Source organism: Prosopis cineraria, unplaced genomic scaffold (genome assembly GCF_029017545.1).
Source record: "Prosopis cineraria cultivar Desert tree isolate PC_DT_omini unplaced genomic scaffold, ASM2901754v1 PC12, whole genome shotgun sequence".
NCBI classification, from domain to species: Eukaryota; Viridiplantae; Streptophyta; class Magnoliopsida; order Fabales; family Fabaceae; genus Prosopis; species Prosopis cineraria.
Window position 1 is genome coordinate 42,896,417 of NW_026555343.1, and position 144,179 is coordinate 43,040,595.

At 33.6% G+C, this 144,179-nt stretch overlaps 9 protein-coding genes across 31 annotated transcripts; 1 reads left to right on the forward strand and 8 right to left on the reverse strand.

The window, feature by feature from the left end:
* Positions 1–636: 636 nt before the first annotated feature.
* LOC129288729 (mitochondrial carrier protein MTM1) lies at positions 637–6,599 on the reverse strand. Of its 2 annotated transcripts, XM_054925459.1 has the most exons (10): positions 6,121–6,599; positions 5,589–5,660; positions 5,184–5,309; positions 3,902–3,961; positions 3,588–3,758; positions 2,830–2,926; positions 2,625–2,716; positions 2,367–2,516; positions 1,371–1,429; positions 637–1,274 (listed from the first exon to the last, which is right to left on the reverse strand). In XM_054925459.1, the coding sequence occupies exons 1-10, from the start codon at positions 6,361–6,363 to the stop codon at positions 1,142–1,144; spliced, it is 1,203 nt and encodes a 400-aa protein (XP_054781434.1). In that variant the 5' UTR covers positions 6,364–6,599; the 3' UTR covers positions 637–1,141. The 2 variants fall into 2 exon arrangements, with proteins under 2 accessions (XP_054781434.1, XP_054781435.1); XM_054925460.1 differs by lacking the exon at positions 5,589–5,660.
* A 6,857-nt stretch (positions 6,600–13,456) lies between these two features.
* LOC129289381 (ethylene-responsive transcription factor CRF5-like) lies at positions 13,457–14,431 on the reverse strand. Its single transcript, XM_054926136.1, has one exon. It carries the CDS (start codon positions 14,429–14,431, stop codon positions 13,457–13,459), a length of 975 nt encoding a protein of 324 aa, XP_054782111.1.
* A 5,913-nt stretch (positions 14,432–20,344) lies between these two features.
* Positions 20,345–23,869, reverse strand: LOC129288527 (ubiquitin-conjugating enzyme E2-17 kDa-like). Its single transcript, XM_054925152.1, has 4 exons — positions 23,599–23,869; positions 22,696–22,823; positions 21,371–21,475; positions 20,345–20,793 (listed from the first exon to the last, which is right to left on the reverse strand). The coding sequence occupies exons 1-4, from the start codon at positions 23,822–23,824 to the stop codon at positions 20,650–20,652; spliced, it is 603 nt and encodes a 200-aa protein (XP_054781127.1). The 5' UTR covers positions 23,825–23,869; the 3' UTR covers positions 20,345–20,649.
* A 6,223-nt stretch (positions 23,870–30,092) lies between these two features.
* On the reverse strand, positions 30,093–33,096 carry LOC129287850 (NDR1/HIN1-like protein 13). 2 transcript variants are annotated; one of them, XM_054924098.1, is made up of 3 exons: positions 32,814–33,096; positions 31,987–32,728; positions 30,093–30,544 (listed from the first exon to the last, which is right to left on the reverse strand). In XM_054924098.1, the coding sequence occupies exons 2-3, from the start codon at positions 32,712–32,714 to the stop codon at positions 30,529–30,531; spliced, it is 744 nt and encodes a 247-aa protein (XP_054780073.1). In that variant the 5' UTR covers positions 32,715–32,728; positions 32,814–33,096; the 3' UTR covers positions 30,093–30,528. The 2 variants fall into 2 exon arrangements, with proteins under 2 accessions (XP_054780073.1, XP_054780072.1); XM_054924097.1 differs by having other exon boundaries at positions 31,987–33,095.
* An 8,222-nt stretch (positions 33,097–41,318) lies between these two features.
* LOC129288890 (exosome complex component RRP45B-like) lies at positions 41,319–47,328 on the reverse strand. 13 transcript variants are annotated; one of them, XR_008588096.1, is made up of 9 exons: positions 47,113–47,328; positions 46,425–46,985; positions 46,174–46,259; positions 45,893–45,982; positions 43,863–43,943; positions 43,584–43,771; positions 42,931–42,996; positions 42,000–42,064; positions 41,319–41,673 (listed from the first exon to the last, which is right to left on the reverse strand). XR_008588096.1 is itself a non-coding variant. In XM_054925695.1 (8 exons), the coding sequence occupies exons 1-4, from the start codon at positions 47,225–47,227 to the stop codon at positions 45,912–45,914; spliced, it is 696 nt and encodes a 231-aa protein (XP_054781670.1). In that variant the 5' UTR covers positions 47,228–47,328; the 3' UTR covers positions 41,804–42,064; positions 42,931–42,996; positions 43,584–43,771; positions 43,863–43,943; positions 45,893–45,911. The 13 variants fall into 13 exon arrangements, 8 of the variants coding, with proteins under 8 accessions (XP_054781670.1, XP_054781671.1, XP_054781673.1 ...); XR_008588095.1 differs by having other exon boundaries at positions 42,000–42,085; XR_008588097.1 differs by having other exon boundaries at positions 42,000–42,085; positions 43,551–43,771.
* A 4,829-nt stretch (positions 47,329–52,157) lies between these two features.
* Positions 52,158–106,189, reverse strand: LOC129288114 (isoleucine--tRNA ligase, cytoplasmic-like). The gene is made up of 28 exons (XM_054924494.1): positions 106,038–106,189; positions 101,602–102,429; positions 100,152–100,217; positions 99,464–99,607; positions 98,267–98,487; positions 97,810–97,975; positions 97,287–97,397; positions 94,696–94,793; positions 89,385–89,463; positions 83,065–83,223; positions 82,761–82,850; positions 82,369–82,502; positions 75,689–75,848; positions 75,412–75,495; positions 75,061–75,273; positions 74,115–74,240; positions 73,835–73,972; positions 73,207–73,310; positions 73,004–73,067; positions 59,223–59,311; positions 58,989–59,130; positions 58,496–58,559; positions 58,283–58,350; positions 54,786–54,908; positions 54,113–54,178; positions 53,270–53,381; positions 53,089–53,186; positions 52,158–52,644 (listed from the first exon to the last, which is right to left on the reverse strand). Exons 2-28 carry the CDS (start codon positions 102,133–102,135, stop codon positions 52,543–52,545), a joined length of 3,555 nt encoding a protein of 1,184 aa, XP_054780469.1. The 5' UTR covers positions 102,136–102,429; positions 106,038–106,189; the 3' UTR covers positions 52,158–52,542.
* A 701-nt stretch (positions 106,190–106,890) lies between these two features.
* LOC129288668 (putative glucose-6-phosphate 1-epimerase) lies at positions 106,891–111,770 on the reverse strand. Of its 6 annotated transcripts, none has more exons than XM_054925372.1 (11): positions 111,612–111,770; positions 111,223–111,361; positions 110,507–110,667; positions 110,202–110,276; positions 109,911–109,967; positions 109,647–109,813; positions 109,331–109,465; positions 108,468–108,570; positions 108,164–108,263; positions 107,493–107,666; positions 106,891–107,272 (listed from the first exon to the last, which is right to left on the reverse strand). In XM_054925372.1, the coding sequence occupies exons 3-11, from the start codon at positions 110,621–110,623 to the stop codon at positions 107,172–107,174; spliced, it is 1,029 nt and encodes a 342-aa protein (XP_054781347.1). In that variant the 5' UTR covers positions 110,624–110,667; positions 111,223–111,361; positions 111,612–111,770; the 3' UTR covers positions 106,891–107,171. The 6 variants fall into 6 exon arrangements, with proteins under 6 accessions (XP_054781347.1, XP_054781346.1, XP_054781348.1 ...); XM_054925371.1 differs by having other exon boundaries at positions 110,507–110,726; XM_054925373.1 differs by having other exon boundaries at positions 110,507–110,846.
* A 10,511-nt stretch (positions 111,771–122,281) lies between these two features.
* On the forward strand, positions 122,282–127,251 carry LOC129288676 (4-hydroxy-tetrahydrodipicolinate reductase 2, chloroplastic-like). The gene is made up of 8 exons (XM_054925386.1): positions 122,282–122,608; positions 123,574–123,811; positions 124,232–124,365; positions 124,460–124,534; positions 125,043–125,144; positions 125,827–125,936; positions 126,035–126,122; positions 126,981–127,251. The coding sequence occupies exons 1-8, from the start codon at positions 122,390–122,392 to the stop codon at positions 127,047–127,049; spliced, it is 1,035 nt and encodes a 344-aa protein (XP_054781361.1). The 5' UTR covers positions 122,282–122,389; the 3' UTR covers positions 127,050–127,251.
* Positions 127,252–128,519: 1,268 nt separating this feature from the next.
* LOC129288488 (G-box-binding factor 3-like) lies at positions 128,520–134,322 on the reverse strand. Of its 4 annotated transcripts, XM_054925090.1 has the most exons (14): positions 133,998–134,320; positions 132,796–132,956; positions 132,491–132,609; positions 132,342–132,404; positions 131,519–131,608; positions 131,345–131,428; positions 131,040–131,081; positions 130,785–130,945; positions 130,497–130,545; positions 130,314–130,362; positions 129,716–129,936; positions 129,489–129,566; positions 129,233–129,358; positions 128,520–129,107 (listed from the first exon to the last, which is right to left on the reverse strand). In XM_054925090.1, the coding sequence occupies exons 3-14, from the start codon at positions 132,551–132,553 to the stop codon at positions 128,892–128,894; spliced, it is 1,242 nt and encodes a 413-aa protein (XP_054781065.1). In that variant the 5' UTR covers positions 132,554–132,609; positions 132,796–132,956; positions 133,998–134,320; the 3' UTR covers positions 128,520–128,891. The 4 variants fall into 4 exon arrangements, with proteins under 4 accessions (XP_054781065.1, XP_054781067.1, XP_054781064.1 ...); XM_054925092.1 differs by lacking the exon at positions 132,796–132,956 and having other exon boundaries at positions 130,785–130,888; positions 133,998–134,322; XM_054925089.1 differs by lacking the exon at positions 132,796–132,956.
* Between the last annotated feature and the right edge of the window lie 9,857 nt (positions 134,323–144,179).

The window sequence follows — 144,179 nt, forward strand, 5'->3', positions numbered from 1 at the left end:
CTATCTCTCTTTCTCTCTCTGGTCTTCAGAAAGATTTTCCAAATCTGTATTCAAATGGAGTTTCAACTCTTGAAACTTGTCTAAGCAGCATGCTTTTTTTCCCGCGCTGTTTTTTCATTTCACCTTCCCCAGGGATGCATGTTTATTTTCAACCGGCACGAGTCTGAAGAATGAATTATTATGTGTGTCATGTCATACTGATTCATTTTCTTTCTATTATTTTGTGATCCAGGTACTTCAATTGACCAAGGGATTGCATACGTGCTCATGTTTGTGGCACTGGTTCTCACATACCTCATTCACCCTCTTGATGCCTTTTCTCAGTAGGCTTTTTGTAGGATCTAAGAGAGATTGAACATAGCGGGTGCTCCTTAACGCTCCTCCTCTTCTGGATAATTTTCCTGTATCTGGATTCTTTTACCCTCTATTATTTATTTATTTATGTATTCAATATATTGCCAGTGGTGGGACTATTGTGTTTATCTGTTATACCCATTTTATTTTCAGTTCATGATCATCGCTCCACTCTTTTAATCCTTGAAGGATAGGGAATATCGATCCGTTTAGCACTTGTCATCCGTATCTCCATCATTGTCAACTTGCAGTCAATCAAATTATAAACTAGAAAACATAAAATCAGTGAAACATAGCTAGTGGTGGTGTTTATTATTTCTAACGAATATATGTTGTCAAAACGCATACAACTTCCATCAGACTGAGGACAAATTATAGAGCTGAATGAAAATTAACCAATAGAAGAAAGGAAAACAAAAAGCAATCTGAAACAAAGGCTTCATTGCAAATTTAGCATTCTTTTGCCTCCTGACAGGAACGTACACGTCCAAGAATCACACCATCCTCATTAACCTCATAAAATGTAATGATTCTCCGATTATTTTGCAAATGAAGTGTGTACACATTTTGTCTAGCCGCCGGGGGAGGGGGTGTTCAGACGCTTTCAAATAACCTTGATCAATCATTTTGCTCCTTTGAATCATTTAGCCTCACAAGCTCTGACTTCTTGCGATGTCAAAACACTGTTGGCTTCTGGTGTTGAGATTGATTGTCTAGCCACAATTGAAGCTAATCCCATGAGCAAAAGCAAGACCTTCCATTCAAATGGGGTTGAAAGCCTGGAAGATCAATGCGCGTGTAGTCTGTGATGTAAAGTATACTTGACAACTTCGTAGAACGAGACAACTATCCCTACCGAAGGGCCAGTGCGACCTAAGCGGGGGCCAACTCCTGCAAATAGCCCTCTTAATCCCCCATCCCTGTCTCACCCCAAGTACAGAGAGCAAATGTCAGTCCAAAGCATTTTAAAGGAGTCAATCATGTGATTGGAACCATAACCAATTGAAAAGACATACCTCCAAATCTCCAGCAATGTTGTCCTCGTTGTCATTTTCAATGCCCGTTCATGATCCTTCTGGAAAGTTACAAAGTTGATATGTTAGAGAACAATGCAGTCATCATGCTATTTATAATGTCACAAACTTCCTCAACGAACATCAAATTAACATATCAGACACTGTCTAATATAAAATTTAAAATAAATATAATTTTTGATCTCTATACTTTACTCGTGTTTTGCTTTTGGCTCCTATACTTTTTTTTTATGTTTTAGGTCCCTGCACTTTTGTTTTTAATTGTTTTGCGTCCTTCCAAGGTCCTTATACTGTGTTCATAGAGGGACTGAAAATAATGAAAAACAAAAGTATGGGGGCCTAAAACTTCAAAAAAAAAAAGTATAGGGACTAAAAGCAAAACACAAGTAAAGTATAAGGACCAAAAGTTATATTTATAAGAAGCCACATTGCTCATAAAAGAGTGTGACTCATCTCAAACTCTGAACAAAACAAAAGATCCACAATTTAATTGTTTTTTTATGAAAAGTAAAACTAGGTATCAACTATAGAGGAGAATGGAATTAAACGGTTGGGTCTATAACAAAGCTAGAAAAAATGTTGCAGATGTGCCAGTTGATCTTACTGATAAACCAAAATGATCAGAGTTTAGAAATGCATTGATGTTCCAACTTCATTGCACTTTTATGAGAATTTTCATTCAATTTGAATCCCACCGTCATATGTTGATGAGGAATAACTAACAAATTCACTGTGTACGCAACTGTTTAAAATTGTAGCTCACCTAATGAGGCTAGGAATTTGATTTCGGTCAGCAGTTTGCTTTGTATTCTTACGTGATAAGTTTCACTATAAATTTAACATTTATTTACGAACAATCTGTGCTTGTCATCTGTTTCTATAATTGTGGTGTTTAAATTTCTGCCTTTTTGTTTGGGGAAGGGCAGTGTTTATAAGTATAATAATCTGCACTCTGGAAGCTAGGTTTTGAGAAACAACCTCTATTTGTCGCCGAGTTTTTGCCACATCTAGTGGACATGTGACAGCAGCTGCCAAGGTTCCAGCAGCAAAACCAGCTAAAAAGTTTGCCCCAAGGATAGTGGCTGCACTTGCTTCTTCACCTACCAGACCAAGAATTTTTCTCCTTATCTGAATTGAATTGCATGAAAGTGGCACTCAATATGTTACTGACTCTAAACAATACCCTAAAAAGAAACCAAAATCTATTCACTCATGGCTTAAGCAGTAATATCTTACTGGCTCAAGGGTTGACCAACAAATTGCAGAAAACGGAACATCCCGAGCAAGTGTTGCTCCCACGCCAGTCCACCAGAAACGGTAGTTATGTACTGTTAGAAAGGGTCATAAAATAAATAACTACTAATTGACTCAATCATGCATTGCCTCAAAAGGATGATAAAGAGAAAAGCAGATCACAGAAAACAATCAGCGCTGCACTTACAATTCTGAAGGAGGCTTGTGCCATTTGCAGGTTTGATGATTCCAAGCAATGTCTTCCACACGCCTGGAAGCGTGCCATTTTGGCTAGCTCTAAATGCCTAAACATGGGTAAATGAAAAAACAAGTATTACTTAACATCTATAAAAATCAAAGCACTCAAGTTTATTTAGAAAATGCTTTTCAAATGAAGAAAGTATTCATTGAGAGTAAAGCAATAGGGGCTGCAAGGACAGAGGGACCTCATCAACCAGAATAGCCGAAACAATGCACCAGGTTTTCACATACCAAAGAAGAATAAAGAAAAGGTGAAGATGACCAGACAAATCATATCCAAGGTCGGCAATGGTTTACATGATTTTATTCCTAAAACTAAAATGGTCTGTACTTTAGGCTTTATGGTAAACCTCCAACTCTTACAGCACAACCAATAGATTCTCAAGAGTGGAGGTGCAAAAAGTTCATTTCTCTTAACCCCAAAACTAAAGCCGTGACCTTTTCCTCAGGTCTGAACCCTACTTCTAAAGGCCAAGAATCTCCAGAGTGTTATCTGTCAGCAGTTCGAGAACCTGAACCCCACCCCCTCCCCAAAAAAATCTTCTTGCCTTAAGAACTGTTTGCCCAACCTTCTTGCTATGTCATGATTTCCTCATCCAAATTATGGGTGTTCATTTTTCATTATTGTCTATCTCTAAATGATATAATGACCTAAATCTCACAAATTACCACACAAAAATTAGCCACAGCTTCATCAGAGACTACCTGCATGCGTGTCCTTGCAAGTTCAATAGGATAACAAGAGATACAAGCCAATGACCGTGCTAATGTTCCTGCAACCAGTGGAACATAGGGTGTTAAGTTTGGAGCATTCTGAGCCGTATAATCATCCATGATGTTGCGGAAGATATCATAACAAGGCATGTAGATTCCAACCTAATGGACAGCAAAAATACAATAACATTAGAATATAACAGCATGTGAGATGTAGATAGTGCATTCTACAATCCAAGTGATTGGTATCAAGCCCAAAGAAACCCATAAAACAATATAAATCCTATATAGGAAAGAGAGCTTACAGATGGCACAGCCAATGCTAAACTTGCGTTCGTGCCTCTCCACAATCTTGTAAATCCTTCCTGCATAAATTAGCTCCCATGATCCCTCTTATAGTAAGTTATTTGCATGCCATTGAAAAAATAGGACTATGCGGTAATTACAGTGGGAAAGCAACAAGAATGCTCTCATCATGACTCATGCATGAAACATGACATGTATAAGCCTAAACTAGAACAGTCAAAACTTCCTAACTAATTTCCCACATCTTATGCTCTAGATAGAGATTACTATTAAAGAATATACTTCCATTCATGCATTGCCATATTTAACTACTGCCAATTCTTATTTAGTTCTTTCACATAACACGTCATCAAATGCCTTATTGCTCACTACACAAAAGAATTAGTCAAAGATTGTGATTCTTAAAGTAAAAGAATCAGACATCTATCTATGGATTTCTAAAAAGCTCCTTGATTTTCTCCTCATTGCCTACCTTGTGGCACCCTAAGCAACTTGCAAGTCAGAAGAGCCGAATCCCCTTTCTTCAATATACTTGTATAATACAGCATGAAAAGAAAATATCCTTAGGATTATTGCCCCTGATTTGAATTTAAGTTTGAATATTTGCTTGGTATACTTCCTCATTCAAACCCCAGTATTTCTTGGAATTATTTGATAAAAGTTCAGGCTCTCAGTTTCAGGGCTCGCACTTTGACCTGTGTTACTTTTTGCTATTTCTCTAACCCTTGGTTTGGATGGGGAGAAAATTAAGAAGGAAAGAAAACTATTGAGGGAAAATTGCCAAAAATAGTTTTTTTTTTTTTTACCATTTTTAGCAAACTTCCCTCCTATTTTTACTTCCCCTCCATTTTCCTCACACTTTTCTCTCCATCCAAACAAAGCATAAAAGTTATAATATCTGAAAATCACTTCTTGGTCAACAGGTAGCAAGTCTTTTAGCAGGTTGTCATGTTATAAATCAGACTAAGAAAACAGAATAAAGTGTGTCTTGGTATTTTCCGTTGATTACTATAGTAGTAGCCTATCTATATAGCCTTGATCCTTGGTTTAATTTTCCATTTTTATTTTTTTCCATTTAAATAGGGAGTTCATATCAGTCTGCCAGTATTACTACTTCAACAAATCCTGATTTAATTCAGAGAACAGCAAACAGATAGATGTTAATAGTGAACCAAGAATTTCCACTGAAATCTCGTCATAACATCTCACAAAAAGTTGAAAGTTATTTATTTAATTTGTTCGAGTGAATTTTTCAACATAATTGAAAATCCATGCACTAACCTGACGTATAACTTTGTATAAGACGTCAAGGGTTCCCCTGTACTGGTTAGTGTAACATCCCAAAGGGCATGCTGATCCTGATTTAGAAACTGCTTGGATAACGGGATATCTTGCATCCGGTACCCCCTGAATAAAAAGATCAAAAAAAAAAAAAACTGTGATCCTTCCTGTTAGTTCAAAGGAAAATATCATTTTGATGAACTCATAGAAGCAAGAGAAGTAAAATACATAATCAATTATGATCAGACAAATACATGTAATTAACAACCATCAATTTCCAAAGCAAACACAATTATGCTTCTATGCTTTACAACCACAGTTGATTGGATAAAAGACAGACACACACACACTTGTGAATGCAAACTTTCTCGAATAAAATTTTGTGAAGAGCACCACTTATTATACCGTATTTGTTTCACAACCCATGCGGCAAATGCTTTGATAAGAAACCCCAGCAGCCTGAGCTTGCAGTCTTGTCTGAAAAAAGTTATCATAATGAAATCTAGATTCAAGCATTCTTAAACTAAAGCTTGACAAAAACTAATGTTAAAAAAATGAAACACGTTTACATAAGGTATGGCTAATCTTTTGAACATTCCTATCAAAGAGAAGAAACATCACATTGTTGGTCAGTGAGAGAGAGAGAGAGAGAGAGAAGAAACAGCACAACATTGTCAAACACATTCACCCCAAATTTTAGAAAACGCAAGCAAAGATACTTCTAGCATCTTTAATCACTGATGACACAGAGAAAAGATTGTTTGTCATATTGTAAAACATTTACACTTACAGCACTTCATCAAAAAAGATTCTCCTTCCTTCCTCACCCTGCTGCTCCAAGGACAGGGTTACGATCACCTCCAGAAACTCAAATTTTAAAGAAAAACGCCAAATTAAATGACAAATTTGAAGACACGATTAAATCTAAACCTAATACCTTGGCCACATCCAGAGGATTAACGATGATAGCAGAAACAAAAGCAGCACCAGCTGCAGACAAAACTCTCTCTCTAAAAGTCAATTCGGCATCAGGATGGCTCCGAGGCGGCGCACCCGAAGAGCCAGTGTGATCGTCATTGGGATTACTAGACGACGACATAGACGAAACCTTCCCCTCAAAATCAACCCTGGTAGCAGCCGCACCAATCCACGAAGGGAAGTACTGCTTCGAGCCCACCATTCGTCAATACAAAAATATCTAATTTTCGCGGGAAATCAACACAAACTCGATCGTTTTGACATATGGGAGGGTCGTCCGAGCTTCTGAGAGTAACGGTAAGAAACTTTGGCAGCTCCTCCGGAAGGTTCTGACTTGGTGGCGTGTTTTTCTTGTTCCTGGTTCGAGGGGTTTGGTATTCATATATATATATATATATGCATGGGAAATTGGCAGGCAAAGGCAGAGCATAAAGAGGAGAAATTAACATGAAACGAACGAAGAGATTCGTGGCGTACAGTTTAGGACGTGTCAAACAAATGTGCGTGGTCTGAGGCCGAAGGTAATTTTTGGGAGTTTTTTTTTTTTTTTTAATGTGGAATGTAATGGGATGAGATGATTAAAAGTCTTATATTATTATTTGAAAGAAATTTTTGAAAGAGAGTGGGATGCTTTGAGACGACTTTCCAAATCATCTCTTATCATGTTAAATTCATTTTTGTCAACCTTTTAGTTTGGGGGGTTGAAGATAAAATGATATGATATAAATAATATTTTTATAAAATTATCATTATCCTTCTCACATTATCTCACTCTTTCACTCACCCTCATCTTAAAATTTAAAAATATAATTATATCTAATTTAAATTTATTAATTTTATAATTATTCTTAAATAACAATTAAATAAAATTATTTAATCCATTTCATTTCACTTTTTTGTTGTAATATAATGATGTATCGCTAATTCATGAATGATACTTATTATTTTACTAATGTTATTTGTTAATTTAATATAATTAATTACACATTGAAAGTTTTAAAAATTTATGTATTTTATAAGTTCCCATTCGTTAATTGACATTTGAATGTTATTAAAATAAAAAATTTATATATGTAATAAATTTAATTCCAAACCGCTTGTTTCTTATAATATAATGATGTGTTGTTAATTTTAAATTTAGTTTTTCTATTTTATTAAAACTTGAATTGATTATTGTTAATCATAAATGGGTTATTGTCAATAGCTTATTATTTATATAGGATGAACAATAGTTTCATTAGACCTGTGTTATCAATTTTTTTAAATTGTTAAAACCTAAATGAATTATTGTTAATTTTGAATGAGTTATTATTAAAATCTAAATGAATGTTTGTTGATGAAAGACTAATACTTATATAGTTAAGTACATTCAACTAATTTTTCTAACCTATTAAAGCCTAAATAGATTATTTTTAATTTTGATTGAGTTGCTTTTAAAATCTAAATAGATACTTTTTGATAATTGATAGCACAAGTTTAATGAATATGTATTTATCCTATATAAATAATAAGTTATTCAGACTTCAACAACAACTTATTTATGATTAACTACAATCTGTCCGAGCTTTAACAAAATAGAAAAAATTAAATTTAAAATTAATAATATATTGTTATGTTATAAGAAACAAGTAGTTTAGAGCTAAATTTATTACTTTTATAAACATGTTATTTTAATGACATTTAAATGTCAATTAACAAATGAAAACTTATAAAATAATAAGAATTATTTAGAAATTAACAAAATATTATCATGTTATAACATGAAAGTGATATATAAACTTAAATTACTACATATATATTTTTTTACCATAAAAAATTAAATGAATTAGGTAGCTACCAAGCACCAAGTAGCTAAGGAGGACTTTAAAAAATTAATTTGAATTAATTGTCACTGAAGCTTTGATAGATCTATGATGGTGGCTCGACCAACAAAGAGGAGGTATTTGTGGCTGACGATAGTGGGAGTTTTTTTTGGTAAAAAAAAAATAAAATATGTAAGGAGTAATTTTATCTTTTCACTATAAATTATAATTGCATTTCAGTTTCTTAATTCTGCGATAAAACCATTTTGTTTTTAACTGATATTAAATCTCCTTAATAGTCCTTGAATAATATTTTTGCTTTAAAAATATAAACATTACAAGACAATCAAAAAAATTTGTTTATCATTGACTTTTTTTTTTTTTTTCAAAAGCAGGGTTACCTTAAATTGTCAGGACTCAGGAGTCAATCTACAGCGCAATGGGGTCCTTCGTTGGATAAAATTAGAGGTAAGATTTTTTGTGGGACAATAAGTCTCCACCATATGCAAAGGCAGGCATGGTTAATTAAATATACTGGGATGTTATTTATAAGTAATTTTTAATTTTTAATATATTTTATCAGGACAAGAAACATTTAAAAGTTCATTAACTCTCCTTAAAAATTTAATAAGTTTTCAGTTTTATTTTTATTAAATATATATTTTAATAATATTTTTTGGGCAAACATTTAATGAGAGTAAATTTAAAAATTTTATGAAAAAAATTAATTATATGTCCTATAAACATAACCAAAAAAACAATTCTCCATATCATATAAATAGGATCTTATTAGCTAAGGCTCCGCAAACATCCGGTTGTCTTATTCAACCCAATCCAATAAAAATATTGATCCAAAAGATTAAAGAAATCAAAAAGACCAAACTAACTTCTCAAGTTGGATTGGATAGGAGATCAAGCTCTCAGGCCACTTAGTCCAGTCTGATCCTATGAAATTAATTATTTTAATATAATTTTAATGATATTTAATATATTTGAATAGTTTGAAGTTTGAACATAACATTTCCTTCATTCATATTTCACCCTTATATTTAATATAATTTTAATTTAGTTTGCTGTTAAATTATTATTGTAATGTATATTAGACATGTTGATGAAATTTGTTGAATGCTGTTATTACTATTGTTCAATTTACAAATTTAAATAATGTGAATTGTAACTGAAATATTTTTTGTTGTTACTAGAGATTATTACAGACTTTTATGATTATAAGTATTTTTATTACTTTAATTGAGTTTATTAAGATAAAATGAATTGTTACATCTCATACAGGAAAAAAGCAAAAAAAAATTAAGTGAGTATTCTAATCTTATGGACTAAGTTCAGTTTTGTTAATTTTCGGGTTATAACTAGACTAGATAGAACTATGAGTTGCCTAATTCAGTCCTTTTTCATGAAAGAAACCAGATTTTATGTTAAGTTAAAGTTCAATTTTATTTAGTCTTTTGTGCAGTTTTATTACTAGTTATTATTGGAGTACTAGAGCAACTGAGTTGCGCTTGTCAAGAGGATTTTTTTTTTTTGGCTTTCGCATCCTATATCCTAAAACATTTGAGTATGTTGAGTTCATTGTCGCCCAATCTACTCTAGAGTAAGTCAGATCCTTATTTAGGTGGGGTGTTCTTTGAAGAGATTTTGTGGATATCATTGGCAAAACATACTTTGCATGCAGTTACACTGTTACATATCCCGAGACTCAAACTTGAAATCTCAAATTAAGGTGTCCAAGTTCTTGACCACTAAGCGTTCGTTGGTAAAATTTAAAAATATCTTTCATTAATAAAAGAAAAGGAGGTAAAGAAAATTTATTTATGAAATGAGATAATGGAGGTAATATTAAAAGAATTATAATTAATGAAATTTTATTTTTAAAAACATCTAATATTTTGAGACATTAAAATTACATAAAAAAATATTTTATAAAATAGGAGGGAAAGAATATGTTCAACTTGACAATCTTGAGAGGGACGCGGTGGTGAAATACTGAAATATATAGTATACTCAAATAAATCGCCAATTGAGTAAATTTATAATTGCTGTGTGATTTTTTTTCGTTTTTTTCATATACGAACTTGTAAACAGGAGACGGTCTCTTCAGAAAAAGCAAGAATAATGGCCCAATGTCGACACGGTCTTGTGTATTTTTTTAAGTGACAATTTATGATGGCCACACCATCCCACTTTTTATTTAAAATTAAGCTTTGCTTTGTATTCAAATTTTGCATATCAGTACAAAGTGGCATAAGTGACATTCTTGTGACAGCGGCTGCAAATGTTTCGACATTTTCCTACCCAAAAAAAAAAAAAAAAGTGTATGGACTTTCAAGACAAAAAATCATATCATCAATATTATTCTCACAGGGGGATGTGATTCCATGCTTCTTCTCCTTCTTTTAATGGAAAACCACCTAATCTTTTCTCTTTCAAATTATTCTCAACCATTTCTTTAGTAATTAAAGCTAATATCTATCATTCATTTATATATATTGAAATATAAAAAGCTAATTGATGAATTTGCTACAAATACAATGATATAAACCAGAAAATAAATAACAACTTCATAGCGTTTGAACATGCATGAACAAAACTAAATACTGTATTTCTCAAGATGTTACGTTAACTAGCTTACACCATGCTATTCCATGTCTTCATCTCTCTCCTACACTTGTGAATTTTAGGACTCTCTCCTGATTAACTAATTTACATAGATCAAGGAGATTTATGCATGTTGATTTTTTAAAAAAAAAAACAGTTTGCTATTTTTTTTTAAAAAAATACCCATCATTTTAATCATTTATGTTAGAGCATTATCAACATAACTTATACATACATCATAAAAAGAAAAAAAGAAATCTAACTGTAGAGATAATTTTGGAAAAAAAAAAAAGATCATAGATTAAAGAGATTGAAGTTTTACCTTTAGAACAAAACAACTCCTCTAAACTAACTCCTACGTTAATATTTAACATGGAAAGGAATGTTTTTTGTGAAATTGATTAAGAGTGAAAACATAAAAAGGAGTTTGAATTTGAGTTTTGAGAATGCAGCAGCATTGATGGTAGCAAGAACTTTAATCTAACAAGATCTCATCCTGACTCAATTCAATTTAGTTTGAGCCTCGTTGAAATCTCCTAAACCTGACATAGGGGGATACGCATAATACTGAGTGTTCTGGGAAGGAGAAGATGGAAGATGGAAGATGTAACTTGTTAGTAGGAAGAAGGAAGCGGCGTGTATAAAGAATGGAAGGCATTGGGAGGAAGGATTGGAAAATGAAATGGGAATGATTCAAAGAAAGAGGCACAAAGCAAGCAGGGAGGCAGGGACAACACTCAGCTCAGAGGCTGCACCAAAGTAAAGACACACAGATATCATATCCCCAAAAAGAAAAAGATATCACTCCATACAGTAGCTCGCAGTAGGAATTCTCCTTTGTTTGAACCACTTTTTTCATACCTCTTCCTTCCCTGCACCTGCATGCCTCCATTCTGCCATCCTGTTTTTCATTTCTCTCTCTGTTTCCCGCAACACAACCACAGCATTTAATTAAAAGTCTCTGCTCTCACGCTGCCTCTGCCTCCGCTAATTGACCCCTTGTGCCCTCTATATTTGGTCACACCACACAAATACTCTCTAATACTACAACATCTCTTTGAATCCCTAGGGCTCAAAATCCAATGACCTCTTCACCTTTTCATTACATTTTCTTGTTTCTCTCGCTCAACTTCTTTTTTTTTTTTTTGAATTAAAATAACATGTATTATAAACAAGATCAAACCCTCGACCTCCCATTACATGAGAGCTTCATGTCACTAGGTTATGAAGTCATTGGACTCACTCACCCTTTGGTCACAGCATTTGGCTTAATTCACTTGACTCCTCGTAGGCTTTGAATTATTCATAAGACAAATGCTGTTCATTTGCGGATCACTTGAGTGCTGTGAGGACAATGCATACACAATTTGCAATAAAAATTTCATATCAGTGTACATACGGCTTTTAGAATAATTTGGCAGGAAATGGCGAAAGAGAGATTGTGGGTCCAAGTGAGATTGGTATGGCTCTCTCGCACAATACACACAGCCTTTATTATGTACTCTGGAGGGTACCCCCTGCCCTACTATACCTGCCCAATTTCTTTGTCTTTTTATAAAGATCATGCCCATCCTGTCGCTCTTGCTACCAGACTTTCTCTTTCTTATTTTTAAATTAAAAAAAGTCATTTTCAAATACTCGCAAGAATGTGTAGTGTATTTTGATTTAGATTTGATGTTGTGGGATTTATCCCCAAAAAGATATTTATACGTTAAGATCTTTATCATAGAATTAGCTAGATTTGGTGAAAGATTAAAGAAAGATACATACAATGTAATCTGACATGCATGTGCAAATCTGGATGAACAGTTACTTTAGGGGAGGGACAGAGGAAATCTCAAGAGGGACAAGCTGATACCTCTTTGCCTTTTTAATTATGGCTTTAGAATAATGCCCACCTTCACTTCCATTATTCAAATTATGCAAAGAACCAAAAGGGTTGGGGAGGGGGGGGCTTGCTTATCTTCAAAAGAATGGCTGGCCACCACAAATACCAAAGTCAGTATCTTAAGAAAGTGACGCGAACCAGAGATTCAATTCCAAAACCCATGGCTCCTAATAAACCACTACGCCTTTCAAAGCACCCACATTTAGCGATAAGCAAAACTACGTCGACTTTGTCACTAATAAAAAACGACCATCATTATTCTCAGATAGAATAGAAGATGCAAGATAGATTCTCTTTTGTTTTTCAGCAATATACCCCAGAGCGTCAAATCTGAGACGCAACTTCAAATGCTACGAGCGAGCCTGTAAACAAATATCTCACCTACTCATGAAATTTCGCTACACGACACAAGCATTACATTTTGGATTCTTCATAGATTTTGGTTAATAAATAAATAAATATCTACAAATACGCGAACTGGATTCAATGGCTTTCGTTCCTTAGCTTACGCTTTACACCAACTTCTAAAATATACATGGTAATTTTTATCAGCGTAGACATGGATATTGAACAAGATGTTTAACCTCCCGTTCTTTGCAGAGAAGGCCAAAACTGAAAATCAAGCATTAAAAGGCTCAAAAAAGATTATCCCGAACTCCATTGCAGAACAAACATTGAAAAAGCACTAGAGTCATGCTAATAAATTCACATGATCTATCTCTTTACTAAACACGATAAGAAAGCGGTATATCTTCATGGAAGAGGGCCAAAACTGAATCTAAGCATCCAAACACTCTAAGATTACCCTGAACTGATCCATTACAGAAAATTTGGCAGAAACTAAAGTCGTACACTAGCTAGCTGTTTACACACTTCAAAAAGCCCTAAATCACACCTCAAACAGAACATCACTAACCAGTACGATTTTCTCCGGAATTTTGTGCGCGCTCAACCTTCCATCAGCTTGATTGATCGAGCCCAGTTTGGATGTCTCATTTCAGAGGCAAAGGATCCTGAAAGTAATTATCTACGACCCACTTGGAAGATTCAAAATCATCATCGAGTTGAAAGGGAATGTCCCTCAAAATCTCACTAGAAATCAGTTGAGGCACACTGGATTCAACAAACAACGGCTGGCTCAGAGGAGTTTCGTAATCCGTATAACAATAGGACACGAATTCAGGTGATGAATCTGGGAACAAGAACTTTTCTTCTTCTTCTCTGGATTCCTGGATGCCTGCCCACCCTGTACGCTCAAAGGACCCTCTCCCACTGTATCTGAGAACAGAAGTCGGCGAGGAAGAAGACGACGACAGTAAATCTCGAGACTCTTTGCTTGAATCGTAGACACACTCATTTTCCAACCACTTGTTCTTCTTCTTCAGAGGACATTTCACTGACCCTTGGGACGCGTCATTACTCAATGGCAGCACGAGAGGTTGGTGTTTCTCGGGCGGTTTGATTAAATTAGTAAGAGCGTCGGCTCCTCTTAGACGAATGGCTTCTATGTCGTACATCAAAGCCGCTTCCTCTGCCGTGTCGAACGTGCCAAGCCACTTCCGAGCTCGCAGAAACGGGTCCCGAATCTCGGCTGCCCACCGCCCCCACAGTCTCTGCCTGACGCCGCGAAACTTCTTCCCGTTGGGAAGGCCCTGTTTTCTTCGGGGTATTGCAGGACGTTTCTCCCTCTTCTGCTTCGACTTCTCCTTCAAAATGGGTCTGGAATCACCGTTAACTTCTCTGCTAGCTGTGAAACTCGAGAAATCTTCGATTCTGATCTCATGGACAAACTTCTTCGGCGGGCGAGGAAATCGGTGGTCTCTCTCGTCTTCATCACTGGAAGAATCAGTAGCATAGTTGTCAGCTACAGAAATCCGAACGACTCTTGGTTCCCCCCCAGTAAAGAACGAGTTTCTCACAAGCTTGCTTGTGATGGTTTTCTGCCCAGAGAATTCGGTTCCCCTCATTTCTGTGAGAAGCAAGAGAGCTGAAGGTCAATCGCACATTACCAATGGGCAATGGCCGAAAGAGCTTTTTTGGGTTGCTGAAACGGAGTGAGAGTGTAGAGTCAAAAGCGAAGAATGGCAGATATTATATATTATATACAGTAAGATATTACAGGCCGGATTTCCTAAAATGACAAAGCCAACATTTAATTTGTTTTTACTTTTTAATAATTAGGTTAATTAAGGAAATAACAATGTTTGATTTGAATTTTTTTTTTTTTTAGGTGTTGTTCGGGAAAGAATCTTGGCAGGAGGGACAGGGGTACGCGCAGACTCCGGGGAGCGAAAGACAACCATACGACTCGCCGCATTTATAAACAAAACCGTTTCGTTACGCCGGTGCGGCCATTCATAGGCGCCACAAAAATTCCATAACTTCCAGTACTTTAATTCACATCGGCCAAAAAAATATTTTAATTCACATTTTTTATCAGGTACTGGTACTAGCAATTGATTAATAATAATCGGAATAATCAAACTAAATTTTACTAAAAATAAAAAGCGTTGAATGTGCTCCCTTCAATTTATGATTAACCAGTAACAACATTTAAAAACAAAATATTCTTGAATCATGATATAATATATTTTTTATAAATTTTATTAGTTTAAAATATAAAGTGTTGGATAATTTTTGTATTTATTTTTTAATTATACTTCTATTCTACCTATTACTCTTTTTTTAAACAATCATGTATTAAAATTGCAATTACTATTATTAAAGCTTTTATATAAGGTATCTAATTAAGTATAAATGAAGAGATATTGATATTTTAAAAAATTTAAAATTTCAACAAACTGTTATTTGTAAATTATTAATTAATTAACTATAATTTATATTATAACTTGAAGAAAGAATTAATATTATGAAAATATAATCAAATTTATTTCAGTATTTCATAAAAAATATAAGATTTTTTTTAAAAAAGTGAATGTTAAAAATATAAAATATTTTAATATTTTAATAGTGATCATTATTTTTTAAAAAAATTCTTAATAAATAAATTATTTTATATTTATTTTAAAATAAAATAAATAATTATTTTAATAAAGAGTAAAATTTGATTAAAAATATAAATGAAAGAGCATATTTTTGGAAGCCACCTTGACGTCAAAAAGAGGTTTGAGCACAGATATAATAAGTTGTTATGATATCAGGCGGGCTTGCATTGCTTCGATACGCACAGGCATGGAATGGAGACAACGGACACTTTTTGGCAAAACGGAAATGACACGTGGCGAAATAGGATTGGTGTGAGAGGAGGACTCCCTGGGTACGGATGCCTAGACACATGAGGTGGGACCACTGTCGTTCGTATTTGCTGGTGACATGATTTAATCACAGTCATGTCAGACATGGGTAATCCTCTGACTGCCCCGGCAATAATAAACTATTTTTTTATATATATTTTCACAACTATTTAGGATCTAAGGGTCGACATTCATGAATTACTTGTATTGTTTACCAGTTGGTGGCTGGGATATCAGGAAAAATAAGCGGAAAAAAAATCTGACATTTCCCCATATTTTTGGTGAAATTGTTTACCATGTCTTCCCTTTTTTCGAAAAATAAAAAATGGAAAATGACATGAAAATCGTTATAAAATATGAGTAACAACTAATTCCGTGAATTATGTAACTCTTCTCATGTCTTTTGAAATCTTTCTAGTATAAATATCTTTTATGAAATGATTATATGTCCCCAATTTAAAATAAAAAAGAAATAAATCTATGATTAAAAAATTTATAAAACGTAACTTGTTATTTATTATCCAATTTTAGTTATTATCATAGTTATTATTTAAATTAAAATAATTATTTATATTTATAATACAATGATTTAAAAAAATTGTAAATGAAAAGTTGTGATTTTTTATCTCATTTTAATCATTGTTAGAAGAAAATTAATTATCATTTAAATTAAAGCAGTCATTGAAAGGACATTAATGTAAGAAATATCTTAAAAAATTTAAAAAGAATTATCACATTTCACATAATTTTATTGTCATTTGTATGTTTTGGAGAATTTTTCTATCATTTTCAAAAAGAAAAAAAATTAACATGATAGGTAGAGAATGAACATGGTCCTTCTCCTTGGCATTAATATATAGGGTAAAGTTACAAAAGAAGAGTCACATCATATTTTTGTTCAAGTGTGTGGCTTATGGTTTTCCATTCTTTTCATGTGACCCTTCGTATTTCTGTTCCCTTTTTTTGGTTAGCCAAACATCTTTTGTTAAAGAAAAAATAATTAAGGAAGAATTATATTAAATAACTCAATATAGAGTGAAGTAATATTTAATTTAAAGTTACAAAAATAGTTTAATTATTTAGAAGGATGAAGAGGCCAAAAACAAAAGTCAACAAAACCATGTTACCTATTCTCTCTTTTAAGGTTTAAACATATTAAGGCAAAAGGATATTTGCAGTACAAAAATGTGATAAAGGGTATTTTGAGTCATCATATTTTCTGTTTTGGTCACGGAGCATAATTAAAATTTTAATAAATTTTTATTGTGGAACCTCATACTTTGAACAAAGCTTAATGTGAGTTGTAGAATTTATAATTTATGAATAATACAGCTTCTTATCAAGTAAAGAGATATTCTAATAGAAATTGTTATGTTTGTTTAAATGTGAGGTCTTGAATTTAAATATATATGAATGCAAATTTGGAAGAACCACAACTAATTGAGTCTGATAATACTTAGACATGACCCGATCAAATAATCATATAAAAATGTATAAATATATGAAAATATTTCCATATAATTTTTTATAATAGTCAAAATATAGATATTTAAGATTTACAAGGTTTTAATCTTGAGCACCAACTCTATATCATCACATGAGCAAATCATTGGTGTCTTTGAGACAAAGTTCTAGGCTTCTAGCTAGCATAGTACTTGGTGAAAAGAAGATTAAAAATGCAGCAACAATCTAAAAAAGATTTGTAGTCTTAGCATCAAGGTATGATTTTAGCCTTTTAGGCTATTAAACTTGTTGTAAACAAGATAAATACTTAAAAAGCATGCAAGTAGTGTCGTGTACCCAAGGTTTTTTCGTTGAAAAGACAAAAGGAGTCCTTTTTGAACTTCCATCTTCGTTTTGTTAGATCATGGGAAAGCTCAGTAACATGAGGTTTGAGTTACTAGTCGCCCATTCTTTTTTGGACATGTTAATTGAAGTTGAATTGCTACTTGTGCATCCTAGAGAGTGTCATATAGTATTAGTAAGTGGCATTATTTATAATATGTGAAAAATATGATTTAACATAGACTTATAAAATATATAGACTCAGTCTTTTGAGTGTACTTATTAAGGGTGGATACCAAGTTGGTTGTATTCCAAATCACTCTTGCATGATCCACACTTACTGAAAGATTTTTTTAAAAATCTATTTGTTAACTCTTTTTTTTAAAAAAAAAATTAGAAGGGTATGCACTAACAACCTGAAAGCACATGCAGGATCGAATCCAAAAATAAATGGAATCTATCATTTGAAAGAAACCAAAATTGAATGGAATCTATCACCAAAATGCGTTTGGAATTTAGATTGTCTTGTGAGTTATAGAACGGCCAACATATATACTTTCCTTCATGCTTTGATGTCTACAATTGAAATAGGATTGGAGAAAAAAAAATTATATAACTTTTAGAAAAAATTAATCATTTAGTTTTTATAATTTTAACCTAATTATAATTCAGTCTTTTAACTTTGACTCTTTATAACTCAATTCCTAAAATTTTGACTTGGTTGTAAATAAATTTTTAAACTTTATCTTTTGCAATTTAATCTCTAAAATTTTAACATTTTAAATATTGATCTTTATATTTTAAAAAATAAATTTATAAGGATAAAAAATATTTTGAGCTTTTAATATTTATAATATTGATAAAGATTAAAAGCATTTAATAATTTAAAATATTTTGAATTTTTATAATTTCATTTTTTAAAACATATGGATTAATATTTAAGAGGTTGAAACTTCAGAGACTAAATTGCAAGAGGCAAAATTTAAGGACTAATTTACAACCGAGTCAAAACTTCAGAAATTGAGTTATAACAAGTTAAAATTTAAAAACTGAGTTAAAACTAAGTCAAAACTATAAGGATTAAATGATTAATTTTTTCTAACTTTTACTATAGTACTTTATGATAACTATGTAATTATTATAAATAATTATATATTTATTCAATTATATTGTGCCATTTTATATTATTATTTCAAGTTTCAATTACATATTTACTCACCTAATTATAGTTATATTTATAGGACAAAGTTCTAAGGCCTCATTTGGTCCTAAATTTATGATAAAGATGTAGTAGTTAATTTTTTTTTTCAACAATGCCCCTCCTTATTTGTATCAAGTTATAATTCATAGATAAATTTTATTGTGACCATTAATTTTAATGAAAGGAAAAATTGAAAAGATAAGCATTTTTTTATAAATTTAAAAATATTAATTACTCTTCCTTAAAAATGGTGAAATTGGTCAATTTTCTTATATAATTAGAATAGGAGGGAGTATAATTTATGATATAAAATTTCTAATAAATTATACTATTTAAAAAAATAATTAAAGTGTATTTTTCCTTATACTTTTCTTTACAAAGCATTAGGCACCTTATATTAATAAGTTAGGTATTTTTTTCTCTAAATTATATTTTAGAGGAGTGAAAATCTCTCCCTGCTATTGATTTGTTAATGAAGGATAATTTTTGCTCCTATAAAAAATGATTTAAAAAAAAATATCTCACTTATTATTATAAGGTGCCTAATACTCCTTGAAAGAAAATATAGAGAAAAAATATATTTTAAATCTAATAATAATAACAATAATATTTTTAAATAAATTATAAAAGATGAAATTATAAGAAAATTAATAATGATTAAGTCCTTTAAATTTATAGATTCTTCTTTATAATTTTTTTGGTCAATTGATGGTATTCTTTCAAAATATTATATTGTCCAAATTTAATATTTTGATATTTTTTAACTTTATATTACAAAGAAGGAAATGAACATCCAAAATAAACTGTTAAAATTAATATTATATTATTAACTTTACAACTTATTTTTTTTAATTTTAAAACTGAAAACATATTACAATATAAGAAAATGTCAATTAAAAATAAATGACAATTCAATTTTATATATTCATTATTTAATAAAAAATTATAAAAAATGATCTAAAAATTTTTAAAAACTTAACCGATATGAATTTTATTAATAAATAATAATATTTTAATAATATTTATTAAATTTTATTTTAATGAAACTTAAATTATTTAGTGTTTTTAAAAAAATTAAAAATAAATTAATATAAAAAAATATACCATGTTAGGAAAAAGTAACAGTTGATAAATTAATAGACGAGATTTTTATCTATTACAACTGCAATTATGTAAAATAATAATAATAATTTTAAAATTAAACCAAGACCGTTAAAATATTCTGCACCACCCAAATATATAAAAATATACATAATAATAATTTTATCAAAAATTATGTAAAAGTTAAATACATACATATAATATATATATATATATAGTTCTCATTTATATATTTTCATATGAAGTTATAACAATTTTATCAAAGATTACATCAGAACCAATTAAAAACTTTAATCAAATGGCAATGAAAATAAAAGAAGAAAAAATAGACTAAGAGTAATGGAAAAGAAAATACTACCCATGATCCTTCCAGCTAATGTCATATGAAACGCATTTATTACTTGTTAGCGCTTTAAAACTCTCGCTTCAAATTCTTGCAACAATGTTAAAACCAAAAAAAAAAAAAAATCCAAAGAAAGATAAATACAACCGTGTATTGAAAATTCCATCTTCAGCTCTCAGTAAGGCGCAACAGCAAGGAGACAAAGCAGTACAGTTGTGATTTTGGCCATAAAGCAGTACAGCTGTTAATATGAAACTACAATCAGCAGCGAATCTACATAGCACGTGGGGGAACATTATCATCAGCAACAGAAATTTCACAGCACCACAGACGAAATTCATACAGACAAACTAAAGCTTATATAAGTTTTCACAGATGAGGCAAAATGTAAGAACCTATCCTCAAATTGTCTACAGCATAATGCAGATGATAGATCGTTAGATTATACAATTACACTTTTAACAATAAATGGAAGGAAAAACTCTGACGCCTTCCAATATGTTAGCCCATGGCATACTTCTGAGTCCAGCTCCTGGCAGTGGTCTCATACTTGGCCCTGTCTGTCTTGTACATATGAGCAATTTCTGGCACCAGGGGATCATCTGGGTTTGGATCCGTCAAGAGGGAGCAAATGGAGAGCAAGACCTGAAAAGGGAAACACAAACCCTTCCCACCCACTTAAAAAACAGCAATGGTTCAACACAGATGAGGATCGTAGCTATGCATTCCAATTCAAATGTCCTTTTTTTTTTTTCAAACAAACAAAAAAATATATACATTAGGAGGCATGACCCTTTGACCTCTATTCACATCCCACCCCACTTTGACTATCTTAGCCTCAAGTCACTGGCTCATGTGGCCCAGATGTGTTCCTTTTAAATCTAAACAATGGCAATATAGGAAGGATCACAATAGCACCGCAAAATTGTGGCACCCAATAATCATAGCGTAATAGGAAATCATGAACTGTTAATTAGATGGCCAGAAGTCAACGGATAGCATTAACTCACACCTAGGAGGCTTATTACAATCTGTATCACCATAATTGGACATCTGAGAAGTAAGATTGACAAACAAGTGTACCAGATGCAATGTAGTTAACTCCTAGGTCATCATCAAAATAGCACACTGTGATTTAAGCATCATCAATATGGTACATAAAATTTTCCCAGAAGAAGTGCCATGCATCAATTGTTTATGTTATAAAGTATGGTGTTAGAACCTTAGATATCGTCAAAGCAGGGCTCCACTGCTCCTTTAAGATATCGAGACAAATACTACCATTGCTGTTGATATTTGGGTGAAAAACTTTGGTTCTGAATGCAACCTGCAAGGACAAAGCGAAACAAACAGAAAAAGAATTAAAATCCGAACAAAGTGCACGTCCTTTAAAAAAAAAAAAAAGTTTACTGTGAAGCCAGATCCAATAATGTAAAAGCAAGCTGTAAAGAAGCTCTCATCCATTTCCAGAGTGTAGAAGAGGGTTCAGAGGATAAAGGCCCATGGAAACTACACTATGACTGAGACATTATAAAGTCTTAAATTCCAAGTGAAAAGAGCTAATTGAATTAACTAAGATATTAGACATAAAAATAAAACTTTTCAGTTGTCTGTGTTGAGTAATCTGTTAGGATAGAAATCTTAAAGAATTGAATGTTCCTAATTATCTAGGAGTCAAAGATTCTGTCACTGCTTAGGAATCTATCAACCATCTTTTGTAATTAAACTATTGTAGTTAAAATTGATTCTTGGGAGTTGCCTCTATTTTCACAGTAACATAAATAAGAGATGAGAGAGGCTGTCATAAACGAGTCTTTCCATTCATTCCACTTCCGTCTTCATCGTGAAGTTTACAGTTTTTTCTTTCTTTTAAATGACAATAGAAGAAGGATTCTTTTGCCTTTTTTTTTTTGGTAATAGTGGTATAGTTATGCAAAGATCTGCCATTCACTTCACTTGCCAATATTTGCCAAGGTCCAAGGATCACTCATAAGGCAATTTATGTGTTTATGGCACATGTTTTTATTAATCATAGCATAATACATGCACCTTGATGCAAAATATCTACTTGAATTTACCAAACACAATTTCATGATTTCATCAGCTTCAAATCTATGAGAAATGTATAATCTTTTCATTAAGATCAGGGTATGGCATACACTTAACTAAGTCATTAGAAACTGCAGTATATTAAATATTCAAATCATAGAATTTGCATTGATATGTAGCCACGGACATACAAGAAAGTCACGAGGGTGTGAGTTAGCATTTATCACCAGGAGTAATCCATCATTTCCCATTAACATTTCAATCAAGACACTCACGTAAAGAACAGGGAAAAATGAACTATTAAGCATATAGTAAAAGAAGGATGAAACGGAAAACGAAGTATAGAGAAACACAAGTGCGCAATACAATAGTCATACAAATAGCAAATATAATCCTTCCAAATAAAGGTTTCATAGAATAAAATAATCTACATCCACTGATCCCAAGCACATCAGATGCAAACTGTTAAGCTTCTATTTTTAAGGATCAAGGTAATACCTTAGGTGGCTTGAATGGGTAATCAGGAGGAAAATGAATGGTGACGAGAAAAACACCACCAGCATAGGGGCTATCAGGGGGGCCCATTATCGTTGCTTGCCAGTGAAACATATCCTCTGCTACAGGGCCTGAGCAAGTGATGAACAAAACATGGTACAATGAAATTAACATCAGTAAAATATATTATAACAGATACAAGAAAGCGCTTCAAATAAAGTTTTCAAGTTTTAGCATTGAAACACGAACTTTAATCTGCTTGTTTGTTAAAACTCAGAAATGCAATGTTGTTTCAATGATAATTAGTGTGAACGCTAGTCCTATCCAAGCCCTATCTATCTGTATAGCAAATCAAAGAAAAATATGTTTAAATTGAATAATAATATTTTCAAAGCTACTAGATTCAATCTGCGAGAATCCTCGAGCCCAACAGCTACGATCAAACGCAGGAATTCGGCGTTTAATTAAAAAAAAAAAAGGTTGTGAAAAAATATGTCAGCTAATCACAACTTCAACATCTCTATCGTCAATTATCTTCGGCAAAACTATTCAACGCTTAAGAAAATGACCCACAAAATCCCGCTTTTTGACAAAAACCTTATAAAAGCCATTACAAGGGTTGTGAAATTTACAAGCCATCATCACATCATGCTTCATTGATAGATTATATATCGAGATTTGCACGCGCGCGCACACACACACACCCCTACCAAAACAAGTAATATTGTCAAATCAGAATCACAAAATAAAAAAAAATCAATAAATAAACAAAACAAATAGACCCACATACATATAATTTCCAGAAACCACAGATCGGATCTCAGAGGAACCCTAACGACTACTGAAAAAAGAGAAACAACAAAAAAAGGGCTAAACAAGGGGGATTTGGTAGAAACGGATTGATACCAGCACTGCAAGAGGTAGGAGGGTCTTTCTGGAGGTCCTTGAGCTCCTTCAAGATCCGTTTGGAAGCCATGAGAGTAGTTCTGCCGAAGAACTGAAGTCTTCGTTTCGATCTAAAGACGGGGATGAAGAACGAGAAAAAAGGGTTCCTTTCTGAAATAGACGAACGAGTGAGAGAAGCCAACTTGAAGAAATGACGACGGAAAAGGAAGCGATTAATGTTTCGCATATGATAAAATTGAGGTCCCTTTCCACTTTTACGAATCGTGGTTGTGAGTAGCTTGATCCAACTTTCTAGGCGAAAATTAAATTGTGAGTCCTTATAATTTACAACTTTTTTAAAAAAGCCTCTATAGTTAAAAAAAAAAAAAAAAACTTAAGCAGTAGTACCTTTTACAATTTAACGCGGGAGCCCAGCTTATCCTGACAAATAATCTATTAGCTCAGTTCTTTTGGCCCCGCCAAACAATCTATTAGCATAAGTTGGTCCATATTATTTGTAAAATTTTAATAACCTATCCTTTGTTAGTCCACATCTATCAAATATCAATTAATCAACTCTATCATTCATAGCTTGTAAAATGCATCTGATTGATTCTAACTGGTTAAAACATCATTAGTCCATTTTCTAATTTTCTTTATCTTTATTGGTCAGTTTTAATTAATACTTTGTTTAAACCTGAGTTAACCCATTTTACGTTCAAACTATGGGTTTATTGTGTTCACATTATGTAAATACAATCATTCCCATACCTGTATTTTCTCCTACCAAAGGAACTAAAGCGTGCCTTTATTTGTTATGATTTTTCTCCTTTTTAGATAAATGCAATGTTTACATTTTCAATTTTCAGTCACGTCTTCCCGATATCTTTATCAAAGATAAAAATCATTTCATCTGCCTGTTCTCATTTCTCCCTTTCTCAATCGATCCTCATCTTTCTCCTCTGGTCTCTGTGAAGGTGATTCTCTCACTTTTATTTCAATCTTGCAATTTTTGTGTTCATGGAATATGAATTTTGTATGAATGTTATTTCTTCATTGTGTTATTCGTTCCTTATTTCCCTTCATTTGTTGTAGATGTCGTTGACTACAGTTTACAAACTAAATGAACTTCGAGAGGGCTCCCATGCTGCTGATATTTTCACATTATCGAGGTCTTCTAGGTTAATGACTCTGGGTTTGCGTCAGTCTTCATGTCCCTTTGTGCTGTTGTGATGGATGATGACGTGTATGACCTGGTAATTTTATTTTCTGCTGTTCACTTTCCTCTTTTTTTTTTTTTTTTTGTTCACTATCGCATTCTTTTACTCTTGAATAAATCATGAATTATGATTTCGATTAACAAGACTAAACCATTTAATATGTTTGCTTAAACGCATTTAAAAATTCAGTTTCATTGTTCAAAATTGTAATATCATTTGTTGATTGTGAAGTAATTGCTTCATTAAGCTGAGATCAACATATGAAAGCAACACCCATGGTACAATTGTATCAAGTTCTACGTTAGCCAATAAAGACAATGAGGTTATTGGCTTAAGTAGTAGGTCTTGAAGGAGAAAAGGCGAGTTCTCCATGACATCTCTAATGGTAAGCATATTAGATAGTATTACAACAGTACTTTATATATCAATTGTAACAATTAAATTAACATTAATTGTGTGTAGTGACTGATTAGTCTCCTGGGAATGTCATCCAAGGATCTAATTTAAGAAATTCTGCCAAACCTACATGTGAAAGTCCATTTTCTAGGGAAGAGGAAGAAAACTTCTCATGCAGATACAATTAACTTAGCTTTTAACTTGGAAAAGACCTGTGAGTTTGTAACAATTCTAGGTATTTTTTTAGTAGAATTTAAATCAGTGCTTGCTCTCCTTTTTTTATCTTACAATATACTTCACAGGCACCCAAAATTCTGATGGTGTTCAAGACTTTTCAAGTTAAGTAGAATCCTTCACTGAGGATCATGAAGCCGATACAAGATTCAAGGTCTGCAGTAATATCTCTCATGTAGTTAATACTATTTCTTGCATCTTCCAACTTTTAAATTATCATCATATTTTTAGGTGAATTAAAAATCCATTCCTAACTCCTTCATTTCAAAATATCTGGATGATCGAGATCCAATTTACCAATGTCAACGTTGTCATACTATCATGTGGCTAGCAAAAAGATTAAAATGGGTTTCGGCTCCCCAAGCTCCAGTTTTTTTTCATTTTATTGTTGTCATCGAAAGATAAAGATTCCAAACTTTAAACTATACCCCTCAAATTGGAAGAATTATTTTTTTGATAAAGAAAGTATTAACAGAAACTTTTCTAAGTGACATCCATTCTTATAATGATATATTTTTATTAGAAAAGGAATTATGTTACAATTATTTTCTCCCACTTTATAATTTATTCCATATCTTATCAAGTTTGTTAACGCTAATTCAATTAAGGCAACCGTTAAACACACAATATCATTAAAAAAATATGTGTTATGCTTCATTCTCATTTGTTCCTTTTTCATTCAAATGTGAGTATTACAGTTGTTTTGTTCATGCATCACACTAATTAACTAATATGCGATGTGACAAGCTAATGCTAATGTGGGTGCCATCAAATGCAAAGAAAATAAATCCATGTTATTAGATTACACGGAGTGGTCTAAGTCTTTAAACTCTATTCCTTGGCATCTATTTGCCTTGGTTTTCAAGTGATGGTGGTATAATAGATGATGACAGCAATCCATTGAGAAGAAAAATACCTGGTCTTTGAACATAGTTGCTTCACCATTGAGTTGCTTGAAAACAAGTTCCTAATTAGAGCTAGTAATGGCTCAACCTGCCATGCTACAAAAAAAGAAAAAAATGGATTGGGTTAAAAAAATAAATTCATTTCTATGCAGGGGTGGTTTTGGCCCGCCTCACATAACTTGAACTCTTTGGTTAACAAGTTGGCCTACTTATATTTTTTTTTAAAAAAAAAGAAAGACAAAAATCATAACACCGTTCTTTCAATTCTCAAACCCTCATCATTATTCAAATTACATGCTTATTACCTAATGTTGTTTTTACTTGTCACATTTAATTAGCTGAGATAGTTATAAATCCATGATCAATCAAGCGCATTAGTGTAACATGCACTCAACCAAAGACTTCTTTACAATTTAATTTGAGTAAGATATCTTTAAGTAGGCACAAGCTATATAGTCATCTACTTTTTAAAAAAAAAAATTATGAGTTTTTAACCTATCAAGTTGTGGAAAAATTCTAACTTTATTTTTCTTTATATTGTCTTTGCTATTACATTTTACTTTAATGAATTTATAATTTCTCACCTAGGAAAAAATATAAAGGTTAGCCTACTAACCTTTACTCAAAATAATGTCAAATTTAATTTTACTTCATAGATTTCTGCATATTAATTATATTTTCATGTTTAACTGTGTGATACTAAAATTAATGATAAATAAAACTTCTAACATTATGATGAATTTGTAATTTTTAAAATTAAAAATTTTATATAAAAAATATTTTACATTAACTAATCCACCGTGGGTTGGTAGGAATATAACTCATATAAGATGTGAGTTATAAACTCACCCCATCAAGATTATAACCTAACTTGTGGTTTGTGAGCTTACTTATATTACCAGCTGTATGATCCTAATCAAATCACTAACCTTTAAAATGTGGTGTGAAATTGCTGTGCATCTTAAAATAAATAATAACCTAATTAATTAAAGTGTTGGTTATCCAACAAGAAGGCCAAAAGAAAAAAGACCCTAGTGTCTTTGAATTTTTTTTTTCTTTCTTGATCTTCTGTAATATTATAATAATTCATTTCAAGTGATGATTAGCTTGCTCTTCACGTGTCTATTTAGTTGGAATTCTTTTTTCTTGTCTTTTTGTTAATGTTATCTTGAGATATATTTTCTTAAAAACAAGATATTGAGTAAGTTTTTGGCTTGTAAAAAACTACTCCCGTTGGTTTAAATTATAAAACATTTTCAACCACTTTATTGAAATAAAAAATGATAATTAACTCATTAAATATGTTTTAAAATTAAAAAAAATTAACTTTACCTTTATTAAACATAAAAAGAGAAAGACACATAGTATATGATGAGCCATAAAATTAAATATATGACAAGGGTAAAATTAAAAGATGATAATAAATAACTTTCTATGTGTCTTATAATAAGAATTAAAGAAGAGTATTCTACTATCTATCATAAGATTTCAACTTCATTTTTACCTAACAGATGAAACTCACCTCCATTACATTGGCATACCAGTGGAATATAAGTGGGGAGAGAATCCTCACCAAACACAATGAGCTACTACGGGAATGGATGATGAAAGATTTTAAGAAAAATATAACTTTAAATTCTTATAGTTTACTTGAGTTTTATTATAAGTTTTTGTATTTTTTTATATATTTTAAATTTTTATATTTTTATTAAGTCTTTAAAGTATTATTCATGGAGAAACTTAAAATATTCAAAAATAAAAGTATAAAAATTTAAAATATTAAAAAAAGTGTAAGAATTTATGATAAAATTCAAGTAGATGTAGGAATATAAAGTTCTACTTTCCCAATATTCTAATACATGGTCTTGCTTCTCCAGCTTGACCGCTTCAGCATCTTCATTGGTGTTACTTTTTCTTGCGTCCCAGAAGTCAGCACCTGCATGAGGGGTTTTTTAGCCACTTTAGCCTTCCTAAAACATTGTACTGTAATTGCCCGATCGAAGGTTTGAGGATGAGTTATTAGACCTTTTAAACAAAAGGAATTTATAGGGCAAATGGCGATAATTATAGGGACTGACTCACGTTTTTTAAGTACAAGGACTTGCGTCGAAACTGTAAATTATAGTGACTCGTTAAATAATTTCTCCTATATTTAATAACCCAATTTCGGGGTCACAATATAATTATTGGCGTTAATTATTTGTAAAATTGGCCCATAACATTGTGACCATGCCTTCATGGCCCAAACTTTTGTGGGTTATAGCTTATCCAAAATACAAATTGGTAACATTTTTACAAGAAACAGTTTTCCAGTGTTTCAAAACTCAAAGTATTCTATTTGATAAGAGTTTAATTAGATATATTCATTAACATGTGATTAATTAGATAGGTTCATTAATATATTTTTTTTGTCCAACACAGGTTGACAGTGGTCAAAGGTTTGAATGAAGTCAACTCACCAATGAACATGGGTTTATTGTAACATGATTTTTTGGACGGTGCATCTCCTTAGTGAAAGTATTTGTGATTTAGGTCAATGAATGAATCCTCTAAGTTGGATGTCCATTGGTAACCTCAACATATTGAAGGTCCATGCTTTGAAAAAGCTGAATTGTGCTCGTCATGAGCACACAAGCATTAACACGTTGCTTATAATTCAAACCAGATGCGGCCATGATTGGCAATGAAGATCTCACAAATTTGTTCAATAATGATTAGATATGATTATTCTTCTTTTTCTTTTTACGTGGGTGCCTAATTATATATGGCCTATATATGAATGATATCTACTGTTATTTATTATCACTCATTGTGATTGAAATGTTCAAACTACTCTATAATCTCTATGCATTATCATACACATGGTTGGGCTTAGGGATGTACAAAATTGATGCCCCAGCCAATTATTAATTTTCCACACTCTTCTCTTCAAATAATTAAGCCTACCTTTGAGCAATTTGTGGGCAATTATAACTAATTAATTGTTATACTCCTAACCAACCAACATCAAAGATAAACTCTATATATCAAGCCGCTGCAATTTTTAGTGATGATATGAAACATTATTATCTCAATATACATGGGATGCGTTTATAGCATGATGCTATTCAAAATTAGAGAGAGAGAGGGGGGGTGTGATATCATTTTCTAGCCAACCGCTGACCAATTTTCTCCACCATAGATCTTCCAATCAGAATGCTATGTTACACCTTAATATTTAATTATCATATAACTCTTTATCTAACCCACTGCGTTGCACCTACATTTGGTTTAATGCATAATTTTTTTTTTGAAAAAAAAAACACTTCTATTTAAAGATCAAAAATTAACTTTCGCACTGTTATGATAATAATTGGCCTCAAAATAAGAAATACAATGGACTTGGCTGAAAAAAAAACATTTGATATAAATTGAACGAATACATAATTTAAACATCCCTCAAAAATATAATTTATTTTGAAAGTTATTAATTTAACTCATCCATTGGATATATTACTTGAAATGTTCTCTTTACTCTGTGTGTGCGCGAGCACGCGCAAAAGAAATGTTATCTTTTTTCCTTCGTTCAACAAAATACTTTATCTAAAATTAATGTAGCGCCCTCAAAATAGAAAGAGAACGATACGAGACATAAAAGTATATATCTTTCTTTTTTATTTTTATTATTTTCCACATTTTCTTTTAGAAACACTTTCTATATTCTTCACGATTTGAATTTAACGAATAAAAAAAGAAGAAAAGGAAGAAGAGGAAGGAGGAATGAAGGAACCCCGCCAAACAGATTCTTTTATTGCACAAAGAGGAATACACGAACTTCTTCACTTGTACAATGACTGATGAATGCTTATCAACAATCACTTGAAATAATTAAGTAAATAAATAAATTTTATGATATAAATATTAAATACAATCACCCGGTATAACCTGTGAGAACCTCACTCCCCATTGAGAAGAACCAAACAGTATCTTGAACTACTGCAGATGATACCCTTCTTGTTCTAAGACTGTGACCCCATTTTTTTCCCTTTCTCCAAGCAAAGTATTTTACAAACTTATTACTTTCACTTTTGTAAAAGACCAAAAAGAAATTTTATAGATCTACAGTCCCCATCGGTTCTGATTCAGAACTGCGTGTTGCAGAGCAACTTGAGGTACTGTAGTAAAACCTTTCACTGTTCACAGAACAAGTGGCCAGCTCATTGTATCTTGATCCTGCACTCATAAGAAACAAATAACTTCAGAATCATCATACTTTACTATCAAAGCAAACAGGGGCTTTCCTTCTAACCCAGTTGGTAGGAGGTTGTCATATCTGATAAGCATAACTCACCAAAGAACTTTTTCTTTTTTTAGGCCAAGTTAATGTTCAACATATTCAGAGAGATCTGAGAATAGAATTTGATTTCAGAATAAAGAAAGATATCAATTGGGAATTTCGACCAAAAAAAGTAATGACTTACTTTAAATAAATCTCTTGGCCATTAATTTTTTCTTTCTATTCGGGGAGTCTAGCTATGAAATTACCATAAAATATAAAGTTGTTACTGGAATATTAAATAATCGTGAAAGTGATTTTTACATCACAAACAAGCATAGGATTATACTTAGCTGTGAATGTAATCAAGATCTTTGGTTATCATAATTTTACAAGGAGTGTGTCATAATTTTTTTCATTCAAAATTACAAGTCAAGAGGTTTTATAGTTTTCTCATTCTAGTTTGTACATAAACGGAGTTTTATAATTTTCGTGCTCGAGATCATACAAGATAATTTTCTCAAGCGAATATTTTGGCAAGAGGGATGCACTGAACTATTTAGAAAGTCATTTTATCAAGTCCCTATGGCTTTTGCACTGCAAGCCCACTTATGCAAGGGCGAGGTACCGAAGACATTGCAGTGGAAACATAAAAATAGGTCCAAATGAAAAGTCACGATTGTCCGAGTGTTCGGTTACAAATTAGGTGGGTTTGTTCTGTGAAATTTGAACTAAATCAAGCTCCAATAACACCTACAATTAACATGACCACAAATAACGCAGGATTTTAATTTATACTTAAGACTACCTCATCCTAAAACATCATGCAATTTATGCAAGTCATACAGCCCAGACCAGAGAGAATGACAGTAAAAGGTTCTAACAAATTTATTTAATGATAGTTTAGTTTTCAATAAAAATTTTTAAAAACAAACAATTGCAAATTCGGATTGTAGATAAGATATTTGCGATTAAATGTAACTCGTGTTAGACCTCATTTTTAAAAAAAAAAAAAAATTCTCAGAGGGTTAGCTGTCATTAAAATGATCTTCTAAGACTTAAAATGTCATTCTCCAGACAAACTACATGTGTTCTGCTCCAAGATTAAGTTGTAACTAGGAAATTTTGCACAGGGAATTGATTTTTCAAACAAAGCGGAGTCAAATACAGGTATCTCATTACTCCAAACTCCATGAAAATTTGATTTATTGACATTCTCATTCGTAGTTACCAACTTACAGTTTCTTTGTTTACAGGCAAATACGATCTACTTACAAGCACATATACTTTTATCTTTGTAAAGATTTCAATTTATAAAATGGTTCTGAATCCCGATAAACCAATGCAGAAAGAATTCAAAAGAGGATAAAACTTAAGCAGAATTTAGAATGAAGTTTACCATTTGAGCAAGGTGATGGTGCATTTGGGCATCGCTCCACCTTCAAGTTTTTTCAATGTCACTTCTCCACACACCACTGTGATCTCCACACTTCCTATCTTCAAGCTCTGCACACCCACCCCTACTCTGGTTCGAACCTCCACACTGGGCACGAACTCTCTGCTTCGAAACTTCCCCCTGAGATTCTTACCCTCATTATCCTCCAAAATCTGATCATTCACGCTCGTCTCCGCCTTCAGAAGCGTCACCTCCTTCTCCTTAATCAAGAAACCCGGAATCGTCTTCCCCCCCAGATTCACATTCCCATTGTCTGTCGAAATTCCGAACCTTGCCTCACCGAAATACCACTGAATTTTGCTGTTTGGGTTCTTGACTTCCAACCTCGTCACCGTGCTGGCGTCAAGGTACGCGCCATCGGGCTTCTCGGTGACGTTCAACCTGGGAATTCGGAATGATTGGAGGTGGAAAACCGGCGCTTGCGGGTCGTACACGATGTAGATAAGCGAGGCAGCAACGATGAGGGCGACGGTGAGAACGATGATGCAGGCGCAGAAGACGCAGCAGCACTTCCGGCAACAGCGTCGGCGGCGCTGCTTCCTGGACCGGAGGGAGAGTGGGAGAACGGGCTTTCGAGCTAACGGAGGTCTCGGTTTTGGTTGGTGCGGATTGTTCGGGTCTTTGTAACCTGGTGGTTTCTGAAGCACGGGTTTTGATGGCGGCGAAGCCATTAGGTCTGTTAAGACTGTGGATTATCGAGAAAACAAATAAGCAAAGTCAATACCAATTCAGAAAGTGGAAGTGACAGTTACGAGAATAAAGCAAAGTACATTCTGACAGGAATGAATGGTGATGGAGCAAAAATCACAATTCTGGGTTGAAAAGACGGCAGAGTTAAGGAGAATCGAAAGAAAGAGCGATAGTTTGAGATTGTGAATGAAGAATGGAATTGGAGAATGCGAAAATGGAAGAATGAGGAAGAGGTAGATCTGAATCTGGGACGATAAGGGGAAGACGATGCTGAGTCGGGTCACGAGAGGAGGAGGAAGAAGACAAAGGAAATGAGAGAGAGAGAGAGAGAGAGTAGAGAATGTTTGCGTATGGAAGGGTCCTGAGGATCATGAGGATGCAGGTTATCTACTGCCACCTCCACGCGCATGGCGGGAAGCGTTTCAGAACGCAACGCATTTGGCAGGCTCATACACTGTGATTTCTCCTTTGATTTTTTTTTTTTTAAACTAACAATTTCACAAAAATAAAAAACCTATCAATGAATTTTCTTTTTCAAACAAAATAAATGTAAATAATTTTTATGGAGATACATGTCATTCTATTAAAATCAATTTTATTTCACACGTTGGATATGAACACTTTTTTTAATAAGAATTCAAACTTATATATATATATATATAAACTAACACTTATCACTCATTGATGGTGTCGTGATCCGTAAGGTATTTTGGTAAATATGCATAAAAATTAATTATATCTAAAAACATTGGGTGCAAAATAATTTGTATAATTGGTAGGACTTTGGAATAATTCTCCCAAATTTTTAAGGGCAACCATATAAGAAATAATTATTAGATAAAAAATAAAATATATTTAAATCATCCAACTTTAAAATTAGATTTAAATTTGGATAAAATAAAAGATAAGACTTACATACCTAATCTTATATACTTAATATATTTATATTTAATTAAATTATAACAAGTGAATTTTAATGTATTAATAATTTTAGGGTTAATGAGAAAGTAAGACTCTCGACTATTGTTTGAAAATTATTTTGGACCCTAAACTTTTAAAATATGTAAAATAAATCTAAACTTTTAAATTCATAATAAAATAAACCCTGACCGTTAATTTTTTAATATCGTTACTGTTTTCATAGGTACTGTTTAGGGTTTATTTTCCTACTAATTTAATTCTGACTGTTACAATATCCGTGTGAACAGTAACATCGTTAAAAAAAGTAACGGTCAAGTTTATTTTACTATAAATTTAAAAATTTATGATTTATTTTATATATTTTAAGAGTTTAGAATTTAGGGTGATTTTTCAGCAATAATCCAGAGTCTTATTTGCACATTAACCCATAATATTAATAAACTTATTATAGAATAAATAATTTATAAAATATTTATATGTCTTGATTTAATTAGGTACAAACACACTAAATATATAAAGTTAAGCATATAAGTTTTTTTATATTTTTTTTATTGCTTATAAGTATATTTCTATTGAAAACAATTATGTTTAAGGTATAACCCTTATTACAGAAATGAAATTTAGTACCGTGCATCATGTAGCAATACAAAATGAAACACCGCTAATATTAAAGTTAAAGTAGAAAGATGTTGTTCCTTATTTTAAATGTCATTGTTTATAAATTATTTTTTTATTTATAATTTTAATAAATAATAAGAGATAGCATTTTAAGAGTGACGAAACGCCATCTCTCATATTTTTTATTAAATTAATATTTTATTCATAATTAAAAGTAAAGAGGTGATTTTTAATTAAAAATGCTACTTCTTTACTCTGTTAATAATTTAACATTTTATTTTATAAGATTAAATAATTATTTTATTATAACATATTTAATTATTAATTTTAAGTAGTATATATATTATTTAATAAAAAATGAAAAGAGGTGACGATTCCAATGAAAATGCCAACTCTTTTCCTTTTTTATTATTTAATTATTTTATTATAAAATAAAATATTATTTTACTATAATTTATTTAATTAATATTAATTATTAATATATATTATTATTTAACAATTAAAAACTAGGGAGGAGGCATTTTCTGTGCTTGAAAATGTCACTTCTCTACCCTGTTATTTATTTATTATTTTATTTTATTAAATTAAATAATTATTTATTATAATTTATTTACTAAATCATTTTAATTAATATATTATATTAGTTTATAATAAAATTGGAGAAGCGAAATTTTTTGAATTTGAAAATGTCATGTCTATAATTTTTTATTGATTTAAAAAAATTCTTTATCATATTAAATAGCTATTTTTTTACAATTTATTTATTTAGTATTTATAATTAATATATAATAATATTTAAAAAATAATTGAAAAGAGATGGTGTTTTCAAACTTGAAAATATCAATCCACTTCTTTTTCATTATTTTATTATTTGTATAAGATAAAATATTATTTTTTATAATTTATTAAATTAATATTAATTGTTATTATATATTATTATCTAATAATTAAAAATAAAGATGTGACTTTTTTTAAGCTTGAAAATGTCACCAATCTACACTCTTATTGATTTATTATTTTATTTTATCAAATTAAATAATTATTTTATTATAATTTATTTGATTAATAATTTATAATTATAAATACTACATAAATAAATTATGTTAAAATAATTATGTAATATGGTAAAATAAAATTCTAAGTCAATAAGAGAGTATAGAGGTGACATTTTTAAACCCAGCAAAAGCTACCTCTCTAATTTTATTTATTAAATAATATGATATATTAACTAAAGTTATTAATTAAATAAATTATAAATAATTAATAATTTTATAATTTGTAATTTATAATTCATGAATAATAATAATTATTATATATAATTTATTTACTTAATAATTTTAGTTAGTATTTCATATTATTTAATAAATAAAATTAGAGAGGAGGCTTTTGTTGGGCTTAAAAATGTCATCTCTATACTCTCTTATTGATTTAAAATTTTATTTTACCATATTACATAATTATTTTAATATAATTTATTTATGTAATATTTATAATTAATATATAATAATATTTAAAAAAATAATTGAAGAGAGGTGGCATTTTCAAACTTGAAAACAACTCTCTTCCTTTTTCATTATTTAATTACTTTATTATAAGATAAAATATTATTTTATCATAATTTATTTAATTAATATATATTATTATCTAATAATTAAGAAGTAGATAGGTGGTATTTTATGAGCTTGCAAATACCACCTCTTGCCCTATTATTAATTTATTATTTTATTTTATCATATTAATATATAATTTTAATTAATACATCATACTATTTAATAAATAAAATTAAAGATACAGTTTTTGTTAAGCTTAAAAATACCACCTCTATACTTTCTTATTGATTTAAATTTTATGTTATCATATTAAATAATTATTATACTATAATTTATTTATGTTGTATGGATAATATAGTTTTTAAATATATAGTTATTAAATTTAATTTATTAAATATAAAATAATAAAAAATTATTTAAATGAGAGAGAAACACCACCTATTTTTTATAAATTAAACTCTTTTTAAATTAATTTTTTTAAAAAATATATATATACATAAAATAAGGTTTGTCAAAAATTAAATATAAAAATATTACTTAAATGAGAGAGGTAGCATTTTCAGGTAATAGAAACGCCACCTTTATCATATATATTAAATTTTTATTCTTTAATATTATTTTTAAAATATATATTTATTAAATTTTATTTATTAAATATGAAATAATAAAAATATTTAAATTGTAGATATCTTTTTTATAGATTGAAATATTTTTTAATTAATATTATTTTTAAAATATATAATTATTAAATATTATTTTTTTAATAATAAATATTACAAAATTATTTAACTGAGGGAGGTAACATTTTTAGATGATGGAAATGCCACCTCACACTTCAAAATTATTTTTTATTAATTAGTTTAATTTTTAAAAAAATTAGAGAGATGGCTGTTGTGAGTTTTAATTATTTTTAAAATTTAGAGATAGTTTTTAACTCTTATTAGAATTTTTAAATCATAATTTTTTTCATCTTAATTATTTTTTTGTCTAGTCGTTCACTCTTCTGTCTTGCAATTCACAAATTATCTATTCTCTAATTATTGAAGATGCTCTCGTCGTCTTCTCTAACTAAGATTGCTTGTATGAGTATCCTAATAACATGTTCTTTTTTCATTTTTATTACCTCTTATCTACCTATCCATATATATATGGATCTTTATAATTTTGCCGTTGTTTATCTTCAGTTGACAATTTTTTTTTCCATTATTGGAGGATTTGTTCTTTTAATTTGCTAATAGGCATATATGTTGGCACAATAATTCTTTGGATATAAATCTTTATTCAGATCTAGGGAACAAATAATAAGATCTTCAATCTTTGTGGTTTCAATGATAAGCGGTTTGGTTTTCTCAAGTTTTAAATTTTTAAGAAGGTAATGATAATAATCTTTGTTAATCATTAAGAAAGAAACTTGTTAAACATTAATCATAATTTTTTTCAATTTTATTGTTTATTTATTTTTGTTGTAAGTATTATTTTTTACAATTATATTGCAAAAATTACTGATAAAACTTATTATATCTCTTAATTAATATTTAATTTTTATTTTATTATCTTTAATTTTTTATAACTTTGGTAAATTTATCATAGATTATATGGCATGAAATTGATTGATTATTTTTGTTAATTATATGAATAAATTTATTGCATAAATTAACTGTGTATTTAATAAAAAATTATGTATATGAATTGATAGACACACACACACATAGAGAGATATTAAAAGTGATATTTTTTAATTTTTTAAATAATAAAAGGAGACAGATGGCATTTTCTGATGCAGGAAATGCCATTTATCTCCTTTTATTTTTTTGAAAAAATTAAGTAAACACTATTTCTCTTTTGTTTTTAATTTTTTAAGAGAGGTGGAGTTTCTTACCAAAAATGCCACCTCTCTTCTCTTTTGTTTTTTTTAAAGTAAGTAAAAATATGGCATTTCTATGAGAGAACGTCATTACTGTTGTTAGCTTTTTATAGTGTTTTATTAATTAAAATACTATTTAAAATTTAAAATAGCATTGAATTTTATAATGTCTTATAAACGTTACAAAAGTGGATACCTCTCCTAATGGGATTCAAACCTCCTCTTCTATCTTTATTATATGACCATTTCCATTATTCTGATTTTTTTTATAAAATGTATTAAAGTTTTTGACTCAATTAATTTTTTTTAATCAAGTGCATTCAAAGCTAATTTTTTGTAGTATATAAGTTAGGCATTAGTTTTATATCCATTTTGTTAGACAAGGCCACTAACTCAATTAATATTTTTTAATTAAGAGTATTCAAACCTAATTTTTTCAGTATAGAAGTTAGGCATTAATTTTTTATCCATTTTGTTAACACAAGTCCACCAAAAATCATACAAGAAAATAAACCATTTCGTATCAGAAATAAAAAAAAAAGGATATGTATCCAAGCACTTTGTTGTGTCAAGGTTATTATCAGTAGCATGGCAAGACATAATTATTTGCCTATTTAAACATGTGATGAATGTGATTATTTAATTTTTTATGACAAAGTTTTTGCCGTTGACTTTAACAAACTTATCTAGCAAAGATAGTTGCCAGAGAAGTTATGTTAAATGAATAATATAGCTTCTAGTGAATTTGAGAAGATGTTAACTTCGGCAAAATTATCAAGCTTCAAGAATTCTTGAAAGTTTTGTAACAATGAATAGACGGCAATCAAGATATTTTAAAAAAAAAAATTCTAACCTAATTATCTTGATCATTACAAATGATGTCATCATAAGGAGTGACACCATTAGCACTTATCAACCCATCAATTTCAAGTCTAACTCAACTCACTTTTGAAGGGAATCATTTCACTTGTGAACTATCGCTTCTAGATGAAAGTCGTTGAATTTTGATTGGAGTATTACATGTTATGTGAACGTGTGTGAGGTGTCTCTGCCAAGACAATGTTTGTTTTTTGGGGTACTCTGCTACTAGTATTAGACTTTGCGTTTTATAATATCCAGGTCTGTACAAGGAAAGAAAAGAAAGTAGTCCGGTCTAAAAAGGAGAGTGGGAGGGTGGGGAGAGACGAGCGAGAGAGATATAGTCTACGAAGTAATATTGACACCAAAATGCAATAAGAGAGGAGAGGAAAATGCCGTCTTAATTTAGGAGTTATTGATATATATATATCTAGAAATTCTAACTAAATTAACCATGGTTTAACAGAGTTTAGGAGGTTAAATAATCACGTGTAAAAAATTGTCCTGGTTACAAAATATGATTGGAAACTGGACAACATGGATATGAAGCTAATTTTCTTTTTTGGCATCAAGTACACGAATTTTGTTCGTTTTATACATTATTAACATGATGAAGGTCATGTACATTTATGAACTAAGCGGGTAACTGGTACAAAACCAAACGTTAATGCGTGCTCCAGTGGACAATTGAATGGAAGCCCCAAGTTTCCTTTCATGTTTTACTGGAATAGTGCGATAGAATGAAAGTTTTAATTCTATAATTTTAGGAACCAGATACCAGATAAGTTATAAAAAAAATATTTTTTTATAAAAAAATAAAAAAATCTTAAATACTTTTAGAGCACACTTGATATACAAAATGAAAAATTTAAATTATAATAAAATATAATTTAATGTAATATAATGTATTGAAAAAAAACTGAAAATATTCTTCTAAGTGGATAATTCCATGGTATTGAAAACCGGACCGGACCGGCCGGGTCAACCCGAAAACCTATGAACTGGTCCCCTGTTCGGTCTGGGTTTGCTCTTAACCTGGTGAGGGAGTAAACCGGTGTAACCCGGTCAACCCGGGTTCAACCCGGTATAACTCGGATAACCCGGTGGGTTGACTGGGTTAACCGAGTTAATATTTTTTCAGACTTTTACCTCAAAATGATGTCGTTTTTGATTTTTTTTTTCATTTTTAATTTTTCGGAGCTCTGAGTTCGAAAAAAAGATAACAAAAAAAAGTAAAATTGAAGTCAAAAAATGAAAAATTAGAGATAGAGCATGCTAAGTCCAAAAATATAGTATTTTATTATTGTTAGACTTTTGAGTGGTTGGATTTGGTTGAATATTTTTATAATTAATGTCTTTTTATTTAAATTGTATTATTTTAATCATGATCGATTTGCCACCGGTTCAACCCCGATTGAACCACTAACTCGTGACCCAGTGCCATAATCGGTTTAATGACCGGTTTGATTTTACGTAGCTTGGATAATTCACATTATCCTATCCATGTGGGGGCTTGAGCCCACACCACAGCCACATCCTTCCTCTCTTCTTTTCTTTTCCTCCTTTTTTATTTTCCTTTTTTTTTAGTGATTTCTAGTATGAGGACAACATTAAAATATTATTGTGATTATATAATGTTATTTTAATTAAACAAACACGAGATGTTAAAGTTTTTTTATGCAATATCCTCGATAAATAAAAAAAATCTTGCCATTGCACGCATAGAAAGATATATCTCAAACTAGTTTACATTAATGTCATTTACAATATAAGATACAAAGAGATTCGATTATAAAAAAGTTCCCAAATTATTAGATAATCTTAATTTTAAGGCACAAGGATAATAAAATCCTTCCCAAATATCAAATGACAAATAAGTATGAATGTGAAGTGACATATTTGCCCTCCCTCAAGTCTCTTTCTATTTGTCTCCTTCATTGTGATTCACCCCATCGCATTGTCCATCGGCATCACCTGTGATTGTGAGAGCATCGAAAGGTGGTTCCTTGATGACAATTTCACTTGCTTTGTTACCAATTAGGTTCTTGCATATAATGATTTAGGACTGGTGTGTTGAGAATCGACAGTACAAAAAAGTTGAGAGGATCCTCACCCCCAAAATCCCATTTTCACAATAGAAGTCACAGAGCTTCTTCTTCATGTGATATCGTGTACGATATGTTTGGATCGGCAAGGGCGTCTTGAATTGGTCTAGAAAAGGGAGAGATGGGGTTGAAAAGAGTGAGAGGGATAGGAAATGTATAGAAAGGAGCAATGAGTGCTCTAACCTCTACTTTTGACTCTTTCATGAATGATTCCATTGAAGAAAATTTGAGTGTTTTGGAAGAGATTATGTTTACTGTGAATTAGGTGTTCCCACTTCAAATGGAAGCCCACAAATCAATTGAGTCTCAAGCTTTAATACTTTGCATGGTTTGGTTTATGAAGCGTCAAGATCTTGTAGGGGAAAAAAAAAATCCATTGTTACTCTTAGGGAGGAAGAACACTTGAGTGTTTTGGTAGAAATTGAAGGAGTCAATGAACTGTTGGTTGAATTTATCACCAAAACATTAAATCCAACTATCACAAAAAGCTTCATCAGCTTTAATTTTTTTCCTTGGTCTCATCATCTTCCTCCAGCAACAAAGATGAAACAGAAACCAAATGTAGTTTTGTATTTAAGGGAGGACAAATATGTCCTTTCCAAAAACTTAAAATGCCAAGCAAGCCCCTAAAAACTAGAAAATAATTATTATATTTAACGGTACCTATTTTTCATTTGGATGTTTCATAAGTATTTTATTGTTATTCTCTCTAAATTTAATCTGAGGTAAAAAAAAAAGATTTAATATAGAATTGCAACTAAGTATCACAACAATTAGAGTGGCACGTCGGAAGCATGGTGGGCCCATGACCTATGGGTCTCTGGATCAAAATCAGGCTCTGATATGTGTACATTTTATTCCCCGTCCTTGTCCAATCAGGAGACGAACGAAGATAGGTATTTCAAAGGTCTTATTCCTCGCCACCCAGCTTCAAAGTGAGAAGCTTCTCAATCACTGTCCCATCAGCACAAGCATCCGCTTATGCTGCCAATGGTTGTTTTCTTATTCCATGGGTTCCACATGGCTAAGGATATACATGAAATTAATATAAGTGGACAGGACAGTATTAAAGATCACAGTAACACTGATCATAGAATTTCACTAAACAGCCTTAAATTTTTATTTAATACAATACTTAACACTAACAAATTTTTTTGCATCATTTGTAACTGGACAGAAGGGAAGAGCACAATTTCTTCCTTTACTCAGATGATTCAAAAATATATTATACTTGAAAATAATGAGACATGGCAAAAAAGGGGGGAGAGAGAGAGAGAGAATAAAATACATTTAAATTTAAAAATAGTTTTCATATAAATACATATGATATGGCTTCATCTTTTTACATACCGTGGTGCTCCATTCGGTTTTGTTAGATCCGGCGTTCAAGAATGCATCCATCACAAAGTTGTGTTCTGAGGAGCACATTACAAACACTACATTTTACCGCCAAGGAATGCAGTCATTGATATGAGAAGTGCTTGTGAGATTAACGTTAACAGCTAACTTGGAAGAGTGTCTGTGAAGGTTTACTAAAAGCGTTTTCCAGATCACAAGTTTTACTTCATAAGCGTCGTGTTTTGTAAGTCACATTCCAAGAAAATAAAATAGCAAAGTTCCCGCAACATCAGCCTCAAAATAAAAAAGATTTGACACTATTTTTCACTTCAGAGAGGAATCCCCAAAAACTATATTTAACACTAAAACAAAAAGTTTTTCTCCACATTCTGGAATTAAAAACGCATTTTGCACAATTTAGTGTATGTTTGGTTTACCTTCAACTGAGGTTGGGATAGCTCAAACCTCAGTTGAGAGATAAAACGCTCATTGCCTGGTAGAAACACGACCTGTCACACCTAAGTCAACATAAAATGCTAAATATATATACTGACTGACATGAAGCTGAGATAATTCTTTACAGCCATCGAAGATGATGGAACAACATTTGATTCACACAGTAACAGGAAACTTGCTGGCTTTACGGAATTACCCAAGCCATCTTTCTGATGCAATGCATCAACTGGGTGAGAAGTAAAACGGACTGCTTGAAAAGTAGGCATTCCTATGGGGGAAAAAAAATGTAAATGAGACATCTAGTTGCCAATTCCACCAAAACAACACACCTAATTTTGAGCAGAAAGCCAGACATATTTCAGTGTCAACAGAAAAGGGGGTGACCTTAAGAAACGAGAAATAAAAACAGATGACCTTTTGGACAAAAGGAACAATGGATGACATGAATAACTTCGGTTTTCCTATAACTTATAGCAGAACCACTCACATCTAAGGCATCAGTGGAGTGACGCTTAATCTTCTGAAGGATCCTTTTTATGTTGTATGAACCAACCTGCACCGGTTTCATTTACAATAAAAAGGAATTAGCAGAAGTCTACATTATAGAGGTGATATGACAGTAAAAATAAGAAGTGCTGATTAGTTCATTTTCATTAGTCATGGAGACTTAGCATATAAGATGTTAGTAGAGAGAGTTCACTCCTAAGGGCAAAAGTAACAAAAGCCTTAATGTACTTCTTAATGTTCATGCATAAATGAATTTGCACGTTAATTTTAGCAATCTGTAATCACAAACATTGCAAATCTGTTACGCCTTTTTTCGGAAGTATTTTCACCTAACAATACCCATTATCAAATAATCTATCCTACAAAAGTTATAAGAAAATTCCGAAACATATAATTTATTATTTCAAAACAGGCACATCAACATCAGGTTCAAGGTCATGAGCTGTATTGAAGACCGTGTATGTTGGATTAAAATTGCTAGAATTTCATGAGACTTTCATTAGAATTTGACATCATTGAGGAGCATTTAACAGAACAAGGATCATGATTTCAAAACCGACTCAATTCCTAAAAACTCATGCACCATATATGGAAACATACAGCATTTCTTTTTCTTTTGGCGGGAAAACATACAGCATTGTTTATCTTGTATGTAATATCACCAGCTTTCACATGAGCAAGTTGCAAACAATGCATGATCACCGGCTGAAAGATTTCTTCTCCTCCAGCCTTTCGAACAGCACAAACATCACCATTAGCATTCAGTGTGGCAGTCATTCGCCCAGTCATTACAGACTCTTCATGGTGAGTTGGGTCTATCACTTAGAAAGCACCAAGCAAAATCAGATAGAATCTTGTATAATAAATGAGCCTCAACAGATGCATACATAATTGAGGGAAAAAATATTATACCATAATATTCTCATCAATGAATAGCCCAAAGGTCACAGCAATAGGAAGATGATGTATAATCAAAGAAAGTGGCTCCCTAACCTGTCAATTAATGCTCATTAATTCAGTAAGGGGATCATAGAAGGAGCTATAACTGGTAACTATTCGTGAAACATTGGCCTCCTTAGGCCGACGTACTATAATCTATTAGAATCCAACTCCATCAAGTAATGGAGGACAAAAATATATTAGGAAAATATGACATTAATTATTGGTAAGTTAGGAATTACAGGTAAGTATAGCAAATAGGATTTTAAATACGATTATCATAATTGTGATTAAGAATGAATTAGGATTAAAATTAAATATTTTGGTGTGCTATATTTTATTTTATTAAATTTTTAGGAATTTATAAATTAATTGCATATTAGAATCATCATATTTGGTCAATATTTCTCTATTACTTTGCATTTTTTAAATCTATCCTTTGACTCTATTAGAGTCGATAATTTAGGCCAAATCGGACGGGTCAACCAAAACCAGTTCGAAAAATTTAGGGCCAAGCTCAAAAAAAATTATTTTTTATTGTTCGAGTTTATTTGGGCGGCCCAAATAGGCCCAAGGAAATTCAGGCCAAGCTTTATTGGGTTCAGGCTTGGCCCGAATACGTGAATAAAAAAATAAATTTTTAAAAAATATCTAAAATATGATAAATGTTAATTAGTTTTTTAAGTTTTATATCATTTTATATCAAAATACTATATAGTATATATATATATGAGTGTTTTAATATAGTTATTTCTTAAAAAAATAAAAATAGTTATATTTCATATTTTTATTATTTTTAATCAATAAAATATCTCAAAATAATATTTTAAATATATTTTAATATTAGTTTTTATATTTTAAGATTCAATTTTTTTCAAAAAAATTTGAGTCCTATAAATCATTTGCGTACAAAAAAATAATTTTATATTTTTTATAAATTAAGATAATTAATTTTAAATTAAAAATAAAATTTAGGCATATATGAATTCCCAACTCTACTTCTAGATAAACATAATAAATAGAATAATATTCTTGAATAATTACTTGGTTATTGTTCATGTTAGACTTGTTTAAAAATTAAGAGTAAACTAGAGTAAGAATCTCTTATATGTAAGAGCTAAACAATATAAAAAGTTAAAAAATGATTTCAAAAAAATAATATTTACTCATAATTAAATAATTTTTTATATAATACAATGATGGCAATTTTTTTTATATTCATAAAAATAAAAAGTATAATTTACCTAAAAGTTATTAAAAACTTTAAACTAATCAAGATAATAATTTTAAGTTAGTAATCTAACTGTGATTGAATTGAGATCAACTTAATTATACTTAAAATAATAAAATTTAATTAAAATATATAAAATATTTATATATGACTATGATAAGAGTAATATTTAAACAATTAAGATATTAATTTACAAATAAAGAAAACATTCATGAATAAATTATACATAATACAACAAAATAATAACAGAGCTACTTAAGTGCAAAGTTAATAAGTTATTTTTTATTTTATTCTTTTAAAATTAAGATAATATTTTACACTTAATAGAATTATTTGAAAATTAAAATTGATTCAACAAATAAAGAAAAAATACTTTTAAAAAATTTCGAGTATTCGGGTCAGCTCGAATAAGTCCAAAGGTGTTAGGGTCGAGTTTGGCCATATGAGCTTTTTAGAAAGAGTATGATACTTTAAACCTGGTCTGAATTGAGCCCGAACCGCCCGAAGTACTGGCTCTAGTCTCTATATAAGGTATTTACTAGTTAGGCATAAGCATTGTCATTAATAGAGTTCTACTAGCTCTCCCTCCTTTGTTTTACATCTCCCTCCCTCTCTTCTCTTCCACCTTATTTTCTCTCTCTCTCTCATTTTCATTATGCTTGCCACTGATCCTACATCATTAAGCTTTTAGTTTCTACTGTGAATCAGGATGAGATAAAAGCTTGACCAAGTAACATTAAGAGATAATTTAATAAATTATAAGAATCATTACCAAAGAGATTTGTTAAGATTTATACAAAATATACTTCAGAGAGCCAAATCAGATGAGTTTCCAGCTTCATTGGATAAACAACAATGGAACCTAACAAAACCATACTTGAAGTCAGGGATTACTACAAGATAATAAATTAATAATTCACTTCCATGGTGATACTTCTCCATTAACTGGGAATTTTAACAATAATTCGTATCAAAATAACAAAAAAAGGGAAGGTTGTTAAGTTTTCCCACAAGTGAATGTTTATTCTTAAAATAAAGCAACAACTTACTGACCATCCTCTCCTCGTAATATGCATTCAGGCCTCTGAAATGTCAAGAGAGCAGCCAAAGCAGCAATGTTGGCAGCATCAACAAGGTTTCTGTTCCCAACAAAAGAATTGTACATATTTAGCTTAAATATCTCCAAACAGTTGGAACTTGGAAATGAAGTCAGTTGAGCTGATTCAGTTAAACTACTAGCATGTAAAACAAAAAGGGGAGAAAAGAAGCTGATATCATACAAAGAAAATTAAACTATAGCTCACCCTCCATTGTCTAATACATGGATGTCAATTCGGATGGCCCATACCAGCTTCCCAAATGGAACACGCAATGATTCTGTGTCTACAGGTCTGCTTTCCCAGCACATTCACATTGAATCTCCAGATAAATTTGTAAACAATAAGCAGAACAGACAAAGATTTTTAATGTACAGAGAAGCTGAGTTTATTTCTCCACATAAATTTCCACGCCAACAAAAATAAAACAAAACGCCATCTTATTCACTCACAAGACTACCATCTAAAACAAATTAATTAGTCCTTAGAATTTGCAAATGAGACTACACTTGATATTTTGAACCACAAAAGGTGAGAAACTAAGAAAACCAAAATCACCTTAAACCGCGGTCCATAATTCGCCCTAACTCAACTGCAGACTCTCCAGCACGACCTTGCTCATATGAAGGATCCTCTGTGGGAGAGAACTCTGTGTACATTGAAACTGTGCCTTCATTAGGCCGGCATCTGTAAGGCTGAACTAGCAGAGATGTTACAAAAGCCATCACATGGGTGTGCCCTAGTTGCACCTCAGATGAACCATCCTCTCTGCAACAACTCATAAAAACATTTAACAGCATGAAAGGGCGAAAAAAAATACGACCAGTTTTGAACAGAGTAGAGTGTGAAAATGGAACGAAATTTAATTGCCTGCCAAACTTGGTAGTGAGCTTACGGTAGTCGAAGGGACCGCGACCATCCACTCGAAGCTCCAAAAGTAGTAGTGCCGTTTCCATGAACGTCTTTTCATTTATTGTCAAATGCAAAGAATTAGCCAACCTCTGCTCCATTTCACTTTACCCTATAAATCAATATAAAAGAAAAGAATTGAGTTTGAAAAGTAGAAGAGATTAGAAGGGGGAAAACAAAAGAGTGAAAGAATGGTTCTCCAGTGAAGGACATAAAGCTGGAGAAATGAAGTGGCTTTCAGGCTAAGCTCGAGTATAATAAATTAATAATGCAGCGTCCAAAGCTTAGAAAATGCAGGCCACGATGGACATGTCAGAATATTACTATTATTTTATTTTGTGTAATCCTGTAATTTCTGTATATAGCCGCTGCATCTGCCTACACACGTGTCCCGTATCAGAAGGATACCATAATACAATCATATTCATATAGTATAATAACCGGCGCCTCTCTCGCTTGGAGGGAGGACAACTAAAATATGAGCCTAAACTATATATTTAATTTTTTAATTTTATATAAAATTTTATTTTAATTTGTTAACTTTTTAAATTGTCTTTTTAATTTTGTAACCCTAATATTATTAATTTTATCCTAACAAATTTTTATATTAAATTTTTAAATATTGATAAAATATTATTAAATGTTGACATATTAAGTTTGAACTTTTTTAAAATAATAATGATTGACGCAAAAAATAATTATTTAAAACTAATAGTGATAGAATTAAAGGATTAAAAAGATATTTTATAAAATTAAGGAACTAAATTAAAACCTTATGTAAAGTTAAAGGGTTAAAAATATACTTTAGTTAAAATAAAAAATAAATGTTGGACCTGGTGAACCATCTATTTAAATTCATTAATAATTTTAACACTTAGGGGCTAATATATTTAATTAATAAAAATACAAAAACTTGATTAAATCAAAATAAATTACAGGAACTAGATTCAAAATCAATAAAAACTAAAAGGATTTGCATAGCAATTTTTTTAATAATAATAAATGAGTATATAATATATATTTAATAATTAAAAATGAAAATAATATATATTTATAATATATACATTTATTTAAAAAGCAATAAATTTTGTATATTTATTTATAGAATATATATTAATAATAATGTATTAGTTATTTTTACAATCACACGAACACGCACGCAAGAGCGTGAAAGAGAGGGAGGAATTTCTTTTGGCCAGAATGGAAAAGGATTGGGTGGGAGGAAATTAAAAAGACGTAGCGATTTTAGGGGGAGGAGGGATGGAGTAATAGAGTGTCAATCCCTTGCCACCCTATGCTCATTTTTTTCTTTAAAATTCATCTCACACGCAACTTGGCTTGATATATTCCAAATTATGTGTCAAAACATTTTCAAAACTTAGTTTAATATATGTCAATTTTTGGATTTATAATATTTAAATAAATATTTTAAAAAAAAGTATTTGAGTAAATTTTATTTTTTGTTATAGCATCGGGGTAACTTTACCATTAAAAGGATTTAATAATTTAAAATATTAATAATAAATTTTAATATAATTTTAATTTTTATAATTTTATTACTAATATAATAAATGTTATAAATATTAAAGTTTAAAAATATTAAAAATTTTAAAAATTTTAAATATTATAATTTTAATATTTTAAATATTATAAATATTAAAGACTCAAAATATTATTAATTTTTGTAATTTTATTTTTTAAAATATAAAGATTAATATTTAAATAGTTAAGAATTATGAGAAAAAAGTTTAAAAACTAAGTTACACCTAATTAAAACTATAAAAATTAAATTATAATTAATTAAAATTTAAGAATTAAATTTTAACTTATTTAAAATTTTAGTGATAAAATAATTAACTTTAGTTTTAAAACAATTGGGCTTAAGGGCTTAAATTATCAGAAGCCGAGTGTACATGAATCAGTCAGGCGCACATGAGCCAAGCCCGTTTTCCATCTCTGTGACAAGCCTCCCTTCATCTATCAACACGGCCATAGCAGCAGAACCAGTGTAGAGGAAGCAGATCGCGCTTACAAGGTCGAAGACCTGAGAGAGTGAGTTAAGCCAAGGAGGTCGTCTGACTCTGATAGACTGAGAGACTGCGAGCTAATGGAGGGAATGAATGAGATCATCTTCCTGAGGAAATGCGACTGCCTGAAGCGAAGCTCGTGGAGGTGAGGCGCCGGTTAGATTAGAAGAGAATGAAGCTGCGATGGCGAAGGAGGTTAAAGAAGAAGGATCGAAGGGTTCAATGGAGTAATCAAGAACCAAGAAGAGCAGATTTCCGTTGTCTGCTTCGTTGGTAAAGATGGAAGTGAGCGTCGCTGAGCAGACTGCAAGAACGAGTTTTTGATGCCTCAGACGGCGGGGGGCAGAAGGTTAGGGGCTGAATGAATTTTAAACTAGGGACATGGAGGTAATTTTATGTATTATAATTTAAATGTTAAAGTTTATTTTCATTACTCTAACTTTATATAAAATTTTAATTTTATTTTTTAATTTTATAAAATATTTTTTAATATTAATATAATTAATTTTAAATGTTTTTTTATCAATATTTAAAAAAAATTAAATTTAATATATTAACATTTGAAAATAATTTATTAATATTCAAAAGTTTAATGTAAAATTTTGTTATAATGAAATTAATATTGTTAAGATTAAATAATTAAAAATATACTTTATAAAATGAAAGACAAAAAATGAAATATTACATAAAATTTTATTATATATATTTTAGTCTAATTTAAATTATATTATTTTTCTTTACAATCTATATGATTACTTTCAATATTATACTCAAGTAGGGTATCAATTCTATAAGGGTCCTCACAGTATATTTTATGTTACTAAAATTAGTGTCCATACCAAAACAAGATGATACAATTATTTTTAATTCTTCAAATGTCATCTCCTCTCTTATTATTTTTATCCTTACATTCCTCCCATCATATTATAGTTTACTTTTAATATTTCTTACAAATTATCACCCTACATAAAAATAATAAAAAAGTTCTTTTTCAAAAGTAAAAGCCATTTCTCAAGCCACTTTGCAATAATAAAATCACCATTCATCAACATATCTATTTCCCAAATAATATAATTACATATTTGTTATATTTTATCAAAGAACAATTATTATTTTTATATTCACAAGTTTAATTTTTGTACTTAGAATATAATTGAAAGTGATATCATTTATCATTTACTTATGCTCTCATTCAGCAATACTTAAGCAATTTAGCCCTACCCACAAGAATCAATATATAGCCATGGGATTCAATATATAGTAATGTGATTCAGTGTATACCAAACATTTATGATTATGACAAAGAAAAATAAAGACCTCGATCATTTATGATTAGGAATATAAAGCTCAACTTTTACAAATGAGAAAATCAAAATAAGAGCAAAAGAAATTTACCCAAATGCAAGCTAATAGAAGAAGATTTTAGTTAAATGGCAGCTTATATCTTTGTTTTTTTTTTTTTAAGTTTTAAAGCTGAAAAAAAACTTGCATGAGAGGCGAAGACAAATAAAAAAAGATAATGATGATGATGCAGAGAATGCGTGCAAATATATTTTGAGCCTTGAGACATTTATTTTTTATAAAGTAAAATGATTTTTTATTTTAAAATTTATTGATGATAAAATTTTTTTTAAGAATTTGAGAGAAATTATAACATTTTCTTGTGATTTAAATATTTTAGTGAATTTTATTATAATTTTTTTTAATTTTATACAAGTGATAACTAGGTTTAAAAAATTCACAACTTTACAACGCACCATAAAGCTTGTGATACGTTCCAAGCGAAACCCGAATTGTGGCTTCTTCCACATTGCCTAACACGCTCACTATAATTCACATGCTTATTGTCCCCAATGAACCCTAACAAAAATCGTTATTTGCCAAATTGACATGGCCCTTCCTAACTCCAAAAGCGTCATCCTAGTCCATTTTAACTTCTACTTAAAATTAAGGTAACAACACACCATATGTCCTATAAAAATGCATCATTCACAAAAGATAGACATAAAAAAAAAATTAAAGAACATTTTTACCTCTCAATTATTCACACAAAAGTATTTGGTATTTTAACCTTTTATGTGGTGCAATTATTCACTCTGTGATTAAAAGATTGAAAAATTTCAAAAAAAGACTAAAAAAATTATACAAAATAACTTATAAAATTGTAAATAAGTACCTTATAAAAAAATTAATATTGATTGTCTTTAAAATATGGTTGGTATTATTTTGACCTTTTATGCGGATAAAAAATATTTATATCCTATTATTTATGTATAATTTAAAAGACTTAATTGATAATAAATTTCTTTTAGAATATTTATGTATAATTTTATAAATCTTTTTCTATAATTTTTTAATCATTTCCTTCAATTAAAGTCCACTTAAACGATCAAAATTAATTTTTTTAATGGCAAAGTGTTCAATGTACCATTTTTAAAGTTAAAAAAAAAATTACACCATATAAAAATTTAAGATGCCAAATGTTCCCATATGAAAGTAAATACCTTTTAACTCTTTGAAAAAAAGAAAAAGAAAAGTACAATTGTTGCTCCCTATTTTACTAATGTGTTTTGATATTAGTCCCTATGCTTTTATTTCAATGTTTCAAGTTCCTTAAATTTTATGTACTTACAATGCTAGTCCTTATCATAACTAAGAGTTAAATCTATTGATATATACATAATCATGTTTCATTTTGTTGGCAACTTAATAAAATTATGATGAGTTCAACATTTATTGAACAAAATGACTATTAATTTTTCTGTCTGTCTATCTACTGTTTTCTCTTCCTTCTAAAGCTTCATCTATTACATGTTTAAATATTTTGATTTGCTCTTTTTTGTCTTCCACTCATTTTTTATATAACTTATCATAATTTTAACAAATCAATACAAGAAATAATACAGTTCACAACTGTGAATCACCATAAGTCCTTATAGTCATATTTAAAAACAGAGACTAATATTGCCTACAGAAAAAATTCAAGGATCTTGAAACAATGAAATAAAAGTACAGGAACTAATACTAAAATATGCTAAAAGTATAAGAATTAAAAGTTATATTACCCCATAAAGCAAGCACTTCTCTATTGGCCAGTAAATATACTGCCTTTGCCAAGAAAAAATTGCTATTTCCTACAAGAAGTTGATCGGAAAATGGTAATAACAGGAAAATAAAATTACAAAAGAATTGGCCATGTATTATCTAGAGTTACAGGAAAGTTTTTGATTTACAATATTACCATGTCCTGCACCCAACATAAACTTTTTTTGATCCTTCCACCATGTATACAACATAAAAAATAATTCACTTCCCACACATCAAAATCAGGAAGCTGGTATGCTGTGTTGTTGCACGTCAACTTTATCAAAAGGTTGTTAAGATCCAATTTACGATTTTGCAGCCTGATAGAAGTCCCCCACGGTAAGAAACACATGCTTGCCAAGAACCACTTCTACAGCAGGTTGCTTTTCAATCGAGTCAACCATTTTCTACAACCATAAGATACATAAATAAGTTCATTTCACATGAAAATAAAAAACAAATGCATTTTACTCCTCCAAATTCAGGCCTCATTTATTTTCTATTTTGGGGAAAACGGTGTGACATTCTGTATTATCAACTAATCTAGATTTGAGCATCTGTCAAACTCAAAATAAAGATAGCTTTGAGTGTTAAGGTCTCATTAAAAATTTAGTATGTGAACAATAAAATTTAGTTATAATTACCCGCAAGACTGCTTCCTCAATTCACCAATCTTGGTAACTCAACATTGAAATAATATGGCAAGGCATCATACAGTAGATATTTTAACTGGTATTTGCAGTATTCATCCCACGTCAAGGTTCAAGGTTTTTTGTCATATTTTAAATATGTATCGATTTTGCAGCTTCCCAACTATTGATAACAAAGACAACATTTAAGCTTTAACAAACCTTTCCATTTCCTTCTTGAAACTCGATCTTTAAATTTGAATGATCTCTTGATAAAAGGTATGTTTGCAGATTATGTCCGAATTTTGCTTCACCTGTAACTATTTAAAAGTACCCACAAAAAAAAAAAGCAAGTCAGAAAAAAACCATGAAGAAAGAGGAATGACAGAGAGAGAATATAAACCTGCAAAAAGTGAGACAATGGCTTCTGAATTAAACATCAGAGCAGGTCTTGACAAGGTGATACCGAATGACATGCCAGAAATCCCATAGAACTTCTCTTCACCTAGAACCACCTGCACAATGTACAAAAAGAACTTCAAAATGGCATGGTTTGAACCCATGGCACATGTAAAGTAGTTTTTCCCCCGTCCGTTTGTTTTTTAAGCTATACAAATCACAGGTTTATCTGCAGCTTTCCTGATCCCTTTGATGTTTTCATACTAGACACACCATAAAAAGAATCAACTCTAAAAATCCAGTTTGACAATAATTTTAATCGTTATTACACCGTCCATCCATAAAACACTTCCCTTAACTGGCCTGACAAGTAAGGGTTTTGAAACACGAACCACAACTCTTGCTAGAAAAGCAACCACCAGTATCGCACCCAAGGCTCGAGCCCATTTAAACTAATCACCCGTGCCACTGCCACGGCTAATACCAAGTGCCGTGCCATACTATTTAACAACCATCGCTAAGAAAAAGAACGTCATGATTTCCATTATAGTACCATTACTAGAAACTAGAAATAGCATAAACCAATCATGGCATGGATGAATCAACAACCAGCAAAATGAATAGATAAAGGACATGGCAAGCTTAACGTAATACTCTAGAATAAATCTCGGCACTTTGAATTTTTATGATGAGAAATTCAACCATAACCACGCAGCAAGATAATCTCATTCTCCTCCCAAATACGCATTGCAGCAAAAGCACAAGGTTGCATTTCTACATCTTGTATGTTAATAAAGCCAGATCAAATGAAAAACCTTCAAATTTGTCTCAACATCAAGCAACTTACAGCATGTGAAGGCATCATAGAATAAAGAAGCAAGGGAGAACCAATGGCATCTCTGATGTAGGATTCCTGCAAAATTATGATAAAAACAAATGCCAGGCAAAATTTAGCACAACAGATCAAATGATATGTGAAAATTATATGCTAGCCAATAACTTGCACTTTGTGAAGCTAGTGCTGTCATTGTAGTAAACAAAATAAATAAATCTTCTGGGCTTCGTTTCATCTTCTGTAAATTAAGAAGTAAAAATAGTTTACGATTTTTTGTAGGAACTCATCCCAAACCTTACTTCTGCAATTTAATTTTTCAATCTCCCATTAAAAACTCTAGTTCTTGAAAGTCAAGGAATTAAACATGAATTCATAACTGTCAAGATGTGAAACGAAACTTTCAGTAATTTTTTTCATTTACTAATCTGAATATATAATTTTTATCCATTGTTGGCCATTTACATAAACTGTACAGATGAAATAGTATCAGATATAAATTAATTATTTTTTCCTATTGAACTCAGTTGGCACGTTTCATATCAGGACTAGGGAGGACCCACAAAGACTTGAGTATGGTCTTCCTTTTCTGCTCAAAGATATGCTAACCATTTTTTTCAAGAGTGTGTGTGATGTAAAGCCGAAAGTCATATAGTGTTCCCATGAGTTACTGATCTCTCAATTCTACCTGTGAGTGCAAAACTCTTTGAGAAACTGATTTATCTTCATCCAATGATTCAAAGTAAACCTCCACCATGTCCGTTGGTTCTAGAGCAGACTTCTTCCGTAACTTCTGAATTCTGTTAACAATCTGCATGGAAAAATTCCACCAAAATGAACGCATACTTTTAATTAAATTTTAAACCTTAATGCCGTAAAGGTGAAATCTCAAGTCAAGGTAAAGAAGAAAAAAAAAATATATATATATATATATAATGAAGACACCTGTTTATGTATTTAGTGAAGGTACAACAAAATTTATTCTAGGACGTGAGAATTGCTTAGAAACCAAATCAATAAACCCTTTTTGGTCCTTTTAACTTGAAATATCACTGATAGAAAACACTAAGAAATGCCAATCTGCCACAACAAAAAGGATGATTAAGATCCTCACAATGTCAACACGTCTCAAGTACTCAACACCATAACACAAACAAAATACTGCATCTCAAAACTTTTCCCAGCTGTTAATTGCTCCCCTAAAGTGAATCACCAATTATTTTAAACCATCAAAGAACATATCAATAACTCTAAAAAATGGAACCCATCACAATTTTGCTTTACAAAAGCACAAGTCTGCAGGCTAGCATGAGTAGCACTATTTGCCAAATTGGCACCCACCACCAAAGGAAATGTTATTGGAGGCTTACTTTCCACTCCCCCTCAAGCCATGATACCATGTAAAGATTAAAACAAGAGAATGCTTTGGAAAGTCTTGATAAAGGGAGACTTGTGTTATACATATTTATAATACAGTGACTATTGGCTGTTTGTGGTCTACCTAAATAAAGAAAGTACAAACTGATAGGTTCCAAGATGAGTAAAAAGAAATAAGAACATAAATCTCTATTAACACATGAAATCAGAATCTAATTTCATGAAATTAATAAGAGAACATAGAATTGATAGAAGAAAATAGAAGAAATAAATCTATCCAGACGATATAGAACAAAGATCTCGTTCTATATCGATAGCCACATTTAGGAAAATCTCCAAAGGGCCATGTCTTAAAAGTCTGTTTTATTCATGATAAGCTTTCTTCTAAGTTGCTAAGCATATTTGTAATGCTAAATACAATTTAAAATAATGAATAAAATTTAAATAACTAGATAATTAAATAAAACTGAATAAAATCTCCTATAATCTATATCTATATAAAATACTAAATAAAATCTAAAGAACTAAATATTTGAATAAAATCTAAATAACTAGAGATCTAGATAAACATATAGATATCTAAATAAATATCTAAATATCTATTAAAAATCTAGATAATTAAATACCTAAATAAAATCTAAACAATATTATTAAATAGAAAATATCTAAAATAAATTAAAAATAATATTTATTTATAATATTTATCTTCCCAAATCACCCATTATCTCAAAACTCTATCAATACTCCTCCCTTGAAAATTTGCCTTGTCGTCAAGGCGAGACACAGGCAACAGCTTTCTTGTGTACCTGGAGGTTGAGATGGGAGTAATAGATAAATAACAGTATCTCCAATGTGGATTCCAAAAGGTCGAACAAGAGGCTGCATGGGAACTTCAAGAATAAAGTTGTAGTTAGACCCACTATCCACCAAGTTCAGGACCTAGCATTCAAAGAAGCTCCTTTGGAGATATGTTGTTGCTATCTAGAATAGAATTGAGGGAAATTTCAACCCCACTAGGTTCCATCTCCATGGTTTTGTCCTCTTCAAGGGAAGGAACAATTTCTTCGCCCTCATCTGTAATTTTCCAGCAGCAAAAAAGATCCCTTGCAGTGATGTCAGGTTTGAGAGTCTCACCACAGCTGAAACACAGTCCCATCTCTTGTTGTCATTGCTGTTTGGCTTCCATGGAAGCCATTCTAGATACTAGCTTGTGAGGAAACAAGGTTGAAGTTTCTGGCCGAAGGGAGCTTGAAGTTGCTGATGTCTTTTTGAAGTCATGTGCTGTTTGATAAGGGACTGAAGGAAACAAAGGCTTAGTTTGGTTCCGCAGGGCAATTTTCAGCCAGCAAGAGTTTTGGGCTTTTAATTCATATTCAAGGGCCAAATTAACAGCCCAGTAAACTGTGCTGGGTTTATGAATCCGAACATCAGATTTGAGCTTCTCCTTGAGGGCTTTGATGAAGACTCCCAAGAGGCAATGTTCCAGCCAATTCTTCACACGAGCAAAGCGCCTAGCAAATTCCAAATGATACTCCTACACAGAACCAGTTTGCTTGATGATACATAAGAACTCATTTGGGTTCTGATATTCTAGAGGCCCATAATTTTTTAGTGGCACCTCCACTAATTCTTCCCAATAGAGGATTGCACATTCCATGTTAACAGAAGTGAAGAAATCACGAGCGTCTCCCTCTAAATGCCTCAATGCAATATCAACTTTGAAGTCTTTAAAAGTGTGATAATATCGAAAATAATTTTCCACCTCTAAAATCGATGGTTGTGGATCTCCACCATTATACTTGGGAAAATGTTTTCTAGAAGATGGATGATAATGGGATGGGATAGGTGGTGAAAATGTGGGTTTGTGAAAAAGGCGTGCGGAATAGGTAGGTACTATCTTTGGATCGAACGGCTCTGATGCCAAATGATAGGTTTCAAGATGAGTAAAGAGAAATAAGGAACATAAATCTCTATTAACATATGAAATCAAAATCTAATTTTATAATATTAACAAGAGAACATAGAACTGATAGAAGAAATAAATCTATCAAGATGATACAGAACAAGAATCTCGTTCTACATTTCTCTCAATAGCCATGCTTAGGAAAATCTCCAAAAGGCCAAGTCTCAAAAGTCTGTTTTATTCATGACATGACTGCTTTTAAGTTGCTAAGCATATTTATAATGCTAAATACAATTTAAAATAATCAATAAAATCTAGATAACTAAATAATTAAATAAAACTGAATAAAATCTCCTAGAATCTATATCTATATAAAATACTAAATAAAATCTAAAGAACTAAATATTTGAATAAAATCTAAATTACTCAATATCTGGATAAATATATAGATATCTAAATAAATATCTATATAAAGTCTAGATAACTAAATACCTAAATAAAATCTAAACAATATTATTAAATAGAAAATATCTAAAATAAATTAAAAATAATATTTATTTATAATATCTATCCTCTCAAATCACCCATTATCTTGGAACTTTATTACAAACACATACTAACCTCACAAACTGGAATTTAGCTTAATTAGGAAGTGAGGGCAGCATGCATTAATGTAATAAATCAATTCATTCCAACCATGCATGTTCAGACTCGGACAAGTTCTCCCCTAGCTCAAGCCTTTAATATATACCAATAAACTTTGAGTAATGCAGGCAAACAAGATGCGGTAATATTCAAGAGGCCCATCAATAACAAATAAACTTGTCAAGAAAATGACATGAAGCCAAGAGTATGAAGATGAAGAAAATACTGTAGTCTCTATATGTTCATGGAATGCATTGTACCTCACGTGCAGCACCAGCCTCAAACAATGATTCATCAGGACGCAAATCCAATATCACTAAAACATCACCTAGAAAACAAAGACAGCAGTGCTGGTCAAGGATAAATCAATGCTATATTTGACAGACCATTACATCCTACAAATTAGCTCAGTTTCAAAAACAGGGCATTCTTAGATGCAGGAAAAACCATCAGTAATTATTAAAGATTCTAACCATCCCCTGCTGCATCAATTTCCTTCTCCGTCATGCCATCAGGGTGTTTAAAATCACGGAGAACCTGCATAAAAAAGAAAATAAAAAACATAATAAACCAATTTAATAGTCCCCATCCACTTTAGATCAAACTCATTTATAGATCCACAAAAGGAAAAACTGAAACCCATGATTCCTTGGATGCTTCTAGACTAAACGTTTATAGGCCTAAATTCTTGAAACAAAATCTGATGGTCAATTTATATAGCACAGTTTTACAACTAAAGAAAAAGCTCCAAAAGAAATTATTCAAGATCACACATTCTTAAACCCCCAGTCATTCTAACTGAGGTTATCCACAAATTTCCTATGCCAACCAATGATCTTCTGGAACCAAATTATTTTGAAAGTCATAATTTCCTTCATATTATCATTACAATATACAATGTAAACCAATTTAAATGGCTGCATTGATAGAAAATGGGTATCATGACGAGTTCTAAAAGATTGGCACCTTAATATCAGTCTGCTTCAAACAGTGATTTGCAATTATTACTTCCCCACTGTTCTCAAAAGACAAAATATTTTCCTGGGACATTGCTTTAATCTCTTTGGCAACAACACCCATAGATTTTCCCAGTCTCTTGCCTAATACACTGCATAGTAAAAATAATAATTAATGATATAATGACTAAAAACTATCTCATAATGAAAAAGGGCTTGCTAGGAAGCAATAAGAAATTATTACCTGAAATCAGGTTCAGCACGTAAAGATGAATACTTCAAAGTATCATTGCAGGGTACAAGTGATCGTACATTTAGTTCCTCCAAGACATACTGCAATACATAAAGAATAAATACATCTCAAAATCCAATTTAATTCATAGTCAGGAAGCCAGAAGAATAAATAGAATGGAGTGAGCAATATAAACATTCCCACATGTTTAGCAGTTAGAATAGTGTTACTGGGTTAACTAATGTGCCTAGTGTCAAGAACTAGTTTGCCAATACCAGTTGTAGTATCTTTACAATAGACCTTACAGCAAAAGTAATACTCTCATATGAATGGATATTATGACACGAGTGTAGCCTAAAAATAAGTCATACAATTTGGCATGCCTACAATGTACAATGGCAAGCTATTGAGATACCATTCCAGAAAGTGATGCAATAAAATTATGAATGATGAAATGGATATGCAATAAGATAGTAAACAATGACATCTAGAATAAGAACAAATCATAGGCCACCCTGGGGGATGTTGAGGAACGAACACAAACACACGTAGAGACTTACATGTGGTAATTTGGACATTTTACATGCGAAGAAAAGACTGTGGTTCCTTTTTCTGTCTTGTTGTGAGAGAGAGAGATGCGAGGACCTCTATGACATTACTTAAAAGTTAAAAAGTTCATATTATGTCAAAAGCTTGTGAGTCGAGAATGAAGCATGTAAAGGTTCACAGATCTTCACCTAACAACTCAAGATTTTGAGTCAAATTAGTTTAAATTTGAAGAGAACTTCACTGAATTCTGCTTAAGATTGCATGAAGCAGGCCTGAATGCCCATTTCTTTAATATCAAGGCGTGTAATGCATCTCCTTCCTGTCCCTTATGCATGGACGAAATCACTATTTCAATCATAAAAAGTATAAACAAGAGAGAAAATGCTTAGGAAAGCCTAGTTAACAGGAGGCTCGGGTTTAATATATTTAGAGCAAGGATAGTGTAGTGTAAGAAACAAACAATGAAAGACTCAAAACAAAGAACAAAAATTATCAATACTATTCAATCAAATTATGACTATTGTTCCAAGCATTGTGCTTTTGTTGAGTAATAAAACTCAAACTAAATTATTTTATGAAGTCCCAACTGATCAGATTTAGAGTCAATGTTGTCATTCAAAGTGTCCTTATGTGTTTATGTCATTCATCATAACATCAATAGTGTTAATGGAAGAAAGAAGGGAGAGAAGAGACTGATTTCATTCACAAAAATGTGCCAAGGACGTAGGATACAAGATATACCCTAAACCTAGACATGTGTCCCAAAAGGTAAGGTCCTATACTGTCAATAACTAATCTGTAATGCAGAAATATATGAAAAGACAATAATAACCTATCAGCATAAAGACAATAAAGCCATCAAATAACCATAAAATAGCATAACATGTAACAATACTCCCCCCCTAAAAAACATCCTTGTCTACAAGGATAGTGGTAGAAGCGGGAGCATCTGTCTGAAAGTGAGGGAACTGCTGTTTTACGGCTGAAAGATCTTCCCAAGTAGCGTCTTCAGGTTGAGAAAATTTCCAGCGAACCAGCACTTGAGTCACCGGTAGATTATAGCGCTTAATGATTTTTCTACCCAGTAATTCCTCTGGTTCCAACATAAACTGACCATGATCATCCACTGGGGGTAAGGTGGGGGTAGTGGGGACAGCCGTGCTAACATACTTTTTTAACGTGGAAACATGAAAAACTGCGTGGACCTTAGTGTGAGGAGGAAGGTCCAGTTCATATGCAACTTCCCCAAGACGCCGTAACACCTTGAATGGGCCAAAGTAACGAGCAGCTAGCTTATGCAAGGAAGAGCTGTTCAAGAGATTCTTTCTAAAAAGGTGTAGTTTGAGAAAAACCATGTCTCCTTCAACAAATTTTCGCTCAGACCAGTGCTTATTAGCTTGTTGAATCATCTTATGTTGAGCCTTCAATAGGTGTTGTTTCAAAAGCTGAATAGTAAGCTCCCGTAAATTGCAAGTTCTATCAACCATTTCATTAGATGAATCACCAGCAATGTAAGGCAGATGAGTAGGAGGAGGCACCCCATAAACAGCTTCAAAGGGAGACATACCAATGGAAGAGTAGAAGGTAGTATTGTACCATAATTCAGCAAGTGGCAGCCACTTAACCCACTGTTTAGGAAAATCTCCCGACATGCAACGGAGGTAACACTCCAAACAGCGGTTGAGTACCTCAGGTTGGCCATCCGTTTGGGGGTGATATGCTGAAGAAAATTGTAATTTGACCCCATACAGCCTTGCGAGTTCCTTCCAGAATTTCCCACAGAAAATAGGATCCCGGTCTGAAACAATAGACTTAAGAAACCCATGCAACTTAACCACATTATCCATGAGGATATTAGCCACATCTACAGCAGTAAATGGGTGCTTGAGAGCCATGAAATGAGCAGCCTTAGATGAACGATCAACAACAACTAAAATAGTAGTCTTAGAGTAAGATTTGGGAAGGCCACTAATAAAGTCCATTGAGAGCTCGGACCAAATATGTTCCGGAATGGGTAAGGGTTGGAGAAGACCAGGGGAGGCAATTAATTCTGGTTTAAAGTGCTGACATGTAGTGCATTGATGTACAAAATTGCGAACATCCTTTTCCATTCCTTTCCAATAAAAAAAAGAGGCAAGCCGTTTGTAGGTGGGAGTCATACCTAAATAGCCCCCAATGCCATCAACTTGAAAAAACTGAAGTAAAGACTCTCGAAGACCTCGATCAGCACCCACCACCAGCTTACCCTTTCGTTTCAACAATTGGTGTTCCCAAGTGTACTAGGATAAGAAAAGGGATTAGTTTCCAGACTTCTAATCAGCTGCTGTAAATGGTCATCAAGAAGCCAAGAATCACATACCCTCTCATATAATGGAGAGATTGGCATTGAAATGGTCAAACAGTCCCCTTTGGAACGCCTAGATAAAGCATCAGCTGCAGCGTTATCACATCCTTTGTGGTAAACGATTTCATAGTCGAGCCCCCAAAGTTTATGCAACCACTTACACTGCTCTTGACTCAAGTCACGTTGCTCCAAGAGATGCTTCAAAGGTAAATGGTCAGTACGGATGATGAATTTGCGTCCCCAAAGATAAGAACGCCACTGCTTGACAGCAAAAACAATGGCCAACAATTCACGCTCATACGCAGACAATTGTCTCTTACAGTAGGAAAGTGATAGAAAATATGGCAAATATTACTTTAGGAGGAAATCATTTATTACTTCTTATTGCCTTTCATTAGTTTATTAGTTTTGTTGTTTTTCATTTAACTTTTGTAAGTTTCCTTCTTGTGAAGGAAACCAAGCAGCAAGTGGATTCTTATTACTTTTCATTAGTTTATTAACTTTTGTAAGTTTCCTTCTTGTGAAGGAAACTAGGCAGCAAGTGGATGTTTCCTTGTTAGGAAGGAAACCTCATGCTTATAAATAGCATGACTTGTATTCAGGAAGGGAAATGAATGTTTGAAGCATTATGATTTTCTGAAAGCTCCCTCTCTCTCTTCAGTTCTGCATCTCTCTTCTGTTCTCCCTCTCATATTTCAATCACTTCTCTCTCTTTTCACCTTCTCTGTTCTCACTTCCCCTCCACCTCCCACACTCTGTTTCTGTTTCTTCTCCCTTATTCTATTCTGTTCAAATTAGTGTGAGCGTGAGTGTTTGTGTTTTACATCAACTTGGTACCAGAGCCTGGTTCTGAACGTTCCTAGGCTGTTTCCGCAACCGGAGATCAAAGGAAAACTCTCAGGGGAGCTCAGCATACTCTGTTCACGCTGCCAGCACCCAGAATCACATTTCCTGACGTCAGATCCAAAAATGGACGCTACCATCGTGCTCAAAAGGGAAAATCCGGTTAGAACCAGAAAAACCACCTCCGCCCGAAGCCACACGCGCCGTCACTCGCCGGTGGAGCTTCTGTGTGTGGTCTTCACGCGCCTCACGCGCCGTCACGCGCGCCGTCCGTACATTCGCCGCGAGAATGTGATTTCAGTGTTTTCTGTGTGTTTTCACGGAATTTGTTCAACTTTGAAGGAGCTGAGGGGCACAAGTCATCATCTAAAACTTAGTTGGGGGTAAAACTTTTTGTTTTGGGCTCCTAAAGCAACGCTAGTAAGGCTGACGACCCTCTCATTTAACTGGCTTATTTGGTTCTTAAAGGAAGGTGTTTCATTCATAGCTAGTTCTGAAATCTTTGTTGTGCGGTACTTGGGTTTCTTTGAGCATTGCAATTTTTATTTTATTTTTTTAATCATGTTTTAATATTTTGAAAATATATATATATATATAAAAAGGGAAAATTTACATTGATCATTATGTTGTTAATTTGTGACTTTTGATAGCAGTGTTCGTATAACCTAAGACACCTACCTTACACACAATCCTGCCCTACACCGTGTCCAAAAAATTACCCTAGGTTAGTTGAAGCTTCTAACGGTTTTCCTGAAAGGTTTTTGAACCTTTGAAGATTTCTGTGAAGACTTCACTCGAATTGTTACCTATTTAGCATACGATCCCTGTGGAATTTTTGAATTCTCAGAGGGTTAGTGTTGTTAAAAAAGGGACTTCACCTATTTAGGTGAGAGCAACTTAGGGGCCTTTCTTCCTTAGGTTATTAAATCCACTCCAAACTTGCACTTTACCATACCATCTTTGTCATTGTATGACCATTCGTGATTTATACGATAAGCAAGCTTTATTAGACTAAGAAATTACTGCCCTAAAATCTGTCATGGCTAATAACTCCCAAATCACCCAAAATCATCTTGAGGACTCTGAAAGGACTCAAAGGGCATATGTGGACCAGCGGCTAGATGAAATTAAAGAATTCATGGACAATAAATTTGAAGAGATAATGGGTGCAATTCAGTTGACATACAGACAAGATACAGGGAAAACAACTGGAGGGATACTCAAAAGACCTATCATTAGAGGAGAGTCAAGTCTTAAAAATGAACAATTCCCAGTCCACAATTAACTTAGAGGTAATTCCCTTAGGATTGGTCATTCCTCTAGAGCTATGGGTGAAAGACACAGTAGAACATTTCCTCATGAGTTTACCAATCATCATTCTGATGACATAGATGATACTTGGGATGGGCAAGGGCCTGAAGATCAACATCATAGACCATACTAGTTAGTCCATAGGAATGGTAGAGAAGGCCTTAGAAGAAAACATATTGATGACATCACCAAAAAGGTTAAAGTTGAAGCTCCTGAGTTTGATGGACGATTGAATCCTAGTGCATTCTTGGATTATTTTGAATGGTATGACATGAGAGATATTCAGCGAGTTCGGTTTACGAAGATGAAGCTCGTGGGATCTGCTAGGAAATACTGGCAAAATGTCCAAAGGAACATTGAGCGACAAGGTTATCCACCGATTGAGACGTGGGATGAAATGAAGGCCAAGCTGAAAGAAAAATATGTGCCGACTCATTATAAGAGTCAACTGTATGACAAATACCTTAATTTGAGGCAAATCTCCACAGCTTCCGAGTATATTTCTTAATTCGATGACCTTATGATTAGATGTGACATGGATGAAGAGGAATGGCGCAACATTACCAAGTTTGCTAATGGTCTCAAGCCATATATACAAAAGGAGCTCAAGTTAAACTTTCCAGAGTCTCTTGAAGAAGCTTATCATAAGACTTTGGAAGTAGCGTCTCTCTCACAGTACTCGTCTGCAAAGCGTATCGATGTGCAGAGCAATCAATTTAGACAAGCACAAACTTCCAGTTTGTCTGAACGACCAACAGGAGCACTTACATCTAGGCCTAGCTCGTCTTTTACACCTACTCAAGCAATTGGGTTAAGGGGTAATACTTCTAAACAGCCTAGTGAGGCTATAGTTCCTGCTTCCCGCCATAACAATTCCTTTGTCGAGTGTTTTCGCTGTCACTCAAAGGGTCATATTGCGTCAAAATGCCCACAGCGTACTCTAGTTATTGACTCACAATATAAAGGTGAGGAAGACAATGCAAATGCTGACGTTGCCGTAGATCCAGTTGAGTGTCCTTCAGATGTCGATGAGGACATCATCATTGATGAACATGGGTGTGAGACACGTCAAGTTGGAGTTATGCGATGCATTCTATCTGTCCCTCTGCCTAGTGATTCATGGAAGCGAACAAGTATTTTCCATCCTTTTGTGAAGTGTGGAGATAAAGCTTGCAAATTGGTGATTGATGGAGGGAGTTCTAGAAACATTATTTCTAGTCAAGGAGTAGCTCGACTCAATCTCAAGACAGAACCTCACCCAGAACCTTTTCGTGTTGCATGGGTCGACAAAATTTCTTTACCAGTCACGCAACAATGTCACGTTCCTCTTCACTTAGGTGACTATAAAGAAGAGATTATTTGTGATGTTCTTCCAATGGATGTTGCTCACATTTTACTTGGTCGACCGTGGCTTTATGACCACAATGTTATCAATCATGGTCGTGAGAATACCTATACATTTAAGCATGGAGGCAAGACGATCCTGTTACATCCTACTAAGCCTGACAACGAAAGCAAGGGCTCAAGTAAATCAAAAAGCACAAAATCCAAAACCCACAATTTGCATCTTCTGACAGAAAAACAGTTTGTACAAGAAAGCAGAGAGAGTACGATTGTGTTTATTTTGGTATCCAAGATCTCGCAACGAATTGCTACTACTTCAAAAATGCCAGCGGAAGTGCAACAGCTCTTACAACAATTTCGGGATATCACTCCCGATGAGCTTCCATCTGAATTACCACCAATGAGAGATCCAACATGCAATTGATTTCATTCCAGGTTCACAACTCCCCAATCTATCACACTACAGGATGAACCCTAAAGATAGGGCAGAGCTTAACCGACAAGTCAATGGATTGTTGGAAAGGGGTTATATCCAGCATAGTATGAGTCCTTGTGCAGTACTTGCTATTTTAACCCCAAAGAAAGACGGCTCTTGGAGAATGTGTCTAGACAGCAGAACCATCAACAAGATCACCATCAAGTATAGGTTTCCCATTCCTAGACTTGATGACATGCTTGATTTAGTGTCTGGATCTAGTTGGTTTTCAAAAATTGACCTCAGAAGTGGTTCTCATCAGATTAGGATTAGGCCTGGAGATGAGTGGAAGACTGCTTTTAAAATGCAAGATGGGTTGTTTGAATGGCTTGTCATGCCTTTTGGGTTATCAAATGCACCAAGTACATTCATGAGAGTAATGACTCACCTCCTTCGCTCTTACTTGGGAAAGTTTTTGGTGGTATTCTTTGATGACATACTAGTTTTTAGCAAGTCAAGAGAAGAATACTTGGGACATCTCGAGTTAATTTTTCTCACCTTGCGTCAAGAACAGTTTTATGTTAACTTGCCTAAGTGTTCATTTCTTCAAAATCAAGTCATCTTAGGTTTCATAGTTTCTGAAAGGAGTTTAGCAGCTGACCCTGAGAAAGTCCAAGCCATTCAAGAATGGCCTGAGCCACAATCTCTCCACGAAGTACGGAGTTTTCATAGTCTTGCTTCTTTCTATAGACACTTCATTAGAAACTTCAGTACCATTATGGCTCCTATCACCGATTGCTTAAAACAAGACAAGTTTCAGTGGACATCTACAGCTTCCATGGCTTTCCAAGATATTAAGAAGAAGCTTTCTCAAGCTCCAGTCTTGTCTTTACCTGATTTTACAAAGTGTTTCGAAGTTGCTTGTGATGCGTCTGGGACAGGAATCGGAGGTATACTAAGCCAAGAAGGCCACCCTGTGGCTTTCTTTAGCGAAAAGCTCAATGATGCCAAACAAAAGTATTCCACTTATGATAAGGAATTTTATGCGATTGTGAGATCCCTTGAGCATTGGAAGTACTACCTTCTTCCGCAACAATTTGTTCTATACTCTGATCATCAGGCGCTTAGGTTTATCAACTCTCAACGGCACTTAAATGCTAAACATGCTAAATGGGTTGAGTATATTCAGGGATTCACTTTTGTGGTCAAGCATCATTCAAGAACAGAAAACATAGTGGCTGATGCCCTGAGCCGTCGAATCAACTTGTTGCACACTATGAGCGTTAGTGTTGTTGGTTTTGAAAACTTGAAGGACGACTATGCTTCATGTCCAGATTTTGGGATAATATACCAAGAAGTTCGCAGTTTGGGTAATTTGCTTCGGAGTTTAGTTGGAGATAGGCCAAAGAATTGGGATTTGGTTCTACCCACTGCAGAGTTTGCATATAATAATTCAGTGAATAGGTCTACAGGCATGAGTCCCTTTCAGATTGTTCAAGGTTTTAATCCTAAACAGCCTATTGACCTCCTGCCAATCCCGTTGACATTTCGCATTTCTGAATCTGCGGAATCTTTCGCCAATCGCCTTCATGAATTACATGCTGAAATTAGGCGCAAATTAGTAACGAGTAATGATCAATATAAATTATCTGCTAATACTCATCGCCGATTTCAAAGCTTCAAAATAGGTGATTATGTTATGGTTCGCATTCGACCAGAACGTTACCCTAAACACGCTTTTAAAAAGTTGCATGCTTGAGCTTCGGGACCTTTTCACATAACAAAGAAATTAGGACCTAATGCTTATCTTTTAGAATTACCTTCTGATATGGCCATTAGTCTAGTTTTTAATGTAGAAGATCTTATGCCTTACCGGGGAACTTTTGAGCCTCCCCTTTTGCTTTCTGATGATTTTGCAGGTACTCAGCCTTCACAAATGCCAATTCCATCATTGTCTGCTGTCTCACCATCAGTTGATGAAATCGAGACCATTATGGATGATCAAATGGTCTTTACCTCTGAGGGGCCCATCCGTCGTTATTTGGTTCGTTGGAGTGGTCGATCTGATGAAGATGCCACCTAGATTTCAGAAGATGAATTCCAACAACTTAATCCTGCCTTGCTAGAAGCCTATCAACTCTCTATCTCTCCGGAGGAGAGTTCTTTACAGCAGGGGGGAATTGATAGAAAATATGGCAAATATTACTTTAAGAGGAGATAATTTATTACTTCTTATTGCCTTTCATTAGTTTATTAGTTTTGTTGTTTTTCATTTAACTTTTGTAAGTTTCCTTCTTGTGAAGGAAACCAAGCAGCAAGTGGATTCTTATTACTTTTCATTAGTTTATTAACTTTTGTAAGTTTCCTCCTTGTGAAGGAAACTAGGCAGCAAGTGGATGTTTCCTTGTTAGGAAGGAAACCTCATGCTTATAAATAGCATGACTTGTATTCAGGCAGGGAAATGAATGTTTGAATCATTATGATTTTCTGAAAGCTCCCTCTCTCTCTCTTCTGTTCTCCCTCTCATATTTCAGTCACTTCTCTCTCTTTTCACCTTCTCTGTTCTCACTTCACCTCTACCTCCCACTCTCTGATACCAAGTTGATGTAAAACACAAACACTCACGCTCACACTGATTTGAACAGAATAGAATAAGGGAGAAGAAACAGAAACAGAGAGTGGGAGGTGGAGGGGAAGTGAGAACAGAGAAGGTTAAAAGAGAGAGAAGTGACTGAAATATGAGAGGGAGAACAGAAGAGAGATGCAGAACTGAAGAGAGAGAGGGAGCTTTCAGAAAATCATAATGCTTCAAACATTCATTTCCCTTCCTGAAAACAAGTCATGCTATTTATAAGCATGAGGTTTCCTTCCTAACAAGGGAACATCCACTTGCTGCCTAGTTTCCTTCACAAGGAGGAAACTTACAAAAGTTAATAAACTAATGAAAAGTAATAAGAATCCACTTGCTGCTTGGTTTCCTTCACAAGAAGGAAACTTACAAAAGTTAAATGAAAAACAACAAAACTAATAAACTAATGAAAGGCAATAAGAAGTAATAAATTATTTCCTCCTAAAGTAATATTTGCCATATTTTCTATCAATTCCCCCCTGCTGTAAAGAACTCTCCTCCGGAGAGGTAGAGAGTTGATAGGCTTCTAGCAAGGCAGGATTAAGTTATTGGAATTCATCTTCTGAAATCCAGGTGGCATCTTCATCAGATCGACCTCTCCAACGAACCAAATAACGACGGATGGGCCCCTCAGAGGTAAAGACCATTTGATCATCCATAATGGTCTCGATTTAATCGACAGCAGGCAATAAATTATTTCCTCCTAAAGTAATATTTGCCATATTTTCTATCAATTCCCCTCCACCTCGCACTCTCTGTTTCTGTTTCTTCTCCCTTATTCTATTCTGTTCAAATCAGTGTGAGCGTGAGTGTTTGTGTTTTACATCAGAAAGTGCCTTACTAGCAAAAGCCAAAGGATGGCCATTTTGGGATAATATTGCGCCCAATCCATGCCTTGAAGCATCAGTTTCGATCACAAAGATCTCATTAAAATTGGAAGAGCAAGCACCAGCGGGGAAGTCATGGAAGCCTTAAGGGATTCAAAAGCTGATTGAGCCTTAGGAGACCCAACGAAAGGCTCATTTTTCTTTAACAACTCAGTTCGGGGACTGCTGATAGAACCATACCCTTTGACAAAGCGTCGATAGTAACCCGTAAGACCGAGGAAGCCTCGTAGTGCCTTAATGGAAGAAGGGATGGGCCAAGAAGCTATGGCCTCTAGTTTCTTCGGGTCTACCTGAACCCCATCAACTGTGATGACATGACCAAGATAATTAATATGTGTTGCTGTAAAAATACATTTAGAGGCCTTAGCAAAAAGTTGACGCTGCCGCAAGAGTGATAAGGTTGCTCTCAAGTGCTCCAAGTAGGCTGCCCACTGTTTGCTATAAACCAAGATATCATCAAAGAAAACTAGGATAAACTTTCGCAAGAAAGGTTTGAAAACCGAATTCATACGGCTTTGAAAAGTAGCGGGCGCATTAGTGAGACTAAACGGCATGACCATGAATTCATATAAGCCTTCATGTGTGCGGAAGGCTGTTTTAGCAATATCAGATTCATTCATTCGAATATAGTGGTAACCGGCTCTTAAATCCAGCTTAGAGAAAAACTATGCTCCAGTAAGTTCGTCCAAGAGATCCTCGATAACTGGAATAGGAAATTTGTTCTTAACAGTGGCTTCATTTAATCTCCTATAATCAACATAGAAACGCCATGTGCCATCTTTTTTCTACACTAGAACAACAGGGGCTGCAAAAGAACTATTGCTTTCCCGCATGATTCCATTATCAAGCATCTGCTGGACTTGCTGTTCAATCTCAGATTTTTGAACAGGTCCATATCGGTAAGGTCTACAACTCACAGGTTGGTCCACTTTAAGGGGAATGGAGTGGTCAAAAGAACGAGGTGGCAAGGTAGTGGGCTCAGTAAAAACATCAGTGAAGGAGTCGAGTAAATTGTGCAATTGGTTTCGCTGATCAGAAGAAAGAGAAGAGTTGCAAGGTAACTGTACCTGCAAGTGTTGCGGAATATGAATGAGGTAGAGATGATCAGCCATAGTTTTATCACCATCAAAGAGAGTCATGTGCATAATGGGCTGTGGTATTCTGTAGCTCATCCCTTTAGTGTAATTAATTGACCATTCTGATGAAATTCAAATAGATGCTCTACTATGTCCATGGAGAAACGGCCTGAGGTTTTGAGCCATTGAGCACCCAAAATCATATCGAACGCCCCAACCTTCATGATTATAAAATCAGAAGAAAAGAAAGAAGCCCCCATTTCTCATTCCAAATTCGAACAGCATTTGGAGACTAACAGCTGCCGATTATCCGCAACAGTAATTCGAATGCCATCTCGTTCTTGAACATTCAATTTAAGCCATTTAGCTACCCTTGAATCTAAGACATTATGCATGCTTCCCATGTCAATTAGGATAACGATGCTCTGACGTTTTATGCGGCTAGCGAGACGCAGCGTAGACGTGCCTTCTCTATCCTCAATCGTGTTCACTGTTCCGGTAGAGGGTAGAGGCTCGATCTCTTCTAATGCATCCTCAAAGAGTTCTGAATCATCTTCAACGATTAGGGCAAAGAGATGGGAACCTCAGCATCTATGGGTGCTGCTATATTTTTCATTACACCAATACCAGAGCCCCTTGCAACGTCGTTCGTCTATCTCTTGCTTGGAAAGTTGCTTAGTAGGTTTGGACGACGCTGAACTGGACATACTGGTGGAGCTGAACGATTTGGGCTTATCAACAATAGGGCCCGTAGACGGAAGGGTGTTGGGGTTCGGTTCGGTCTTGTGGCCCGATAGAGAGGAAGGCAGAAATCGAGAAGCAGCTGATGCAGACAACGCAGAGGGCGCGTGAAAAGGCTTACGCAGCGTTGAGGGGGGAGCATTCTCGTGAATCGCCTTAATGGTTGCAACCTGACGCCTCGCCATTTTCATCGCACTGGCCAAAGATGTGGGTTGTAGACTAAGAACACTCTGCTGCACATCACTCCTAAGGCCGCCTATATAAACAATTCATGGCAACAACTTCAAATAAGTCGACTTCGGTGAGTAACTCATCAAATTTCTCTTCATACTCTTCCACAGACTCTTGCATCTGGAACTTCTTAATAGCAATCATGGGGTTTTCATCCTTAATATCCCCAAACTTAGCTTTCATCTCATGAAAATATTCATCCCAAGAGAGGTCCGACAAACGCCTCTGTTTTACAAAAGCAAGATGCCAACGCAAGGCGCGTTTCTCTAAATGGATACTAAGAAGACAGATGCGATGCTCGACAGGTGTTTCATCCACCTCAAAAAATTGGCAACACCGATAAGCCCATCCTCTGAAATCGGTACCATCAAATTTCGAAAACTCTACTCTGCTATGCTTGGTTGGAACAAAGTAAGAAGGTTGAGAGGTGGGAATAAGTCCTTGGAACGAATCAAACTGAGGAGGTGGGGTTGACAGGGGAGGAGGAGTTGCGGAGGATGTGGTTGGTCTAGGAAATGAGTGTGGTGGAATATCGATTGGTGGGAGAAAGGCCAAAGCTACCGGTCTAGGTGATGTATTTGTCGCAGTGGGAGCTTGGGAAGGTTCACCGGCTTCAAAGTTAGCAAAACGGGAAGGTTGATTAATAATCATGGAAAGCTTGGCATTAATGTCATTAAGCTGGGTAGAAAACTGGGTTATGGTTAGCCGCATGTCGAATATTTCCTGTGTGTGTTTGTCCACAGAAAGCTGAATGCTAGCCACCAATGCAGATTGCATCTCCAGTCGATGCTCAAGGTCGCCCACGCATTCAATAGAGGACCAAGTCTCCGGCGGAGCCATGGTCGGAGAGATGGCTCTGATACCAAAATGTTAAGGGAAGAAAGAAGAAGGGAGAGAAGAGACTGATTTCATTCACAAAAATGTGCCAAGGATGTAGGATACAAGATATACCCTAAACCTAGACACGTGTCCCAAAAGGTAAGGTCCTATACTGTCAATAACTAATCTGTAATGCAGAAATATATGAAAAGACAATAATAACCTATCAGCATAAAGACAATAAAGCCATCAAATAACTATAAAATAGCATAACGTGTAACAAATAGCAGAACCACATAAAGGAAGCCCCTGATCTGTGTGCAAAGTCTTTCCTCTCTTTTTTTCCCATCTATAAAGGTGTCTTGAATGAATGTTAATTTGAAATATCAAGATAGGACTTCATAGACCCATAAAACAAGAATAAAGCAATTCGTGAATAACTTACTTAAACAAGGAGTAGTCAGTTCAATTAATATTCAACCTCAATAAGTGATGAATACAATGAACAGGTTAACCAGAATACATTAAACATATTAGGCTTACCACTGTCAGAATTATTAACAACAGAATTCCAAATAGATAATCAAAATACACAAAGTAATACCTCTCTTAGCTTTCCAGTTATGTCGTCAAGAAAATCAGCATCAGGATGGACTATTACCATTTCCCTGCAGTGACCAGGAATATGATTAGGCACCTTCCTTTAAATAGAGATATAGAGTGAATGCATTGAGGAAGAAGAAAGGGGAAAGATTGGCCTCAGTGAGAGTAACAGAGTACATCTATGCAAGTGTAAAAGTGACATACCTAAGTGGTGTTTTAAGAGGCTTGTTATGACGCTCACGGATGTTTCGAGCAAGGTCAATTATCATCATCATCCTTGATACACTTTGTTCAATTCGTTCCCCCCTCTATGACATAGTCATGCAGAAAAATAGACGTAATGCAATCTATTAGATGATTTCTGTGTAACTAAGACAGCTAAAGCTAAAACAAGAAGCTGCAAAATTTAAATAGTAGATTTCTTCTGTTGTCAGCTTCCAAGAGAATCAAAGCTCCACAAATGATCCAACTAAGCTGTTCATTTCTACCATAGTCATCAAAATCATACCAAACCTACTGGTTCAACTAATAAACTGAAGAATTGGAACCCAGTTGTCTGGAATGCCTCAAAAATCAGTCAAAACACAAACTGTAAAATCACGTCAGGTTTCCATCCAATTTTTCTGTCATATCAAGCATACTTTTAAACCTCATTTCCATTATTTTTCCTGTTCCTGTTCCCTTTCATGTTCCAATTATATATGAATCTTTCCGATGATGAGCCAACTGGGTCCAAAGTCGTTTTCAGCAGCTGTTAAACTAGACTCAGAATACAATTTTTTCATGTGACTAGGCTTGGAAAGTTGGAATAAACTAATTCATCCGAACATACCTTTCCTTCTTCAAGAGGAAAACTGCAATAATGTATACTTTCCTCAGAGCCATTGCAGGCTTTCCGCATATTCTGATAGAGCACCTCAGTGAAGAAGGGTGTAAACGGAGCCATCACTTTACAGGCCAACAAAAGAACCTGAGCATAATTGGCATGATTTTAAATATGATTTATGGAATTATCACTTGAAAGATCTAAATGCCAAAAAATTTTAGTACCTAAGAGGAAGCACTTAGACTATTTATAACCATGACAAAGATGGAAGATACCAAAGACATACATTGTAAAGAGTCGAGAGTGCTGTCCGGCAGTCATCTTCTCCAGTACGACCTTTTAGTCTCTTGCGGTTGAACCGCACATATATATTTGTAAGGTTATCAAGAAACTTAAGAAGATAAGGAACTACCTGCAAGAATTTTCAATATAATGGTAATGCTTTAGACAAAGTAGAGATAACATGATAAACATGTTACACATCAAGAAAAGAACAGCGGCAAATTAACAAACAGTGGGAACAAATCACACACATGCATAAATAATTTTGTTCATGGCAACTGAAGGTTGGTAAAAAAAAAACCAACAAAGGCCTAATTACTCAAAGGTCCTTGATGGACAAAATATAATTCATAAAATATTTGCATTAAATCAAGAATTAATAACATAGAGATTATAAGCTTTTCACAAGCCACGTAATTTATTTGAAGTCCTGAAGTAATAACATACAGAAAGACCTCACATGAAACACCTACAACAAATTTTAAAATCAATTCCACAGTAAGTTAGGTCACTAATAGATCCCAATCCGTTCCTGAGGAAAACCTATTTTGGCTAATGCTCTGTGATATTAATTTCAAAACGTCTGGCAAAATAATGCACATACGTTATTTCAGGCTGATGTTTATATCTCACTTATTCTGTTTTTTCCCAAGCATTTTGAATGCTCTTCATACATGAATCATCAAGAAATTATGAGCTGTCCATATTTAGTGCAAACTCCATTCCCAGCTTTAGATATTATAAGGCGGGCAATAAAGTGATGCACCATCGCATGCTTAACAAATGGCTTTCACATTAAATTCACTATGCTTTCTCATATAGACAGCATATGTAAAAGAAAAGAAGCAGTAATGATATGCATCTAAATACATCACATCCACTACTATTTTATAGCACAAAGCATGGGGAAGAAACAAAGAAAATAGTAATTCCAGAAACACAAAACTGACCGTGTAAAGTCGGTAACCATCCATTTCTTGGCGGACAAAATGAACAAGGCTCTGTGTGGCTGAGTTGATCCATTGATCAAGAACATTTGATGACTTTTGAAGTGTAGACTGATCAATGGGGACAAAAGGTGCTATGCCCTCAATTTCAAGCCTCTTTGCATTTTGAACAAGGAACCTGTATGCATTATACCAAGGTAGGAAAACATCCCTAACCTGGGATGTTCAATACAATACAAACAAAAGGCCAGTTGGTAAGTAGAATTGAATAAAACATATTCAATATAAATAAAATTAAATGAAAGACAACAAAAGAAGTTAATTAAGATTAATTAACAGATGGACAATACTGACTACTCCATAAACCCCTTCCTTCTTGAAACGAAGAGTCTCAGCACGTACAACAGGAGAGTTTATAAGGTACAGCCGCAATGCATCCTGTACAAAAGATGAGAAAATATCATGATAAAGCATTTAAGATAAAACAAACCAACAATGAAGTTGCTTTCCCATTATCTAGAAAAGCACGCAAAACATGAATTTTGACAAAAAGACATTACATGTAATATGACAAATAAATAATTAAATAATTAAACTAATGGGGGGGTTAACAAAAATGTGATCATCTTACTGCTCCATAATCATTGATGACTTCCATTGGTGAAGGATAATTTTTCAAGCTTTTACTCATTTTTTTCCCATCTTCAGCAAGGACAAGTCCATTGCAAATCAAATTCCTAAAGGCAGGCTTCCCAAATAAGGCAGTAGCCAACACCATAAGGGTATAAAACCTGTACAGTGAAAAGAAGAAAATAAAAATAAACAATTAACTTTACTTAAGGAAGAAAGAAGGGTTCAATGGCAGATGAAACAGAATTTAAAAAAAAAAAATACATTTCAGAACACATAAAGGGTGAGCTATGGATTACAGCATCAAAAAATAAAAATACGTGATAGATGAATAAGTACGGCCATTCATGCTCAACAGCATGAAAAATGTCTAACCCACAATTCATTAATTAATCATACACAAACAGGGATAAACAATTCTATTATTGCTAATGCAGATTATTGTTTAAAGCAACTTCCTCTAAACTGCAAGCAACAACAGAAAAATGGCAGAACCTGAATAGCAGCTTAAAAATTCAGGCCAAAAAGAAAAAATAGCAGCTCAAAAAGCCCACACAATCAAGTCACAAAATCAAGCGACTGTTTAAGCCCAAATGAAAAATCCTTGAAATTGCGTTTAGAAACAAAAAAATCATTTCTGGTGTAACAATAACAACTTAACAGCTCCTTGTTATTAACTAAAAACAAAAGGGGGAATAATGTTTCAATAAAAAACGAGAGAATTAATCCCATTTTAGAACCATAAGATTGGAAAATCAGAAATTAGTATCAAATCAATGGAAGCGACAAAACAATTTGATAAGTTCAAATTTTATTTTTCAAACCTAAATAGATGAATATGAATCGCAAATTATTAGCTAGCAAGTTGCATATCTGGGAACTTAATATCAACCAGCTGAAAGTGATAAAAATGAAAAAAGTTTGATTTCTTATTTTCTATGATAAATAAAAGAGGACAAGTTGCAAATGATTCTTTACATAGTCGCAAATGTGAGAGGATCAGAATCAAATCCTTGGGAATGTCCAAAAATAGCTTGATATGGTTCCACTATTGTCACTTCTATTGATTTATACTGATTTTCTGTTATTTGCAACTTGATAAACATTTGCAACTCCTATTCATCTTCTTATAATGGAAAAATGAAAATTTAAATTGTCAAATTGCATTTGTAACTCTTAGTGATTTGGTACTAATTTACCATGACTTGGAACTTGCTAGGCATTAATTTCCAACTTATGTTCCTTTTTTGGAGGCAATCTATTCAAGATTTAGCCAAACACTAAATGTGAGAGACTAGTCCTTTCCACTAGACCCAACCCTCATTGGTGGAAAAATGGAAATTTAAGTTGGCAAAGTTCTTATCATTTAGAGGGATTTGATACTAGTTTTTCCTGATTTGAAACTTGCTAAGCAATTATTTGCAAATCATATTCCACTTAATAAAAAAAGGAAATTTAAGTTGTTAGTTTTTTGTCACTTCTGGTGATATAATACTACTTTTTCCTTAATTTACAACTTGCTGAGCATTAATTTGCAACTCATTTTCCTCTTTTAATAATGGAAAAAAGGAAAATGAGGGTGTTTTAGCAAAAAGGTGTTTTAGTGAATTTTTCTTGAGGTAAAATATCATTAGAAGGCTTGGGGCATAGCCCAATAGATAAGCTTACTCATTAAGCATTATCTATGTAATACTGATTTAATTATCTTTTTATTGTATTGTTTTATTTCCAGACTTAGGGGATTTGAATCTGATTTGAATTTTGAATCAGATATCAGATCTGATTTGATTCTGATTTCATTTGATTGTAATCCTTATCTGCCCTATATGTACCTCAACCTAATCAATGAAATTATAGGCTGAGATATTATTTTCCTCAACTAATTTCATGGTATCAAAGCCATGACTGATCGAAACCTGCAGTTCGGTCAGTATTGTGAGTACAATACAGAAACTGTCAATCCTAGTGTCTTCCACGATATGAGACCATCTGTTCCTCTCCCCCCTGTGTCACACACTTCTGCAGACCTAACAAATCTCATCATTGCCCACAAATTGTGGGAGAGAATTATTTGCAATGGTCCCAGTCCTTTCTTCTATTCGTTTGTGGTCACAGCAAGGAGGAGTTTCTTGATGGCCAAGCTCCTACCCCAATGCCTACTGATGCTATGTACACTGCATGGAAGGCTGAAAATAGTCAGTTTCCTGGCTAATGAATTCATTGACCTTGGAGAGTGGATGCAATTTTGACTTCACCAGATTGCTCAAGACATTTAGGAGGCAGCTCATAAACTTTATTCTTCCGCCTCCAATACTGTTGTTCTGCTTGAAATAAAAGGCCGACTTCATGAATTAAAGCAGACCAACATGACTGTGACTCTTTATTATAATTCCTTGCTTCAACTATGGTAGCAAATCGATCATTATGAAACTCATGCATGTTCATGTACTGCATATGCCAGGTACTATCAAAAATTAGTTGAAACTGATCGTATTTATAAATTTGTCTGAACCCAGAATTAAGGAAGTCAAAAGTTGGATCCTGAGTCATCCACAGCTTCCCACAATCCGGGAGGTATTTGCCACAGTTACAAGGGAAGAAAGTTGCAAGTGTATCACTGACGGTTCAATCCTGCCACCATCTGGTGATGCCTCGGCCATGGCAGCTCATGGACCATCCAACAATGATGATACAGGCAGAAAAAAGGGCATTTAATGTGTGAGCATTGCAACAAGAAGGGTCACACACATGACTCTTGCTGGAAGCTTCATGGCCATCCTCCTCAAGATAAGAAAGGAAAAAGGAAAAGTCATGGTTATGCAGTTAGTCACAAAGAAGATGAGAAACCTGATTATAATCAATTAAAGGAGCAAGTTGATCAGATACAACGACTCCTTCATCATTATGAACAACCCCCTTGAGTAAGTACTGCCACTGGTTTAGTTGCAACCAAATCAGGCATGATTTTAGTTGCCTTACCTTCTGTTCATCATGATTCAAATTAGTGGATAGTGGACTTGGGTGCAACTGGCCATATGACACAGAATTAGTCATTATTTAAAGAACTAAAACCCTAAATAGAGAGACAGATAGTAAAAATTGCTGATGGTTCATGTCATCATGTGTAGACGGTACTCATAGTGGCACTATTATATTGTCAAATGATGCACTGGAACATGTCTTATTTGTTCCTAAGTTGGCCTATAATTTGACTTCTGTTGGAAGGCTTACTGCATACAAGGGTGATGTTAACTTTCGATCCAATGACTGTCTTTTAGGATGCGAGGGCTGGGAGGATAATTGGTTGGTGTGATAAGCATGGAGATCCACCACTTTCAAAGGAAAGCTGATGTTGAAAAGGTGCGTATGGCTAGTACCTTATCTTGTCATACTGCGTTAGTTTCAAAGTCTAATTTGCTTGAAATAAAGTTATTACATGAATGTTCTAGGCATCCCAGTGTTGAATACTTCCAAAAATTGTATCCTCAATTTTCAAAAAAAGATCTTTCTTTCATTGTGAAGTCTGTTCTTTGGCCAAACACGCGCATGACAATTATCCTTCTCACTCCTACAAGCCTACACAACATTTCAACCTCATTCACAGTGATGTTTGGAGACCCATAAGAATACCCAGCACAAATGGGACACATTGGTTTGTCACGTTTATTGATGATCAGACACGTTTAACTTGGGTTTATCTATTGAAAGAAAAATCCGAAGTTCCACATGTTTTCAAAAAATTTCATGCCATGAAGAAAAATCAATTTCAAACTAGAATCAAAGTTCTTTGAACTGATAACGGCCAAAAATGTTTCAATTCTACACTCCAAGACTATCTAAATTTACACAGCATATATCACCAAAGCTCTTGTGCCAACACACCTCAACAAAATGGAATTTCTAAGAGAAAAAATGGACAAATACTTGATATGACTCACTCTCTTCTTGCTTCTAATGCAACTAACCATTTTTGGGGGGATGTTGTTTTCACCTCTGCTTACCTTATCAATTGATCACCTTCCTAACCTCTTAATTTTCACACCCATTGCCAGGTTCTTCTTGAACATTATCCTTTATCCAGATTACTGCATTCCTTTCCTCTTAAAATTTTTGGTTGCACTGCCTTTGTTCATGCTTTCCAGGGATCCAAATTGGAAGCTAGAGCCACTAAATGCATGCTTGTTGGGTATTCTCACACTCAAAAGGGTTACAAATACTACCACCCACCTACTCGAAGGTAATTTGTTTCTAATGATGTAACTTTAGTTGAAACTCAAACCATATTATTCCAAAATGTCCATTCAGGGGGAGAGTAGTAGTTAGAATTGGCCATTTTTCGCTTCTCAAAGTAGCCCTCCAGCAGCAATACCAAACTTTGCTCACCCCTCATATTTTCAGCCCATGACTGAACCTGAGGTTATCTCAGACCAGCCCCAAGAACAGTAAACTCATGATTTGAGGATAAATGAAGCTAACAATGGATCTGTCCAGAATGGCAACAATGCTTAACAGCAGCAAATGCATGCTCCAGTACAGCAATCTAGTGCACCAGGTCATAGCAAATCACATTAATCATCTCTTCCATCCTCAAATCCACAGTATAACGATCTCAGTTGGCCCATTGCGCTGCAAAAGGGGTAAGATCTTGTACTAAGCATCCAATTAGCAATTTTGTTTCTCAAGAAAGGTTGTCTCCTACTATGAAGGCATTTACAGATAGTGTGTCAACTAACTATACCAAAAGATGTGTATGAGGCGTTACAGATTCCAGCTTGGAGAAATGCTATTTATGAGGAAATGGAGCATTAAAGGAAAATAATACTTGGGAACCCACAAAGCTGCCCAAAGGTAAAACCACAATTGGCTGTAGATGGGTTCTTACAGACAAATACAATCCAAATGGGAGTCTAAACAAGCACAAGGCTTGACTAGTAGCAAGGGGGCTTGCACAAACCTATGAAATTGGTCATGAGGAAACTTTTGCTCTAGTAGCAAAGTTCAACACCATCAAGGAACTTCTCTCTCTAGCTGCAAACCTTGACTAGTCTCTACATCAACTAAATGTAAAGAATGCCTTTTTAAATGGCAACTTAAAAGAGGAAGTTTACATGAAGATTCCTCCTAGTTTCAACACTAAGGTTGCGTTTGGTTTGGGGGGAGGGGAAGGGAGGAGAGGGGAGGGATGGATCCCCCTAATTTGGGGGGGGGAGGTTTTGGAGGGTTCCTCTCCCCTCCCCTCCCCCAAACCAAACAGCCCCTAATGGAAATGGAGGTAAAGTGGGCAAGCTGATAAGCATAGAGATGGAAATGGATTGAACACTTCACTAGAGTAGTTAAAAAAAAAAAATGGAAACACTTAATGCCAATCAAATCATACACTATTCGTTAAGCATAGAGATGCAAAGATAGCTGTTCTAATCGTTTATGTGGATAATATTATCCTCACAGGTGATGACACAAATGAGATAGAAAGTCTCAAGAAGATGTTGGCTACAGAATTTGAACTAAAGGACCTAGGGACATTGAGATATTTCTTAGGGATGGAAGTGGCCAAGTCAAAAGATGGAATTGTAGTTTCACAGAGGAAATATACTCCAGATTTTTTGAAAGGAACACGTATGCTTGGATGTAGGCCTTGTCCAGCTACTATGGAATTAAACCGAAAACTTGGTTTAAATCCAAACAGTCCTTTCATTGATCAAGGAAGATATCAATGTTTGATTGGCAAACTTCTACATTTCTCCCACACAAGACTTCACATAGCCTATGCAGTGAGTGTGGTAAGTCAATTCTCAAATCAACCTAACAAAGAACATATGATAGCTGTGTTCAGAATTTTAAGATACCTGAAGTTTACACCAGGGAAAGAACTCTACTTCAAAAAATGAGTCCATAGAGGGATTGAAATTTATACAGATGTTGACTGGGCTGGTTCTATCACTGACAGAAGGTCCAATAGTCTTCTGAAGTAGTGCAGAAGCAGAACTTAGAGCTTTAGTTCTTGGTTTGTGTGCAGGTTTCTGGTTAGAGGCTCTTTAAGGAGCTAAAGATGTGCTACGATGGACCAATGAAGGTTTTGTGTAATAATATGGCAACAATCAAAATTGTCAAGAATCATGTCCATCATGATAGAACCAAGCATGTGGAGATTGATCGAAACTTCATCAATGAAAAGATAGAAGGCAAGATTGTGGAAGTGAAGTATATACTTACAAGACAGCAAGTAGTAAATATACTCATTAAATCTGTTGCATAGCCCAAGTTTGAGGAATTAACAGGCAAGCCGGGAATGAAGAATATCTAGTCTCCAGCTTGAGGGCAAGTTAGAAGGCTTCAGGCCCATGCCCAATAGATAAGCTTACTCATTAAGCATTATCTATTTAATACCCATTTAATTATCTTGTTATTATATTGTTTTATTTCCAGATTCAGGGGATTTGAATCTGATTTGAATTTGAATCAGATATCAAATCAGATCTGATTTCATTCATGATTGTAATCCTTATCTGCCCTATATGTACCTCACGACCTGATCAATAAAATAATGGGTTGAGATATTATTTTTACTCAGCTAATTTCAAATATTTTTCACAACATTTAAGTCCTAAAATGGGAGTGATTTTCACTTTTGTTGTCAAATGCCATTCTTCCAACAATAATACAGAAAATGATGAAACTGACCATCCACGAGTTTGATCTAGTCCTTCAGCCACAAAATGTCCGGGAAAGTTCTTCTCAAACAGCTCTACATTCTCAAAAGGATAATGGATATATGCATATGGCATGGATCCACTCTCAAACCAACAGTCAAAAACCTGAAAAACAAAAAATTGATCTAAAACAAAGAACAGAGCACCAAATTGGTAAGATATTGGGCGTCTAGATCCCTGGCATTCAATTTATAATGCTAAATTTGTGTAGTTTTATTAGAATTTGGTTGCATGTTGTGAAAAGACAATTTTATTAGCATCACAAAATATATTATAATTTGGAAACTGAAAAAGAAAACTACAAAATCACAACAAAATAGCATGGCATCACACACCCAGAAAATTATAAATTATCATTCTTACATCATCAACCCGTCGAAGAACACCATATTCTGGACCACGTTTAGATGGAATTGTGATATGATCAATGTTGTGACGATGAAGATCAAAGACCTGTAATAAGCATTAAAGTGATACATTTAACATTAAAAGTTTAGAAAACAATATCAATAACAAATCATCATTGTCCATCAAACCAAGAAAATATGTAACTTATGTGAAGAGAAAATTCTTTAACAAGAATAAAGCCAACACATTGAACAATAAAACCTACTAGCAGTAACAAGAATGTTACTATTTCAAAAAAAAGTGAAGAGAAAATTCTAACCTTTACACCAGAAAGCTTTTCAAGTTTTGCAACAGAATCCATCACAATCTTTTCCTCTTCATCCTCACTAATCCATATTGGAAGAGGAGTCCCCCAAAATCTACTACGACTAATTGCCCAATCTCTTGCATTTTCGAGCCAATTGTGGAATCGCTTCTCCTGTATCAAGGAGGAATATTAGAAACATTCACAAAAAACAATGGATTCCACTATATATGTAACATCTTAAAAAAATTAATTAATTAAAATTAGAGTAAATGAATTTAATTTATTAATTTTTGGAAGGTGTAACAAGGTGGATTTGAGGTCTAGCGGAAATTATCATTTCCATTAACCTTGCTCAAAGTTCGAATTTTCTAGCCATAGGTGGTGGAAATTTTTTAGTTTCTTTTAACTATGTGAATTTAGCTTATTGCCTCTTAAAAAAAAAAAACAGCACATCAATAGATTTTTCCTCTGCATTCCTTTTACTTCATTCTTGATTCGTTAGAGAGAGCTCAAGAGGAAACACACGTCAGTCGTCCCCTTCGGTCTTCCTCCTCCATTGCTCCTCATCAATCCATCTGCAGCCAGTGAACGGAGGTGTGTCCACTGTTGCCACCATGAAAGTCCGCTAGTCTTCTCCCTCTTCCACATTTTTAGCTGTCAGTCTTCTTCTTTCCCCGCCGTCTGTTGCAGCAGCACCGCTGAAGGCTCTTTCCTTCCTCGTTCGAACCATCTTTGTCCTATTACCTAAGCTCAGTCTTCCACTTTCCCTTCTTCTAGCTTGATTTAGTGTAAGTGTGTTTGAAAGCTCTTTTCCTTCTTTTGTGATGCTCATCTGTGTGTATGTATTTAGAATTGTAGCAAAAAATTGAATTTTCCTCTCTAATATCTTGCTCTCTAATCCCATTTGGAGCATGAATTTGATTGTTGCTAAGATTTAATCAAGCTGTAATTTGAACTTTAAGGGTGTATTTTGTTAGCTAGTTTCATTTGGGTATTTATAATCACTGTAAAAAAATTTAAAATTATGATTATTAGAATTAGAGTTATTTTCTTGGTGAAACTTGGGTTTGAAAATATATGGGCAGGATATTTTGGAGATTTCAAAGCTTAATTGAGTAATTCGATAGGTAAATGCATAGTAGGTGTTTGTAGAAAGGTCTAAAAGAGAATTATATTTTAATAATACAATTAGTTGGGTTAAGATGATATGACAAACTCGGAGACTTAAAAGATAATAAAGAATGCACTTTGAATTGTTTAAATTGATTATGGTTATATTACAATAGCAATAAAGTTTGTTTAATTTGTAGGAAATATGTTAAAATTCTATTATATTTGATAGGGTTGTTAGAAGAAGGAAAAAACTTGATTGAAGCTGTGGAAAGGGAATTTTGGAACTAGGTGATACATTAGGTAAGTAAATAACGTTCCCAACAATTAGAAGTAATAATCTTTCTCTTGCTTTATTTTTGGTTTAACTCCGCCTATGTTTATAGCCGGTCCCAAGCCCGAGTAAAGGAGGAGGGTTGTGTTAGGCCATCAACAGCCAATGTAAAAATTTGTTGAATCTATCATGAACATGGACAATAGACGTTATAATGTTAATGTTAGGTCGTTGCCCGTAAGTAACGCGCTGCATGGCTCGAGTATAGTGATAAGTGAGTTAGAGCCGCTGCATCGGCGCCCGGATGTAGTGTTAAATGAGCAAGGGCTACCGCGTCATTCTGGACGCACGCGGCTAAAGAAGTTAGTCCATAAGAGCAAAATTAGATTTGGTACTTGGAATGTTGGGACATTAAATTGTAAATCTGTAGAGGTTGTAGGGGTTATGATTCAAAGGAAAATCAATATCCTTTGCTTGCAAGAAACAAAATGGCGTGGAGAAGAAGCTAAGGATATTCAAGGTTTCAAACTTTGGTATACAGGAAAAGTAAGTGCACGCAATGGAGTAGGCATCATTATAGATAAGGAGTGGAAGAAGAACGTTGTAGAAGTTAGCAGAATTGGAGACAGAATTATTTCTTTAAAAATGATAATTGGACGTGAGACTGTTAATATTGTTAGCGCTTATGCGCCGCAAGTCGGGACAGAAGCCAGTCTTAAGGAATTATTTTGGGAGGATCTGGAGGGGTTGATTCGACACATACCACAGAGTGAAAAGATTTTTATTGGAGGAGACTTTAATGGGCATGTCGGGAGGGAAGCTGGTCAGTATGCGAGGGTGCATGGTGGTTTTGGTTTTGGAGAGCTAAACAATGAAGGACAAACTCTTCTTGATTTCTCATTGGCGTATGATTTTAAGATTGCCAACACTTGTTTCAAGAAGAGAGATGAGCATCTCATCACTTACAAAAGTGGAGTCTCAAGGTCACAGATTGATTTTCTTTTGGTTAGGAACACAGATAGAAAACTTTGTAAAAATTGTAAGGTGATCCCCGGAGATGCTGTAACGACACAACATAGAGTCCTAGTCCTTGATGTGTGTATTATGAGTAAAATCCAAAAACGTCGACAAGTAGTAACACCAAGGATTAGGTGGTGGCAATTAAAAGGTGAGAAGCAAGATATTTTCAAGCGAAATCTTTTGGATAAAGGAATTTGGGATTCTCAGGGAAGTGCTAACATCATATGGGAGGATATGGCTAAAAAAATACGGGAGGTTGCAAAAGTAGTTTTGGGAGAATCGAAAGGTTCTGGTCCGAGAGATAAGAGTCTTGGTGGTGGAATAATAGTGTACAGGACAAAATCAAGTATAAGAAGAATTGTTTTAAAGCCATACATTTGTGTAACAATGAGGAAAATTGGGAGAGGTACCGTATGGCTAAGAAGGAAACTAAGAGAGCTGTGGGTGAAGCTCGTTCTAAAGCTTTTGAAGAATTTTATAAGAACCTTGAGACGAAGGAAGGAGAGCAAAATATTTATAAGATTGCCAAGAGTAGGGAAAGAAAATCAAGAGATCTAGAACAGGTAAGGTGTATTAAGGATGAAGAGGGAAGAATTTTAGTTACAGATGATGAAATTAAAAATAGATGGGAGACTTATTTTTCTAAACTTTTCAATGATGGAGAGGATTCATCTAGTAACTTGGAGGATTTAGTAACTGGTGAAGGAGAACAAAATTTGTCATTCTATCGAATAATACGTGATAAGGAGGTAAAGGAAGCTCTTAAGAAAATGGCAAATGGTAGAGCCAACGGACCTGATTGTATATCTATCGAAGCGTGGAAATGTTTAGGTGAAGAAGGGGTGAGATGGTTAACTAAGGTTATTTAATGTGATTTTACGGTCCAAGAAAATGCCTGATGAGTGGAGGAGAAGTACATTAATTCCTATTTATAAAAATAAAGGAGATATTCAGAATTGTACTAACTATAGAGGGATTAAACTCATGAGCCACACAATGAAATTGTGGGAGAAAGTAATTGAGCACAGGTTGAGATTGGAGACAAGTATTTCTGAGAATCAATTTGGTTTTATGCCAGGTAGATCAACTACAGAGGCGATTTATCTACTAAGGGGATTAATGGAAAAGTATCGTTGTAAAGATAAAGATCTACACATGGTTTTTATTGATTTGGAAAAAGCTTATGACCGTATACCAAGAGAAGTGTTTTGGAAAGCGTTGGAAAAAAAGGGGTACAAATTGCTTATATTAAAGCCATACAAGATATGTATGAGGGGGTAAAAACTACTATAAGAACGCCTAGTGGTCAAACAAAGGATTTTCCTATAAAGATTGGACTACATCAGGGATCATCTCTGAGTCCTTATTTGTTCAACTTGATTTTAAATGTTTTGACGGAACATATTCAAGAGGAAATCCCGAAATGTATGCTCTTCGCGGATGATATAGTTCTTATAGCAGAGACAAGAGAAGAGGTTAATTGCAAACTTGAGTTATGGAGAAGGACATTGGAGTCGAAAGGTTTTCGTCTGAGTAGAAGTAAGACGGAATATTTATATTGTAAATTTGGTAAAGGACTATTCAAAATAATTTGGAAGTGAAATTGGGAGATCAAATTATACCTCAAGTGGAAAAGTTTAGATATTTGGGAGCCATTATTCAAAATGATGGCGAAATCAGTGGAGATATTTCACATAGAATTCAAGCTGGGTGGTTTAATTGGAGAAAAGCTAAAGAGTTATTTGTGACCGTAAGGTGCCTAATAAACTTAAAGGAAAGTTTTATCGCACTGCTATCAGACCGGCAATATTATATAGTACTGAATGCTGGGCTCTAACGGGACAGCAAGAGCATAAAGTTGGAGTAGCAGAGATGAGAATGTTACGATGGATGTGCGGATATACACGTAAAGATAAAATTCGAAATGAGCACATACGCGAAAAAGTGAGGGTGGCACCTATTGAGGAAAAAATGGTAGAAAATCGGTTGAGATGGTTTGGGCATATACAAAGAAGACCACGGGAGGCACCAGTGAGAAGAGTGAAACATATAACTTTGAGTCCGATTAAGAGAGGTAGAGGAAGGCCTAAGAGAACACTCTTGAAAGTTGTTGAACGTGATCTCTTAATTAATAATATTCCTAAAAGCTTGATAAATGATAGAGCACAATGGCGTTTTGCAATCCATGTAGCCGACCCCACCTAGTGGGATAAAGACTTGTTGTTGTTGTTGTTGTTGTTGTTGCTTTATTTTTGGTTTATTCTAAATAAATTTCCCTATTATACCTTTATGATTAAATTGATTTAAAATATACAAATGTCATGTTCATTTTTAAGTTTATTTATGCAAGCATTCTCAGAGTATTTTATTTTTCCCAAAAGTATTATACATGCATGGGCTGGGTAAATTACTAATGAAAAGATCATTTATACTTTACAAATTAAAAGGTAATTTGAATTATAAGGATTTTTAGACTCCATGCATGCCAAAAATGTTTTTTGAGATTGAATGCAGAACATTGGTTACTAACAATAATTTCATTAGCCCTTGGCACGCCATGGCACACCTATGGTACACCTAACTAGCAGGGTACATTGGAGGTGCCAACCCCGTGTATCGGCCAACACATGTGGATGGGAGGATGAAATTTCATGGATATAATCCACGCCTATTATTCGTGAACTTTATGCTTGCGCCTGTTTTTCATGGCCTCTAGTCACACCAGATGTTACTTACCCTCATAGACTATGTGTCCACACTTGTTATCCGTTATGTCTAAGTCCTAACATAAACAAGTTTTCCAAAGTTTTCCAAGTTATATTTTCATTCTTAAGAATTGTATTTTTATGATTATCTTATTTATTTTTTTTATTATTATTATTATTATTTGGAGACGTTATTTACAAGAAAAATTTTGGCATTCAGACAGTAAAAGTGGACCTACTCTTCAATAGACCTCGTGGGACTCCTTAAGACAAGAAATATTTTGTTGCTCCATTCACATTGTGGATTAATGTAAATATTTAAGTATTTTGTTTTTGCTCTAGAGTCACCTCACAGATCCTATAGGCAAAATCCTTGTTTAAAGTGTGTTGGATTATATGTAAATATATACTGTATCAGAGTAGAACTTTGAATGCTGCTTGGACATTCTTTTGGCAAGTTGTAGAGATTTCAGGTAATCCAACTTACAGGGGAGACTCTGCCAAAATTTTTACAGCAAGCTTGAATATTTTGTTATTATTAGTATTTGTTTAATACAAATGACAATTATATGATAAGATTGGGCAACTGAAACGTTAGACATTATATAGGTTTGAGCTTATGGAATATGAGTTTTCTTGTATTTTAACCGGTCACACTTTAGAAATTCAGGGTGTGACAATATAATTCAATTCAATCAGTTATAACAGAAGACATTGATCTACTTTAAGTTTCAAGGTATAAAATAAATTAGGAAGTTTCATAGACCAATTGAATGATAGTGTATTATACAATATTATTTTATGATAAAAGAATTATATCAAGAAAGAGGAAATACAAATAAGGATAGGAATCCTCCAAGGCAAAGGGCCCAATAACAAAAAATAACAAGAAATTCTTCTGCAAAGTTTCTAATATGTGATGGAGTAGAAGTTTGAACTAATGATCTTCTGCAAAGCTTCCAAACTCCTTTGCATATTTAAAAGTGACATGCCCTTGAAAAAGTTTGAACCAATGATCTTCTGAAAAGCTTCCTGACTATTATGAACATCTGAACAGAATATTTTTTCCTCTCCCTCCATATATAACAGTTTAAAATTTTCAATTTAACCTAGTCAGCTCTTAATCATTACATAATTTGTTATAACAATAAATAAAAGACAAAGGCCATCTCAATGATAAACCAGCAGCAACAACAAAAAACATTTGTTAAGCAAGAATGTACCTTCACGAAATCTGGAACCCAATAAGTCTGCTTGTTATTTTCCAACAATTGCTCTTTCAACTTCTCCACTTGAACAAACCTAACATGAACACAAATAAAGTATTGACACTGAAGTGGACAAACCAAATTTATCATCAAAAAATAAACAAGATGTGCTAAGTCTATGTTAGAAAAGAAATATTTAATAGAAAGGAGAACCACAGCAGATAAGGATTAGTCAACCTCATAAAAGAGAACATGACCAATAGAAAAAAAAGGCTAAACACTTGAATTTAAACAAATATAACTGCTTCTTAATCTTCCTTCATATGAAAGGATTTATTTTGGTTGCTATCTGCCTTTTATGAATTGAAAAGAGCTCCTTCAGAGACAGACTTCATCAGAAAATGTTTAAGTAAAGTACTTATGGGCAGTGACTGAAAGATAGGTGCAACTACTTGATGGTGACTTATCTTTCTAGGGTAGGATGCCAGGTCAATGCTGTGCCTTGCCGATCCTTTTGGAAAAGGATGGTGGCAATTTGGGAACGATCACAAGAAGGTTATTCTTCAAGCTCTGCTGGCCTATGCATCTATCCGTCAGTGAGGCACTGCAGTATCCAGGCCTAGAGCTTCTTATATGAGAGGTGCTGCCTTGTGGGGAACAATGAGTCACATGCCTTTTGCACCTTTTCCATTATGACAGAAATACCTTAGGCGCCTTACCAGTTTGAAGCAATCAGTTATAAGTCAATGCCCAATCACTGACTTGTGCATAGGAATTTGGCAGTTTAGATTTAGATAACTGCAAGTTCTTGTCAGAGGATACAAGGGAAACATTGGCAAGAAACATTTGCTCTAGTTGCAAAACTCAAATGCATCAAAGTACTCCAATCCTTCATAGCCAATCTCAACTAGCTCCCCCTACATCAACTAGACATCAAAATTTGTCTTCCTTAATGGGGACTTAACAGAGGTCTACATGATGAAGATATTGGCTACAAACGTAGAAATAATGGAAGAGCATGCAAGCCTCATAAATTGTTCTGTGGTTTCAAACAACACTTCAAGTGTGCTTTCAAATGTTCGCAAAATAAGTCAAACTGTGAGGGTACACTCAATAACAAGCATATCACGCAATTTTCACAAAAAAGTTCCCTAAAACAGAAAATGCTATTCTCATTGTACAATGGCAACATATCAGTAGGATCTACTCTAAAAACTCATCAACCTCAAAAAGCTTTGGCTAAGGAATTTGAAAGTAAAGCCACTTGTAGATGTTGACTGCCATTAAATTATTAGTTGGTATTGATGAATAAATTTGCAAAGTGTTAGGCGGAAGATATATTTGTTTACTCCAGTAGCATTTACTCTTGTATGTTTTGTCAAGTCTTGCGCAGAAATCTCAAATCAACTCATTCCAGCCCCACACTCTTCGCGGGTTTTCCTTGAGCAGTTTGGTGAATTGGGGCTGTTGTCCATGCCCTAATCCATGATGTTCAGCCTCTGTTCAGTGCTTCCTGTCCATTTAAGATCTTCTTATATTATGATATTACAATGTATGACCCCAAAGTGGCCTCTTCAGCCCCCAAAATCTCAAGTCACTAACATGCTAACCAATGCATAATTCAAAATAAATATTGAAGAATTTAAATACAAGTTGGGGGATAATTAACATCCCTCCAGCTTTTTTCTTCTGGGGTTGTTGATAAATGCATAACTCCGCCTATGTTTATAGCCGGTCCCAAGCCCGGGTAAAGGAGGAGGGTTGTGTTAGGCCATCAACAGCCAATGTAAAAATTTGTTGAATCTATCATGAACATGGACAATAGACGTTATAATGTTAATGTTAGGTCGTTGCCCGTAAGTAACGCGCTGCATGGCTCGAGTACAGTGATAAGTGAGTTAGAGCCGCTGCATCGGCGCCCGGATGTAGTGTTAAATGAGCAAGGGCTACCGTGTCATTCTGGACGCACGCGGCTAAAGAAGTTAGTCCATAAGAGCAAAATTAGATTTGGTACTTGGAATGTTGGGACATTAAATTGTAAATCTGTAGAGGTTGTAGGGGTTATGATTCAAAGGAAAATCAATATCCTTTGCTTGCAAGAAACAAAATGGCGTGGAGAAGGAGCTAAGGATATTCAAGGTTTCAAACTTTGGTATACAGGAAAAGTAAGTGCACGCAATGGAGTAGGCATCATTGTAGATAAGGAGTGGAAGAAGAACGTTGTAGAAGTTAGCAGAATTGGAGACAGAATTATTTCTTTAAAAATGATAATTGGACGTGAGACTGTTAATATTGTTAGCGCTTATGCGCCGCAAGTTGGGACAGAAGCCAGTCTTAAGGAATTATTTTGGGAGGATCTGGAGGGGTTGATTCGACACATACCACAGAGTGAAAAGATTTTTATTGGAGGAGACTTTAATGGACATGTCGGGAGGGAAGCTGGTCAGTATGCGAGGGTGCATGGTGGTTTTGGTTTTGGAGAGCTAAACAATGAAGGGCAAACTCTTCTTGATTTCTCATTGACGTATGATTTTAAGATTGCCAACACTTGTTTCAAGAAGAGAGATGAGCATCTCATCACTTACAAAAGTGGAGCCTCAAGGTCGCAGATTGATTTTCTTTTGGTTAGGAACACAGATAGAAAACTTTGTAAAAATTGTAAGGTGATCCCTGGAGATGCTGTAACGACACAACATAGGGTTCTAGTCCTTGATGTGTGTATTATGAGTAAAATCCAAAAACGTCGACAAGTAGTAACACCAAAGATTAGGTGGTGGCAATTAAAAGGTGAGAAGCAATATATTTTCAAGCGAAATCTTTTGGATAAAGGAATTTGGGATTCTCAGGGAAGTGCTAACATCATATGGGAGGATATGGCTAAAAAGATACGGGAGGTTGCAAAAGTAGTTTTGGGAGAATCGAAAGGTTCTGGTCCGAGAGATAAGGAGTCTTGGTGGTGGAATAATAGTGTACAGGACAAAATCAAGTATAAGAAGAACTGTTTTAAAGCCATACATTTGTGTAACAATGAGGAAAATTGGGAGAGGTACCGTATGGCTAAGAAGGAAACTAAGAGAGCTGTGGGTGAAGCTCGTTCCAAAGCTTTTGAAGAATTTTATAAGAACCTTGAGACGAAGGAAGGAGAGCAAAATATTTATAAAATTGCCAAGAGTAGGGAAAGAAAATCAAGAGATCTAGAACAGGTAAGGTGTATTAAGGATGAAGAGGGAAGAATTTTAGTTACAGATGATGAAATTAAAAATAGATGGGAGACTTATTTTTCTAAACTTTTCAATGATGGAGAGGATTCATCTAGTAACTTGGAGGATTTAGTAACTGGTGAAGGAGAACAAAATTTGTCATTCTATCGAAAAATACGTGATAAGGAGGTAAAGGAAGCTCTTAAGAAAATGGCAAATGGTAGAGCTAACGGACCTGATTGTATATCTATCGAAGCGTGGAAATGTTTAGGTGAAGAAGGGGTGAGATGGTTAACTAAGTTATTTAATGTGATTTTACGGTCCAAGAAAATGCCTGATGAGTGGAGGAGAAGTACATTAATTCCTATTTATAAAAATAAAGGAGATATTCAGAATTGTACTAACTATAGAGGGATTAAACTCATGAGCCACACAATGAAATTGTGGGAGAAAGTAATTGAGCACAGGTTGAGATTGGAGACAAGTATTTCTGAGAATCAATTTGGTTTTATGCCAGGTAGATCAACTACAGAGGCAATTTATCTACTAAGGGGATTAATGGAAAAGTATCGTTGTAAAGATAAAGATCTACACATGGTTTTTATTGATTTGGAAAAAGCTTATGACCGTATACCAAGAGAAGTGCTTTGGAAAGCGTTGGAAAAAAAGGGAGTACGGATTGCTTATATTAAAGCCATACAAGATATGTATGAGGAGGTAAAAACTAGTATAAGAACGCCTAGTGGTCAAACAAAGGATTTTCCTATAAAGATTGGACTACATCAGGGATCATCTCTGAGTCCTTATTTGTTCAACTTGATTTTAAATGTTTTGACGGAACATATTCAAGAGGAAATCCCGAAATGTATGCTCTTCGCGGATGATATAGTTCTTATAGCAGAGACAAGAGAAGAGGTTAATTGCAAACTTGAGTTATGGAGGAGGACATTGGAGTCGAAAGGTTTTCGTCTGAGTAGAAGTAAGACGGAATATTTATATTGTAAATTTGGTAAAGGACTATTCGAAAATAATTTGGAAGTGAAATTGGGAGATCAAATTATACCTCAAGTGGAAAAGTTTAGATATTTGGGAGCCATTATTCAAAATGATGGCGAAATCAGTGGAGATATTTCACATAGAATTCAAGCTGGGTGGTTTAATTGGAGAAAAGCTAAAGGAGTTATTTGTGACCGTAAGGTGCCTAATAAACTTAAAGGAAAGTTTTATCGTACTGCTATCAGACCGGCAATGTTATATAGTAGTGAATGTTCGGCTCTAACGGGACAGCAAGAGCATAAAGTTGGAGTAGCAGAGATGAGAATGTTACGATGGATGTGCGGACATACACGTAAAGATAAAATTCGAAATGAGCACATACGTGAAAAAGTGAGGGTGGCACCTATTGAGGAAAAAATGGTAGAAAATCGGTTGAGATGGTTTGGGCATGTACAAAGAAGACCAAGGGAGGCACCAGTGAGAAGAGTGGAACATATAACTTTGAGTCCGATTAAGAGAGGTAGAGGAAGGCCTAAGAGAACACTCTTGGAAGTTGTTGAACGTGATCTCTTAATTAATAATATTTCTAAAAGCTTAATAAATGATAGAGCACAATGGCGTCTTGCAATCCATGTAGCCGACCCCACCTAGTGGGATAAAGGCTTGTTGTTGTTGTTGTTGTTGTTGTTGTTGTTGATAAATGCATGCAGATCCCTTATGTTCGCGTCAAATTCTCTCTTTCTTGTAACATGTTTTTGAGTCAATTTCATCACACAAGTCAAGGAGATTGAGATTCAATGTCTCTCCAACAACTTTTTTCCTTTCACAGACTAGTGAGTTATTCTATTTAATTAGCCTTCAATTTCTGCCCATTTTATCCATTAATTTTCACCTTTACTGTGTTCTTAATTTGCTCGTCCAGATTCCTACATTTTGTTACCTCAAAAGAAGAGGACTCTATTGTGTATTGGAACTTTCTGTGTATTACTTGATGACATTCATTCAGTTATATTCAAGTATTTTCACATTTTACACTACGAAACTCAAAAGGATGGACACTATTGATATGATTTAGAAACCACAAATAAGTGAGGCAAAGGGAAAATCTTGATGAAACAAAAAATTCTCACCAGCTAGGAACAGCTCTGTAAATTAAAGGTGTCCCAGATCTCCAGCAGAATGGATAAGAATGTGTAAAGGTTCCAAACTTGATTAGCCTACCCTTTGCCTTTAAAAAAAAAAAAGAATAAAAGAATAAAAATAAGCATCCAAATAAACAAAGCAGTAAGAAAAGCAACAGACTCTCAAGGCTCAAAACCATCAGTGTCAAGCTCTATAATTGATGATTATTTCACTAAAAAAGCAGGAGAGGGAAATATAATAATAATTCACAAGAAGTCCTCCATAGTGTGTCTTTCAAGCACACAAGATGGGAAGAGCTTAAAGAAACCAAAGAATCAAAAAAGAGAGTTACAGCAAAATATGCATGTCTTCACATCATAGTTCATTACAGAGCTAAAGCTAACACTTCAGAATCACATATTTCTGCCCATAAAATCCCTACAATTGGCCATAAAAAAATGCAATTTTGTTCTGATTGAGCTGCTTTAATTTTGAATTAGATTAAGAGAAATTTACTTCTTACGGAATGTTTACGAATCAGATTTTCCTTTTAATCTACATAAGGGGAATAATTCAGTATTTAAGCTTCACTTGGCCTCTTGATAAATCACGAGCTGAGATGCTGAACAGGCTTTGACAACTCCTTTGCACTCCTCAGACAAAAAGGAGAGATTAGGAAAATTAAAAACTGCATAAAAGACAATCTCCAAAACTACATTGTGGTGGAAAGAGCAAATAATTTGTCAAAGATAAGATTTTTATTTTACCATTTATTTTATATTTTTTAAGATTTAGTCTTAGATATCCAGATATCATTTAGATTGTTAGCATCTACATTCTGATTATCAATATTTTTTTATTCCTCCATTTTCTGTATTAAGTGAAAATATATTCTTATAAAAATAAAGGAAACAGAAATAGAGAATTCTTAAGCCTTGATTGATTGACTAATTCCTGGTTTATAAATAATTGCTCATAATATTGTCGACCATACCACTCTGATTATTATCCCATTCTTCATCCGTCTTTTTCCTAATACATTTTCTTTGTCTAAATGTCATGAGACCTCCTTTCCCCTGGAAAATGGGGCTTTTCTTAGAATTTATTCCCACAAAGTGTACATATTCATCATGCTCTACTATTTTTTCACTAGTCAATGTAATTGAACTTCATCCAGAGTATGTGATGCATCCAACCCAATCAATAGAAAATAGGGCTTCCTCTTACGATTCCATTACTCCAAAGTTGACATATTCACCATACTCCTTCCTTTTTCACTAGTAAATCTAATTGAACTTCATCTAAAACATTTGTAGCAGCTGCACCACTACACAAGTCTTCCATTTTAACAATGATACTTCAAAAAATCATACTGATGATTTGATGGAAATTCAATAGACACAAAAGAACTTTCTTTGGACATGTCACCAAACAGCTCCAAATCCATAATTTGTTTTGCAGTGCCCTATAGTCAACAAGCACAAATAATATACACCTTTAAGGCACTTTTGTACATCATCTGGTTTGTGTTATGGGTCCCATGTTGGGAAGCCTCATAAGTGAAGATGGGTTTGTAAACTATTCTTTTGGGATGGGATATACTTAAGTGGGATGGGAACCCTACCCCAACAATTAACTATTGATGTGGAGAAACCAACCCATTTAAATATCTCATTGATCATCCCATACCATTCAATGCGGGACTTGGTATCCCATACTACCAAGTCTCCATTAGTTTGTCCTGAAAATTTGAGGCAATTTATGTTGGTTAGATTTGGACAAGTGCAAAGAAGGCTACTAGAAGCACCAGTGATAAGAATTGAGTAGATAGTCTTTAGTCTTGTGAAAAGATATAAAGGGCAATCGAGAAGAACACTCAAAGAAGTTATCAAATAGGGTCTCTCGGTTAATGATATGCCTGAAGAATTGGTTGTTGCAATCCAAGTATTCAACTTAAAATGAGGTTTCCTGTGTGTGTTAGATTTGGGGATTTTGATAGGATAATATGAGCATGGCCTTTCAAACTTGGACAATTTAAGTTACATTTTTCAAAATGGAAGATATAGTAATTAGAATTCCAGTATAATAAACTGTAGCATATGTGATTTAAGTAGAAGAGTGTTCTACTTGTGATCACTGGATGTCATTTGAAGATAAGCAATTCGGTGGCATGCAATTGTCATAAAACTGTTTTTTTTCAACTTCATTACAAAGGAAAAGGGTAATTTGGGGATTCAAAAGGCAGGAATAAGAGAGCTTGGTGATCAATAGTTTAGCTCCTAGCTTCTTTTAGTTCCTTTCATTTTATCTTCCAGCATGCACTCCAAGCCAATACGCCAATTATTTCCTTTATTTCTTCTTCCTTTCACATTCCCCCCAAACTAAATTTTAAAGCCGAGAAAGAACGGATATGTTAAAATGAGTTCAAATACTCTATAAAATTAGTTCCAGCGACATTCAATATGTAATGCAATAACCTTTACCAATATCAAAATTGGAAAGCAACATACAAAATTCAAAATTCAAAATTCAAAAGTTGAGCTATAAGCAATAACAAGTTTAGACACATTAAACATAACAAGTTTTGATATATACATACCTTCACAGCTTCAACAATATCCTTATCTGCATCTTTAATATAGCGGCCACTAAAGTCAGTGATTTTGGCAGTAAAGCAGCCATCGTCATCAACAGCAACAGTTAGAGACTCCTACAGACAGACGTGAGTGTAATGGTACCAAGAACATAAGAAAGTTTACTAAGGGAAAGAAAAAAGGTGACAGCAGAGAAAATACTTCAGCCACTTGAAGAAAGGACATGACAGATAAATAGAGATTGGAAAATGTATCAACACGAAACAATCATCACTAGGGACAGGGCAGAGAATAATTCAAGATAGCCCATAAGCATGATGGATGGTAGGTTCAGGTTATCAAAAGCATGGTGACAAATGACAAAGGAATTATGATTTAACAGTTTGGAAACTAAGGCTTCAATAGTGGATTAAATGCAAAAATATTGTGGATCAAATGGTTTTTTAAAGTTAACGGAAGGTCACTTAGTACAGAAAATGAAAGATAGATTCAGGCTTTCATAGATTTGAAGTGCATCAGAAAACCAACCTTGCTAAGAATTTTATTATCAATGCAAACACGGAAATCATCCTCACCAAAAGCAGGAGCACAATGGACAATGCCAGTACCACTGTCATCAGTAACGTAACTGTCCGCAACAATTCTAAAAGCAGGACCAGCTAACTCCATAAAGTAATTGAACAATGGTTCATACCTGCAGAATATGTACTTTAGAATTTAAATAGTCAACAAGACCCCATTTGCAATGAAGTCATTTCATAAGTATCCAAGGAGAAAATATAAAAAGCAATTAATTTGAAGACCAATCTAAACAGTATAAAGAGATATGGATGGATTAGGCAACAGAATAGTTTGTAATCATGAATAAGAAGAAAAAACTATATAAATGCATTAAAAAATTGACTCTGACAAATGCCTGGACGCAACTAAACTGTCAGGAGGTTAATTAAAAAAAAAAGAGACATATTAAAGGAAGACTACTCACTTCTTTCCTACTAGTGAAGCCCCTGAGAATTTCTCCAGCACTTCAAAAAAATCCAAAACATTTTCTGTCTTTCCGCTTGATGATCCTTTAGTCCTTGCTATTGCTTTTTTGGGGCCATCAATTGATCCATATGAGACAATTTCTTTGGGTTTCTCCATTGGGAGTGAAATTAGACGTGATTCCGCAACAATATAAACTTTACCAGAAAATTTATTACGAACCTAAATTATTTTGATCCACAAATTGGTTGTCAATTAACAAAGCATGTCAAAGAGAAGAACAAGAAAGGTAAATGATTGTGAAAGCAATATAGAAGTCTTGTATCTAGCATACACGTAACATAGACAATAAGTAGTCAATGACAAAATAACTCAAGGAAAATAAGCAGCAACACAACTTACATCTCATCTTAATTACACTATAAAGAACAAAGTCCATGTTTTGATCTTTTCTAATCATTCTCAATATTTCAGTACGTAACACAAATAACTTCTCTTCCAGCCTTCCCCGCTATGGGTTTTCTCACCTCTCACTCCAGAGCAAAAACAGGGGGAACCCCAGTTTCATCAAAAGCTTACCACATCTCATATAACATTGCAAGTGTTCTATCCAAATGAGCATTACCCCCAACAAAAAAATAACGTACATGCACTGACTTGTAATCAGATTATTTGGTTGGACCTCCTCACTCTTCTCTCTCTCTAGACAAGTATAACCTCAAAACACCACGATATACATTATTGTGTTAAGGGCCCCAAAAAAATCAAATTACAAATAAACAAAAAGCTTCGGCTGATGTAATTATTTGCCTACTCCTTGGGCACATTTCTTCATATCCATTTACATTAAAGTTCTTAACCCTTCAAGACATGATGAAACATCATCATGAAAGCTTTGGCTGGGCAGTACTAGTTGAGGCAAGTACCTAAGGTGCTGGCTTTCCCACGACTGGAACACAGCCACTGTGATTATAGTTGCAATAGTTACTATATCTGAGACAAAATACTAATTTTGATAATCAATTGCAGAAGGACTTAGAATCTAAACTTGGGCTTGTGACTTAAATCATTTAGTTTTCATCTACTATCTTCAGTAGAAAGTCATGTTTTTATATAACTAGCTTGGGGAAGTAAATGAGCAACCTTTGACAGATTACAAGTAACAAAATAATCTATCTCTAAAACAAAGTCATCTGACCTTCACATAGGAAAAGTTAGCATTGACGCAAAGGGCAAGATTACTTGGAAGAGTCCATGGAGTTGTTGTCCAAGCTACAAATGATGCATTATGCGGATCATCAATCATGGGAAATGCCACCAATACTTCAGGATCAGGCACATCCTGCACCAATAAAGAATTATAGGTATAACAAGAATTAAAAGAAATATATGTCATCTGATTAAACAAACAACTGGGCTAAATCACGAAAAAAGAATTGTCAAATTGTCAAAAGATGAAGCTGTTGACCCAATAGACAGTGGCATCTTTCAATCTTCAACATGACCCCACATTATAAAGTACATTAAGTCTGAAGCCTAGACAATGCATATGCCCACCATAACTTGACAGCCAAAAAAAAAAAAAAGAATAAGAAGGAAAAACTATTTTGAAAACACTCAATGATGAAGATGTATCATACACAAAGCACTACTGACCCAGAAAAACTCAAGCCATTAGTTGAAGGGAAATAATAAATTTTACATCTCTAGTGAAAAGAAATAACTGCCCAAAACAGGTCGTATTATAAAAACAGGGTAAAGATAGAAATTTTAGCCCCCGTCAATGATAATGTAATAGCAATATCTTCATTGAAATAAAAATATTTTGAACAAAAAATAATAATAATATCAATAGTAAACGTATGCAAAAGTATGGAATTGCAAACCTTGTAATTCTGACCAGCCTCAAAATTAGATAATGGAGTTTTGCAACCAGTGCTATAGGGCATGACCTGCAAGAATAACACAGATACAGCACTTAGACTTAGCTGGTGAATGAAAACAAAAAAAAATGCAAAAGAAAAACAATATTAAAATATTTTAAAGAGGCCAGTTTGTAACCAAGAAGGCAACAAGCAAAATACAAAATGAAAGAAATATAATTCATCATTAGCATGAGATATTAGAAAAAAGAGAAATTACAATCACCTCCCTTATTTTAAGTTTTTGTAAGCATTTGCTGATAGGAACAACATAGAACTAGGTTATTGGGAGTTTCTAGAAACTTCAGACAAGATAACCTCCAAGAACCATGATCTTAATAGAGAAAAAGGTTTCTATCTAAATTGAAGCTGGAAAGAATGTGGATCCAGGTTTGGTGAGAGGTAAATGTAATGTACTCTAGGACAATCCTAATTATACTAACCCATTAACCAATGCTACTCTTGATTATTACCTCCAACAAAATCCAAATGCACGTTGCATTCATTGTACTGGAGTAACACAAAACACACTACCACTCGGTTGCATTTGGAAAAATGATATACAGAAGGTACAAAAGTAGCACCATACCAACAGCTTTGAAATACATTGTCACATGGCAAATATTAATTTTATAAATAACAGATAGGATTAATTTTATAAGATATTAGATAGGTAAAATTAGGGCTGACTCATCAATTTTGTAGAGGGCTTCCCACTTTAGTAGATGAGGTCGAGGGAATATTCAAGAATAGGTTTTATCATCTGTATATGGTTGCTACAGTGTCCCAGGACTGGTGTCTCGTGCGTAGAACTCAATTTTAAAGACTTTTTTAGCATTTTATTGTTTTCTTCATGTTATACATTGTGTTCAATCCCAAAAGTATATCAGCATAGAATCCTATTCTTGACACGGAACTGCAATTTAGTTAAATTAGACTTGCAATGCAGCAACTAAAGCTGTAGAGTAACACATTAATGAGAAATCTTATAATTGTTAATCGCTATCGCTAATACATTAAAAAACCGAAAATCATGGTCCATATCAAGTGCGCAGGACATACAAATTTGTCGCTAATTGAAATCTTTTTCCATCAATTTGTAATTGTAATGAACTTCCTCGGTATCTTCAATCAAGCGCCTATAGCACTTGTTGCTTAACCACTCTCAAGAGATATACCTCTGGACCTTATCAATATTATTCCTGCCCCAATCCCTTCCCCTCAAAACCACAGGGTTGCCAGCTCTTTAACTTCATATGTATATTAGGGCCAGCCAATAGCCCACGGATTGCCAGTGCGCAAAACACTCAAAATTTACTAAAAGAGCCAATTAAGAACTTATATAAAGTAAAAGAATCCCACCAAAATCATCATTACCCCACTTATAACAGTGCCACACAAAACAAAACCTTACCTTGAAGCTTTTATAGACAAGGCCCTTCTCGTAGAGCTGGGCAAAGACCCACCAAACGGATTCCATGAATTTGAGATCCATTGTCTTGTAATCGTTTCTGAAATCAATCCATCGTCCCGTGCGCGTAATAACCTTCTCCCACTCCTCAACGTAACGGGTTACAATACTCCTGCACTCCTCATTGTACTTATCAATACCCATTTTCAACACATCTTCTCTCTTCTTAATCCCTAGCTTCTGGTCAATCTCATTCTCCACAGGTAAACCGTGACAGTCCCAGCCAAAGCGTCGGGTGACATGATGACCCGTCATGGTCTGGTAGCGGGTGACAATGTCCTTGATGGTGCCAGCAAGTATGTGGCCGTAGTGAGGGAGGCCCGTCGCGAAGGGTGGGCCATCGTAGAAGATGTATTCAGGATTGTTAGCGGAGCGAGCTAACTGGGTCTCGAATGCCTTGATTTCAGACCACAGCTCGAGTATCCTCTCCTCTTGTCTGGGGAAGGAGAAGTCTCTACCTTCGCACACGTCGTCCATGGCAGACTCGAATTTGCTTTCGCAGGGCTACTTTGAATCTGCGAGCTCTTCTATGATACTGCGTGCTTCAGACAACTCTGCCGCCACCCAAGCCCTTCTAAGCTGAAAGCGCCATGTCGGGGTTTAAACCTTATGTTTGGATTTGCGTTTTGAAGCCCCAAAACGCTGTTAACAATCCACAACACGGTAAACCTGATTCGGGGTAAACAAACACGACATGTTGAATGGTAGTCACGTTTTTTCCTTCAGACCACGTTACAGGAGATGAGGAGAAGCATTTAAGGACCAGCTTTTCTGTTTGAAAATCACAGTGGAAACATAAAGGCAGTTACTCTTTTCCTCAACAACAAAAGCAAAAAAACAAAAACAAAAACAAAAACAAAAAAGAAAAACAAAGAGGCATTTAGTCATTTACCACTAATGTCCCTTTGCATAATCAGGGATTCAAGGAAGAGGAAGCGACTTTAGGAGGGAGGGACTGTGATGACAAAGAAAGAAGGGGGACGGGAACATATAGAAAGATAGGTGCAAAAATATATATTTTGAACAAGATATTGAAGACAAAGATATTACCTTCATCAACATTCAGGATATTTTTAGAGATCAACACCTCCAAATAAAAATTAACTTCTTAACTCAGAAAGGTAATAGAGCTACAGCTAGATGAACTACCCTTGATGAAGGATGGGTTAGATTGGATACTAATGGCTAAGTCAACATTCACGGTGCAGCTAAATGTGGTGGTCTTATCCGGAACAATCAAGGCAATTGGATCAAAGGTTATTCAAATACCTTGGTTATTATCCTAGTACAGCTGCGGAGCTTATAGGCATTTTGGAAGGTCTTCATATTTGTTGGGCTAGTAAGTTTGATAAAGTCAATGTCTACAATGACCTTACAGAAGCTCTCTCGCTAATTCACAATGAATTCTCTACTACCCACCCACTTTTTGAGACTATCAATAAAATTAGAGATCTCACCATGTGATAATGGACAATCACATTCGATCACATTTTCAGGGAGGCTAACAAATGTGCAGACTGATTATCTCATCAAGCTTATCCTGATAATTTTTATGTTCGTATTTTCGATAGTCTACTACCTGGTTGTTGTAATCTTTTATATGCTAACATGACTCATATTGTTAATTAGCACGGTGTATCCATGGCCTTTTATTCAAAAAGAAAAAGAAAAAAAAAAGAAGAGGGACAAAAAGCAAAGGATGAGTCAACAGAAAAGGTCAAAGCAAGATTAAGAGCTCAATTTTAATGTCCGCCCACATTCTCAATCCTTTGAAGTGACTCCACATTGCATAATTCTACCAATTAATCTAAAATCCTAATCCATGCCACAATTCTTTTCTAAGTGTTTGCTTTCTGGGGATTAAAATTACATCTCCATTTCTAAACTAATAGATTGTGATCATCTATCATCCAAAGGTCATCTAAATATGCATAGTCTAAGTCTTCCTTAGTTGAAAAAGATACTATGAAATGCTCATTACTCAAAGGCATCACCTTTAACGGGTTTACGGACCACCACATCCTATCCAATCTTATTTGCATTAAGGTTTAAGAAATCTCCTTCCCCAGTAGCTTAACAAGGGAACTTTTCCATGGGGCACACCATGCTTCATATTCTTTCTCAGTTAACTTTAGCGTCAAAATCCTTAATTTCCTTAATTTAGTTTCCTATGCCTCATCGTTTGATTCCTCCACCTCTATTTTATCTTGTTCTTCATTGGCCTTTACAAAATACCCTTTCCATCCCCTTAAAATCTCATCGGATTCAAAATATTCAATAAGAAACCTTGCCGAGTTTAGACTTATAAGAGAATCTCAATAAGATAATCTTCTCCTTAGAAGTTGCACCTGCTCTTTCACCACCAGTGTAGGACCCTTAGTAGCCTTAAACACTAGACTTGAGGATCCATTCAACCCTTGTTTACTAAAAAATGAAGACTCCACCCTTTGTTCCTTTTATCACCTAAGGTCCTCTACTAGAACCACCTAGCAAAACCCCTCTCATCTCACCGTATGCACTATTACTTTCTCTACCCTAACCACCATTCATACTCCTACTATACTTGTCTCTAAAGACCTTTAAAGACCTAAGGCCTATTAATTTGTGTAATGTAAGTTATAAAATCATCACAAAAATTATTACTAATAGAATGAAAGTGTTTCACCCACAGGCTATAGCTCCATACCAATGTAGTTTTGTTTCGGTTCATCACACTCAAATAATATCATTATGGCCTTAGAAGTGATACATTCCATACGAACCATAAACTAGAAGTAAGGTTACATGGAAATAAAATTGATCTAGAGAAAGCGTACAACCAAGTCAACTAGGGTTTCCTCACTAGCTATCTTAAATAATTAAATTTGTCATCTTACATGGATGAGGTCATATCTAGTTGTGTGACTACTCCTAGCTTACAATTATTATGGGATGGCAACAAGCTAAATCTTTTGCTTTTTCTTGGGGAGTTAGACAAGGTGATCTATTATCTTCATATCTTTCATGATTTATATGGAAAAGCTTGCTCATTTAATCATGCAAAAAGTGGAGGAAGAAGAGTGGCATCCAATCCAGCTTGTCAAGAATGGGCCCTTTATATCCCACTTGTTCTTTGCCGGATATCATTCTCTTTGCTAAAGCTTTGATGATACAAGTTGAGATTATTAACGTGATCTTGAAGATTTTTTGCCTATGTTCGGGGGTGAGAGTCAGCCAAAACGAGGGTCTTCTTCTCTGAGAATGTTACATGCCATAGCAAGGAAGAGATCACTACTAAATTGGGTTTTATGAGATCAACTGACTTGGACAAGTACCTGGGGGTTCCTTTACACTACAAAAGAGTTGATCATGAAATTTTTGTTGAGACCATTGATAAGGTGAAAATGAGATCATCAAGCTAAAGGCTACTTCATTATCTCTTGTAGGGCGTGCAACTCTGATTTTTGCTGTTGCATCTACTATTCTGGATATACTATTCATACTTCATATCTTCCCACAGCTACTTGTAATACCCTTGAAAAAAGCAACCATGACTTCTAGTAGGGTTATTCGAGCGAGGAACGAAAGATTCACATAGTTAATTGGGATGACGCTTGTAAAATATAAAGCTTTTATGATGAAAGTGGGTTGGGGCTTAGTAAATAGTCAAGATGCACTTTAGGCAAAAGTAATTCGAGCAAAGTATAACTACAAAAATGACTTATTCCTCAAATCAATATGAAACGCTCTAGCTCTAATATTTGATCAGGAATCAAGGCTACCTGGGACATAGTGAAGTCTGGTTTGATTATTAATAATAATAGTAATATTGTTGGTTGAAAATGAGACAAAGGTGGGACCTTCTCGATCAAATATGCTTATGGAGTCCTAATAGAGTCTCACACTTTAAGTGACTTTGTATGGGAAAAGTTGTGGAAACTTCTCATAACATACCAAAACCCTCCTTTGGATGGCGGCTTATGGACTCCTTCATCACGGGTCTAGGCAAAAATATAGAATAGAGATCGATGGGAGATGCCTTTAGTGTGATTCTTAGTTGGAAACAGAACTACATGTCCTTCAAGATTGTCATGAGGCTCATCACCTCTAGCAAAGCATCCTGGATGGGCTGAAGCATGGTGAAATTTTTTTCGATAAAACTAAATAATTGGCTGAAATGGAATATCAGGAACTCAGGTCATATAGCTTATAAGGACTAAAGTTTTTATTTTGCTCTTGTTTATTGGCTAATTTGGCAAAGGCTTAACGAACACATTTTTTCAGGGAAAGTTATGTTTAATGAGTATAATAACACTCAAGCTTTAGCCATCTTAGATAACATGATCTCAAATAAACATAAGGGGTCAAATGTCAACTAGAGAGGTAAGACGCCAGATTACCTCTAAATAGTTGGAAGCCACCAGATATAGGGTGGGTCACCATGAATGTAGATGGAACATTCTCAATTGCTTATCAGAAGAAAGGATGCAGTGGTATTCTTAGAGACCACGAAGGAAAATTTCTTTCCGGCTTCCTTTGCAACCTTCATGACGGGGGCTGTCTCACGATCGAGCTTTGGGATTTCTTATTCAGGCTAAAGACGGTGTAAGACGGTAGGAAGAGGAAACTCTGCATGGAATCTGACTCAACTAATGCACGTGGGCTTGCTTTGGGTGGGGATATCTCACATCATCTAGATAAGGTCCTTATCACCAAGATTTGTGATTGGCTTAAGAAGGAGTGGGAAATTCAAGTTAAGCACATCCCACAAATAGCTAACAAGGTAGCTAACTACCTAGCACAAATGGCTCTTAACATTTAGCAAGGTTACCACGCTTTTGGCTTTCCACCTGATGGACTTGTGAAGCTTTTAAAGGATGATGTCTTACATGGATATTATATCCCGCTGGATGTTTCTAGTTGCTGTTTATTAAAAAAAGAAGATAAAATATAAAAAGCTCAAAGCAAATACCTAGTGCGCCAAAGAAAAACAAAGCACAGTATTAGGCAAGATAGGGATCAATGTTGAAGGTTTAATAAGGAAGACTTAGACTATTAAGTACACAAACAGCGTTCGAAAATTATAGAATCATATAATCAAATCCTGCTAAAAAATTTGTTAATCTCCCTTCTATAAATATCTTTATAAGTGTTTTTTGAACTTAAAAAAAATGCTCTTGCGTGGTAAATTTTGAAAATTTAACTCACTTAAACTTTTACTTATCAAGAAGAAGAAGAAGAAGAAGAATGACATTGAGAAACTAGAAGGAAAGTCACTTAATCAGAAGCAAATATGTGGGTGTAGCAGAATGAGAGCCATACACATATCATACACGATGCGTTTGTCTGGACTCTGGCCACATATTTTCTGTATCATATATAATTTAAAAATCACTGCAATGGTCATTTTTTATGTATCATAATTAAACATTTTTTTTATTAATTGCATAGGCGGCATGTGTACTCAGCAGAGCTATTCTAGTATGGTATTCCTCGCTCGATGCGGTATAGGTTGCCGAAGCTAATCAGTTTCACTATACACTTCGCTCTCTTTCTTTCTGCGTGCTTCGACCATACGAAACTGAAAATATATCGCTATAGCAATGGGAAGACATGGATGCCAGTATAGGTATACCTACAGTAACAGAACACAAATATTCATACGTAAGAGAAATTTCATTAAAAAAAAAAAAAAGCCCATACGTAACTGATATCCTGGGAATCCTAAATGGCTAAAAAGCAGTTCTATTTCTGACTTCATGAACCGATCAAACTGAATTTGAGACCAACACTAAACATATTTTGTACAATTCCTCATAGTCAAAGACCACTTCTATCAAGACCCAGGCGCTCACTGCAGAAACTCGATGGCACAATGGACAGCTGCAGCCGCCCAGTCCATTCCTCACTCGGCTTCAAGGTGAGAGGCTTCTCGATCACCGCCCCATCAACACTAAGCATCTGCTTATACTCCCCATCTCCAAAGTCTGCCATTGATCTTGATTTCTTATCCCATGGGTTCCAGACAGCTGCACAGAGGATATAAGAAATCTATAGAACTAGGAGGGATAGTACTGAAGATTACAATAAAACAATTCATAGAACTTATCAGCTTTAAATTTTTATTTAACATGTTAGCAAACCACTAGCTCCGAGTGATTTAGAGCTTTACAATAATGGGTAAGGCAACCTATGCTTTGTCCACACTTCATGTCCAGTATGCTTTTGTATGAGAATTGATGATTGACGTTACTACAATAAGGTTATTTATGAATCTTCACTTGGTAGCTTCAGAGTTTGGTTGAAGTGGTTCCTTACAGATAGTATAATCCTGGGGGTTGGATTCAAAACCATAGTCGCATTTGAAGACAAAATGTGTTCTTGGTAATGGTAACCACAGGTGCTAGCCAAATATATACTGTAAAGAGAACTTAAAAAGCAGTTCAGATGAGCTGGTCCAATGAAACATCTCGCTCTTTCTTTTGTCATATGAGCATGAACAAGTTTTACTAGCTACATAACTTACCAACATCAGGTAGACCTTCCTTTCTTATCACAAATGTCCTCTTCCTCCCATGATCTAGAACAGCAATTACATTTGGAGAGCTAAGATAGGCTCGATCCACCTGGCCATGAGAGAAGGGCAAATTTTGAAAACTTTTCGTTACCTTGAATTGAGGTGAAAACATCAACTGCATCATGAAATTTTCAATTAAATTTGCCAAAAATCTTGATTTGAAAAATGTAATTTGATAGAGTTGCCAGGCATGCAAAAGTTCAAATTACTATTGAACATGATTTTTGTCATGTCCAGAACCATGAACGCTTACCTCAGACTCAAATGTTATCGCATCGCCTTGTTCAGTGAAGCGTTCCCTCTGGAAAAGGTTGTCCAGGTAGTCAAGTGTCTCCAGACCTTCTATCCTCACCTCACTATACATAATATTGTTCATGTAAGCCCTAATTACCAGTCTTTTTTGAAAAAATAAAAATAAATAAGTCTTAATCTAAAATTACCAAAAATGGAGGACAACCTAGGGATATACCTATAATGTTGGCACTTAATTCAGAGCTCATTTAAACTTGTTCTCCATCAAATTATGATTATGATGGATATCTAAATCTAAATGGGATCGGAGACCTTTTCTTAAAAGCTAACTGTTGGGTGGAAAAACCAACCCACTTAAATATTCCATTAGACATCTCATACTATTCAATGTAGAACATGGTATCCCATACTACTAAATCTCCATTAAATTACCACACTAGCTGTGGCCAAGAAAAATTATCACAATAGGTGACAATCATTGCGAATAGAGGTTGTCTTTATTTCATGCAACGCTTCCATTTCAAGAACTTAAATATCACTTCATTTCTTCACCCAAACTACTTGATTAAATGTTAAATTCTACTACTAATGTCTTTCACTCAACAATTTTGACAATAATGCATGCAACTAGAAAATTCTAGTTTCAAATAAGCAAACATGTTAGCTTTCAGCAAATAATCCATTTATATATTTCATTATAAAAGTCCTAGTTTCAAATGAGAAGGCCATGTATAGTCCTTGAAGAGGAAATACTGCTAATACTGAATATAAATCAACATAATTTCCACAGGTGTCACTGCAGCAAATTGCAGGGTACAAGGAAAAGAGAATGGTTGGTCAAGTTTTAGAGAGAATTATACACACCTAATATCAGAAACCAATAAATATGTGTGATATGCAAATGAGAAACTAAACGGCTTGCCATTGACATTCCTGACTCGTGATATCAAAGTCAGGTCTCCATCTGTTGCAAGGGACACCCTAAGGCGAAACTCAAAACTGACACAATTAAACATTTTGTCAGCTTACTACTACTCAAACTGTCTCCAGCACAAAAGAGAAACATACAATCAGATATCCATTTCAAAATCAAATTATCAAAGCAATAAAAAAATGAACAGATATCCTTGTCAGACCACCGATGTACGCTAACATACAAAAAGTAGCACAAGAATTCTACCTATGTGGCCAACACTTCATATCCTCTTCGGTTGATTTGAGTAGCAAGTCAACAAAGGATTTCCCTTCATGATCATATGCAGCAGGTAGAGGGGGAGGATTATCATCAATTTTCCACATCTTATTTCTTACAAATCCATGCAATTCTGATGAGCCGCAGCTTCCAAACTTCAAATGAATTAAGTTTAAGATGTGAGTAACAAATTGTGACACAACTTCCACTATTGTGACAATGAACATTATTCAACAAAGTATTGAACTAAACCTGTGGAAAACAGATTCGAATTCCTCCCCGTATTGTTTTTGGAGCCTTGGGAATTACCTACAATCAATTGAAAATAAGAAAAAAGCAACTAATGAAGTTTGGCTCTTCATCAAGCAGCTCTATTTCATGGAACTGCTTACATGTGCAATTTAGCTGAAAAGAAATGCATTCCCATCAGTTGATTAACCATGGAATGTTGGCAAAATTTTTCCCTACAATTAACTTCTCACAAACTCGTTTGGTAGTGAAAAATTGATGACTTAAAAGATTACGAAGATTGAAAAAGAATACCTTGCTGCTGGTGAATAGGAGTTCTTCACCTTTCTCATTTCTCCATGAAGTGACTTGTGCCCCATGCAAGCTCACCTGGCAAGGAAAGAGAGTCAATTCCAAAGCGACCCACCAAATGGCTCAAACCAAACCATAAATTTCAACATGAACCAGGTTTTCCAATCACGGATTGATATTGAAACCTGACACATCATGAACCAAGTTTTGCTATCATATATTGACACTGAAAGATTACATAATTAAACAATGACTTCATAAATCATTCAAACAGAGGCAAATGCCAAAATTAAGAGATTCTCACTCACCTTTGCTGATGCACCTTGTGAATTCCGAAGCACAATTTGATCAATCCCATTCCTATCTTTCGTAGTCATAATTGCCGATTTATAGTCCCATTCCCATACAGCTCCAGAATGCCCCATCCGAAAATCAATGGTTTGTGTCTTCTACTTTCTCAAAGCAAGACCTATCAAACTTCTCAAACTCAAAACATGCTCAAGGTCTGAAGGGCAGACAAGTCCATACCTATAATTTGACCAGAACGTTGAAGAACTTTGTAAATAAGAACAAAAGCCTAAATACCAATTTATCTCTCTCAAACTTCCTTCAATTTACAAATTAATTCAAATCAAGAGAGCCCCAAGCCTGTTTATAAAAACAATAACAATTAGGAATGTCCAATGAAATTTCATTGAAGCCCTTAAACCCCGTCCCACCCAAAAAAGAAACACTACACTTGGAACTCATGGCAACGGCATATCAAGCTACCCGGCACCTACTTTAGAAAGCATTCCATTCAGATTTCTCAGATTTAAACCAGAAGACGAGAATTGAAATATCAAAAAAGCAAAAAGAAGCAAAACAGGTTGCAAACGTAAACCCACGAAAAGCTGAAATTCCTATAATATTGTTTTCTATGGAAATGCAACAACAAAATTGAACCCCATTTCATCAAAACAAAATTTATTTTAAAAAAATCCACAAAACAACAGCAACGGCCCAAATTAACGTGTGTACTTACTCTAATTGTTTTGAACTGAGTATTCTAACAGAACCCCAGGTTCTGCGTCACGAATAAGAAGCACGAGAAGCTAGACTGAGTCCCGTCCAGACGCCCATGACCGCCCCAATCAATTACAAGAATCAAGATTCACCAATGCCTGTTAGGAAAAAAACCAAGAAAACAAATGATGAGATGAATGGTCAAGAACTGAAAATACTGAAAGGGCTCTTGGAGATATGCATTCAGCGTCAACAAAACTCGCAATAGAACCGAAAAGATTCTCAATCTTCGGGGTTTAAAAACCAGCCCAGAAATGATTTGACAGAAGCGGAGGAATTGAAGAATGGAGAAGAACAAGGGATGGAAAACGGAAAATGTAGTTTGAAGCTTGAGATAAGGAGGAAAACCCGGTTCGGCAACTCGTGTGTCTGCTGCTCGCTGCTGCTTCAGAGATCCAGGACGTGGAGATACGAGAAGAGCATGGACACATGGACAAACCGTCAGTTTTTTGAGGCAATTTTTTAATTCAGCTTCGGTCCATTTACATTCAGTATTTATAATACGAGAAGAACATGTACCCAATATCACACGTTAAATTTTCAAAAAGCTTTTTGTGTTAAATAATAAAAATATGATACGAGAAAGAAATATGAAAGTACATTGTCTCTTTAGACAGTACTAATAATAGCCTGAAAGCCACCTTTCCGTGTACTATGACAAGGAATAAGTATCCATCAAATTATCAGCCAGCCGTGCAGTCGCGAATAATTTGAAAATATAATAATATTTTCGTATTGTCACTTTTGTTTTTTCGTCTCACCTAGGCTTTTTTTTTTTTTTTTTTACTTTGCGATTTGTTTCATTATGGTAATGGCAATTCGCAGATACAAGATAGATCATAGACTCGTACGCTGATCCTATGCCACATGTGAAATGGGAGGCAAGCACAATACATTCAATTGAAATCTAAAGGGAATCTTCACGTATTTTTATATTTTTATTTCCTGATTAGTCTAAACAAAAAATATAAATATGAGGATCATACTTAAATAAGTTTTAAAATCTGAGAATCCAATACATATCACACACTAGTGTAAATTACGCTACATGGACGTTGTAAAAAGTCAAAGCAATGACAAAACTTGAAATTTGTAATGTGATTGGTGGATTTTTTATGTATTTAGAACTGATGTTAAAAATGATTTTTTTAATAAAGTTTTTTATATAAAGTTTTTTTAATAACTATTAAAAGTCTTTTATATAACAGTAATACAATTTAATATTGTCAATTATTTTTTTAATAAAAAATATAAGACATTTTTTATGAGTTTAATGTTAAAAAATTTAAGATATCTTTAATGTTTTAAGATATAATTGATATATTTTTATAAATATTCATAATAAATAAACTACTTTATATTATTTTAAAGTGAAATATCATATTAAATAAAAATAAATATAAAAATATAATATTAATTTAAAAATAAATAAATATTTTATTAAAAGGATGAAATTTAATTAAAAATACTTTATATTTTTTTAAACGAGGCGGTAAGTTATTTGTTAATATTGGGACAAGATAGTGTGATATGTATGGAATATGAATCTAGTACTCATTTCAATTTTAATTTTAAATATAAGATGTAGTCAACTAATCTCTAGATCTATAGATATTAACAATAGTGTTACTTTCCCTCTAACACTCCTCTTTTAATGAGAATATTAAACGTGGGAGATAAAGAAAGTGAAAAAATTGTAAAGGTAATAAATATAATTTTAAGAAATATTAAATGAGAAAGTGACAGAATATTTTAAGTCATAAATTTAGTGTCAAAACAAATCTCAACTAGATTTTATATTTATGACGGGGTTATGCAAAATTCACTGCACATGGTCTAGATCTGAGATAAAAAGGAGTTTTTAATACTGGCAATCAATTAAGAGATTCATGTATGAAGATCTAACAAGAGCGTCGATTAAATAAGAATCATTAATTCAAAATTGAAGTGTTACCGTCTTTGTCCCCTTGCTGATTTGACGATAAATAATTCTGCACGCAAACATTTAATTTATAATTAGTCATAGATTCTGAGTTAAGATTATCCATCCCTTAATTATTCTTAATCTAATTTCAAAAATTCTGGCTGATGTACATGCCTTTGGGGTCCGGTGATGTCTTGAAGCTGAATAAAACAATAATGAATGAAGTTCCTTTTTCAATTCCGATGAGACAGGATGTATTTATCTCAATTATTAATTAACTAACCGGTTTTATAAAGAAGCGTGAAGTAACAAATTTATGGTCATGGTTGTGAATACTGAATTATTCTTGTTGTCTACTCCTTTTATGACAATTTTAAATAAAACATTATGTGCCAATAAATTTTATTAAATATATTTAATAATTTATTTTTTTAAAGTTAAAATATTAACTTTAAAAAATATTTATCATTTAATATATTAAAAAAAGAAGAGATGAAAATTAATTATAGATAAAGAGAAAGGGTAATATTAAAATAAGTCTATTTAATGAAATCTTAATTTTTTTAAAATGTCTCACATTTTAAAACGCTGGATATCTCCCAAAATTTTTTTATATTTTGAAATGGAAGGGGGTATTTTTTAAGGAAAAAAATTGTGATAAAGATAGAGGGAAATAACATACTTGCAAAAATTTTAAAAAAAATTATATGTAAATATCAATTTAAATAATTACAAATTAAAAACTCAATTTCAAACTAAAAGTTATATTTAAAAATTAAATATTTTATTGTAACTGAAATCTTAATTTACAGTTGTTAAATCGATATTTATAACTTATTTTTTTAAAAATGATAGATGATATAATTGTCATTAAGTCAATTTTTTAAAAAATAAATGTTGTCCAAATATTTAAAGGAAAACATCGAAGTAGAACGCTGCCAACGCACCCCGGCAATGAAAAATTGGAGACAAATATAAAAACGTCCAAGAATGTTTGAACATAGCCGCCATTATAGTTTGCCAAGGGAGGAATATGCAATCTAACCTAGTCAAAGTCATCTACCGTGTATCCGGTTCAGTGGATGTAGTTATCTTAATTAGATATACATATTATATACACATATAGATATATATTGAAGCGTAGAGTATTTTTTCTATTGTTATTTTTTTCTGATCAAGAGCTGGCTTGTCTAAGCCCCTTTTTTTAAAAAAAAAAAACAAAGAAAGGAGAGAAAACAAAAAGGAAGCAAAAAAAAAAAAAAAAGTAAACCTGCGATAAAGATGAATGTCAGTCTAAATCTAACTATGAATATTATACCGTCATAGCAGAGTTTGATATTTTATACAGTATAGTTGTACATTCAGTACAGTCTTTACTGAATATGACCCTATAAAGTATTGAAACAAGATATGTGCTACGTATTAAATGTACATTCAAGTAAATATGAAGAATAATCCTTGCTATTTATCCTTTAATTTATCTTTTGTTTTTGATTGTCTCTTTATCTTTCGCTATTTAATAACAATATATATACATATATATGGGTTAAATGATAAAAATATTCTGAAACTTTTTTTTTAGGGGTGCCTGACATTCTAAACTTTTTTAGAACATTTTTACTCTTGAAATTTCAAAAATAGAGTATCTTCGTCCCACTGTTAAAAATCACAAACATTGATCATTAACTAAAATTTGAATAGGGTAGTTTATGATTTTTCCCTTTTTCATTTTTGCATTTTTCAATCTTCATTTTCATTCATTAGAAGAAGAAAAGTTAAAACATTCACTGGAGAACGAAATCAAGGACTAAACATAGAAGAAATGAGGGGAAAATAATCCTTCTGATAAAAAATGTAAAGCATTTTTAACTTAATTTTATCCTCAATAAAATAGTTACCTATTTTCAAACTAACCTTATTAAACACCCTACAATAAATATAAAGTAGAGGTACTTTTGAAAAAAAAATAATGATTATATCTTGAAAGACTAAACATACTTTACATTTTTTAACATCAAACTTTTTGAAAAATGCCTAATATTTTTGAATAGATGGAGTACAGAAATATTATTGGTCAATCTTCAGTTTAACATTCAACGTTTGCTATTTTTAATGATGGGGCAAAAATACTTTGTTTTTTAAACTTCTTGAGCAAAAATACCCTAAAAAAAATTAAAATGTCAGGCATCTCTAGAAAAAAAAAAGTTTCAACATATTTTTTTCTTTTAATCATATATATATATAGACTATACAAAGTTGGTAGCAATTTAAAGATTCAAGAAAATTTCATATGAATAGCAGTGATGGCAATTGATTAAAAACCCTTTACTAGCCAGGAATTCTCAGAGAGCATAACAATTAATTATTTCAAATAACCGTATTGAGTCTATTATATATATATTTACGACCCACCATTAAGGTCATTTAATTTGATTAATCAAACTTAAATAAAAATAATAATTTAAATGCAATCAACTAATTACCTTTAGGCCACAATTAGGATGTTTTATTATCTGGATGATATCTTATTACTTAATGATACTCAGAATGTTAGATTCATATCAAATATAATTGATATAATCATTGCATGATAAATCATAATAATAATACAACAACAACGAGCCTTATTCTATTAGATAGGGTTAGCTACATGGATTTTATGATGTCATTGTACTCTATCACTTATCAAGCTTTTAAAAATATGATTAATTAAGAGGTTTCGATCAACAACTTTCAAAATATTCTCTTTGACCTTTCTCTACCCCTCTTGATAAAACTCAAAATTATATGTTCTTCTCGCCTCACAGGTAGCTCCTGTGGCCTTATTTGTAATGTCTAAACTATTTCAGATGATTTTTTACCATTTTTCCTTTGATAGATGCAATGCCCACTTTTTTCTATATGCGCTTATTTTGAATTTTGTCTTTATGTATATGCCCACACATCCATCTCAATATTCTCATCTCTATTTTCCAACTTTATGCCCCCATTAAACCTTAGCATTCACTATTATATGATGTTGCTAGTCTTGTAGCAATTTGATAAAATTTTTCTTTAAGTTCGTTATGTACCTTATGATCGCAGATGACTTATTTAGTATTTCTCCAATTAAACCACTCATCTTGTATCCTGTGTGTAATATTTCCATCAATTTTTTTCATTATATTAAATAATAGCTCTCAAATATCTAAATTTTTTAAATTGAGGTATTATATGATCACTCAATTTCATTTTCAAATTACTAATCATTGACTTATATTCAAAATTACAATGTAAATATTTTGTTTTATTCCTATTTAGGTGAAAACCTTTTAATTCCAATGTTTACTTTCATAACTCAAGTTTATATTTAATCTATTATCTTGTCTTTACAATAAGAACTGTATCATAAGCAAAAATCATGCATTTGAAAATTCCCTCTTGAATATACTTAATCAAAACATTTAAAACTAGGTCAAATAAATAAAAACTTAAAGATGCTATTTGATGGAATTCAATCTTTATAGAAAAGTTTTTTATTTCATCGCCAGATATTCTTAATAATAAATTATCTAACAAGATTGACTTACTAAATGGCCCTGTACCATCAAAATGAGATTGACCCCATTCCAAATAAGCCTTAAGTTTTGCTTGAAATGCAAAAAAAAAAAAATGAATGAAAGAAAACTAAACAATATATTTGTTATTCTCATTTATCCCCAATTTTTAAGAGGTGGACAAAACTTAAAAATTTATAGTAGGGTGAGAGATTTTTTATTATCCTTTTTTTGTAATTTTCTCTGCTTCCTATGTTTCTCATATTCCGAATAAAGGGTTAAAGATCAAGTATATAATTCCTAAGAACTTTAAAATATCATCATTTTAATTTCCTAAAAATTTTATTGTTTTTAAATTTTCATAAATAAAAAATATAAAGTATTTTTAATTAAATATTACATCTTTAGTAAAGTAATTACTTATTTTTAAACTAACATTATCTTTGCATATTTACTCTTATTTAATAAGATATTTAATTTTACAATAAATATAAAATAATTTATTTATTATGAATTTTTCTCATGTAAATTATACTTTAAAATATTTAAAATACTTTATATTCTTTAACATCTAATTTTTTAAAAAAATATTTTATGTACTTGTTGACAATTAGAGTTGGGAATTCAAGCCCAATTAAGCCTAACTCCTTAAAAAGCCTAAATTGCTAAGCTGGCCCGAATCCCTTCAGGTTTTCAGTGACCTGAATACCCAAATTTTATTTTTAAAATTATTTTAATTAATTTAATTTAAAATTAATTATTTTATTTTATAAAATATATAAAATATATATTTTTGATACTTAAACTATATATAAGACTCAACTATATAATATTTTAACATAAAATGACCTAAAACTTCAATAATTAATTAATGTTTATTATTTTTATATATATTTAAAAATAAAATTTTTTACTCAGGCATTCGGACCAAATCGAACCCGATCGAGTTTTGCCTGAATTTCTTTAGGTCTATTCGGGTCGAACATGAAAAAATTACATTTTTTTAAAGCTCAGTGCTAAATTTTTTTGAGTGGGTTTAGGCTAATTTATTAGGCTCAATTTGAATTACCGACTCTAGTTGACATCGACTTCGATGTGCTTACTTTATCAACCTTTTCTTCAAAGCATTATAGCCAATTCTCAACATCATAGCTATCTTCTGGCTTCCGTCTTCCTTCTTTGGTCAACATCCTTCGCCGTTTCCTTTTTCTTCCTTTTGTTTTTCTACTGAACCAATGCCTTTGATTTTATATAATATTAATAGTCTAATTACCCTTTGCTAGAGATCTCTAGGAAGGAGGAATGAGCAACTTGTGATTTGTGGCTGAGGAAGGAAAGGGGCATTTCGATCCTTTCAATAAAGTGAATAGGATTGAAAATAGAAGATAATTTTTTTAAAAAATTCACACACACGCACACATGCACATGCACATATGTGTGGGGTTTGTGTGTAGGACAAAATATTGAGAAAAGGAAAGGAGAATGGAATCTAAGATCGGCAACACATGGTTGGGGGTGGCAGCGAGGGTCGTACACATATCTCATACGACACATTTGCTTGGCCACATGGGGAACATAAAGCACCATAATTATTTTCTAGTGTTTTCTACCAACTTATTTTTTTAATATAAATCAGTATTATTCTCATTATACTCTTTTTTATATACTGTACAAAAATTAAATTATTCCATTCATAACTAATAGTGTGCAATTTATTATGTAGATTTTATATTTGATATTGATGATATTTTTGTAATATTATATTGTATATTCAAGTATATTATGATATTGTATCAAGTGACAGGGATAATTGTATCAAACATGATTATTACAACTACCCATGCAAAATACCATATCATCAAGGCTGGCATCCAGCTTCCAATGGCATGAGTAAACCCATGGATAAAAACCAAGGTGAAGAGGTATGCTTTAGAGGCTAACTCCAAGGAGGGCTATACAAGTAATGGTTAGATTGAAATGAAGCACTAGAAATGAAGATAAAGCACTACAAGTATAACACGCATAATCAAAAGCCACCTGCAACATCTCTTTAATAGACCAATCAAGGAGGTGGTTAATACTTGCTAAAGCAATTGAGTGGAACCTTGTGGGCTTTCAAATTAAACACTAGCTTCTTTAAACCATCCACAGCCATTATGGTGCCTGGCACCTCACAGGGACTAGTGAATTTTCTGTCGACTCGTCTTATATATGTGGCATATGAATCTCTCAAGGGAATACTCCTTGACAATGCACATAAGATCCCTGATGTTCTCTTTGCAATGGCCCTGTTGAAGATATGAATCATACAATTAAATAATGTCCTTTTGCAGCCTTGGTTTAGAAGAAAATGTTGCCGCCTGACAAGTGCATTGATTTCCATGGTGAGATGACAGACTCTAATGGTTACTTGTTCACATAATCCTTGCCTTGACATCTTTTGAAGGTTAGGATTAGTATTGTTTGATGGAAGCTTTGGAAAGTTAGGAAAAAGAGGCTGTTCACCAATGGAATGTTCCATATTGATACTCTTCTTTTTTAGGTTAGAGCCATAGTTAATCATATCACTCGTTCCTTTTTTGCCTATAAGTCTCTGATGTAAATAATTGTTCTTGTTCCTCTTCGTCATATAGTTTTCCTCTTAATGAAATTTCCATTTACTCAAAAAACATTCAACACTAACTTCAAAAGTAATTTCCCCTCTATATGTATGCCATAAGGGCAAAGTGCCAAGACTAAAATTTTGCTCTGATAATAGTCTCTCAATTTTTGCACAACTAATTAACACATGGTCATTCTTCAACATTAAACTCCGTAGGAAAGGCAAATGGCGCTCCCATTCTCCTTCCCTAACACCCTTGCCTTTAAATTTTTTGAAGATAAGTCTTTGTTCTACCTCAAACTCCTCCTCTAATTGACATCATTTCAAGGAATACACACCATAAGGTAGATTACTTTCCATATTAATGATTTTTGAATCTTTAAACTCATACATGTTTGTTATATGAAGCTTCATTTGAGCTAGCTTCTTCTTGGGCTTTTTTTTCTCAGCCCTTCTATTGTTGTATTTGTGTTATAATGGTTGTGAGAAGTCAAGATATTAGTGCAAGTGTTAGTTTTACGTTGGTACAATGTTTATTTGGCCATTTAAAAGATGATTGTAAGTTTTACCTCTTGTAAAAATTTAAGTTAAATATAGGTTTTTGGTGGCCAAATTTTGTCTGGATTGTTTTTATTGTGATTTGAATGTGTGTATAGGTTGTTGGTGGTCCATTAAAGTTGATTCAAGTGGCTCTACAATTATTGGCACTTAGTTTGGGAGTTTGGACATCTTAATGGTAGTTTTAGAAAGAAAATGTATCATTTTGGGTTTGAGTGTTCAAATTCCATTTGACTTAGTTTTAGGTGTGAAACCAATGCCAATAGTTTGGTGGCTTTAAGAGCTACGTATGGACACTTGAATTGTTTAAATCGGACGTCAAATGATGAAATAGCGCGCCCTAAAAATTCAGAGTACTGTCATGACAGACAATAGCGTGTGCTATGCTGCGGTGTAATGCTCTTTGTGGGACAAGTCTCTCTGTGCCATCCGCAGCAGCAGGTGTGGCCTGTGTTGTGGTGGATAGGCCAAAATTTTGGAATTTTCCAAATTTCCCCTTTTGTGTTTTTAAGTGTTGCTTTGTGTTTTCTTGCTTTTGTTATCGTGCGTGATTTATCTTAAACTATAGTGTGAGCTCAAACGACTTTTAAAAAGGGTTTTCCTTGAAATCTCAATTTCTAAATATTTTTTATAACCCTTGAGTTATGACAATCGTTTCTTCAAGATTCAAATATTCGAGTGGTCATAACAATGTTTCGTGTTTGGTATCCAATGTGTTTGGTAATGTTACTGAGAATATTACATCTAGCATAACAAAAGGCAGCCAGAATGCCTTCATTGTCAAGAGAGCTTCCTTTTCATAAGATCTGACCTTCATACTATGACCTTCACACTATTTGCCCCATGAAAATCTTACTTATCCTGACTATAGTTCTGTCATTATATGGGGGCAGGGCACTATGATTTTGTTGATCAAATGCATTAAATTCCTTGGCCTTCTATGACATCAATCTCTCTTCTTGCCCTTCTTTTTCCTGCTTTTGTTGAGCAGTGTGGGTAGCAAGCTTTTTGTTTTTATATTGTGAACATAAAAATATATTTACCATATGGCTAGTATTCCTGATTACCATTACCATCATCACAGCAGCTATCATTATGACTGCTATCGCCACTACTCTACTACTATTGCTGTTGTCACTTCTACTACTATTATTTGTTGATGCTATTGTTCACTTCATGGTGATGATGATATACACCTATGCATATCCGCACTTTTGAACCTACACTCGCAGGTTATACTGCTATTTTTTTTAAATCATAACTCTAAACAAAACCCTCGTCCTCACTTCCTCATTCATGTTCAGCATTTAGCTTCATCCTTTATTAACATCAACTTGTCCAGTATGATTGACTAACATTATTTGATGTATATTTATTATATGTCCCCCCTAATTTTAATAATATGAGTATACAACCAGGTAATCATGAACTATGCATCAAAAGCTCTTATTATTATTAGAGGCTGATGGAGAAGAAGAACGTCCATAGCCAAGATAACAAGATTAAAATATCCATGTCCTCATCATTGTCATCGATTACACAAATCTATCAAACAATCGATGTTTTACATTAACTAGTGGATAATCAAGCAAATAAATCAGCCCTCTCCTTGACACGTCTCTTCTGTATTCTCCAAGTTGTCACTGTCTTTTAAATACAAACATCAAATCGCGCGGCCCATGCTTTTTGTATACTCCTCGTTAAAACAATAACGATTGGTCTTAAACTTGCATGCATATATTAAAAATTGAACTGATGTGCCGTCAGAAATTGTGTTAAACTCTGAAAAAAGGTTCAATTATGGGGCAAAATATGATTTTTTTTACTGTCAATAAAAAATAACCAAAAGAAATAGATTTGTAGTTTTTAAAACTGAAAAATAAAAAATATATGCGTTTAACACTTTTACCGATGAATTGTGGGTGGGCATAAATACAATCCACCAAAATGCGGGTTGGCCATATAATTCATAATAGATTAATTTGCAACTTGTGAATTGGTCTATGTCATCAACTCTAACTTAAGCAACATTGTTAATTGTTAATATAATTTTACAAAAATTATAATTATATTATTTTTTATCAATTAAAACATCCTTCTAGCAAGACGAATAACTTTTTAAGTCTTGTAAAAAAAATAATTTTTATGCATTTATTATTTACTTATATGAGATATATCATGTAAGTTTTTATGTGGCTTTTCTTAACCTAATATGATAAACTCAATTAATAATATAACAGATTAATTAATGATAAAAAATTAAAAAAAAACAAAATTAACAATTAAGTTTTAATTTTAAACGATTAAAGATAAGCCGTCGTTATATGCAAGTGTAGTTAGGGGGTTTGCATCCAAATTGTAGTAGTAATAGTAATAGTAACAAAGAAAGGAATATAGTGACGAGAAAGATGAAGGCCTGTTCGCAAAAATAGTCATAGTCACAGAGCAGCCTGCCACAGGATCCTAAAAGCCCTAAACCCCTGTTCAACCTCAGCTTCAGTCGCTAATGGCGACTTCCCTTCTGAAAATTCCCACCAACGTGCCTCACAAGCAACAGAACCACCTATTTTTCTTCTCAAGAGGTGGTAGTAGCTGGAGCAGCATTCCCATTTCGCACAAGAGTTCACGTATGCTACCGTTAATGTCTATAGCAGCTTCATCTTCAGTTCAGAGCTTTCTTGAAAAGTCTGCGCCTTCGCCCCAGAACGTCGGCCTCCCGATATTGGTGATTACTGATTAACCACTATAACGGCCTTCCGTTTTCATTGCCTTTTGGTTCATGCTTAAATGCCGTTTAAATGCTCAGTTGTTTTATCGGTCAAATCTTGACCCAAGCAATGAAATTACTGGTTTTACATTTTTTACGAACCTTGCCTTCGGGTACGAGGTCATAAGAACAACTACTTCCTGGGAAATGAGCAACAGTGTCTTTGTTCTTCAGCTTCACTCTGCTTCTTTTCATCTCTGTAGGCAGTGTAAACTGGGGTTGTACTTATGTATGAAGTGTCAGTAGTCTTTTCAAATCGAAAGAAATACGAATGCCAGTGATTATTAAACTCAGGAGGTTCTGCAAGACAAGTCGATTATAATGGCACCTATGCGAATGATTAATGATGAACGTGTTGGAATTTGGGCCTACTGCACTAGGTCTTGGCATTTAATCTCGCCTCTTGAGTTTCTGGCTTAATTCTTAGATCATTTCAATCATTGCCAATGGAAAAATGATTCGGATTAAATGAGAAAGCCATTAACCTTGGTTGATAATATCGATGCCAGTAATGGCCAACTGCTTGCCTTGATGTATAAAATTTTCTAGTTACTAGTCTAACCTTATTTAATTAAAATCTGGATTTTCCTTGTAATCTTCTATCTCTTTCACTTCGAACTTTGGCAACTTCCCATGTCTGCAGCAGCACACCCTCCCTCATCACTCTTGCTGACACCATGCTTCCCTTCGATTTTTCTTATCTTTTTGATGTTGTTCTGTTGGCTTGAGCTCTTACCGTATTAATTAAAATGCCTTCACTTCAACAGGAACATCCTTATGCAGCTGCTCTTTGATAAATAATGAGTCATTATCTTATATATTTCTGTCTACTGATGCCATCCTGTTGCCCTGCTTGTATTTAAATATTCGACCGCCTAAATTACAGAGTAAATCTGCATTTATGATCACTTTATGTAATTCAGGTTAATTCATGTACCGGAAAGATGGGAAATGCTGTCATTAAAGCAGCAGAAGCTGCTGGACTGTATGTTGTTCCATTGTCATTTGGCCTTGAAGAGGAGTCTGGACGAACTGTTCAGATCTGTGGAAATGAGTTTCTTGTTCATGGTCCTTCTGAGAGGGAAAACACTCTTGCTTCTGTCCTTGATAAATATCCAAATTTGATTGTTGTGGATTACACAGCGCCTCCTGCTGTCAATGGTATGCTTTTGAAGTTTTGAGCCTTGTTAACTGTTAAATGGAGAGAACCAAAATATTTTTAATCTTTTATTCTTCCTCTTACTTTAAACTAACTTAATCACTACACGTTGCGAAGAAAGACAAGCTAGCTGTTTTCACTGAACATGCTGAGTCATGTATCTTAAATACCTTAGCCTTAGTGTCCCCCACCCCCTTTTTTTTGAATTTCATGACATTTTAAACATAGGAATGAGTGTATTTAATGGACTGCAATAATTCGCCTTTGCTTGGCCTTTATATTTTATGCATGCAATGTTACTTTCATGAAAGGAACACATTTGGATTTCTGAGGTATTAATTTACAATTTTTAACATTTAATTCAAAGTCTATTGTCTTTTTTATGTATGAGTTTTTAATTAGTCTTTTCTCCTCACATGCAGGTAATGCAGAGTTGTACTGTAAGATTGGTGTGCCCTTTGTGATGGGAACCACTGGTGGAGATAGGGACCTGTTGTATAAGACTGTTGAAGACTCAAATGTTTATGCAGTGATATCCCCTCAAATGGGAAAACAGGTATGTCAATTAAAACCCATGATCATTTTCAATTTTTGTGTTTTTAACCTTTTTGTCTTTGTCATCCTTATGCTGCTATTCTCTGTTTCCTTAGGTTGTTGCCTTTCTAGCAGCTATGGAAATTATGGCAGAGCAATTTCCTGGAGCCTTCTCTGGTTATTCCCTACAGGTCATTCTTTCTCCTCTTTGACATCTTTGGGAGTAAGCAGGGTTCTTATGGACAGAAGTTATCCTGGATCACTTCTTAAGTTTTTCTCTTCTCACTCTGATATTTTCCTATAGCATTTGAAGCTTCACTATTTAATGATGATACTGTTGGCTGTAGGTGAATGCATCTACACAACTCTTTGTTTTCTTTTGAAGAGAAACTGAAGGGGGAAAAAATCTTTCTAGTTAAGCGTCTCTTTCTATTTTAGCTGTAACGAAATCCATCAGCATCCCTGAGAGGGGTTTTCCCATGTATAGACACATTCTACAATTAAAAATAAAGTATGGTGGGATAGAGGAAGAGTAGGAGGGAGAACTGAAGCTTAGTAATAATCTCAAATAAGTATCCATAGTATTCCAAAGCCATGTTTATTGGTCTAATTAACTCCTTTTCTAAGTTGTAGACGTATTTCTATTGAGCTTCCAGTTGATGTAATAATTAAATTAAATGTGTTCTTTCAAGATGTTAGGTATTAGAGTCTCATCAAGCAAGCAAAGTTGATGCATCTGGAACTGCCAAAGCCGTAATTTCTTGCTTCAACAAATTAGGGGTGCATTTTGACATGGATCAGGTATGTTACATTACATTTGTGGTTCATTGGGGTACAATATCATATGGTTTGATACTCACCGCAATGCTCAATGTTTATCTTGATGAACTTCCTGTTTGCATTGTGATCTTTATCCTGGTGCCAGTTGTAGTGCCTCAAATGAAGAGTACAGAGCATGTTAGCTGATCCTCGCCATTCATTCCTTGAATAATTTTTTAAATGAATTTTATTTGTTTTTTGCCCCTTTAAATGTTAGAGGGTTATTTCATTTTGAGCTTTTGCTGCTGCTACCCACATCCGTGGTATCTATAATTCCAAATAAAAAATTAGTCCCCTTTTCAAGCTGCCACAATTTTTTTCTTGTTCTGGCCAGTTGATTCTTATGGTTTTCAGAAATTTAGTTTAAAATACAACAATTTGTTCATCCTGACCTATGGATATTTTCTAATACTCTTAGTCCACATTCATCACTTAAACATATGCTACTGACATGATGATGACTAGGTTGACCGTCTGGTCCATCAGGACCTGGATCCATGCTTTATCTCAGCTTGACATGCAATAAAAAATAGCATCATAGTTATATTCCCTCAAAAAAAGGAAAAGAAAAATCATAGTTCTATTAGTTATCCAAAATGTTGAGTGCAAGTTTGGAATCGATATTGGTTCTCACGTATTTCCCCCTCCCAAATACATTTTTCAGATACAATTGATCAGGGATCCCAAGCAGCAACTTGAAATGGTGGGAGTCCCAGAGGAGCACTTATCCGGTCATGCATTTCATATGTATCATTTGACTTCGCCAGACCAAACGTATTAGATAAACTCTTTAATTTCGTTTTCATTTTTTTTGCATGTTTTGATCTTTACCTTGTCCATAATTTATTTCTTATTAAAAAAAATTGTTGCAGAGTTTCCTTTGAGTTTCAACATAATGTTTGTGGTAGATCAATATATGCAGAGGGCACTGTTGATGCTGTCATCTTCCTTGCCAAGAAGGTGATTATTCTTTCACCATCTCTTTCTTATGTTGTTAAGCTTAAATGTACCGTTTCATTCACTTGATGAAATGTGCGTACGATTGATCTTTCTTTCTTTCTTCTTCTTCTTCTTCTTCTTCTTATTCTTCTTATTCTGGTTAGATATTATATTAAAACTATGCAGGGTTCCGAAAAATAAAAAATTACCTGCACTATGCAGCAAACTAACTTTTAGGTTGAACTCTTCTTTGATACAGTAAATTTTATTCTTTCATTCTTTTAATTAAAACTAATTCAACTCAAGGCGTGGTAGGGCATGCTTTGTCCATGCTTAGCCTAAGGAGCTTTTGCTTGAAAAAGCTTGTTTGAGATTATAATGGAGATTTACTCAAAAACCTTGAGTTTGAACTTATATAATCTGACACTGATAAGAATAGAAGAAAACTCTCTCAACGTGATCCTCCACAAATCTTTTGCTGTACGTTGGTCCTTACAATCGTTAAAATACTTGCGATGTTTGTCCTTCTAACCCCCCCCCTTTCCATTCATAAGTTCATGTCAAATCCAGGATATTGCCGACTTGGATGATAATCTCCATCCAAAAGTTAATGGATTTAAACAGATAGCGTCCAAGTCAGCATCCCAGGTTTGATGTTAAATTTTGTATGGAGATAGGATAAACATGATTAATGGACTAGACTAAAAGAATTTACTTGTGGAGAAGAAATCTAATATTGGTCTATCAGTTGGGGATCAAAATTGGGGTTTTCTCGTAACACTATGAGATGAATGGCCTCTTCCATTTGTTTATATCCCACGTTAACTTCTTAGCGGCACTATTTTTAACATTTGGTTATGAACTTTGCTGTTCATGCAGATTGAAACAAGGGACAACAAAAAAATATACAATATGATTGATGTCCTGCGAGAAGGTAATATGCGATGAAATTTGCTTCAAGATGCTGGATAGTTTCTCTTGGAATTTGCTTCAATCGAAATGCAAACTCTTGTCCCATCGTCTGCTCATTCTTATTTCTTTTTCGTTGAGAGAAAGCTTAGTTATCATCATGGGCTGCATTGCCATGGTCCGACCTATAGATTGTGCGTGTGTTTTTTTAATTAGAAGCAGAATCTGGCGTTAATCACAATGAGTGTCAATACAAAGAAAGTCTAAATCAGCCATTCACAATCTTCCATTTCTTTGACAACAAAAGGGGGGATGATCAAAGACTAATAAAAAAAAAAAAAAAGAAGTCATCAATAAGTGTCTTGAAGAAATGACAGCGAAGTAGTTCTAAGCAGACTGCTCACTGTGCACTAGCCTCTGTAGAGACGTTTGATAACTAGAGATATAATAACACGCACTAAACCCGCTTAAATAGCAGAGATATGAATGAATACTCTATCCTTGAGTTCTAAATATTAATGTTCCTCCAAAACTAATCATATCAGTGAATATTTTCTGGGAAAAATGGCCTCATTTTGAGGTGCATGAGTTGAAGTCATATGAGTACAGTAAGGTCATGTTTGGTAGTATTGAATTGGCAAGGTGAAAATGAAATTAAAGATGGAATCCTAATTTAAGCATGATTGGTATGCAAGAGTTGTAATTCTTAAGAATTCTAATTCCACCAAAAATGTTAAAATTCAATTCTATCATATTGACCATGAAATTGCTTCAATTCTCTTAAATTCAATTTGTGGATCTTATTATCCTCATCTTTTTTGTCTATTTATAACAAGATAGGTCTTTTTAATTTTTTAAAAAAGGATAATTTAGTCTTTTTTTATTTTAAGTACATATATAAATTAATATTATATTAGAATTTCATTTTCATACCAAACATACTTTTAAAACTCAATTCTATTCTGATTTCGATTTTAATTCCATTAAAAACTCTTCTATCATACCAAACGAGGCCTAAAAAGAATGCTATGTGGGAGGTTTCTTCGTCGGGGATATTATTTAACAATTATTATTTGTTATCAAAAAATAATGTCATTTCGTTTCACTTTGTTTACCAAAATGACTAGTGAACAATATCTTCTTACCTCGCAATGTCCATAGAAATTAATCTTGTACCTAGGCCATATGAATGATAAATCCCTCGTGTTACCCATTACTATGGCCCATGTTTTATACATGAAATTTGAAGAACCACAATAAGTAAACTAATATTTTAGCCTTTCATAAATTTTTATATATGAATAATCCTTCAATTAACTCGTTCGTTATTCTGGGAAACATCGAATTTTCAATCTAGGCTTTTCTGTACCGTTCTAATAGAAATAGCGTAAAGATTGCTACCTCATCTTAGGCCTACCAGCATATGGTGTGTGGGTAATGAATCGTATATGTTTGATCGATTGCCCAAAAAAAAAAAAAAATTCAAATCAATCAAAATCAACATGAAAATTGAAAATGATTAAATACGCAGGTCATAATTATATCGCTATGCCGCGTCAGCAGAGGGGTACTGATCATCGCAAGGCCTGCACCAATCATGCACTCACAACCATCAACAAAAGGGTTCAACTACAACAATGCCCTCAATTCTAAACCTCTTCAATTTACAAGCTTTTCAGATTGTCATCAACTGCTGTCAATTCTAGTGGAGTCCTCAGTTTTTGCTCCAAGAAACTGACGAGTAAAAGAATCAGTTCTGGTCTTGCTACATCAAAATCCTAAATCCAACTGTTAGCAGTAGTAATTTTGGGCTTTTAATATGCCAAAACTACACATGATTAGAACCAAATATATTATAATCACTGCTTTTTTAATCTGATATCAGCCAGCTGCCACGGCATCAGTTCTAGGATTCGTGTCCAATAGTTGATGCAACTTTGCTCCTGAGTTCGGCTTCTTCTCACACAAAGCGTTCTCACCCTCCTTAGTTCTATTATTATCACAAGAACTAGAATTGTTAACCCTGGATAGCAAATTTTCTGTACTAGGTGTCAAAATGATTCCATCCTTCTGTCCTCGAGCATTTTTCAGTTTCTCCTGGGTGTCAAAAACATTACAAGAATCAGTATCTTTTTTTTGGCCAAATACAAGAATCAGCAATCAAAGACTAGCTATGATGATATGCATGCAATAAGAAATATTATGTCTATATTGAATATTACCATCAATGTCTCATTTTCCATCTTAAGTTTCCCCGAACTTTCGGTCAATCGATTTATTTCTGATTTCAATGTAATATTCTCAGATGTCAAGGATTCAACTTTTCGTGCAAGTTCTTCAGTCTCGGCCTGAACAGAGGAAATATGAGAATTAGTCACATTCTGCTTCGTGCAAGTTTATGTTTTTCTTCACACAGATGAAGAACGGAAGAAGCACCAAGTCTTCCAAGCTTGTAGCGATGATCTGCAACAAGCATACCTGCTTTCTTAAGCGGGACCGTCTTGCAGATTCCCGATTTGATTGCTTTCTCCTCTCCCGTTTCTGATCACGCTCATTCTAAGGAAAATCAAACATATCCACAGCAAGTACTTTTATTGTCAGCTAACGCAGAAAACACAGCATAATCGTTCTAATTTGCTGCTCAAGTGCTTTTGAAATGCTTAGTATGAGTCAAACCAAGATGATGAACTATTCCTTCACCATACCTGTATCCAAGCTTCAGGAGGCACTACTGCGCAAGGCTTTGGATTACTCGGGGAATGTGTTGAAAGAACAGATGGGTTCCTTAGCTCCAACGCTGTTGTCATACCAGAAGAAACTACTGTTCCAACAACAGTGGCTGGGGTAATTGATGTCATCTTATTAGAAGCTCCACCTGCTTTGGAAACTGGATTTGCTTGTCTCCCTGTCTTGCCATCTCCATCTGCTTGTACAATCAGGAAAATAACAATTATTTAAGAACTACATTATGCAGATAGAACTCCAACGGCGCTACATCTTCAAGCAATGGTAATTATCACTGTATAACATTTTATCATTAATTGAACAGCACATATAGGACATCACGTCTCAGGCAGTCAGGTGGCAAGAGCCCAACTTGGTGAAATTTATCCAGGTCAAAAACTAGCAAGATTCCACCGTCTAGAGCATGACTGATAGCATAGCATGCAATTTATGGAGATCCTACTCAACAAAATGCTTAATATTATGTATACTGTGATAAAAATAGAAGTGTAAATGTGATCCCAGGACAAATCCACTCTTTTTCAACATGTAAGACTAGGAGAAGAATAAAAGTCTTACCAGTAGCTGGTGTTCCCTCACGGCTTCTTTTCTTTTTTGCTTGATTAGCCTGACCACAAGATAGGCAAATGCACAAGTTAGTAAGGAATTTTTTTTAAAGTTTCTTTTAAGAAAAATAGGCTAGTGGTTGAAACAAAATTCCATTAAAAAAGGAAAAAACATTAATAGCGAGAAAACTCTTACCCCTGCAGTGTTGGTGTCACTTCCATCACTGAAACTCTCACTATCCAGACTGTTCATAATTATAAAATTTTCTGTTAGCCACCGAAACCTTTAGAATAATCAACTTACATGTACTGATCTGACTTCTAGATTTTTTGGTTGGGTAGCACTAAAAAGTAGCTCATTTTACCCTCAACAGGACCAACCACCTCCTCACCCCAAAAAAAAAAAAAATTGCCACCCACAAAAAAAAAAAAAGCAAGAAAGAAGGAACACAAGTGCTAACACAGAAAAATAAAATCAACAAACCTCTGCGAGAGCCTGTTTTCTGCTCCACGGTCAGTACTTTCGGCATTGCCATTTCCGATAGACATTGCAAGTCCATCAAACCCCTTCAATTTCTTCATTAAACCCTGATCAGTGATTCCATAAGATTTTGTTGGTGTCTCTATGTTCAAAAGAGTTCCAGCCTACATGTTCACATCAATGTGAACCCGTCATGATTTTATCACATTCATATGATCTCATTATTAGGGTGAGATCTCCAAGAAGATAAAAACTTACTGCAGGTGAGGTTGGAACTCCTTGACCATGTGACTGTGGCCCCTATATATTACCAGAATAATGCATTAGCATAAATAAGTAGTAAATTTCAACCAATAAAGTGTACGTGACGGTTGAGACTTGAGATGCCCTCAAGCATGCATAATTCCCAATGCATTATGTCTCACCCTTTTAAAGCCCATGTTCATAAATTTAGGTACAGCACATCCAACATATGTCCAAATAATGAATATGAGCTCCAATTCCAAATTCCATAACATGAAAAATAAAACCTCACAAGATAAATTGCAGGAATTCATACTTACTATTGGAATTGCAGGATGAGGATAAACACCTCCATGTGAATAAATTGCTGCGTAAGGAGTCCCATATGGTGGTGGCATCATGGGCTACAAGAAAAAATAAGTTGACATGTCATCCAATTCTTCAGAAGAAAATGGAAGTGATAATAGAAAATGATTGATGCTTTCAGGAGTTACCTGTGGCGGCCACATGTATGGGTGAGGGTGACCAGAACTCACAGCTGGGTTATAGTATGGTGGTATGGAGACTCTTGGCCCATAATATGCCTGAAGATAAGAGACATTTCTAATTACCACAAAAAGTATGAGGGAGATTATACTATAGAACCTTTTTTTTTTTTTTTTTACCCATGAATATTTCTATCCCTTTCCTTTTCAAGTGGATTCAAATTTACACTCCTACCGCCACAGAAACAGCTTTGAAAAGATTGACCAAAATGCACAACTCCATGCTGATATTCACTAGCCCAAAGCTATTGATGGATTTATAGTAACTCACAAAGCACCAAATATGCAAGACAAGGCGCAACTTAAATGACATTCTACCTGATGCTTCCATAGAGAAGATGGTTTATAGCTACAAACAGGAACGCTCGAGAACAATTACAGGCATTAGTTAGAAAGAAGTGCATTGGAAATTAAAGGTGATAATAGTACTTGTCAAAATAAGAGGTCGCTGATGGCTTTGCCAGGAGTTAGTAGAAGCAGGTCACTACTTCTGAAAATACATATGTATATAGCATGGAAATAAGGAAGAAAATGAGACAAATTATGCTCCAAGCTGTAAATATTAAGATATAGATCAGGAAATATAAGAGTAATATAGAAGTTAAGTAATTATTATAGATTAGACCTACTTGGAGCAGGACTCTACAAATTAAAAAACTATATTTTAAGAGAAGCTATCTTCATTTTCATCACAGGGAATTTTGCTAACAAAACTAAAATGAAAACTCCAATTATTAAAAGACAAAGAAAACAAAGGTAGATGGTAGTTAACCTGCATGGCCGCCCAATCAGGATAGACATGAATGTTAGTCTGGCTGCCTTGATTAGCATGGTCCTGTTCATAGCTTGATAGATTTAGGCACAAACTTCATGATCAAGGAATGCATAGAGAATTGGAGAGGCATACTATTCACAGCTTACCACTGCTACAGGTGAAGAAGGTTTTTCAGTTTTAGTTGATTTCCCTTCTTCACTGTTTCCCATGGTAATGAGCGCGAAATGGAAAGTACTGACTCAGTCAATTTTTAGAGGCGACCTAGCTGCATCAATAAGAACCATGTTAGCTGCTATTAGCAACTAGATATACAAAGGAAGACCAAGGCATATTCGTAAACACGGATTTCTACATTTCAACATGTGATCATTGAAATTCCTACAAACCAGCATAACTTAGTGATTTACTTTCAAGAACAGATTGATAAATACAGGTTATCCAAGGACAATACATGAGCAGTACAGAATGGCAATTCCAGGATTTCAATTCAAGCATGGTCTTCTTGCAACTGAGACGATCTTTGGCTGTTCATCTCACAAGCTGATGTCACAAATCTAAGGTCATGGTTAGAGTATTTGCCGAGGGAGTGAACTGGGACCTGGAGATATAGGTCTGTCGGAGACAATAGCAAACCCAATCAACATATGCCTTTTCTGTACCGTTGTTTTTAGAGTGAACAATAATTATTTAAATTAAGGATAAATTAGAGGGATCATGGTATTCACGAGAAGCTATAGCATAATCAAGCGCAAGGGGCGCACAAAAACGATTGAGTCATAGGCGCAATAGTGGGTCAGAGGAGAGGGCTAATTGTGTCTTTTGGCAAGCCACGAGCTGACGCCGATTGCTGGAGAAAAAGTGATAGACGCGACTAACAGGGCATAAACCAACAATCTATCCCGAATTCTCAACGGAAAAATTCGAGAGCTAAATGACCAAAGTACCCTCCAATCCGAACTTGTTCACTCAGGTGGATCAGAAAATGGCAGTAAGATTGTTGAAGAACCTCTTTGCCGCCTGAGATTATGATTTATTACACCTTCTGATCCAATATCTGATTCTTCTACTGGCCAAAAAGGTTGGGAATACCTGATTCTTCAGCTATTATCAGTTTGAAATCCAAATTTTTTTTAAAAAAAAAAATTGACATAAGCGGACTACTACACTTCAAAATGAAACGAAGGCACTTACCATGTTACCCAATCAAGTCAACACCCATAAAAGCACAAAAATTCAAAAGTAATGGCAGATATAAAACGAGATCCAGGGTACCCGCAACTCTTATCCCCGGTCTGTTCTTCTAAATTTGCATAGATACAATGAAATAGAAAACAAAACATACAACCGAACAAAAATCAAGGAACACTTCGTTCTTTTGACTTTCAACAGAAAAAAGTTCATGCTGCACCAAAAAATTCCAGTTTTCCCCAGCTGAGATTTCTCCACGGTTCACTCACTAAAACACGAAGCTTCAGACTATCATACATTCAAATTCGTTTGTTACTATAATTTCTTCGACAAACAAGAGGACCTAATGTAACCGAACCCTCACTATTACGAATTTTCTCAGGCACCAAACAAAATCCAAATCTAATATACATTAGGAAACAAATCTTCCAATTTTAAAAAAGGAAAACAGCGAATTCCACGAACCTGACAGACAGACAGGTGTTCTCGACACGTAGCGATGAGGGAACCGAGAGAAGAATAAAGAAAGGGCAAATTGAATTGGCAAAACAAAGACAAAATCCTCGCCGCTGCAAACTATCCTCAAATTCCGGGAAGAAATATTGAGGTTAGACAAGGCTAATCAGACTGCTAGGCGGTTAGTCTGTGGAGTTTCTCTCTCAAGAAAGACAGCGTGAAAGAGGCTTTGGCTTCGGCAGAAAGAAGAGCGAGAAAGGGAGGAGAGGCCGGAGGGGGTGAAGAAGGAGGAGGAGGGGGAGCGCCAAAACGACGACCACGTCACCAGACACGTGTCGTATAAAGAGGAAAGGTATATGGACACCGTATATACGGGGGTGGTGTGGTTCGTGTGTGGTGGTTGTTGAGCTGGCCCATCGGCGATCGTGCTGGCCATTTATTTTATTCCAACGCCACCGTGTCCGTACACGTGGTTATTCCACAGTCGATCTACGCGTCTTTGCTTTGAGGGGTCCAGCCTAGCCTTCACGTGGCTTCCGCCTATTTTTAACTATATGATTAGGCTTGCCTTTATTTATTGTTATTAAATAAGTTATGATCATAAATGACACCACAAAGAAAAATATTGGAGCAGCTGTGATAAATGCAAAGCAATTTTGCGAATGGCTATGATCATAATCATAACTTTAAACGTTTATTATTGCTTAAAAATAATACCATCCATGCACGATTGAATAACAAAGTCACACACACACACACACATATATATATATTGGTTTGATTAAAACTATCGGTTTGGAATGGAGACTGACAAAAACAATAATTTAATAGAATTAACTAAATTTAATGAGTCAGTTGGAGTCCACGAGTAGCGAGTGGGGGCCAACATTGTATGATGTGGGCGAGCGGATATTTGTAATTTTAAAATATTTAAGCTCATGATACCATACAAACAGTCTGACATGTGACAAGTGGTTGAATTCTCGCCCTTGGATTCATTCGCAGCCGTTGATGTGGATATTATTTCATTATCAATTGCATAATTAAATTTTGATACTGAATTCCTATATTGATGTGTAATATAAAATTTTATTTTATTATTCACTCATTTTAATTGTAATTTGTAATTATTAATATAAATGTCGTAGTTTACCTTATTGGAACCACTGTCTCATTTCTTTAATTTATGCCCGTTTAAAATAGAAGTGTGAGCTTTTTAAAGCGTTTCCAAGAGAAATTAAACTTCTACTTACAACATTAGCGTATTCCATATGTGAACACTTTTTTAGCCCCCATGTATCTGCTATTTCGCTTTATATAATTTGTATGAACAAGTCTCTTAATTTTTTTTTCTCAACATTCTTACTTTTATTTGATTGGATATACGAAACTACTTGAGACATGTCATCGAGTTAAGCAATAAATTACTCCGCATGATTCATAAGCGACGACCACATAGTTTAATTTCACCCTAGAATTATATCCATTGAGATTAAGGACCATGTTTTTTTGGATAAATGTAAGATAGTGTTTTATTGTATAGTAAGCAAGCAGCAAACAAAGCACCCAGAGTATTAAATTAACGTGTAGTGGCTAGTGAGGATTGGGAAGTTCAAAAAACCTTTTTTTTTTTTTTATATGATGGAATGCACTGTCACTGTTGTTTAAGCCGAATGGATTTGAATCTTGTGGTAAAGGTTATATTTTTGTCACAAAGCTGTGCTCAATGTCACGCAATCTTAATCTGCATTGATTATACATATATTTTTCGCACAAAAAAAGGAGCGTATTTATTATACATATACAAATAAATAAACATTAATAAAATTTTTACCAAAAGCTATTCTTCGATTTTTGTTTACAAAGTTATAACTTTTTATGTGACTTTTCTTACAGACTAAGATAAAAAAGTAACTAAACATTGGTTAAAAGTCTATTTAACTTGCAAAGAATTGAATCCAAGCATGCACTGAGCATAATAAGTATATGAATAAAATATTATTCCCAATGCATTAATGTTTTTTTTTTTATTTTTTCGTTTTGCGTTGTCCAGTACTACTCATGCCATATAATAAATAGGCTTTGATATTTTAAATTGTTCACCTTTCTAAATTAAACATCAGCCCTTTTTTAAATGTAACATATATACTTATATTGTCGCAAGGATGAACATACCTAATTATATTTTCATATATAGTTGCGTAAATGGTAATGGTGTTAATATTTAATGAGCATCTTTTTTATTTGTAACCAAAAAAAAAATTGCTTTATTGGACAGTCTAAAGACTCTCAAGTTATTCATACCAAATCCCCTCAGGCTATACTCAAAACAGACAACATTTTTATGATTGAAACCAATCCCAACTCGTATTACTATCCATGCACTCAAGTAACTCAGAACGCAACTTCATAAAGACGTTGTCTGTTGAACTAGGTACGTTTTGAAGAATAAAATAGGTGGTCTATGTTTGCTATAGTTTCACTGTTTTAATGGCCGCAATTAAAGTATCACAAGTCTTGGCCAAAATAATAATAATAATAATAAGTGTCATGAGTCGTGGATTGGGAAATCGGATTATGAAGGTCTCATCCGCTTCATTTCTTCAACACCCTCTTTTCTAAATGCATGATTATTGTAGCTTTTAATCATTTAATTAATTACGGCACTCGCTTTTGTTTAACTATTCATTGAATAACTCAGAATATTTGCAAACTATATACACGAGCTTCTCGTTTGATTTTGGCGCCCCAATTCTAGCAAATTCACTCCACGATTTTATCTTCGTTTCAGGATTCTGAAAATCAAAATCTCCATTGCATATTAAAATCGATCAATTAATATTGTGTATTTAAAATCCTGATTTTCTTAAAATACCTAAACATTAATCCTAAAATCGATCAATTAATGTTGCGATCACGACTACTGGCCTTTTGGGTTTTGGCTCGGTAGCACTTTACTTGTCATCTATACTCATACTTGATAGGGAATTCCATTTTACACATTACCACTTGTTTTTAATAATATATATCAAGTATGAGTATATTGTAACTCGTTTTATTCTCTATGGCTTTGTTTGGTATGCAAATTTTAATTTAAAAGGATTGGGATTGAGCAATTAAGATTAGAAATGAAGTTTTAAAATTATGTTTGGTATGAAGTAATATTTGTAGAAACACTTGCCTTTACTTTATTTTACAATTAAACATAAATTATAAAAATATTATAATACCTCTTGAAATAAAATAAAAATTAAAATTATAACTCAGATAATCACCTTCCTTCTCCCCAAAGAGTGACCAAGGTGGTGAAAAAAGGCCATTGCCTCTGCTTTCCAACAACGCATGAAGACACCTTCCATCACTCCTCGTTGTCTTCTTCCTCTTCTTTCTTCTTGCTCTTCTTGTTTTTCATCAAACAATTCAAGAATGAAGCCACAAGGAGAGAGAGAATTGTGAAAGCAGTACTTCATCCTGAAGTTTTTGGTAAATCTTGAGCCCTCCTGTAGATAACATTGAGGTGCTGAAAATGGTGAGGACGTAAATGATGGCAAGGATGATGATGGCAATTTGTTAGGCTTCGATTGTCGATTGTTCTCCTCCTCTCATCTTCAATCTCCTGCTTCTGGCTTTCTCCTTTCAAATCTAGCAGCGATGTCAGTGAAGGAGAGGTTGGCGTTGGTGAAGGAGAGGTTGGCATTGATGTGGCGTCGCTTGGTCTAAAGACATCAAGTAGAGGGAAAGAGGAGGGGGCAATTTGATTTGAAAATAATCAATTTTAAAATTGATTTTTTAATACTAAAAAAGTAGTGGTATTGAGTAATTTTATTTAAATGGGATTGAGATTGTGATTAAATTTCTTATTCTCTCATACCAAACATGAAAAGGTGGGATTATTCAATCGCAATTTCAATCCCACCCTTAATCCTTCCTACCAAATAAGACCTATGTGTCCTGTAGGTTAATCATGTTGTAACACATTAGCATAATATCATTAACATTTATCAGTAAATTATATATTATATATATATATAAATTGAAAACTAGATATTTCCCCCTCACACCATGCATGTTTTAAAAATTATATGCTTTGTGCAGGAGTCTGAAATGATTTTTATTTTTCTAAATTTCATATTACATTATATATGTATAGATTATGTGTATTCGCATGTTTAATAAATAAGTAATAGTAAAAATATATTAAAAAATTTAGATTTAATCATGGGGTGATGATGTGAACTGCTTCTTTGGGGCCAAAACTGAATGGTTTGAGTCAGAATTGATGGAAAAGAAATGGAGGGGTTTCAATTGTTTTGTACCAAACATGACATATACTCCATTTTATCACCTTTTCTCATTCCATTCCATTCAAATTCAATTCGCCCGTACCAAAAGACAACATTAGTCTCATGCCATGGCCAAAAACAAACATTTAATCCCAACCGTCTATTACACATCAACGGACGCGGACCATGGCTGTTTACTTTACATCATCAAGCTGGAAGTCTATTTAATACTTAAATATAAAATTCATATAAAAACATATCCCGGCACAGCCTAGAACACATCCTACGCTCATGGTTGATTGAATCAGAAGGCTCTAGATCTGCCACGCCACCGTAGGTTACGGAATTGAAGCCAGCAAAGCCCGTCAGGCCAGCGATGCCCACGTACGAAGGATTGATTGGTCCCCCCTTTCCCACATGCCTTTGTTGATGTTGGGTTTCGTGCCCCCAACAGTGACGTGTCCCACGCAGGTGGACTCTGAATCGCTACGTGGGACCCACTGGCGGAAAAATGAAGGTTGCGTGGCCAGCTCACCCATCACGTCTTGGACCCTTTAGGGGCATAACAAAGTGGACAACTGTCGTTCCCTAATATCCACGTAGACTAGTATTATTGGCCCTCCTGCGTCCACGTTTCCTTCCGATGGCAATATCGAGATATGTTTTTTGGAGAAGCATGTAAAGTTGAGAATAAGAACCGACGTGCAGCTTATTTAAACTTATTTTTATAAATATTTAAATTTTAAAAAAAATGTTATGTTTTAAAAAAATTGAACTTTGAAGCTTAATTTTAATAATTTTTTTTAAAAAAAGGCTCAAGATGTCCTTTTTCATTTTAACTTTAAAAAATAAAATATTTTTATTTTTAAAATTTAATTTAAAGTTTAAAATATATGTTTATGTTTCAAGATTTGATTTTCTATTATTTATTTTTAATTTTTTAAAAAATTTCAAAAAATAATAATACAATGTTATATTAAGTATGCTTATTCTACTTAATTTAAGTCATTTGATTGGATATTTCTTAAGTTTATATATTCATAATTTATCTTTTAATCTTTATATGTAGGACTTTTTTTATATTTTAATATTTCCTCTACTATTTTTTTCTCTATTTTTTATTTTTTTTCTTGTCTATACTAATATTTTTTTTTGTTTTAGAGGCCTTAGGTCCTCTTAATTTCTTCTTCTTTTTCTTCTCCTTCTCTCTTTTTCTTTTTTCTTTTTTCCAATGTCTTGTATTTTTTTATCTTTCATCTTTCACTTTTTTTTTCTCTTTCTATTTTTTTATTATCCTTCAATCAAATGACTCTAATATCATATTAAATTTTTTATATAAAGTATGCTTAAGGATAATATATTCAATTAAAATAGCTTAAACCATTTAGTTGAATATTTTTTAAACTTATATGTTCATGATCCATCTTTTAATTTATAAATTTGAAATTTCTTTGATATTTTAATAATAAAAGGCTTATGGGTATGGGTTTGATCTCAAATCCTCTGAATAATGGGTCGAACTTTAAAAATTAAAAATTTTTAAAAAAATCAAATTTAAAGACCTGGCCTTGTAAAATATAATTCTCCCATTTTTCACCTCTACAAAAAGTAATCACGCCGAAGTGTCTCAATATCGCGTCCCTTTTTTTTTTTTATTTAAGGAAAAATATGTAGGTGGTTTGAAATTTTACACTTACTGGAACCAACTCAGGTCTTACGATTCAGAAAATATTTATAAAGTTGATTTTAAATTACCGATAGCAAGATTGAGATTCAAATATAATTACATCATGTTACATTTAAAAAAAAAAAATTCATTCACCTCACGTCCCTGTGGAGTGCTCATCCGTGCTCATGTATAAGATAAGATAAATAAAATTACCTATATTAATCAATTTTATTAAATATATTTTATAATTTTTTTCAAAAATAAAAATATAAATTTTTAAAAATATTATTTAATCAATATAATTTTCAATCTTTATTTAATATAAAAAGATAATTGTAATATTGAAAAAAATATTTTAATAAAACTTTATTTATATCAAATTATCTTATAATTTAAGATGAGAGTAGTCTTATTATGATCTTACATTGACATTTATTATATTCAATTTTTTTTCAAAAAAAAAAAAAAGGAGAAACTTCTATAAGGTATGGGCACGTATTCCTCCATGAGCACCCACCAATCATAACTAACGAGAATGCAAATGTATCGCTTATTTTTACTTTTTATGGTTAAGAAACAAGATAAAGTGCAGAATATATGGCATTTCTGTCTGTCTAATAAGTAGTAATTGTGCTAAATGAAATCGTTGACATGAAAAAAACGAAATTTATTATAAATGTTATATTATGGGTGTTCATAACTCATACATCTTAATATTTATTTATTCTTAATATCTTAATGAATATTCAAAGGTTGCATAATACATCACTATACACTTCTTTATTTCTTATAACACCATAATAAATTTTTAATTGTTGGAGGCTTATAAACAAAAGTTATATTCAAAGCACATGTACTTCAGAGAATAAGAAATTCTTTTCCATTATTTTATCTCATATTTTTTGTCTTGTCTTATTCTTCTCTAATCTTTATACTAGTTATATTTTATAACATATTATCAGTATAAATTGATTTTGAAAATAAGGTATGAACTTTTAAATTAATGTGTTCCTATATTATATATAATTATATTTTATATTATGTCTCTATTAACAATTATAGTTATGCTATTTATGCTAATACAATTTGTAAAAATAGTGACTTATCTTATTAGTTTTAATATAAGATATATTTATGCAAAGGAAAAAGATTTATCAGAGAATAAAATAAAGATCTATCAAAGAATAAAATAATAATAGAAAATAAAATAGTTATAACCACTTTAATTATAATTATATAAAATAATATATATAATCAAAAATATAATATTGCCCTATGTTACCCCCCCACAAGCTGGGGAATGTATATCACACATGCCCAACTTGAATAGGAGATCATTGAAGGGACCAACACCAAGAGACTTGGTGTAGATATTAGCAATTTGACCTTTTAAGCAAATAGGAAGCAAATGGATGATGTCAACTTGAAGTTTATCACGAACAAGATAACAATCTAGCTCGATATGCTTAGTGTGCTCATAAAAAGTAGGATTAGAGGCAATATGAAGAGCAGACTAATTATCACAAAAGACCAATACAGGAGAAAGATGAGAGATATGAAGGTCTTGTAACAAAAATAGCAACCATTGTAGCTCACAAATCACAGAACCAAAAGCTCAATATTCAGCCTCAGAAGAAAAACAAGAAACAGTGGATTGTTTCTTCGAGCATTAAGAAACTAAAGCTTTGTCAAGAAAAATACAAAAGCCAATAATGGATCAGTGAGAATCAACACATCCAGCCTAATCAGAGTCAAAGAAAGCCTTCAATTTGAGATCAAAGTCAACAAGAAAAAATAAGCCCTTGCTTAGAGAGGACTTAAGATAACGAAGAACATGATAAGCAGCTTGTAGGTAAGTATTACGCGAATCAAACATAAATTAAGATAACTGTTAGACAACAAAATCAATGTAGGGGTGAGTTGTTATCAAATAAAGGAGATGACTAATGAGACGTTAATAAGCGAATGAATCGGCAATAAAAATACCATTATCTTTAGAAAGCTTGGTAGACCTATCTATAAGGTAGAAGCTAGTTTGCAAGCAAGATAACCATAACCAGAAAGAATGTCTGAAGCAAATTTTCATTGACAAATAGATATACCAAAAGGTGTTCGGGCTATTTTCAAATCAATAGCAAAGCTAACCCAAATCCTTGATTCTAAAGGACTTATCAAGAAGACTTTTAATATTGAGAATTTCAACAAAATCATTACTAGCCAAGATAATGTCATCAACATAAATCCATAACACTGTGAATGAAGAATCAATCTTCTTGACAAATAAAAAATAATCAACTTTAGACTGGAGATAATTATATGAAGTAAAAGCAATTGTAAGTTTAGCAAACCATTAACGACTAGCTTGCTTCAAACCATAAAGAGACTTCTAAAGTTTGCAAATAATATTGGGTGATGGAGAAACAAAACCAGGACGAAGACCCATATAAACCTCCTCATCCAAATCACCATGAAAAAAGGCATTATTGACATCTAACTGCTCTGAGAACAAGAGTTACTAGCTGCCAATGCCAAAACTAAACGAATTGTGGTTAGTTTAGCTATATATGAAAAAGTATCAAACTAATCAATCCCCCCAATTTGTGTATAACCTTTAGTGACCAAACGAGCTTTATACCTATCAAGAGAACTATCAGCCTTAACCTTCTTTTTAAACACCCATTTACAATTAATTGGATGTTTGCCTGCAGGGAGTTCAATCAAGATCCATGTTTTATTTTGTTTAAGGGTATAAATTTCAACCTACATAGCTTTCTTTCATTGAGGATATTTCAATACCTGATTATATGCCTTGGGCTTAAAGGAAGTAAAAACCAAGAGAACAAAGTATTTGTAGGAAGGAGAAAGACGATTATAAGAAAGGACAAAAGATAATGAATAACTGACACTTAGACTAAAGGAAGATGGTGCGAAGGCAAGGAGTGAACAATGATAATTATGCAAGTAAGAAGGAGGGTTATGGGACTAAGAAGAGTGACATAAAGGCAATAAAGAAGGGACATCAACAAAAAAATGATTTGAAAAAGTAGGAGAAATGAGAGCTAAAGAATTTAGAGTAATAGAAACAACAAAAGTAGAGGAGGATTGAATGATAAAAGGATCAGAATAATCAAGGGGCAGTGTAGATTGTGACAAAGGAAAGTCAACAGAAGAAGAAGTGGAAGATGGAGAAAAAAGAAATTTGGCTTCATAGAAAATAACATGCTGATTAATAAAAATATCACGAGAATGCGAATCAAGACATACAAAACCTTTGGTACCAAGGTGAAAACCCAGAAAAATACATTTCCTAGCTCAATGATCAAATTTAGTGGGATGAGAAACAGAAGTAAAAGCAAAATAAGGAGAACCAAAGACACAAAAATTATAAAAATCAAGGAACACATTATGAAGAAGTTCATAAGGTATTTGCTATTTCCAAACAGGGGTGGGAAGACGATTAATGATGCAAATAACATGTAAAATAGCGTAAGACCAATAAACTAAAGGTAAATGACTTTGAAATAATAAAGCTCGAGCAACATTAAGAATATGTTGGTGTTTACATTCCACGATACTATTTTGTTCAAGCATTTCAATGAAGTTGTTTGATGAAAAATGCCTTTTGAATCAAAAAAAGAATGCATGAGGAATTTAGGACCACTGTTTAAGCTAGGACTGCATAAAGGACTGGACTTCAGGCTAACTTGAAGTTTGGTCTCTTTCATGAAATGGACTAGGTTAGGCAACCTAGAGTTTGATCTTGTTTAGAGATAATCCGAAAATTAACAAGACTGAACTTGGTCTATAGGATTGGGAGACTGGTTCATCAGTCTAGTACTTACTTAGCTATTTTTTTTCCTTTTTCCTTTATGAGAGGCAATGATTCATTTCAACCTAATAAACTCAATTAAGATAATAAAATTACTTATAATCATAATAAATCAAAAATAATTTCTAACAACAAGAAAGAAATATTTCAGTTACAGTCTAAATGATTTAAATTTATAACTTCAACAAAAGCAATACTCAACAAACTTCAACAACACTACATTACAATAATAATATAGAAACAAACTCAACAAATCTTCATGCAATCATCTTTTTAGGTTAATTACACTTGAAACATTTGTCAAAAATAAATTAATTATAATAATATTAAATAAATTAATAGGACTAAATTAAACTAAGTAATTTAGATGCTCAGTCTCCTATCCAGTTCAACTGAAAGAAATAGTCTGA

Bases quoted from the DNA above. Each gene is read 5' to 3' on its own strand.
- LOC129288729 (XM_054925459.1), bottom strand. From the start codon at position 6,363: ATGGTGGGCTCGAAGCAGTACTTCCCTTCGTGGATTGGTGCGGCTGCT. The intron at 2,927-3,587 runs GTAGTCTCTGAT...ACCCATGTTTAG, and splicing joins TTGCAAGGACACGCATGCAG to GCATTTAGAGCTAGCCAAAA. The intron at 1,275-1,370 runs GTATGTCTTTTC...GGGGTGAGACAG, and splicing joins ACATTGCTGGAGATTTGGAG to GGATGGGGGATTAAGAGGGC.
- LOC129289381 (XM_054926136.1), bottom strand. From the start codon at position 14,431: ATGAGGGGAACCGAATTCTCTGGGCAGAAAACCATCACAAGCAAGCTT.
- LOC129288527 (XM_054925152.1), bottom strand. From the start codon at position 23,824: ATGCGAAACATTAATCGCTTCCTTTTCCGTCGTCATTTCTTCAAGTTG. The intron at 21,476-22,695 runs GTATTACCTTGA...TTGTCCTTGCAG, and splicing joins ACCCATTCAAGCCACCTAAG to GTTGCATTCAGAACCAAAGT. The intron at 20,794-21,370 runs GTTCTAACACCA...TTCCCTTTTCAG, and splicing joins CTGCTTTGACGATATCTAAG to GTCTTGCTCTCCATTTGCTC.
- LOC129287850 (XM_054924098.1), bottom strand. From the start codon at position 32,714: ATGGCTTCGCCGCCATCAAAACCCGTGCTTCAGAAACCACCAGGTTAC.
- LOC129288890 (XM_054925695.1), bottom strand. From the start codon at position 47,227: ATGGAGCAGAGGTTGGCTAATTCTTTGCATTTGACAATAAATGAAAAG. The intron at 46,512-46,775 runs GTGATTTTGGTT...CTGGGAAAGCAG, and splicing joins ATTATGGACCGCGGTTTAAG to ACCTGTAGACACAGAATCAT. The intron at 46,260-46,424 runs GTGAGCTATAGT...TGTTGGGAACAG, and splicing joins CATGTATTAGACAATGGAGG to AAACCTTGTTGATGCTGCCA.
- LOC129288114 (XM_054924494.1), bottom strand. From the start codon at position 102,135: ATGGACGACGTGTGCGAAGGTAGAGACTTCTCCTTCCCCAGACAAGAG. The intron at 83,224-89,384 runs GTACATTCTTGC...TCCTTGATACAG, and splicing joins GGGTTCCAGATTTCGTGAAG to GAGAAGCGATTCCACAATTG. The intron at 82,851-83,064 runs GTTAGAATTTTC...TGCTTATTACAG, and splicing joins AAAAGCTTTCTGGTGTAAAG to GTCTTTGATCTTCATCGTCA.
- LOC129288668 (XM_054925372.1), bottom strand. From the start codon at position 110,623: ATGGGGCATTCTGGAGCTGTATGGGAATGGGACTATAAATCGGCAATT. The intron at 108,571-109,330 runs GTGTGTATAATT...TATTATGTATAG, and splicing joins TTATTGGTTTCTGATATTAG to TGAGGTGAGGATAGAAGGTC. The intron at 107,667-108,163 runs GTAAGTTATGTA...TCCTCTGTGCAG, and splicing joins GGAAGGTCTACCTGATGTTG to CTGTCTGGAACCCATGGGAT.
- LOC129288676 (XM_054925386.1), top strand. From the start codon at position 122,390: ATGGCGACTTCCCTTCTGAAAATTCCCACCAACGTGCCTCACAAGCAA. The intron at 122,609-123,573 runs GTGATTACTGAT...TATGTAATTCAG, and splicing joins ACGTCGGCCTCCCGATATTG to GTTAATTCATGTACCGGAAA. The intron at 123,812-124,231 runs GTATGCTTTTGA...CCTCACATGCAG, and splicing joins AGCGCCTCCTGCTGTCAATG to GTAATGCAGAGTTGTACTGT.
- LOC129288488 (XM_054925089.1), bottom strand. From the start codon at position 132,553: ATGGGAAACAGTGAAGAAGGGAAATCAACTAAAACTGAAAAACCTTCT. The intron at 130,946-131,039 runs GTAAGTTTTTAT...GTGAACATGTAG, and splicing joins GAGTTCCAACCTCACCTGCA to GCTGGAACTCTTTTGAACAT. The intron at 130,546-130,784 runs GTTTGTTGATTT...AATTATGAACAG, and splicing joins GAAAACAGGCTCTCGCAGAG to TCTGGATAGTGAGAGTTTCA.